At 46.9% G+C, this 144179-nt stretch overlaps 2 protein-coding genes across 3 annotated transcripts; one reads left to right on the forward strand and one right to left on the reverse strand.

Annotated features, from left to right (window-relative positions):
• The first annotated feature begins 10676 nt into the window (after positions 1–10676).
• LOC103546375 (serotransferrin-like) lies at positions 10677–71966 on the forward strand. The gene is given in 25 exon segments (XM_070576090.1): positions 10677–10831; positions 12749–12912; positions 18538–18646; positions 19445–19621; positions 20357–20504; positions 21277–21332; positions 22107–22285; positions 23057–23234; positions 24441–24595; positions 26181–26271; positions 26844–26885; positions 28242–28400; positions 30733–30877; positions 32057–32121; positions 35783–35967; positions 37140–37329; positions 37876–37891; positions 44420–44493; positions 44496–44666; positions 45269–45363; positions 46477–46554; positions 49210–49292; positions 60178–60314; positions 61474–61528; positions 70744–71966. Coding segments are annotated over 25 exon segments (3009 nt in total). The 5' UTR covers positions 10677–10788; the 3' UTR covers positions 70958–71966.
• Positions 71967–75894: 3928 nt separating this feature from the next.
• On the reverse strand, positions 75895–134480 carry RAB6B (RAB6B, member RAS oncogene family). Of its 2 annotated transcripts, none has more exons than XM_070576089.1 (8): positions 133831–134480; positions 106584–106642; positions 88237–88290; positions 87990–88095; positions 86318–86429; positions 85154–85247; positions 82124–82190; positions 75895–80457 (listed from the first exon to the last, which is right to left on the reverse strand). In XM_070576089.1, the coding sequence occupies exons 1-8, from the start codon at positions 133898–133900 to the stop codon at positions 80393–80395; spliced, it is 627 nt and encodes a 208-aa protein (XP_070432190.1). In that variant the 5' UTR covers positions 133901–134480; the 3' UTR covers positions 75895–80392. The 2 variants fall into 2 exon arrangements, with proteins under 2 accessions (XP_070432190.1, XP_008511136.1); XM_008512914.2 differs by lacking the exon at positions 133831–134480 and adding an exon at positions 107001–107229.
• Positions 134481–144179: the final 9699 nt, after the last annotated feature.

The following is a 144179-nucleotide window of genomic DNA, read 5'->3' on the forward strand; positions in this document are numbered from 1 at the left end:
GTTATGTGTATTTCACCACAATAAAAAAATGGAAAAAAAAGGATGCCAGTAAAGGATCATAACCTGCTGAATAAAGAAGGAACCCCCTCTGTCCATGCTGATAAAAACAAATAAAAGGAAATAACCAAATGGAGAAAGGGAAGCATTTGTTTACTTTAGAATGCCAACTGATAAATGTACAAGGGATGATACATCAGAAAAAATCACTATTTGGCAACCAATATAGTAATAATTGATTCAGGCAAGAATCATCAATGGATGCTAAAGGAGGTGAAAGTGTGATAAGGAACAAAATATTAAATAGCCTCAGACTATTAACTAGTTATTAATTACAAAGGGAAATTTACAGTGTAGAAACCTGTCAGGCATCACCTTAACCAAGAAAACCAAGTTAACAGAAATGATAATGAGACAAATCACTATCGAGTTCCTTCTAATGCAATACCCTGAAAAGAACCCAGCATCACTTTTGTGATGTTGCTGCCAAAAATGCACACCTGAATCAAATCACAAGGTAATATAAGACAAACACAAACTGAGGGGCTTTCTACAAAATACTGTTACATACAAAATAACATGTTACATCACACCACAGGGATATACATCAGCTAAATTCAGAATGTTGGAAATTCTAAAAGACAAACGACGCAGTTTCAACAAGTAAATGGCATAAAAGGGAGAAGGAGTGTTCTAGAATGAAAAGAGATTTGAGAGATATAACCAACACAACTCCTGGATCTTGTTTTAGGTTCTAATTTGAACAAGGTAACTTAAAAAAATTTTTTTCAGCCAAGAATACTCTATCCAGCAAAACATCCTTCAGATATGATGGAGAAATAAAAACTTTCCCAGATAAACAAAAGCTGAGGGAGTTCATCAACACAAGAATCCCCTACAAGAAATCCTCAAGAAGGCCAAGATACCTGAAAAAAAAGAAGAAAGGGGTTACAAAACCTTGAGTAAGGAGATAAATAGACAAAATCAGAAAATTGGAGCTATCAGAACAATTTAGCAAACACTTAATTATAAATTAAAGATAAAGGGAGGAAAACACCAAAAATAAATATAATCTTGTCATTTTAACCACAAACTCACAAGATGGAATAAGATGTCACAATAACAACTTAGAAGGGGAAGAGGAAGGAGATGGAATCAGCTTAGTCTAAGGAAATAAGAGGCTATCAGAAAATGTACTATCTCATCTATGAGATTTTTTATACTAACTTCATGGTAACCACCAAACAAATAATTAGAACAGAGACACAAATGATAAATAAGGAGAAAACTAAGAAAACAAGCATAGAATTGGTATGTCTAACCTAACCAAATTGGTAGTCTGAAATACATGGGATGAGAAACAAAGGAAATGCAGAAGAACCAGGAAACCAGCAATAAAATGGCAGCATTAGGTCCTCATATATCAATAATCACTCTAAATGTAAATGGACTGAATTCTCCAATCAAAAGACACAGAGTGGCAGGATGGACTAAAAAACAAGACCCAACAGTATTCTGCCTCCAGGAAACACGTCTCAGCTGCAATGACAAACACAGGCTCCGAGTGAATGGATAGAAGATGATACTCCAAGTTAATGGCAAACAAAAGAAAGCAAGTGTTGCCATACTTATATCAGATAAAGTAGATTTCAAGACAAAACAGGTAAAGAGAGACAAAAAGGGGCAGTATATAATGACAAAAGGGACACTCCACCAAGAAGATATAACACCTATAAATATTTATGCACCAAACACAGGAGCACCAAAGTACATAAAGCAACTATTAACAAACCCGAAAGGAGATATTAATGACAACACAATAATAGCAGGGGACCTCAACACCTGACTCACACCAATGGATAGATCATCCAGACAGAATGTCAACAAGGAAATTGTGGAATTAAATGAAAAACTAGACCAGATGGACATAATAGATATAAGTAGAATATTCCATCCAAAAACAGCAGATTATGCATTCTTCTAAGATTTGCATGGAACAATCAGAAGGATAGATCACGTGTTGGGAAACAAGGCAAGCCTCAATAAATTTAAGAATATTGAAATAATATCAAGCATTTTTTCTGACCATAATGCTATGAAACAAGAAATAAACTATAAGAAAAAGGCTGGGAAAGGGACAAGGATGTGGAGACTAAACAACATTCTACTGAACAGCCAATGGACCCTTGAAGAAATTAAAGGAGAAATTTAAAAAATCTGGAGACAAATGAAAATGAAAATACACCATACCAACTCATATGGGATGCAGCAAAGCAGACCTAAGAGGTAAATTCATTGCATATAGGCTTATCTTAACAACTAAAAAAAATCTCAAATAAGCAATCTCAAACTACACCTAATGGAATTAGAAAAAGAAGAACAAACAAAGCCCAAAGTCAATAGAAGGAGGGAAATAATAAAAATTAGAACAGAAATTAATGAATTGAAACAAAAAAGACAGTAGAAAAGGAATAATGAAACAAAGAGCTGGTTCTTTGAGAAGATAAACAAAATTGACAAACTCTTAGCCAGGCTCACTAAGAAAAAAAGAGAGAAGTTTCAAATAAAGTTAGAAATGAAAGAGGAGAAGTTACAATGGATACCACAGAAATACAAAAGATTATAAGAGAATACTATGAAAAACTATATGCCAACAAATTGGACAAGCTAGAAGAAATGGATAAATTCTTGGACTCTTACAACCCTGCAAAACTGAATCAAGAAGAAATAGAAAATCTGAATAGACTAATCACAAGTGAAGAGATTGAAACAGTAATCAAAAACCTCCTCCCCCAAAAAAGTCCAGACCCAGATGGCTTCTCTGGAGAATTCTACCAAACATTCAAAGAAGATTTATTACCTATCCTTCTCAAACTATTCCAAAAAATTGAGGAAGACAGAACACTTCCTAACACATTCTACGAAGCCAATATCACCCTGATACCAAAGCCAGACAAGGACAACACAAAGAAGGAAAATTACAGGCCAATATTGCTGATGAGCATAGATGCAAAAATCCTCAACAAAATATTGGCAAACCAAATACAACAATACATTAAAAAGATCATACACCATGATCAAGTGGGATTTATACCACAAGGGTGGTTCAACATCCGCAAATCAATCAATGTGATACATCACATTAACAAAATGAGGAACAAAAACCACATGATCCTCTCAATAGATGCAGAGAAAGGATTTGACAAGATCCAACAGCCATTTATGATAAAAACTCTCAATGAAATGGGTATAGAAGGAAAGTACCTCAACATAATAAGGGCCATATATGACAAACCCACAGCCAACATCGTATTCAATGGGGAAAAACTGAAAGCCATCTCTCTGAGAACAGGAACCAGACAAGGGTGCCCATTCTCACCACTCTTACTCAGCATAGTACTGGAGGTTTTGGCCAGAGCAATTAGGCAAGAAAAAGAAATAAAAGGAATCAAATTGGCAATGAAGAAGTGAAACTCTCACTGTTTGCAGACAATATAATTTTACATACAGAGAACCCTAAAGAATCCATTGGAAAACTCTTAGAAATAATCAACAATTACAGCAAAGTTGCAGGGTACAAAATCAACTCACAAAAATCAGTTGCATTTCTATACTCTAACAACGAACTAACAGAAAGAGAACTTGAGAACTCTATCCCATTTACAATTGCAACAGAGGGAATAAAATATCTCAGAATAAATTTAACCAAGGAGGTGAAAGACCTATACAGTGAAAACTATAAAACATTACTGAAAGAAATTGATAACAGCATAAAGAGTTGGAAAGATATTCCATGCACGTGGATTGGAAGAATAAGCACAGTTAAAATGTCCATACTACCTAAAGCAACCTACAGATTTAATGCAGTCCCAATCAGAATCCCAATGACGTTCTTTACAGAAATAGAACAAGGAATCCTAAAATTCATATGGGGAAACAAAAGACCCCGAACAGCTAAAGCAATCCTGAAAAGAAAGAACAAAGCTGGGGGCATCACAATCCCTGACTTCAAAATATACTACAGAGCTATAGTAATCAAAACAGCATGGTACTGGCACAAAAACAGGCATATAGATCAATGGAACAGAATTGAAAGCCCAGAAATGAAACCACGCATCTGTGGACAGGTAATTTTTGACAAAGGAGCTAAGAACATATAAGGGAGAAAGGAAAGTCTCTTCAATAAATGGTGTTGGAAAAACTGGACAGCCATGTGTAAAAGAATGGAAGTAGACTATTATCTTATGTCACACACAAAAATAAACTCAAAATGGATAAAAGACTTGAAGGTAAGATCTGAAACCATAAAACTTCTAGAAGAAACTATAGGCAGTACACTCTTTGACATTAGTCTTAAAAGGATCTTTTTGAATACCATGTCTACTCAGACAAGAGAAACAAAAGAAAGAATAAATAAGCGGGACTTCTTCATCAGACTAAAGATCTTCTACAAGGCAAGGGAGACCAGGATCAAAACAAAAAGACAACCCGCCAATTGGGAGAAAATATTTGCAAATCATATATGTGACAAGGGGTTAATCTCCATAATATATAAAGAACTCACACAACTCAACAACAAAAAAACAAACAACTTGGTCAAAAAATGGGCAGAGGATATGAACAGACCTTTCTCCAAAGAAGATATATAGATGGCCAATAGGCACATGTTCAACATCACTAATCATCAGGGAAATGCAAATCAAAACTACACTTAGATGTCACCTTACACCCATTAGAAAGGCAATAATCACCAAGACAAAAAATAACAAATGTTGGAGAGGTTGTGGAGAAAAGGGAACCCTCATACACTGCTGGTGGGAATGCAAACTGGTGCAGTCACTATGGAAAATGGTGTGGATATTTCTCAAAAAATTACAAATAGAAATATCATATGACCCAGCTATACCACTACTGGGTATTTACCCAAAGAATATGAAATCAACAATACAAAGAGACTTATGCACCCCTATGTTCACTGCAGCATTATTCACAATAGCCAAGATGTGGAAGAAACCCAAGTGCCCATCCACTGATGATTGGATAAAGAAGATGAGGTATATTTATACCATGGATTACTACTCAGCCATAAAAAAGACAAAATCCTACCATTCGCAACAACATGGGTGGACCTTGAGGGGATTATGTTAAGCGAAATAAGCCAGATAGAGAAAGACAAACACTGTATGACTTTACTCATATGTGGAAGATAAACAAACACACGGACAAGGAGAACTGTTTGGTGGTTACCGGGGGAAGGGAGATGGTGGGTAGGCACAAAGGGTGAAACGGTGCACCTATATGGTGACTGACAAATAATAATGTACAACTGAAATTTCACAATGTTGTAAACTATCATAACCTCAATAAAAAAATTTCTTGTAGATAACTAGAGATATTAGCATATTAACTGGGTTTTAGATGGTAACATGGAATAATTGTTAATTTGGACAGGTGTGATAAATGTATAATGGTTATGTAAAAAAGAGTTCCTTAGCTGTCAGAGGCACACACTTTTGTGGGTGAAATAACATGATATTCCAGAAAAAAATAACAGAGTGGGAGGATGGATGAAATAAGAGTGGCAAAATACTGACATTTCCTGAAGCTGGGTAAGGTGCGTATGGGAGTTTATTACATTATTTATCTCAACTTTTGCGTATGTTTGTAAATTTTCATATATGTATCAGAAGGAAGAGGAAGATGGGGAGAATCTTAAAAAGACCTTGAACCATAGGTGGTCAAGAGCTTAGTTTACTTCTTAACGTGGAAGAATTAGAATGAACATAAAAATTAGACAATATACCAATTGTGGTGGATGTATGTCTACAAATCCTTAAGTATTTAGTGTACAGTATATAATTTTTATTCCTTACTACTAGTCCAGTCAAGTAACAGAAAGCTCTTAGGTAATTTTATTGATAATGAACACCTGAACTGGATGAACCTGACAACTGTATTACAGATCTCAGTGCCCAGAGTTGCACAGAAAAGATTAGAAAAATCAAAGACATCCTGTTCTTATCTTGGTGTGCTACAACTTATACCAAATGTTCATTTTAGGTCTTTTGCATTTCCAAATAAACTTTACAATTATGTTGTCAATTCCCTCCAAAAAACATAAAACACTTATTGGGGATTATATTGGGAGTATATTGAATCTATATATTAATTTTGGGAGAATTGACATCTTTATAATATCAGGTCTCCACTCCATGTTCTGGGTACAGCCCTTCATTAACAGAGTTTCTTTAATTATTCTCAATACTATGTTATAGTTTGATGTGTAAAAATTTTAAACATTTTTGGTACTTACTCCTAGGCATTTGTTCTTCTTACACTACTTTGAACAGCATTTTTTCATGTATTTTTCACTTCGTATCCAGAAATACAATTGATTTGTGTATATTTACCTCACATCCAGCAATAACGCCTAACATTTATTTTTCTAATATTTAATCTGGTTTCTTTAGAATTTTATACATGTACAATCACATCTGTGGAAATGGCAGTTTTCTTTTTCCTTTTCAATCCTTTTACATGTTATATCTTTTTCTTATCTGACTGGACTGGCAAGGACTGCAAGTAAAAATGTTGAATAAAAATGATAATAGTACATCTTTTGATCCTCTTCTTGATCTCAAAGGGAAAGCTTCCATTCACCATTCCACCACTGAATTTATATAGATTTCTTTTATATATATTTATACATATGTATTTCATATGTATATCTACATAAAACACACACGAATACATACTCTTCATCAGATTAAGCAAGATTCCTAGGATAAGTTTGCTAAGAGGTTTTAAAATGAATGGATGTTGAATTTTACCAAATGATGTTCCTGCACTGATGGATATGGCCATATAATTTTTCTCTTTTATTCTGTGAATGTGATCAGTTGCACTGATTGATTTTTCAAAAGATAACTTGCATACCTGGAAAAAACCTAACTTGGAATGATTTAGTGTCCCTTTTAGGTTCAATTTGCTAATTGGATTCAGTTTGCTAATATTTTGCTTCGGATTTTTGCATCCATGTCCATAAAAGGTATTTCTTATCTTTGTCATGATGTCCTTGACGGGTTTTGCTTTCAAACTATACTTAGTGGCCTCAAAAAATTAGTCAGGGAGCGCCCCTTCTTTTTCTGTTTCCTGGATAAGCATGTATGAGATGTTTCTAATTCTTCTTAAATGTTTGGTTGAATTTGTTGGTGAAGCTATCTGGCTCAGGACTATTCTTCATGAAAATGATACTTTTATGGACTCCCCCTGGAAAAGAATAGAAACCCTAGGAATCTTCCACTGTCTAGGGACTTCTGAGGGGTAGATCTGAGAGAGAGAGAGGTGGTGGTATATGGCATTTCAAATTGCCTGACATTTTCCTAAAAGGACCTTGCCCTTGGTTCCCCCCGTCTCTCCATACTCGCCCTGAGTCAGCGGGTCTGTGGGATAACAGGTCTGCGATCATCAGTTTTCAGTCTGCCTGATCCCACCGTCCTGAAGACTCAGGGGCAGGTCTTTGAGAGGAGTTGGCCCTGGTGCTGGGCAGAGAGCAGTGTGGGGGAGAGGGGGCAGGGGCGGTTCAAGCAGACAGAGGCTCTTTGTTTGCTCTGCTGCTTTGTAAATGAGACAACATTTGCAAAGAACAAATATTGGTTCAGAGGACCAGTGCCTTCCTGCCCACCCCATTTAGGTCAGCTCCCCAACCCCCCTGCACGTACACACAAGCTCAGCTCTTTCTACAAGAGGGTCAATCCTGTTGAAATGTAAGAGTTTTATCCAGTTTATGGTGGAAGATTTGGGTCATGACTTGGATTGGTCCGTAACTGGAAGCTCTCTTAACTCCTCTCTCTCTCTCATCTTCCTCCCTCCCTTCTTCCCTTTCCTCCTCTTCTGGATAAATAAAGAGAAGATGACTATCAAGAAGGCTGCTGTGGTCTAAGGAAGGCTGGGATGTAGGAGATTTGAGTTCAGGTCCTGGAGTTCTGTGAATGAGGACTGTCATTCTACGCTAGTGTCCACATCTGAAAAATGGGGGACTGATCTTATCTCCTAAGGTAGTTGGTCAAGATCACAAGATCTTGCCCCCGAACTGTGCCTGGTACATGGAAGAGCTGACAACGGGACACTTTCCTTCTGTCTGAGCACAACAAGCCAGTGTGTGCCTGTGGTTCGGCTGTTGGAGGACAAGCCCCTCTGCAGACTGAAACTGGAGCTTTGTGGCTGTGGAGAAACGGCAGAGCTGGGAGTGCCCTGTCTGTTCCTCTCTCAGTGGACCACAGATGAGCCCCTTGGCCTCTGTGTGTCCCTGTTTCCTGGGAGAGGCAGTGTCCCTGGTGGATGAGTATGTTCACTCTGGAACCAGGCGGCCTGATTTTGCATCTGACTTGCCAGCTGACCTGGAACAAGTTATTAATCTCTCAGGGCTTCCATTTCCTCATGTCATCTGTAGAGTGGGAATTCTAATGCACTGATCTCAGAGGGCTGTGGTAAGCACCCAGTAAAGCTCCTAGTAAGTGCTAGCCACCATGAAGTTGTAAAAAGAGGGATGATGAGCTTCCTGACTCCAGAGCGTCTCTGGTGTAGAATTAAACACCATAAGGGAAAGCACAGGCGCAAGTGTCACAGGCGACCAAGGACACAAAACACTGTCATGGGAACCTCTCACTTCTACATACCCCTTTACACCTGACAGATGTAGGCACACCCATACAACCAGGGTGGTGCACACTTAACACCCCATAGCCAGCCTCACCCCTGCCTCCGAGGAATGGAGCAGCGACAGGAAGAAGGGCAGCAGTGGCCACTCTTTCCCACTGGTGAGGCAGCTGCTTGGATGGCAGGGCTCGTCTTAGGTCCCCACTGTCAGCAGGAAGTCCCTGCTACAGCAGTGCTCTCTACAGTGTGGTGAGACAATCCACTGGGGCGTGGGAGAATATAACCTTACTTCCAGTTATACTTATTCTTAATGCAAAGGACTAACAAATGATCACTCACCCCTCTTTCATATGAGGATTGGTACTGGTCTATAGGCCAGAGAGAGGGATGTCAGGTGGAGCCTTTGCAGTGTCCTGAAGGAAGGCGGGGAACCCGTCCCAGGGCGGGGTAGGGAGGGGGGTGCTGGAATGCTGTGATTCCCTGATCTGTCCTTTGCTTTTGGCTTGTGTGGTTCCACACGGTGTTTTGCACATGCCCAGTCAACTGGATGTACAGATTAGGTGATGCGGTTTAACTCACCAGACCTCATGAGATGCACAAGTGCCTTAAAAAGATGTCTGCAAAGAAACTGGAATTAGAGGATGATTCTGATAACACAAACACAAGTGAACAAAACTAAAATGGAAACACTGACTCATCTTCTAGGCCTGGTGTCAATTAGTGTAAACAGAGCCAAAGATAATGATCATCTGATCAGATTGGATAAGAAGTAACTTTTAGAAATGATGACTCTCTGGAATACGGATTTACACCTACCATCAGGAACCTTGACCTTTCCTTAGGTGTATATTTTGCCTAGAGATATTATTCATTGTACATAAGGCAGCATAAACAGAAGGACATTTAAAAATGAGTATGTCATCTTTGATCCTTTTATAAATTTCTATTCATCCCACGAGTGAAATTTACACAATAGATTAGTGTACCACCTCCCTCTTTTTCCTGATAAGGATGTGCAATTGAAAGAGTTTGGAGGGGCCGGCCTGGTGGCACAGCAGTGTGCCCGTTCTGCTTCTTGGAGGCCCGGGGTTCACCGGTTCGGATCCCGGGTGCGGACATGGCACCGCTTGGCAAAAGCCATGCTGTGGTAGGCGTCCCACGTATAATGTAGAGGAAGATGGGCATGGATGTTAGCTCAGGGCCAGTCTCCCTCAGCAAAAAGAGGAGGATTGGCAGTAGTTAGCTCAGGGCTAATCTTCCTCAAAAAGAAAAAAAAAAGACAGTTTGGAGCCAGGGATGGTCCAGGGCACTGAGATCAGGCCACACCCTCCCTTGCGCCCCCTCTTCATGCTCACCATTGCACTTTGTTCTGAGTCTCAGATAGTCTTCACCACACTCCTGGGCAGCTTCTTGTGGGAGAGAATTTGCCTCTCCTGTGACTCTGTCCCTAGGCCAAGGTGTCTGGCAGGTTCCACGAAGGGAAGGAAAGTTTTCCATCCAGGAATCTTAGCTCAGCGGGGCACACGGCAGGAGAACAGTTCCTCAGTGGGGCCGGCCTTTAAGAGCCCAGGAGCAGGGGTTCTGGGGACACCTGGGAACAAGAGGAGGGTGTGAGCCTGCTCTCTGTGACTTGAGGCCAGCTCTAGTCTTTTCTGACACCCTTTCCCAGGATGGTCTTTCCTTGTCACACTCTCGTCCTACTCTGGATCTGGGGCAATTCCCTTCTGCCTTCCATCTGTGCAATGAGCACATAGGACTGGTACAGGACCAGCTCTGGCATCCGGATTCAGGAGCAGACCCACTCCCGCCCCTGCCCACTGTAGCCTCCCTCCTGGCACAGAGTGAGCAGCTTAACAAGGGGTTGATTTTTCTTTAATTCCCTTTCAATCAGCATTTTTGCGCTGGATTCCATCCACGGATCTGTCCCAGAGCCCAGAAAATGAGGTGATCAGCCTGGGCGAGGAATGAAGTGGGAGGGATGAAAGGCGATTGGGCAAGCGGGTAGCGCAAACACAGGAGGTCAAGGGTTGTGCTCTGCCCTCCGGGCCGAGGATAAAGGGGCGCGGGGCGTGGGGAGGCGGCACAGACGCCGATCAGTCTGTGCTCGCCGCTCCGCGCCGCAGACCAGGGAGGATGAGGCTCGCCATCCGCGCCCTGCTGGCCTGCGCGGTCCTGGGTGAGTGCCGGCGCGGGGAAGGCCCGCAGAGTCGCCGGCCCTGGCGCCCCTTGCACCCTGGACCCCGCCACACCACTCTCTGGGCTCCGCGCTCGGGCTGGCAGCCCGGGGCCCTCTCCTTCGCTCCTCCTCCCGGCACCCCTGCACCTCCTTCAGTACCGCCGCAGGGCCGGCACTGCGCCTGCGCGCACCTGCTGGTTCCGCTGGTGCCTCTGCCGCCTTTTCATGCTCTCCTTGCCTCCTCCTCGTTGTCCAGTAAATCTTGTAGTGGTGGAATACAGTAAAACAGAGCACTTTCTTCACGGTTTATCAGATCCCTTCGCTGTGGCCTCCTAGGCAAGTCCAAACTGCTTAGCGTAGCATTCAAGGCATCCCTGGATCTGACTCCGTGGGTCTGATGTCCCCCCTTGGCAATCTGGTGTCCGGTGGGTGCCCCCAGTGCTGATGTTGTCCTGATAATGAGCCAGGGCCCCCAGGAGTTCGGAACATGGGATTGGAAGCCAGACTTCTTGGTTCCTCACCAGTGAGAGAGGCGGCCCAGCGCCGGCCTGGGAGGGTCAGGTCAAGGTAGATGAGGCATGGATCCAGGCACCAGCAGTTGCCGGCACACATGCCTGCTGTGGGACCTGTCACTGCATGGCCTCTCCCACTTTCATCAACTTATGCCTGCCACTCATGGTGCATTTGTCACACCTTTGGAGACGTCCATGTTTAGTCATGTCTCTCCTGAAAAAGTTTACCCTTGAGAGTCGGCCCCTCATTATTTGCCTTAGTCCCCTCCCCCTCAGAGTGGCTCATAGGGCTGTGCAAGGTAAATGTGTGACGGAGGACAAATTCCTGCTCGTAGGACCTCAGGAGGGGCGGTTTGGGAAGGGTCTGCCACTGACTCCTCATGCCTCCTGTGATGCTCCATGGGACAGGTGGGACAAAGGGTGGTTGGGGCAGTAAGTTCCCTGTGGCCCCTCCTTATGCATCCTGGAGAACTGTTGCCCTCCCATCTCCTGCTTTGTGCTTCGGATATGCATCACCTTTCCTCAGTCAGCCCTGTGCTGTGGATCCTCAGAGGGTGGAGATGACAGAGGGCTTTGGGGACAGTGCCAGTGCTCACATGATGGGGACAACATGTCTGCAACCATAGGGGTTTTAATAGCTACAGACATGGCTGGCTTTAGCTTTCTTCTAATGGCAGCCAAGAAGACTGGTGAAAATTGAGGAAGGGGTCACTGGAAACAGAGAGAACCACTGAATATGTGGAGTTTCTAGTTATTCCTGCATCAGAGGATGGCAGATGAGTGTCACAGGCAAATTCATTATCTCATCAATCATTTACCCCTGTTTACTGGCCAAGCAGAGGGAAGATAACTCAGAATGATACCTTCTTTTCTTCCCTGGGCAGAGACCAACATCTGGAGGCCTGATTTCAAGGCCAGTCTTGACCACTGACAGGCTGGGTGACTTTGGGTAAAGCAACACTCTCTGAGCACAGTTGCCCTATTTCTTAAAAATGGTTGTTCCTACCCTGCTGACTTCCCAGAGTTTTGGTATTGAGCCAATGTCTTGAAGTGGCAAAAAATGCCCTGTCCACACTGATAAGGCTTATGTCACATGGCAGTCCCATGATGATGAGCAAAGAAAGCACAGAGAACACAGAGGAGCAGACTGTGGTCTCCATTTGCAAGCTGATGGTTAAGGTGGCATCCCTCTGGCCAACACAGGGTGGTCAGCAGAAAACTGGGAGGCCATTAGGGTTCCCTTCTTTTGTCCCCAGCCTCAGAATGTAGTGGAACCTGTGCCCTGTGGTGTTCATGGACAGGAGTGGGAGGAAAACAGGACAGAAGGAATGTAGCCTTCAAGACTCTTCAGAGGGGGCTGCTGTCTCTCCCACTGGCACAGGGACCTCTGGCCTCTCTCCCATAGGGCTGTGTCTGGCGGAGCAAACTGTGAGATGGTGCACCGTCTCAAATCATGAGGTCAGTAAGTGCGCCAGTTTCCGCGACAGTATGAAAAGCATTGTTCCTGCTCCTCCTCTTGTCGCCTGTGTGAAGAGAACCTCCTACCTGGAGTGCATCAAGGCCATTGCGGTAAGTCGCTGCTGCCTAAAGGAGAGTGGAAGAAAACCGGTACTTTCTCTTTCTTCTGTTGTTTTGGAACAATTCTTTACTCACAGGTAGGAGGCTGATGTGTGGGGCAGTCAGCCCTCAATGCTAATAAACCTACTTCAGAAATGGAAATTGCTGTGGTCATTTTAACGAGTCTTAAAGCAAAATCCAGCAGGCTCTGAAAGGGAACTATTTTGAGGCCCTAAGTTCTCTGAACTCAAGGGAAAAAACAGGAATGTTTGCTATCAAAATTATCATGTAACATGGTTTTGGAAGTTCTTGATACATCATGGGAAGTAGATGGATGATGCTCCCAGGGAAGAGGAATATGGTATCATTGCAGGTGATGGCTGATCCCTTTGTTTTGTAGATCTTCCAAAATACTCCTCACTCCTTCCACACTGTTCCTGCACATCTGAACATGGGTCAGACCCTGTGCTTGGCAATGGGGCTGCAGTGGTGAATTTAAATACACATGGTCCTTACTCTTGAGGAGCTTACAGTTTAGTAAGGAGAGAAGAAAAACATGCAAACAAGTAAACATGTAATTTCAAATTGTGTGATGTACAATGAAGGGAAAGAGTAGAATGCTCTGACAGAGACTTTCAGAGGAAACTTGCTTTGGCCTGGGTGTAACCGTCTCCCTGAGAGGGAAGCAATGAAACTGAGACCGCAGGGATGAGTGTGGCTAAGCCTGCCAAGAGCCATGGGTAGAATACGCCAGGCAGTGAACAAGGGCATGTGCAAAGGGCCTGAGACGGGGGAGAGCTGGGCTTTTTTGAGTTGCTGTAGGGAAGCCAGGGTGACAGGAGCAGAGCAAGCAGGAGGCTGGCAGGAGCGATGAGGTGGGAGAGGTAGACTCAGCCAGATGGAGCAGGATTAACTTGAAAAATCAGTGATTTGGTATAAACAACTGGTTTGGGGATGGGGGTGTGTGTGCGTTTTAATTGGACCTCAGTTACTATCATGGCTTAATAATAACTCTGGAATGATGACATACATTCAGCTTTGGTCCATGCATGCCCCTCTTTATTTTTGAAAATGTTAATAATATAAAATAATACCATCCATGAACCCACCACAGGTTCTCAAAGCTTCATCATTGCCAGGAGCTTACTTCCAGGCCTACTGTTCAGCAGCACTGGATTCTGTGGGAATGGTGCCACTTGGAGGGCCATAACCCACTGGCCCCACGTACGACTACCTATGTGTTTCCCCACCCTGAGCAAACAGAATCCTAAAACTTTCTTGCTTTTTATTCTAGTTTTAAGACTTATATAGTTTTGCTTCTTAAAAAATTTTATAAATATCACATTACTGTGTGCTGTCTTCTCACACTTGCTTTTTCCTCCTCAATATGATGCTAAGATTCACCCATGCTGTTGAATATCGCTATTGTTCCTTCACTTTCACAGCTCGACAATAGTCCGTTATGTTAGTGTACCACAATTTATTTTTTCTTTTCTGGTCATTAGGCATTTGAATTGTTTCCAATTTTTTGTTATTCTAATCAGGGTTTGAGGAATATTTTTATACAAATCTCCTGAGACACAGTATGAATAGTTTCTTCTGAATATATACGTAGTAGTAGACTTGCTGTGTCATGGGATATGTGAGTATTTGATTTTTAAGACAATGCCAAGTGCCTTTGATTTTTAAGCAAATTCAATGTGGTTCTGTCAATTTCCACTCCCAGCAGCAGTGTATGAGAGAATAACCATATCATTCTTGGTGAAGTTGATATTTTGCGATTATGAAATAATCGCTATCTCTGGCAGTGCTTTTTGACTAAACTCTGTTTTTCTGATATTAGAATACTACATCAACTTTCTTTTGGTTAGTATTCCCCTCCTCTATCTTTTTCCATTCCTTTATTTTCAACTTTCTGTGTGCTTATGCTTTAAGTGTGTCTTTTGAAAACTGTATATTGCTAGATTTTGTTTATTAACGCAATCTGACAATCTTATTTATTTTATGTGGTAAATTTAGAGCTTTAATAATTATTGTTTTTATTGATAAATTCGGACTTATTTCTGCCATATGACTTTTTGATTTCTCTTAGTCCTGCTTTCCCTCTGATTTCTGATTTTTAAAAATTGAGTTTGTACATGTGTGTGTTCACTTGCATTGTTTTCTCTTTGTTCCACTCCCCCCGCACTAGTAGTGAATTTAAACTCTTTATTTAAATTCTTTAATGATTTCCCATTAATTTTTTTTTTTTAAAGATTTTATTTTTTCCTTTTTTCTCCCCAAAGCCCCCCGGTACATAGTTGTGTATTCTTCGTTGTGGGTTCTTCTAGTTGTGGCATGTGGGACGCTGCCTCAGCGTGGTCTGATGAGCAGTGCCATGTCCGCGCCCAGGATTCGAACCAACGAAACACTGGGCCGCCTGCAGCGGAGCGCGCGAACTTAACCACTCGGCCACAGGGCTAGCCCCAATTTCCCATTAATTTTTACTGTATACTTTTAGCTTACCAAAGTGTTACAGTAAAAGAATCCTGACTTTTCTTCCCAAACAATAAAAGGACTCCAGAATACAGTGGCTCAGATTTCCCTCTTCCCTCTTTAGATATTACTATTTAATATTTTATATCTATCATTTTTAACCCCACATGTAAATACTTCACGTATTTGTAGGCACTATATGTAAATATATTTGTGTCTGTGTTTGTATGTGTGTGTCTGTGCATGTGTTTATGTCTGTGTGTGTGTGTATACACACCCAGAAATTCAGAAAGAGGGAGAGAGAGAGAATATTTGGATTTACCTACATTTTGCCCTTTGATTTGTTCACCGTTCCTTCTCATGTTTCAGACCATCCTTCTGGGAGATGTTTCCTTCTTGAAATATGGTCTTTTGGCGACCCTTTAGAGTCAATCTCTTTGTGTTAAACTCTCTCAGTTGCTTGCTTGTTTGTTTTCTCTGAAACTGCTTTAATCTCCCCCTTATTTTTAAATGGTAATTTTGCTTAATGTATAATTCCAGTATGACATTTTCACAGTTTTAAGATATTATTCCACTGTCTCCTGACTTCCATGGTAGTTTTGAGAAGTCTGGTGTTATCCTGTCATTCTTTCAATCATCTTTTCCCTGGATAATTTTGAGATTTCATTTCCTTGATCTGTGGTGTTCCACAGATTCACTATAATATTTGCAGTTGTGGAAATCTTGGTACCTATCCTGCTTAGGGAATACTGGATCTGTGGAATCATGTTTTTCATCAGTTCTGGAAAATTTGCAGCCATTGTCTCTTTAAATACTGCCTTGTCTTCAATCTTGCCTTTTTTTTTTTTTTTTTTTAATTCTAGCATTCCAAGAAGACACCTGTTAGGCCTTCTTTAATCTAGCCTTCATTATCTTTTAATCCTTCTTTCATAATTTCCATCATCCGCACTTCTTTTTAGCAGCATCCAGGAAAAATTCTTCAGCTATAGCTTCCAGTTCATTAATTCTCACTTTAACCATGTCTAATAACTTGTTGCTCATTCATTCATTTTTTTATTTCATTATATTTTTTGTTTCTAGAAGCACTAGTTTAAATAATTTTTCTTTTTATTCCTGATAACTTCCTTTTCTATGCTTATCTATGTGGTTGTAACCTTCACTTTGTACGTAAAACTAAATACCTCATTGGTAGCTCTTCTCCTCGCATCCGACAGTTCCAAGCTCCACCACCCTCGAGGGCCCAAGCCTGTTGCTCCTGTTGATGCCCACACATTGCAGCTCACCTTCTTCTGAGTTTGGTTATCTGCACCTGTGAGGTCACGCTTGATTTTCTTCTTCCCCCTCCCTGCTGGTTCAGGTTCCTCTCAGAACCCCTGCTGCTCTAATGGATCCCATGAGTCAGGCCTTGGCTCCTGGGTTCCTGAACCCCTGAGGTTCCAGTGATTCCTGTTCAGGATCCTGGTGTCTTGGCCAAGAAAGTCCCAACCTCACTGCTCTGGGAAAAGCTCTTGTTGGTTTGCTCATTTATTTGTATTCTGTGCTGTGTGGGGTGGGTGGCATGAGTCTCTGGAGGTTACACCCACCTTTTGTGATACCAAGAAAGCCACAAAGATTGTTTCATATCTTGTATGTAATTGTGGGAGAGAAGGGTCCTTTACCAATGCGAATGTATTTAATGGCACTAAAATGTACCCTTAAAAATGGTTAAACAGTAAATTTTATCTTATGTATTTTATTACAATAAAACAACAACAAAAACGAGCCCAACCTTTAAAAGAAAAGTTTCAGCTAGACAAACATATACTTTGGCTTTTATTAATATTATATTTCATTTGGAAATACTATTGTCTCTTTTTTCTTCTTTTTTTAAATTTATTTTTTTATTGAGGCAACATTGGTTTACAACATTATATAAATTTCAGGTATACATCAAGAAATACTATTGTCTTATTACTTACCTATAACATGACACATGATGGAGCTTTGTTTCCTGCCTTGTAATTTAACCAGTAAGAACTATTCATAGGGTACTGGCAAAGGCTTCTAGAAAAATCATTTGATTAACGATATTTGAAGCAAGAAAAGAAGGCAATAAAAATATGTTATTAAGTATATATACAAAAGACAATGCTTCTCACTTTAAGAGAAAATAAATTCTAGACCTGGTGGGAAGGCACCTATAATATTTCAAGGAACTGTTGGTTTAAAGATGAGAGTTAGTAGAAGCAGAAATTAAAAAAATTAAAAAGCAGCAAGTAACAGTGTAATGGAATAAACTCGGACTACCTAGATTCAAATTCCAGCTCTGTGACTTACTAGCTATGTGGCCTGGGGAAGTGACAAACTTTCTGTGCCTCTGTTTTTTAATCTTTAAAATGGAGCTGAGTTGAACAGTGGTGACCTGTGATGTGTCTGAATAGTCTATTAAATGAACAATGAGCCATAAGAGAAGTAATAATCAGCATTCAACCATTAGTTCATAGTATAAGCAAGAAGATAAACCCAGAGAAAGTGCTGAATCCTTGAAGAAAAGACTCCTGCAGTTGTTGGGACCCAGGAAAGGAAGGAAAAGAACTGAGTACTGAATCAGAGTGGAGACAAGTGTCTTCAAGGCTCCCCTCACCGATGAGGAGGGCTTCACAGAGTGCCTGAGGAGGACCTCAGCAGAAGGCCCAAGATAAAGAGGGAAGCAACTGAGCTCACATTGTAAACATGTGTATGAGCACGGCCTGGCAGGCGGCCCCGAGTCCTTGACTGCAACCCCCTTCAGAGCCTGTAGTGCGTGAGCTGTGCACCCCGTCTGGTGCTGGGAGAGCAGCTTTCCCCCATGAGGCCTGCCAGGTAAAGCCTCTGTAATTCAGGTGGATCTTGAAAGATCACGCATAGGTGTCTGGGCCAAGAGCCAGATTCCTCACCAGGGAGAAGAGACAAATGATACATTCCTTCCTCTATGTGGGAGGAATAGGAATATGGCGGCCAAATCCCCTCACCACAGAGGCAGAGTCAACCGAAGCCCATGGTGCGGTGCACGGTCTGGCGAAGCTGCGGGTTCCTCTGGCCCCAGATCCAAGAAGCTCCGCCAGTCACCCCTACTTGCCCCGGTTTAGGTGGGCCTTCCTTGGAAGTGAGGGCTTCATCCAGGTCTGGTCTGTTCGCTTTCAGGATAACGAAGCGGATGCTGTGACGTTGGATGCAGGTTTGGTGTTCGAAGCTGGCCTCTCCCCCTACAACCTGAAGCCTGTAGTGGCAGAGTTCTATGGGTCCAAAACTGGTAAGTTCTCCCTGGGGATCCAGGAAGGAGTTTGTGGCCCTTGTTCTCTCCTGGTAGACGCTGAGTCTTGTCTTGTTCAGGCAGGTAATGGAGATTAGATAGTGAGGAACATTCCCCATTGGGGAGAGAGTAGGGAATGAGGGCCCCTGTCAGCCCCCGCAGTACAACTCAAGGCCTCTGGGACTTTGGGCTGGTTGAGGACTGGTGCTCTGGACACTGACCTCCTGAGACAGGAAATATGCTCCATGGAGAAACAGTGCAGGCTGTTTGCACCCTGACCCAATTACTGTGGTTTAGAGCTATATAGAGGAGTCCTTCAGATGATAGGTGCCACACACAGGGGAGAGACCACACAGAAAAACACACTCAGAGCCTCGACAGCCCTGCCTCTCTCCCGAGAGCAACTTGACTGTCCCTGGGCCTATTTCAGGGGACAGGAAATACTTAGAGGGAGTTAGCAATGTGGCCTCTGTGCCACAACCCCAGTTTCTTGGTGGGCTTGGGTTGGTAAGTGTGGGCCGACACCCTGCAGGGCCAGAATAGGTGAGCGCATTTGGGGCACATGTGCATGTGGCTTTCTTGCCCCTGTATTTGCCTGGAGGGTTATTACAAATGTCCCCCTCTTGTCCTTTCTTTTCCCTGTAAGCCTAGGAAGGTTTTTCTGATCCCTCCCTCTTTACAACCCAATGTAAGTGTGGCCTGGGAGTTACCCTTCCCTACTCAGGAGCCCAGTAGTGATCAGCAGTGTTCCCCTGTGGCCCAGGTTGAGGGTCTTTCATTCCTGCTATCCCTTTGCAGAGCCACAAACCCACTATTATGCTGTGGCCGTGGTGAAGAAGAACAGCAATTTCCAGCTGAACCAGCTCCAAGGCAAGAAGTCCTGCCACACGGGCCTTGGCAGGTCTGCTGGGTGGAACATCCCCATTGGCTTACTTTATTGGCAATTGCCTGAGCCACGTGAATCTCTTCAGAAAGGTAAGCAGGGAGGAGGGTGAGTGCCCTTGGGCAGGCATCTCTTCTTCAGATGCCCCCACAGGCCATACTGGGGTCACTCAGACACCATCAGGAGATCATGTATGATGACTCTGGGGGTGGAAGTGGGAAGTAAACCAGCTTTAAATGGGCAGGTCTATTGCACCAGCAGCCCTTGGGGGGTGTCAGCTGAATCTTTTCTTCTCTGAGCTCCCAACACCCCACCAGGGGCTGTCCTGAGCAGTGGGAGGAAGGGGATGAAGCTTGACAGAGGGCTTCAGTCAGGGCCAAGGTTGCTGGGCCCTGTTGTCTGCTTCTCCAGGGTGCTTTCCTGTCTGTGGCCCAGTGTGTCTCATTCTCCTAGAGGGTTTTCTGGTGGACATCTGCTGGCCATGAGCTTGGCCTGCACCTCTCCAGGACACAGCTCCCAGAGACCTCTCTTTGAGCTGTTTCAGTCTGACAAGGCAGCAAAAGGGGCTGACAGCGACCTAGGACAGGTCTTGGTTGGTGGCAGGCACAGGCCTGGTTCTTAGGGAGGAAGGTAGGATGACAAGGGTTAACTTTCCCGTTTTGGAAATGCTTGGTCTTGAAGAAGGAGCACACAAAAGGGCAAGCTGGGACTGGGTGTACTGATTTTGGTTTGCTCACTGTCTGTTGCTGAATGAGCCTGGGCTGGAGCTGTAATTGCACCTGGCCAGGCTGCTCACACCATGTGCTCCATGTCTCTGTGTTGAGCAGCAGTGTCCAATTTCTTCGCGGGCAGCTGCGTACCCTGTGCAGATCGGACAGCTGTCCCCAACCTGTGTCAACTGTGTGTGGGGAAAGGGACAGACAAGTGTGCCTGCTCCAACCACGAACCATACTTTGGCTACTCAGGTGCCTTCAAGTGAGTGAGACCGACTGCTGCTCCACGGTCACCAAAATACCCAATGTCCTTAGGTTGGGAGACCCTCCCTGGCCCATGGCAGAGCCCAGCCTGCAACAGGGGCATCCAGGAAGACTAATCCTCTCCCAGTGACTCAGCGATCAGCTGGGACTCCCCAGGCCAGGCTAGCATATGCTCCCTTCATGTGACACTGACAAGGAAGGCCCTCTCGGAGGACCCCTTCTGTTTCCCCACAGCCCTCAAACCTGGCCAGTATGTCCTCTCATTGGCCTAGGCAGAACCTGAGGGAACAGCCATGTTCTTAGTGTCTGGGCCATTCTTCAGTGAGTGACCCTCTGCTTTTTGTTGTAGCAGTGTCCTCTGCTCAATGCACTGGCCTCTCTATTGCCTCCCCTCACTACTCCTGTGCAGACAGCTCATGTGGCTGATTTCTTGCTCCCTCTTTTCCCTTGGTTATATCCTTGAGTTTTATAGCCAGCCAAGGGTCCTCCTTCCTCAGGTGACACTATTCCTTTATTCTCCATTTCAGAAGTTTGAAAACTCTTTTCTGAATTAAAATATCTTCAGTGCTTTTTTGCTGCTTTGGGGCACATGGTGAGGAACCTCCAGCTCCTGTGGGCTCATCCCCCATCTCAGTGGTACCCTGGATATCAGCGCCCCATGGTGCTGTCTCAGCTGTGGGTCCCAAGGCTGGACAGGGTGATCAGACCTTCAAGCCTGAGGAGACGGGCCTGCCCTGCAGGAACCCTCCTCAAGTGTCTTTACCCCACAGGTGCCTGGCGGATGGCGCTGGGGACGTGGCCTTTGTCAAGCATTCAACAGTATTGGGTGAGTGACAGAAGAATTTGCAGATCCCCTACCAATCAGTGGGCCTTCTTTTTTCTTTTTTTTTTTAAAGATTTAATTTTTTTCCTTTTTCTCCCCAAAGCCCTCCAGTACATAGTTGTATATTCTTCGTTGTGGGTCCTTCTAGTTGTGGCATGTGGGATGCTGCCTCAGCGTGGTTTGATGAGCAGTGCCTGTCTGCGCCCAGGATTCGAACCAATGAAACACTGGGCCGCTTGCAGCAGAGCACACAAACTTAACCACTCGGCCACGGGGCCAGCCCCTCTTCTTTTTTCTCTTGTCCCCTTTTTCATGCTCAAGAGTCAGACATGAGCATAGTGTGTTCCTCCTTTATCATTACTTGGGTTTCCACCTGTGCAGAGCTGTGAGGCTGTGCGGTCCCCATCTGGATTCCTGGGCCTCTTTCCATCATTCAACCTCCTGAACACAGGGACCCTTCCTCCTGGTCAGTGTTGCCACAGCAAAGGACTGGGGGCAAGTCTGGCCAACCCTGGCCTGAAGTCGGCCTACTGAGATGAGACCTACTGTGGGGTGTGGGGCGGTCACACCTGCATTGGGCATCAGATACTTCTTTGCTTGTAACTGGCTGTGGGATCTTGAACAAGTCAGTTTCCTTATGTTCTCTGGCCTCAGTGATTGCCCCAAGCCTCTCAGCTCATACATTTCGTGATGCAGTGGGATTACAAGGGCAGGGGAAGGGGCACCACACCTCATGGCTCTGCCTGCCGTCGGCCTATCTGGGCTTTCCTCCCCCAGAGAACCTGCCACAAGAGGCTGACAGAGACGAGTATCAGCTGCTCTGCAGGGACAACACCCGGAAGTCAGTGGATGAATACAAGGACTGCTACCTGGCCAGCATCCCTTCCCATGCCGTTGTGGCCCGAAGTGTGGACGGCAAGGAGGACTTGATCTGGGGGCTTCTCAACCAGGCCCAGGTACTGAATCCACCATCCTCCCTCCTGTTTGGATTTGGGACATTTTCCTTCATTCCCTTCTTGCCACTGTAGAAGTCCTTCTGTTTTCAGGACACAGTGGGAACCATGCCACACATCATCCACTTGTCTAAAAGCGCCCAGCAGGGATTACTCTCAGAGTCACACAGAGCCTGGTCCTGCATTATCATGTGCCAGACCCTTTCATTCTGGACCGGTGACATGAAGATGCTCCTTATTGTTCTATTCCATTTCTTTCCATATAAACCAGGCCTTCTAGGCCAAGGGCAAACACTTCCTCCCCCATGAGGCCTTCCATCACCTCCCCAGAAGGAAATGATCTCTCTCCTGATGTCCCTCAGCCTGACAGCAAAGGCAAGCACAGTCAGTTTTACTTACTAGAGTAGGGGGATTCCAGAACTGACCCAACTTTCTCTTGTACAGCCCTCCCATCTGTCCATCAAGAGTTTAAGTGGCAATCACACAGTGTCAGCTTCTGAAGGAGATGCATTTCTTGCACTCAGTGAGCTGTCGACCCAGCCAGGGAGACAGGCACAGAACCACGTTCAGGGAAATGGTGTGGTGTGGCCCCAAGAGGGTTGTGAGTGGAGAAGGTACTGGGTGGAAAGAGCAGGCCTGACTACCCTCTCTCCTGGCATCTTGAAAATTCCGTGGCCTTAATTCAGTTTTCTGGGAATATTGTTTTTCTTCAGTCCCATTTTGCAGCCTGCCTTGTCGCTACAGCCATTCACTGTTGTGTTTTACTATAAACAGGAACATTTTGGCACAGAAAAATCTAAAGACTTCCATCTCTTCAGCTCCCCTCATGGGAAGGACCTGCTGTTTAAGGACTCTGCCCTTGGCTTTTTAAGGATTCCCCCTGCGATGGACACCTGGCTGTACCTGGGATATGAGTATGTCACTGCTATTCGGAATCTAAGGGAAGATATACGTAAGTACTTGAGAAGGATCATGTCACCCTAGGAGCTTGGAAACCTGGTGAGGGTGGGGACCAGTGATAGACTCTTTCCAGGTACCGAACGCCTGCCCTGATATTCCTTTATCTGCCCTGCCTGTGCCGCCCAGTGTTAGATGGATGCTAAATGACATCAGTCATCATGAGGTGGGCCTGGACATCCCCAAAGGGCATTAAGGGAAATTCCTGCTTAAGATGACTTGGATTGATATCAGCATCATTTCCCTTATATGAGTCAGGGCCGCCCTGCCCACTTTGTGAAGCCAATTAGCCTGGTGCAACGTAAGTCAAATAGAATGAAACTGCTACAAACTTGCACATCTGCAGCCAATACTATGGTCAACATGTGCCAGAGTGAAGCTGGAGCTCTAGACACATCAATCCTGCTCCTGAATTTCACTGGGGATGTGTCTAATCATTCATTCATTCAACAGATATTTATGGACCATCTATACATAAACTGTGCTAGGTGTTGGGCATATACACACATATCAGCTTCTGCTGTCATGGAACTTTCTCACTAGTGGAGAAGACAAATGTTCAATGAATAGTCACTCTGTTGAAAGACCAATTAAAAATGAGAGATCTGCTCAGAAGAAGGAAAAAAAAACAGAACAAAATATCATAGTTCTACGAAACCATAAAAACAAAGGAAAACAGGTCTTGGAGTTGAGAGAAGGCTTCCCTGGGGAAGTTATTCTTGAACAGTGTCCATTTATTCAGCAGACATTATTGCGCTGACCATGAGCCAGGTGCTGCCCTGAACAATGAGGGTGCTGTGGAGAACAAGACAGGCGTGGCCCTTGCCTTGGCCAGGCTTCTGTTCTCCTGAAGAGAACAGACAAGGAACAATGAACAATAAACAAATAAATAACAACAGCTCAGGTACTTAAGTACTATTTCAAAAAGAAGAGGAAAAATCTAATCTGAAGTGATAAAGTGCCCAGGGGTCAGGAGGAGGGTTGGCTTCTCAGAAGAAATAACTTTAAGCTAAATCTAAATGATAAGAAGTCAAGCAAGAGATTGTTATTATCTTTGCTTTCTAAGAGCTTAATTCCTTGAATGGACCTGTTGGTGTATTGCTGACAAATTCCAGCATTTGCCTGAAGACAGTAACCTTCATAACTGGCGGGCAACTTCTGGGCCCTCTTCTTATTTCTGCTTCCTTTTCTTATGCCCTAGGCCCAGAAGTCCCAAAGGACGAATGCAAGAAGGTGAAGTGGTGTGCAATAGGCCACCATGAGAAGGTCAAGTGTGACGAGTGGAGTGTAAACAGTGGAGGGAACATAGAGTGTGAGTCAGCACAGTCCACTGAAGACTGCATTGCCAAGATTGTGGTACGTCACTCCTGCCTCCGTAGGGCAGCATCCCTTCCACTGCTGCCTGCCTGGGCCAAGGGCTGAGTGAGCGTTCCTGGGAATGATGTGAGCCCTGGGTTCCCAGGAACCCTGCCCTCACTGTGAGAGTCCAGCCGCACAGGAGCTTCAGATCTTTTGAGCTCATGGATCTGAAGGGCTCCTTGGGGCTCCATTTCCTTCTCGTGTTACCATCCAGTAGAGGGCCGTCTAAGCAGTGTCTGCTTAGCGGAGGCGGGCCCGCGGTGTGGGCGTGCCTGAGACCCACAGTGTGCTGTGACCAGTGCGATAAGGCCGTGTGGCTTGTGCAAGCAGGTGGAAGTTTAGCTTTCTTGATCACAAGAGCATTCCGTGTTTGCTTTTAGAAAAGAAAATAAGATGTAGTTGTAATCTTCTGACACAGAGAAAATCTTGTTAATTGGGATCATATCATATACACAATTTACTAACCTTTTTTCACTTGATATCTAGTGAGCTTTTCCCATGTCACAAGTCATTTTTAGAAACCATGATTAAAAATGTTGTAATCTATTTTTCTTTTTTGAGGAAGATTAGCCCTGAGCTAACTACTGCCAATCCTCCTCTTTTTGCTGAGGAAGACTGGCTCTGAGCTAACATCCATGCCCATCTTCCTCTACTTTACACATGGGACGGCTACCACAGCATGGCTTTTGCCAAGCGGTGCCATGTCTGCACCCGGGATCCAAACTGGCGAACCCTGGGCTGCTGAGAAGCGGAACGTGTGCACTTAACCGCTGTGCCACTAGGCTGGCCCCTGTAATCTATTTCATAGTTGTGGATGTGATGCAATTTATTTAGCCTTGTATCAATATTATCCATAACACCATTTAGTCTGTTTCTATCCTTTTGTTATTATGAATCATACTTGCATGTTTTTACTCACTTACACATTTTACCTGAATAGTGTCCCATATATCTGATTATTCCTTTAGGGTGTAATCCTGGAAAGTATATTGCCAGGCCCAATGGAAAACTTGGCAATCTTTTTGAATTTAAGCATTTTTGTAATTCAGGGCTCATTAAATCTGAGAATGAGGTCATTTGAGTATATTTTACTCATTCATTAAACATCTCATCTGCATCAAGCACTGAATAGCACTTAGCCAATGTGGCCAAGATTTGGGGCTGGAGCTTCCATCAGGAGGCGCTCTAGCCCTCAGACACAGCCTTGAATCCTTGACTCCACTTGTCTGTCTTACAAATGAGAATTCTTGGTGTCAGAAAAGTGTCGTGGGAGTGTCTCTGGGACAGTGTGTCCTATAAGAGGACATGAGGACTGAATGTGGGTCTTTCTTCCTGATGAAACGAAGCAAGGCACCCAGAGTTGATCATCAGCTGATGATGGTTTGGGTGAAAATGAGAGCACCTTTTGTTGTCTATGCTGGGTGCACCTGACTGATCCTTTAGGGGTCCAGAATTAGCACCTGCTGTCTCCTGGGGCCTTCATGACCTGTGCTGGGAAGGCTGCTTCAAGGAAACGGCTGGAAGGGCAGGTGGGACAGGAGGTGGCCTCTCTTCATCTGCTTGATGTGCTGTGTCTTTGCAGAAAGGAGAAGCTGATGCCATGAGTTTGGATGGAGGTTTCATCTACATAGCGGGCAAGTGTGGTCTGGTGCCTGTCCTGGCAGAGAACTATGGTAAGTGGAGGGGGTACCTCTCAGTATTTTATTTCCTCTGGGCCATGGAGAGAGGAGATGGGAAAATCACAGCCTAATTCATACCACATGGGCCAAAAAAGTCTTGCTTACTGAGTACCTCCTACTTCTCAGGCTCAGACCCCCCTCATCCCTAATTCCCACAGTTATCTTGAAGGACGGGACCTTCTATCATACCTTCCACCAGGGGAATTAGAGGGTTTGCACTGGGAAGTTCCGGCTAAAAGTGACTCGGCTGCAAAGGACAGCTGGGATTCCTGGCAGGTCTTCTTGCGTCCAAAACTCACACTTCTCCTATTGGCCTGGTACAGGGATTCAGGTAGAGTGGTCACAGGACAGACAGAGTAGGAAACTTGAAATTCCTGATTTTTGGCTAAATTCCAGAGGCCAGTGAGCTAAAGTGAATTTGCATAATCCAGGGAACCTGGACTTTTTGGGAATTGGTGATATGTAGATAGTTTTCCTGGCTCTTTTTATTCTGAGCTACAATATAGGAAAGGCATGATTTCCAATGTATAAATGTTTACTGACTTCTTGATATTTTTCTTCTCCAGAAACTAGGCATGGCCCTGCATGTGTGGACACACCAGAGGAAGGTGAGTTGGGATTGGTAACCTCATGAGTTAAAAGGTAAGTTCCCATTTTGGGGGAGAAAGGGTAACGTAAGTATAAAATTCAAATCACTAGTAGAAAGGGCAATAGAAGACACCAATTTTTGAATGCAAAAGAATCATGGAAGGATAGTGTTGGATAATGATGGTTATTCCAATTTACTTGGCATGACTTAGAGACAGGATATCTCATTTAATCCTATTAGGTAGATATTGTTATCCTCTATGGCTATAATGGCTCAGAGAGTTTACAAGCTGCCTAGGCTCCTATATCCAGTAAGCAAATCCACACCCTTCCCACTATTCCTGACTGCCTCGCACTACATGAGGCCGGCACACTTTTAGATGAGGGTTAGCCCAGTCGAGGAGCCTTGCATATATGTGCCTGGCAGGGCTGAGGAGAGAGGCTCACACAGGCAGATGTCTAGGAGCATGAAATTACCCAGCTACGGCTGGGCTCAGGAACCCAGGCCAACCTGGCTCTCACCCAGGGCTCTTGCTGGGGGTGGATCTGGAAAGATGGGGCAGGAGCAAAACAGGAAATCTTACCAAGGTGAGCACTAGGCCCCAGAGCCTCTATGCTCAGACCCTGCAGCCATTAGTGTGCAAGTCTGTCCTTGTCACTTCTCCCAGTTACAACCTCCCAGCCTCTCCCCATCACCCTAAGAGCCATGCTCGTTAGCTGAAAATAGACTCATTCTTATTCCATGGACAATAAGACATATCTATGTTCTGTTGGAAACCATTTCCTGAATTAATAACGTTGGAAAACTGAAATCATGGGTTGATGTTCTATTCCCAGTTTTAAAGACCAGCATGTATTCTCTGCTAAAGACGGCAGCTGTCTTGGTTTTGACTGTTTCCACTTTGCATACTTATTTTGATGCAAACCTGTATTCTCCTTATCAGAAAATATCTGACCAGAATATTCCTTGCAGTATATTGGTCATTTCCTACTCTTTCCTAATAATTGTTAATGTATAAAATGTTGGAGTTACATGTACTCTTCAGTATCCATTACTCTGATATTCCACAGTGGAGGGTGAGTTACTGGTTTATAACTTCAGGAGCTTTATGCGTTTGGAGAAGAGTTACACACCAGCCATTGCTCTGATGATAATGTATTCTTACTATTTTGTTTTTTGAGTTCAGATTAATCTCCACTGGACAGAGTGACTTATACTTCACTTCAGTCAGTTATTGGGAAGACACTTTCAAAGAGAGAAGGAGTGATTCAGGATAATTTTGCTTCCATAGAGAGATGGCAGGCTTTGATTGTAAATAGACATTCTGGAAGGCCTGCAGGTGTTAATGCTTCCTTTTTTGGTGTCTTTCTTTTAGGGTATCATGCTGTGGCCGTGGTTAAGTCCTCATCAGATCCTGACCTCACCTGGAACTCTCTGAAAGGCAAGAAGTCCTGTCACACTGGAGTAGATAGAACCGCCGGCTGGAACATCCCCATGGGCCTGCTCTATAGCGAGATCAAGCACTGTGAATTCGGTGAGTGAATCCTGGGAGCATGCTGTGGTCAGTGCCAGGCTGGAAAGAGGTGTACTGGGGAGAGAGTGGTGTGGTGAAAACGGCTGTGGCCTTGGGTCTACAGTAGTACAATTTGGTTAAAGTGAACCTCAAGGAAATATCTAAAAGGGCTGGTAGGACTGGGGAGCTGAATCAGAATGGTTCTTTTCGATTGCAGTGAATATACATTTAAGTGATTAAGTGAATACACATTTACTTTTCTCTCTCATGAAGAAGACCAGAGGTGAGCAGTCCATGGCTGGTGTTGTCACTAGAAACCCAGGCTCCTTCTCTCTTTCTGCTCCTCCATTCTGAGCATGAGACCCCTATCTTCAAGGTCACCCATGGTTGCCATGGCTTCCATGATCCAGAGGGCCTCAAGGAGCAAGGAGTAAGGGTAACTTGAAGTATATGCCACCTGCTGTCACCTTATTAAAGGAACCATGCAGGAAATCTAACCAAATTACTTCAAGTAACTTCTCATTGCTCAGATCTTAGGTGCATAGTCACACTTCGCTGTAAAAGAGTCTGGGAAGTGTCGTCTTTTATTTGGGCATGTTTCTGCTCAAATAAAACATGATCTTTGTTCAAAAAATGAAAAGTAGAACTACCATATGATCCAGCAATTCCACTTCTGGGTATTTATCTAAAGAAAACAAAAACACTAACTTGAAAAGATATATGCACCCCTATGTTCATTGCAGCATTATTTACAATAGTCAAGATATGGAAACAACCTAAGTGTCCATTGATGGATGAGTGGTAAAGAAAATGCAGTGTGTATATGTACAATGGGATATTATTCAGCTATAAAAAATAAGGAAATCTTGTCATTTATGACAAGGTGGATGGACCTTAAAGACATCACACTAAGTGAAATAAGTCAGACAGAGAAAGGCAAATACCACATGATTTCACTTATATGTGGAATCTAAAAAAAAAAAACCAAGCTTATAGATACAGAGAACAGATTGGCGATCACCAGAAGTAGAGGGTGGAAGGTGAGTGAACTGGGTGAAAGAGGTCAAAGGTGCAAACTTCCAGTTATAAAATAAATAAGTCCTGGGGATTTAATGTACAGCATGGTGACTACAGTTAATAATAGTGTATTGCATACTTGAAAGTTGCTAAGAGAGTAGATCTTAAAAGTTCTCATTATAAGAAAAAAATCTGTAACTATGTGTGATGACGGACGTTAACTAGACTTATTGTGGTGATCATTTTGCAATATATTCTCAATATTAACTCATTATGTTATACATTTGAGACTAATGTTATATGTCAATTATATCTCTATGTCTATATATCTAAAAAATTAATGAGGAAGAAATTAAACAAAAACCAAAACCAGATCTTTGTTACTAAAGAACAAGGGAAAATGGCTAGTGGGTGGACATCTGCGATCCCTGCCACAGGGCGTTCTAGGCAACCTAAGTGTGTAGCACCCTCAGGTCTCTTGAAGGTCTCGGGAGTCTCACTGGAAATCAGTTTATTCTCTGTGTCCTCTGAATATTTTCAGGTATAAGCTTAGTTCCACCCCCTAAAAATCTACGTATAAGTTCGCCACGGACCAATGTTTTCTAAGGGTTCTCATTTACCCTTCCTGAGTACTTCCTCCTGGCCGCCTCAAATATGTGCAACTGCTTTAAAAAGAGAGGCCTCTGAAGATGCTTAGGAATCAGACAAGTCCTGTGTGTGTGAGGACTTGGAGATGAGGTCACGCTTCTGCACTGGGGTGTTCTCTGACACCAGTCTGACAGGAAGCATAGTGTGGGTGGGGCGACATCAGAAGTCCTGGCTCCCCACCAGCAAGGGCGCCACTGCTGCTCTCCCAAGCCTCCTGGCACTCTCGCAGCCATGGCAGAGCACTGAGCTGTGGGTAAAAGGCCCCAGCCCTTTCTTGAGCTTGGAGTTTTAAGTGCTGTTACAGGCTCTTCTAATAGGTGGCAGGGGAAGGAAACATCTGAAAACAGGTGGCACAAGTTCAGGGCGTGAGACCTTCCATTTTATCCCTTTTATATCGACTTTCACGTCGTTTCCATCTCATCTCTCTTTACATAAGTGATGGCACTGTCAGGGAGCCCATGGAATCCCCTTCACCTGAATTTGAACGGTCACTGACTTCTATTCTCAGCCTCAATTAAGTTTCCTTTTAAAGCCTATGGTCTGGCAGGTCCCGAGTTGGTGGCTGGGCACGGAATGAATGAGGATGTTCTACTGATCCTGGGCCATCCACACCTGTAATGTGTTAGATGAAGGCCACTCATATTGACTCAGTTAGGAAGAGCTGACTTCCTCTTGTCCTTCTGCACAGATAAATTTTTCCGTGAAGGCTGTGCCCCTGGGTATAGGCGAAATTCCACCCTCTGCAATCTGTGTATTGGCTCGGCAAATGGTCCAGGAAGGGAGTGTGAACCCAACAACCATGAGAGATACTATGGTTACACAGGGGCTTTCAGGTGAGTCTTATAATCCTGATACAAATACAATAATAACCCCAGCCCTGCAAGATTCCTTTTTAGGAATTAAGGTGAAATTCTTATGTTCCTAGGCTGTTAGTCCTGCGTGTGTTACAGTATCACATTTAGCAAACATATGTAAAGCCCTGTGTAAAGGGCCATCCAGGCCCCCCCAGGATACTGTCTCCACACCTAGCTGTCATAGACAGCAAAGACTGGCAGTTGGGTGCAGATTAGAAGTTCTCAACAGAGGGTGCTTTGCCCTCCAGGGCACATTTGGCAGTATCTGGAGATGTTTTTGCTTATCCAACGGGGTTGGGAAGGGGAGGGTGCTACTGGCATCTAATTGGTGGAGGCTGCTAAACATCTTGCACACATAGGATAGCACCCTATAACAAAGAATTATCTGGCTCAAAATGTCACCAGTACCAACACAGGAAACCCTCCTGTAGTTGAATACAGGAGTCAGGAGTCTGGCTCATGCCCTTCCATGCACTTCTGGGGAACCTACAACCATACTCATCTGGAAATATACAAAAATAAAGTACATGATTTCTACATTCCCAACTACAATCCTATTTCATGGGGTGTTTATCATTTTTATAGAGTCACCTATGCCCCTCATGACCTTACTACTTTTTAACTATCCTTCTGATTCAAGCCTGTGTTACTTAGTAGTTCATGAATCCATCAATTACACAGTGATGGTGGTATTGTAACTGAACTTCTCAGTAGGGAAGGAAAAAACAATTATCCCAATTCTCCAGTTAGAACCAACTTGTGAGTTAGAGTAAGTACAATTCGCAGTCCACAAGTTTACAGTTTTACAAAGTAGAGTGTGAGTAAGGAATCGCCTTGTTGGAAAAAGGTGACCTCTAATGTCAGCATTGATGCTAGGAGAATGATGCAGCTCTGCTGGAGAAACTGCTGAATTTAGAATTTACTGTGTGGAACTGAGATTGTATAACTACAAAGCAAATCAGAGGTTTTGTTTTCTTTTTCTTTATTACTTACATTAGTAATACGTAAGATTAGTGATAATAGTAGATTAGTGATAGAATGGGAGTCACAATTGCTGATCTCAGATGGCCAGCCCTGGATCTATAAGATGGCCCTCCTGAATGGCAAATGTGTCTCTCTGACCTCCTTTCTTCTCTCTGTCTCTCTGGCATTCTGCAGGTGTCTGGTTGAGAAGGGAGATGTGGCCTTTGTGAAACACCAGACTGTCAAACAGAACACTGATGGTACGTGCATATGCTCCTCTGTCCCCATAAATGGGGGTTGCTGGGTTCACTTGTGTTCAGGATGCCTTTGTGGAAGTGTTATGGACTCGGTCAGGCTCCAGAGCTCTGATTCTCAACCTTTTTGTTTAGTGAAGACAGAAGTCTTCACCTGGGTAGGCAGAACGCTAAGGACCATGAGGTTCCAGTGGCCCTGAATTCTCTCCCAGGAACCCACCCACCCCCACAGGTACAGGCATTGTTCCTTAAATACTTCAGTGCACATTTCCTAAGAACAAGGACACTCTCTCACATACCTACATTATAGTTAGTGAGACCAGGAAATTTATATTAGCGTGGAATTAGGACTCATCATGTCCACAGTCCATATTCAAATGTTGTCAATCATTCCAAAATGTCCTTCATAACTATTTCCTATATTTCTTGGCACTGTCCACTGAGAAGACCTAGAGACAGTGGCACACCAGTAGGAATGAGCACCAATATCTTGGCTTCTAGAACCATTCTCCAATAGAAGGAACCAGGGCCCCTTGGAAAAATAGCTGATTCTTGGGCTGGAGCAGGAAACATATAAGATGAACCTGGAACATCATGCTGAAGTGCTCAGAGTGATGGGACATGTCAAAGCACACGGGAACCATTTTGAAGGACCTCCCACTGGCCAAATCTGGGACATTTTGAATGTTAAAAGAAATAAAATAGTAATAAGAGATAATAACCTATTGCATAAACTAAGAACACAGGAGTCCATCCTGATTATACTAATGAAGATAAAGGGAAAGATCTGTCTTATCATAGAACGCTAACTAATAAACATAGAAATAAAGTTAAAAAACTATCATTTGGCAACCAACATAATAATAATTGATTCAGGCAAGAATCATCAATGGGTACTAAAACTAGTGGGTGAATAGTGGATGACTATGACGTTAAAAAACAAAACAAAAATTTTAAAAATGTTAGAATTTACTGTGTGGAACTGAGATTGTATAACTACAAAGCAAATCAGAGGTTTTGTTTTCTTTTTCTTTATTACTTACATTAGTAATATGTAAGATTAGTGAAAGAATGGGAGTCACAATTGCTGATCTCAGATGGCCAGCCCCCTCTGTGTCACTAAGTGCTTATAGGACCTGCTACGTCCAAGCAGTTATTACTTCCCTTCCTTCCCTCAATGTCCCTTCACCCAGCCTCAGATCTTTCCAGCAACTCATCTAGAATGAACTAGCTCAGCACCAGCTCCTCCAAGAAGCCTTCTCAGATGGCACACCGGCTTCCCACAACAGAATCCTGTCCATATTGCTATTATTATTGAATTCATCAATTCTTTAATAAACGTGGCCACAGAAACTTTTTGAGTTCTTTTTTACTCCTCTTATAGCCCAACACCAACTAGAGTATGTGGCACACAAAAGTTCCTAAGTACTTGCTTGAAGGAACATTGTTTTGGCTAATTTTTCTTTCTTTCCTCCTACCGTTTTTGCTTTTTCCTTTAAGGGCGGTCCTTTTTCCTGCTACCTGGGTGTTACTCTAAGACTGGTTCCTTGTCACCTCTTGATTTCTTTCTGTACTCTTCTGAGTAGGGCTCCTCTCTCTAGGCCTCAACTCTCCACTCTTTGCAATGACTCCAAAAGTCTTACCTCCTGAGGGAATTTAGAGAGGAGGCCTACTCTCCCATCTAAATAATATCCCAGGGTCTCTATTTGCCACATGGTTATTTTTTATGTACAAAGTACACTGGCATTGCAAATTCAACCTATATAAATTCAAACTCCTCAGATTTCTCTCAAAATCCAGTCCTCTTCCCACAGCCTCTGTCCCTAGTGAGGACTTTATTATATGCCCTGCTAATCAAGCCTAGATTAGTTTCTCAATGTGTTTTTGTTTCTTCAAAATATGTCTTCATTAAATTCTATGGTGTTGTGATATAGAAGAATCAGGATACCAAAGCATGTGGACTGTATGATCTAATTATGTGGATATGTGTCTGCATATCCTATGTATATAGAAAAAAGACTAGAAGAAATGCCACAGTGTTGAAAGTAGATGCTGTGGGATTATAAGTGTTATAAGTGTTGCAAAATTCCTTATACTATGTAGCATTTTACAAATTAGCCACGATAAATAAGCATTACTTTTATTGCAAAGAAAAATTTTTATCATGTGCTTCTAGATGCCCACTGCTACCCTCCTAACGCAGACTGAATCACCTTCCATCTCATTTGTCTTCATTGTCCTATTTCAGGCCCTGGCTCACAAATTAACATTGATTTCCATTTATAAGTCCTCACAGACCCACTTTTTCTCCTGCTTAACCTCTGCACTCCATCCCACACTAAAAAGTGCCTGGCCAGCCCTCACATGTTCAGCCAAATTGCCTGAGACTGTTCCAGTGGGGCTGTTCTCCTCTCCCCCATTAGAAACACCAGGCAGGCACCTGTTCCTCAGTCTTGCCAATGCCCTCCGTCCTCCCGCAGAGAGGCATTCCTTTCTCCCCCTCTCAGTCCTGCACATGTTACAAGACACACCTAAAACCCTGCCTCCTCCTGACAGCTTTCCCTAACTAATGTGCTCTCATTGTGCTGCTTCTGAGCTCACACAGCATTTAGAGTGTGTTCCACAAAATATAAAATATTATTCTGTGCCCTGAATTTTTGCTTTTGGTACATGTGCTATTTCCCCCCTTCAATAAGATTGTGTCTTGCAGAGGGCTGAGAAAATAGTATTGAATAAATGCTTAAATTACTAAGTAGAACAGGATGGGTTTGGAGAGAATGATGATGGGTTTTATTTGGAAAGTGTTGAGTTGGAGGGGTTGGTGAAAAAGGAAAGGAGAAATGTTAGAAGGTGAACGAAAGTGTGTGCAGTGACTGGTGGGAAAGAAACAGGCAATTTGGAGTTTTCTATTAAAACTAAAAGTGTACATTTGGGGAATGTAGTTACTTTATATGCAGATAACATAAAAATCTTATGATAGTGAATTCCTGTATTTATTGTTCAATTAAGTGAAGAAAATTGAATCAAAATTAAGAAAAAGATTGCCATCCTGCATTTTAGGGGAGAAGTAAAACTTGGAAAACACGAGAATTACCTCAGGATGAAGGAGATGAAATCCTGAGAATGGGTGAGATTTTCTTTTTCAGAGAGAATACAGAGAAGATGAAGCTAGGGGCTGAGACAGGATACAGACCTGTGCACACAGAGACATATGCACGTTTCCATGTAGAACTAGGACAAGTGAGTCAGATTTAAAACACTGGCACCATTTCCAAAAGGGCCTCTGGGGAAAAGTTCTTTTGCTTGGTGGTACCAGATGGTATAGCACAGAGATTGTCAACTAGCTTAGAGGGTCGTGTTCACCCTACACTAGAGCAAGACGTCCAGATGCTTTGGAATCTAGTAGAAATGAAGATCTTTTTGAACATCGTCCCCAGAGTATAGTTCACTCTCCCGTGGCTGAGTGGGGCAGGTTGGAAGGGGCAGTCATTAGGAACTCCAGGTGAGTTTCGGCTTCTCCACATAACTGTAAACCCAGTGTGCGCACTTCTGCTGGCCACTGGGTCCAGGCCCTCCACACACTAGTGGGTCGGTCAGTCACATCCCCCAGTGAGAGTGCCTTGACCAAAGCCATCAGCTGTGGGTGACCCATCTTCTCTGCCCCCAGGATGTAACCCTGACGATTGGGCTAAGGATCTGAAGAGTGAAAACTTTAAGCTGCTATGTCCTGATGGCACTAGGAAGTCTGTGACTGAATTCAAAAGCTGCTACCTAGCCCGAGCCCCGAATCATGCTGTAGTCTCACGGAAAGAAAAGGCAGCTTGTGTTTGCCAGGAGTTACACAACCAGCAGGTATGGACCAGCAAGGGCCGCCTACCTTCTCTTCTCGGGTGGTGTGGATGATTCGGGGGAGTTCAGGGCTAAGTGCAGCCCATACTCCAGCATTCTCTTTCTGGGAACTGGAATCTGGAGGCCGTGGATTGTGGAACCGGATCTCCTAGGCCTGGCTCTGCTGTATCTCCTGGTCACTGGAGATTAGTCCCCATCCGATCTGCATTTCCTCAGGTCCAAGAATCTCCCTTCCTGCTTGCCCCTGACCTTGCTCTTTGGTACCCTCATTTTCCCCCACTGCTGCCTTTTTTTAAATGAAGGAGACTGATCCTGTTCCCGGCCATCCTTGATACAAGTCATGAAATGCAGATTTGTGTTTCTTTTGCTTAGGAAGACTGGGTATCATTCCAACATCCAGAAAAATCCAGGACCCCTACACTCAGGGAGTTTGTCCTGTGGGGAGAACAGTCAACCCAGGGCTTGCCTTGTTGGGGAAAGGGGCTGCCTGAGTATTCTAATCCTAAAGGCTCCTCTCCCCACAAATACCACCTTCCCCTCAGCAAGAGCTTCCTGCCTGTTGATTCACCATTAGTTTGCTTTTTTAAAAATTAAGATTGTATATCTTTGCAAGTCCTCTTAAGGTAAATGATAAGGATAATTAGCATTTAATGCACATTTCCTAGGTGCTAAATGGAATGCCAAAATTTTTGTAATCCTCATTTCACTTATAATCTTCAGAAGCCTGGAGTAGTCAAGCCTCTTGCCCGAGATAGGATCAAAGACTCAGTCAAACATGAACTTCTAACAACTACCTGTATCACCCCTCACTGGACAGCTCCCAGTTAATATCTTCTTCAAAATAACACTTGGAAGGGATTTGTGTCTGTCCTCTCATTTCCTGTAGGCAGCCCCCAAGGGATATGCCAATCAGTGGGGAAGACAGATCAGAAAAGTCAGGAGTTGGGGGGACCAGGATGAACCTACAGAGTACTTTGAGGCCTTAGGAAAGCATGGAGCTGGGGCCAAAAATGGGCGAATGCCAGGCAAGGGATGTGGAAAGATCCTGAGGCATCTTCTGCAGCTTCGCTTTCTTCCCAGGGCTGATTCCCAGCTTCCAGCCTCCTCCATCCCATCCTTGTGTTCCCAGCTGTTCACTGCCACAGGTCCTCATGCACTTTCTGTCCATTTGACAGGCTTCGTATGGAAAAAATGGAAGTCACTGCCCAGACAAGTTTTGTTTGTTCCAGTCAGCCACCAAGGACCTTCTGTTCAGGGATGACACACAATGTTTGGCCAACCTTCAGCCCACAACAACATATAAAACCTACTTAGGAGAAAAGTATCTCACGGCGGTGGCTAACCTGAGACAGTGCTCAACCTCGAGTGAGTAGGAGGAACAGCAATGGGGGAAGCTGCAAAGCAAACACAGTTGGGGTTCTGGGTGGTGGGTACAAAAGGAAGAGTGGGCTGTAGCCCCCAGGAGATGATCAATGGACAAGATGAGGGAACAATGTAATCTCAGCATGTATGAAAGGCTACTTGTATGGGCAGATGATAAGGTGGACACAGGCTCAGGCTCAGGGCACTGAGGTAGTGATCTACCTGGACTGGCAGAATTCCATGTTATTACTAAGAAAAGGAAGAGGTTTACGTGCACATGCCCATTGTTCTGCAATAAACTCCTTTTTATACCGAGCTGTGTTATCCAACATGGTAGCCTGTAGCTACATGCGGCTATTTAAATTTAAATTAATTAAAATTAAACAAAATAAAAAATTTAGATCCTCAGTCATACCAGCCACAATTCAAGTGCTCAGTAGCTACTTGTGGCTCCATATAGGCGAGCAAAGAGAACATTTCCCTCATCGCAGAAAGTTCTTTTATACAGCACCGCTCTTGAGAGCTTGAACAATGGTAATTAATGGTAAGTTTTGGTAACTATAAAGTTGCCATACATACTACTCATCTAGAACACCAGCTTTATAAGCATTAAAATAGAACAAAACACACTTTTGCACTATAACTATGTTGGATATCATTTAACACTTGAAATCATTTGGAAGATGTGGGAGAATAATATATGGATGGAAGGTGGTTGGTTATTCTTCAACTTTTGTGTGCATGTAAGTGAGCCATGGTCCTTAAAATACTGATTCCCAGGCCCCAGGGATACTGATGCAGCAAGTCTGTGTCAGGGTCAGAGTTTCTGCATTTTAACAGCTGCCCCACATAATTCCCATGTAATGAACATGCTTGTCCATGGCCACTCTTGTGAGCACCCAGGTTATATTTACCTCACCTATATCCTCCGTGAGGGTTTGAGAAAGTCTGGGTCTGCTCTTCTCTGCTCCCTGCTCCATTCCCAGCCCCTAGCACAGAAACTGGCATGTGCCAGGTGCTTAGTGCATCTTGTTATGTTAGTTCCTCACCTGCCTAAAGAGCTCAGAGAGGACATGCCTCCCAGGCTCCTTCCAGCCACAAGGACTCAGGTGTGAGAGTCCTGCCTATAAGACACAAGGTGGGAGATCATACAGGGCAGGGAAATCATGTTACCATCCTTGGTGCACGGCAGTGCCTGGAAAGGGACAGGAGCTCAGCCGGCAAGAGAAGGCCGCTGGGGGGATGGCTGGTACACCCATCAGGAGAGCAGGGTCTGAGCGCTTTTGTATCAAGCTTAACTGTTCGTTCACTCAACAGAAAATAAACATAAGTAGATTCTGACTGTCCTACCTCTCTGCTGTGCTCCACAGGACTGCTGGAAGCCTGCACTTTCCACAGAGTTTAAAGCCCAAGAGGTGGGGTCACCACCAGATGGAGATGGGAGCTCACGTGACCCATAAGCTTCCCTCTGCTCTCACTGGCCTGAGTGGTTTGTCTGCCTTCACAGTTTGGTGGTGGCACCTCTGCAGAACATAAAATAAAAATTATTGTTGGTTTTATCTTTTACAAACTTCATTCTTTCCTAAATGTTGGAGCTGGAAGGATTTCTTTTATACTGACTAAATACACAGGCAACTGAGCCCTTCCTTCTGAGCTCAAGATTCATCTCGTCTTTCCCACAGCTTTGGTTGTGGCGACACAGCCACATCTCCTGGGTACAAGCCACATAGGAGTTCTTTCTAAAAGGGGTCTGCGTGGTCATTATAATAGAATCAAGTCTTTATGGCTGTGTGTGTGCATGTGCGTGTGCGTGTGTGTGCGCGTTGCTAGAGAAGGGGCAGGAAGGAGGATGTGGAGTGAGTTATTGAGATGGAGTGTTCAAGGAAGTACAGCAAAAGAATGTGGAAGATTTATATATTTTTAAAATATTTTAAATGAATTTTATCAGATATACTTGAGGTCCGGATTCTAACTGGTTGGAAAAGTGAATCACTGGAACACCTTCTCACTAAAACTCAATCCTGACCCCGATTCCCACGGCATCCCTGCCCTGTCTCCTTGCCTTCTCCGTCGAGCCCCTGAAAAGTGGAGGCTCACTCTTTCCACGCCTCACCTCTTAGTGATGACTGAGCACATGGAAATCCGTCTCCTGCTCCACTCACTTCCCTGCAGCTATCCTGGCCAAGGTCGCTGCCCACTTGCCAACTGTGAAAAACAATTTTAGTTCGTTCATTCCTGAGTCTGTTTACTGCACTTGATACAGCGGACTACTCACTCTTCCTTGCAACTCTCCTCAACGTCTCTGACATGGTAGCTCTCTGCTTTGGCTCCTACCTCTCTCTGTCCATTTGTGGTCTTACTGTGGGCTCATCCTGCCAGCCCTGAAATTGTAGGGAAATCTTCCTGGGGTTCTTCTCTTGATCCAGTGCTCTTCTCACTCTCCAGGCCTTCCCTAAGCAATGCAAATGGCTGCTGGGCATCAACATCTATATCTATAGTTCTAACCCCTGCCTCCAGCGTCCCCACACTCATACCTCCTCCTGCCTGTGCATCTATACTGTAGAGTGCTCAGAGCAATCAGAAGTCCAACAAATCGAACACTGAAGTGGTCATCCTGCCCCTTCCCTCTTCTGCTTCCCTAATCCAACTGTCGTTTCCACATATTTCACATCAGCTAAAGATATGATCTTCTGTCCACTCACAGGAGCCATAAATCAAGGAGCCAAATTTCAATTTACTGTTTTCCCTCACTCCACATCCAATGTCAGCAAGTTCTGTTGATTATGCCTTCTTAACAACTCTCCAGTTGGCCCCTTTATTTCCTAACTCCTACCACAGCTACAGTTTACACTCAGAGGCAGAGCTGCAGAGAGGGGGTTTCTGGACACAACAGTCCACATCTCTCTTAACTTTCTAGTATCCAAGGAAAGAGGACTCTGGGTCCACTTTGCAGTCAAGACCTAATGTTGACCTTTGTACACACAGCCATCCTTTGCTTTGAGCCTATCAACACTCTGCCTTATTTAATGTTCACCTAAACTCCCCCTTACCCCCAATCCTATAATAACTCGTTCTTTTCCTTTGTTTGGTGAGATGCCTCATGGTTCCTCTGGGGTTTGGTCTGTCTTGTTGCAATAAGTCAACAAACCTAATTTTGTCAGCAACGTACTGAGTACCTACCATGAGCCATGCACTCTTCTAGGGACTGCCAATACTCCAGTGCATCCTATAGTCCCTTAAAATAATTTCTGCTTATTTTTATTTATTCCTCTCTCTAGACTGCCTTCTTATCAGTATATATGTACACAGAAATGTCTGAAATAATGTTCACCAGATACTACTGGTATAAACCTTGAGGTGACTTGTGGCTTTCTTCTTTAATCTTTCACTATTGCTTGAGTTTTTAATATAATAAGCATGCCTCATTTTAATTCTTTTTTGTGTGTGTTAGCAAGATTGGCCCTGAGCTAACATATGCTGCCAATCTTCCTCTTTTCACTTGAGGAAGATGGGCCCTGAGCTAACGTCTGTGCCAAGCTTCCTCTGCTTTGTATATGGGATGCCGCCACAGCATGACTTGATGAGCAGTGTGTAGGTCCACACCCGGGATCCAAACCTGCGAACCCCAGGCCACTGAAGTGGAGCACATGAACTTAACCACAACATCACTGGGCTGGCCCCTTAATTCTTTAAAAAAAATCCTCTAAAAATATTTTCAAAGAAACAGAGTTAAAGAGAGAAGCCAGAGTAGGTAAATCACACGATTGGTGTCCTTAAGTCTGAGATAGGTTCTATCTATAGGATGGAACTATTGGGAACAGTAGAGGAGGGAAATACGTGTCTCGTGAATGAGACATTTTAATTAATGGAAGAGAAATGAAAATTGTCTGGCTATGTTTGTTTCGTCGTAACTCTCCATCCGCTATTTGAATCAGGGAGCGGAACCCTGTCAGCAAGCAGCAGTCAGTATCTGCATGTCCGTCCTCTGTCCTCTACATTCAGTCCCACAGAGCTCCTGGAAGCCTGTGGGGTCCGCGAGGTGGAGCTGTGAGAGGACAGGAAGCAGCTGATCCCATCCCATCCTGCCCTCATTCCTGGGAATGGCGGCCCCACCTTCTCACTTGAGTGTGGAAGGGCTGCACATTTCTTCTGCCTTCATAATACCCAGGAGAAAAATTGAAAAAAATATATATATATAACTGTGTCTTATTGAACCCTTCTTTCATCATTCCCAAATTTCACCACCAAGGCAGCGCTTTTCATTGACACAGGTCTGACTAAAAATCCTTATATTAGGACAATTATGGTAAATGTTATCCATATCTGGTCCCACCTCCTTCCCTGCACTTTTAGTCCCTAACAAAGGAACTAATGGTTACTATAAAGAAGCTGTGTGTGTGTGTATGTATGTGTTTGGGTTGGTGGATACAGAGCAGGGGTCAAGACCACATAAGAAAGAAAAGAAATAGAATGTGGTAAGACTACTGCCAGTTTTGACAGTTTTAAGTGATAATGCTAATCTAAAATAAAGAAGTCAGTTTACTTACTTTAACCTCACATCCTAAACATCCTTCCTTAATCTGGAGTCCCTATTGCCTACCTTCTCAATGAAACCCCTGGTAAATGAATTGTACTAGGTGAGAACATACAGTTAAGCATAAAGGAGCCCAACTGCCTAGGATCAGTGGATAAAGTACTTAACCCCTGCCACAGTTTGCCCTCCATAAAATTGGGATAATAAGTCATTATGAGGATTAAACTAATTAATAAATCAAAAGTATTTAGAACAAAGGCTGGCACTAGCAAGCACTCATTCATGTTAGCAATTACCCTCATTCCCCACCCTCTACTCCACCTACCTCAGTCTTGCTTCCGCACCCATGCCTCACCCCCACCCTCACCCCGCTGTTCCCCTGAGCTCACTTTTCATTCTAGCCCTCATCATAGGAGCTCCTCTCATTACAAGAGATGCTGCTGACCACTTCCAGGACGTGTTTTACTCCTGTTTTGCTGACTCTTCCTTCTTAGGCTTCTTTGCGGGTTCCTATCTCCTTCTCACTCTTCATGCTCTCCATGATTTTAATGACCACTTGTTTATGTATGACTCCCAAATGAAAATCTAGCACCTATTGCTGAAACTTTACTTTTTTTTTTTTTGGAAGAGTGAGCCTGAGCTAACATCTGTTGCCAATCTTCCTCTTTTTTTCCTTTCTTTTTTTCTCCCCAAAGCCCCAGTACATAGTTGTATATCCTAGTTGTAAGTCATTCTAGTTCTATGTGGAATGCCACCACAGCATGGTGTGACTAGCAGTGCATAGGTCCGCGCCCAGGATCTGAACTGGTGAACCCAGGCCACCGAAGCAGAGCATGCAAACTTAACCACTTGGCCATGGGGCAGGCCTCCTGAAACTTTACTTTCGTTTACTATAGCACCCTCTTGACATAAGATTTCAGATTTCCCAGAGGCACTTGAAACCAATATATACAAAAGAGAGGCAAGTCTCATTCTGGGCATGTTCCCAGCTCCAAAGTCCCTCCGACCGAGTTCTCTAACTCACTTTATGCACTCTTATCTTGCCAGTAACCCCCACCAACTGCTTCAGATGCAGTCTTGATAACTCTCCTTCTCCTTAACTCAGCATGTCCAATTAATCACCACATCCTATATATTTTCCTTCTAAACATCTCTCAAATCTGTGCCCTCCTTTCCACATCTCCCTCTGTGCAGGGTTCAGACCGTGTGCATCTTTTGCCAAGACACTGCAACAGCCCCCAGCTGGTCTCCCTGCCTCCAGTCTTTTCTCTCTCATATCATAGTTCTCCACAGATCTGCCAATCATCTATGTCATCCCCAACTGAAACTTCTTATTGCCTTCTGGATTAAGTCAAGGTTCCTCAGCATAGCAGACAGTCCCATCAGGTCTGCTTCCTGCCAACCTTTCCTGCCGCTTCTGCCGAAATGACACTTGCCTAATGACAGAGACTGCAAACCGGTAGCCCCTAGGCTGGCCACGGCTGGCCGATGAGGTGTCTTATTATTTTTTCTTTTTCAAAGATTGGCACCTGGGCTAACAACTGTTGCTAATCTTTTTTTTTTTTTTTTTTCCTGCTTTATCTCCCCAAACCCCCCTTGTACACAGTTGTATATCTTAGCTGCACGGCCTTCTAGTTGTGGGATGCGGGACGCCGCTTCAACGTGGCCTGACGAGGGGTGCCATGTCCGCGCCCAGGATCCGAACCCTGGGTCGCCGCAGCGGAGCGCGCGAACTTAACCACTCGGCCACGGAGCCGGCCCGAGGTGTCTTATTTGGGTCACAAGTTTTTGAATGTTTTCCATAACTTGCTGAAACTTGAAAAGTGAAAAATTTCCCATAAAACCTGTCTTTCAGCCTTCTCTGGAAAAACCTAAGAACTGGCCACCGTGGTCCCACGTATCTACCTAGCAGAGTGGTAGCTGCCCCCTTTCGGCAGGAATGACAACCATAGTTTTCAACAGACTACCCACGGCGCCGCCCGCCCCCGCCCCCCACCCTCCCCCCCCATTCAATTTCCTGGGTGCTTCCCTTCCCGTAGATACTCAGTGGCATCTCTGGATTTCCAGTGTAGGGACACTGCATTGCTCATTTTCTTCTGCACAGAGCATCCTTCCTTTCTCCTTTTATGCCTGCGGAAGCTAAAAACCTTTGTGTCTCAGTACCTGTCACTTTCCTCCAGGAGCCCTTCTCTGAACCTGTGCTGGATTAAGCGTCCCTTTCTGTATTTCCATATCGCACCGTACATCCTGGGTCACATCCCATGCCGCATTACATTCAGATTAAACGTTTGTGTTTGAGTTCCTCACAAAGCTCACCTCAAGAACTGAGCGACTGGAAATCCTCAGTGGAGATTTCTTGAGCCATTTACTCATTCTTCATTCCATCAACAACCATGAAGAGGGCGGCCACATGTGGCTGATATCTTAAAGGATGAGCGTATCACTCGTGAAATACCTGCGACTCCCCACTCGTTCCTCAGGAGCACAGTGTCCCAGAGAACTACAACTCCCATCAGGACCTTCGGGATCCCCGCCCCCGAAGGAGGAAACGCAGCTTAGGAACTACCATTCCCGTGATGCTCCGCTCCGGTCGCCTGCGCACAGCCTAGGGCCACGTTGCTTTTGCGGCGCCGGAGACCACGCACCTCAGCCATGGCGTCCGTGGACTCGCGGCGGATGGGGAATGGCGGCGGGGTCGGGGGCACCTTCCAGCCCTACCTAGACTCCTTGCGGCAGGAGCTGCAGGAAAGCGACCGGACGCTGCTGTCAGTCGTGGTGGCGCTTCTCGCCGTGCTGCTGACGCTGGGTAAAGAGGCGGCCGGTGGATATGGCGGGGGCAGGCGGGCGAGGGTCCGGGCTTGGACTGGGCTGGTACAGACCACGGCCGCGGCTGGAGAAGGCACCTGGGTGGCGTCTAGAGAGCGAGACTCACCCCGTATACCTCCCTGCCCTCCTGCCTGAAGGAGCGCTGCGTTAAAGGGGACACCCGCGACTCCTGGAGTGACGTGCTGGCCCTTGGGCCACGAGTTACTCTTCCTTCATCGGCCCCTGTTATCCCCCACTTCCACTGCTCTTACTAAGACGCACAGGGTCTTTACTCCAAGTTTGAGGGGCCTGTGTTCGCGAGCTGGGCGCTGGGGATCCGAAGCTAATAAGACAAGATTGGGCTTGAAGAGTCCACAGTTGGGGTAGGGAGTGCGGACATAGAAAAGTTGACAGTTGATAGTGGCTGGCACTTGGTGGGGTCCCCAGCAACAATAACGGTTTAAAGATGGTAATAACAATAAAAGTTAAGTTCCAGGTGAATGAGGTATTCTGTGGTAGACTTCTGTTAATTTCCCCACCCCAAGCGTACGTGCATACTATTGATAATCGGCATAATTTTGGTCGTTTTTCTCTATTCCACAGTGTTCTGGAAGTTCATCCGGAGCAGAAGGAGCAGTCAGAGAGCTGTTCTTCTGGTTGGCCTTTGTGACTCCGGGAAAACATTGCTCTTTGTCAGAGTAAATGCTTTGATTTACACCTCTCTTAAACTTGATAGGGAATTTTAGGGCATCCCATTATTCCTGTGAGGTCATGGTTTATTTTGGAAAAGAGGCTGATGCTGACAAATTGGGGAGTTAATTCTTGACTTATGTGGGAGGACAAAGAGACTCTTAAAAAACTCATAAACTGGAATATCTTGACCATTTCTGTTTTCTTGCACTTACCAGATGCTGACATTTAGCCCTTATCCCATTTATGGGTTTTATTAATTCCTTTCATGCTATGGCTAAGGCTGCCAGAACAGCCAAAAAAATAGCAGAAGTGATGTGTGTAATTTGTTGTGTAACAAACTCTTCTGAGAACTTGTCAAAGGGATTTTTTAAAAGGGTGATTCTTCTTTGACATAGTGGGCCACTTAGGCTTCTTTTCACTAATAGTTATTTTTAATCTATTTAGTATTTTTAACTTTGTTTTTTGCTACAGAGAGTAGCAGAGGTTTTCTCTTTATCCTTCTTTGTGAGAGTATAAATTATTTCCCTTCCACTAAAGAAATATAATCTCATTTTTGATAATTAAAAATGTTGATGGAAAATTGGTAAATTTGGCCAGTAACCATTTCAACTATTATTTGAAAATAATAGGTGTCCTACCGCCCCATTGGGGAGAGGGGAATGAAGTTTGCAATTAATTAGATTTTTCTACAAGTAAAGGAAAACAAATGTTTTTTTTTTTAAAGATTTTATTTTTTTCTTTTTCCTCCCCAAAGCCCCCCGGTACATAGTTGTATATTCTTCGTTGTGGGTTCTTCTAGTTGTGGCATGTGGGATGCTGCCTCAGCGTGGCTTGATGAGCAGTGCCATGTCTGTGCCCAGGATTCGAACCAATGAAACACTGGGCCACCTGCAGTGGAGTTTGCGAACTTAACCACTCCGCCACGGGGCCAGCCCCGGAAGGCAAAAAAAAAAAAAAAAAAAAAAATTTAATCATCATGGTCCTTTTCAGCTATTGCAAGCAACATTCATTTATTTGACCTGACACCGAGGAGAGTTAGAACAGAATTACTCTTTAGGTTTGCTATTTATATGTTTACTCTGATCTCCCCCATGTCTTTTTTTTTTTTTTTTTCACAGTTGTTAACAGGCCTTTACAGAGATACTCAGACTTCCATCACTGACAGCTCTGCTGTGTACAGAGTCAACAACACCAGGGTAAGGTGTTCCTAGAATGTTGGGAGTCTGACAGTTTTGCTTTACTGTGGTGTGTCAGGAAAGGACATTTCTAGGATGAATTAGTGTGAGGGTGTAGGTACCATTTGTAGCTTATTTTTATGGATAAATATAGTCCACGTGACAAATTCTGCTCTCGACCATCTGAGCCGTGGATTTAATTGTGCCCTCGCCTGCTTTGTTGTACCTCATGCACACTGATGCTGCATCACATTTCATTAGCTTTTGTTTCTTTTTCTTCTTTTCAACTTTACTGCAAGTTCTCAAGGGTGAGCATTAAGCCTTTTTCTTTTCATTTATGTTTTAAATAGGTAATACATGTATATGGGACAAAAATTGAAAAGGTTAAAAAGGAGATTTAGTGAAAAGTAATTTTGCCTTTCCTGTCCCTACTACCGTCTTCTCTTTAAAGGTGGTAACTGTGACCGTTTTCCTGTATCTCCTTCCGGGTGATCTGTGCATATACAAACATATCTGAATATATCCTTTACTGTTTTTTCTTTTTTAACACTTTGTTCTTTCCCTCCTGCCCTTTTTTTTTTTAGTTTAACAATATGACTGATATAGCCTGGGTTTGTTTTTTGTTTTTCTCCCTCGTTTGTACCCTTAGCACTACCTGGTTGATTTATGAGCTGCATCACATTCCATTATGTGGCTGTACCATGCAATTAAGTTCTTATTTAATCAGAACCCTCATAACAGACATTTAGTTTTGTTTGTTCTTACAGTCTTTTGCTTTTACAAACAATGTTGTAATGGATATCTTAAAGAGTATACATGGGTCTATTTCACAAATACCAATAAAGAGTCACGAGAAGGACTTTTTTGTACCTATGTAGCTCCAGAATGTAGACAATGAGTGTCGAGCTGATTATAGTGCTTAATAAGTATTTGGTGAGTGAGTGGAGGGAAGGCTGGGTGGCTGGTTGGAGGGTCATGAATAGATGGATGAATTAGAATGGTGATCTTAGAAACCGTTCCCCTTCTCCTTTGATTCTGCCTCCCACCCTCTCCGTTTTCTGATGCCTCCAGAATTAAATATTGTAAGCAAAGATAAAGGGACATCTTTTTAAATATCTTAGAGATTTTTTGCTTTTTTTCAATAATGGCCTTCTTTCTGCTCCAGTCCTTTTTAAACTTCCAAGATTCTGAAATTTCAGGTTTGGCGGATCTTTAAGTCTTGGGGCACTTGTACCAGATTTTTCAAGTGGGGTGTTCCAGGGTATGCTTTAGACCTGTACTTTCCAATAGAGTAGCCACTGGCCATGTGTGACTGTTGAGCATCTGAAATGTGACTAGTCAAACTGAGGGATGCTATAGGTGTAAATACACACCAGATCTTGAAGACTTGGAATGAAAAAAAGAATGTATAATATCATTAATAATTTCTTGATTTTTTAAATTATATGTTAAAAGGATATTTTAGATATATTGGATTAAATAACATTATCAAAATTAATTTTGTCTATTTCTTTTTACTTTTTTAATATGGCTATCAGAGCATTACATATGAAACCATGTTTCTATTGACTATGTAGAACTTTCCACCCTTGTTTTTTCACTCCCTCTCCCACTCCCCTTAGGTTTTGGATCTAGGGTCTCTCAAGCTAGTACTGTATCTTCTGAGTTGTTTGTAGTGTGTGGTGCAGTGCTGATTATGAAAGGTGGCAGTGGGTTCCAACCTGAGGTCCCTAGACTCTTACCAGTATTAAAAAAAAAAAAAGGCTAATACTCATCGTATATTTACCCATAAAAGACTACACAGACTAAGTGACAGGTTAGAATGAATCCAGCTGTAATTATGTCAGATTTGTGCATGATGCTGACTCCCTCCTGCTGAACAGTGGTTAAGGCTGGCTGTGGATAAGGGAGAACATCTGAGGAATGATCCCTGGGTCTGATACATGTACCAGGGCTACATCCGAGAGTCTTTATTGAGCATAGCTACGTCTATGTGGAGTCTGATCTCAAGAATGAGTAGCTCCTAAGTGGGTACTTAATGAGTTTGCTCACTAGGGGCACAACCCATCCTTGTTCAAGGATTGTCATCTGGATCAAGAATTGACACAAAATATTGACAGGGTTGGAATAAATCAATAGTGTGTCTAGTAGACAAATAAAAATTAAATTAACAGTGGAAATGTAAAAGAATGTTTGGTTGTTATAAAGATTGGAGATCCCTATAATGGTAATATGCTATATGATAAAGTGTAGGTTCTTAAGTTATTTCGTTTGTGAATATTTATTACTGTTTTTCACATGTTTCTGCTTTTATTCGTTCTGGCATATTTCCTCAGCCTCAGATGGACCACACTTCTCTGACTCCTTCAGACAGGTTCCTTTAGAGCACTGATCAAAGTTGTAATTTTACATATATATGTAATTTTTACATTGTGTTGATCTTTCTGATTATATTATAAGCCATGTTAGAGCAGGGAACATGTCTGTTTTGCTCATTGTTATATCCCCAGAGCCTCAACTGATGATTTATAAATAGAAGATACTCCATGAACATTTATTTGACTCATTAATTAATTGGACACTATTCTGGTACCTGAAATCTGATATGAAAAGTTGATGTTGTGAACGTGAGTGAGGACTGAAACATTAATACAATGTTGTTGCTGCCATCCCTAGGGCGCTAGTCTGACCTTGATTGACCTCCCTGGCCATGAGAGCTTGAGACTTCAGTTCTTAGAGCGGTTTAAGGCTTCAGCCAGGTAAGTAGGGAGTGAAATGGGCTTGTCTGAAATCTGTACATCTAGACCACCTATATTGTTTGCTGTGGTGATATGCAGGAGGCAGCCTGGTGTCCTGGAGTGGAAAGAGCATGGACCCTGTGCTCAGCCATTTCTGTGTTGCAAGCCCGCCTTCACTAGGATTTTATGAGGGTTATATGAGATACTGTTTAAAAGTCTTTCTCAGAGTGTTCAGAAAGTGTTAACCCTTATTGTCATTGTTAGTAAATTTTTCATTTATTCCAAGGACAAATGTAATAATGTGTAGAACTATTAAAATCTGAAAAAAAGAGTTTTAAAGCTAGGTGGAATTCCAGAAGTTATTAGAATGCAACATTATATATTTCTGTTCTTAAATTACCTAAAATCAATGCTTCAAAGGTACAGAACAATATTTTCATATTTCTTTTAATATTATCCTAGTGTTAGCTGATTCTTATTTCCTAAAATCCTTGTGCTGTAGTTTAAGATGCTTTATTCTTTAGTCTCTTACACTGATAAGAACTTGAGAGGAAAACCAATATACCACATTTCATTGATTTTAAGACACATGTTAATATCTGTGACATTGGAATGCTAGTTATGGTTGTGGTGCCATAGTTCAATTGGCAATATCTTCTCTTTCTTAGTTGTACCTGAAATCATAACGTGTCTTTTAATTGATGGAATCTTAGGTTTGATGGAATCAGGTGGTTGTTTCTTTCCTTAATTTTAAAGATGTCTTGACTTATATTTTGCTGTTGCTTCCTTGCCCACAAAATGATGGTGACGAGCAGTCTGTCACAGATAAGGCTGTTGTGTGATTTAAAAAAAAAAAAAGACTTTATTTTTTAGAGTAGTTTCAGGTTCATAGCAAAATTGCATAGAAGGTACAGAGATTTCCCATATACTCTCTGCTCCCACACATGCATAGTCTCCCCATCATTGACATCCTCCACCAGCAGAGTGGTTCATTTGTTACACTTGATGAACTTCCATTGACACGTCATAATCACTCAGAGTCCATATTTTATATTAGGATTCACTCTTGGTGTAGTACATTCTACATATTTGAATAAATATATAAAGACACGTAGTCTCCATTGTAGTATAGAGTAGTTTCACTGCCCTAAAAATCCTGTGCTCTGCCAGTTCACCTCTCTCTTCCCGAACCTCTGCCCACCAGTCATCTTTGTACTATCTCCATAGTTTTGCCTTTTCCAGAATGTCGTATAGTTGGAATCATACAGTATGTAGCCTTTTCAGATTGGCTTCTTTCACTTACTAATATGCATTCAAATTTCTTCCATATCTTTTCATTGCTTGATAGCTCATTTCTTTTTAGTGCTGAATAATATTCCATTGTCTGGTTGTGCCACAGTTTATCCACTCACCTGCTGAAGGACATCTTGGTAACTTCCAAGTTTTGGCAAGTTTTCCAAGTTTTTCTGAATAAAGCTGCTATAAACATCTATGTGCAGGTTTTTATGTAGACGTAAGATTTTTGGGTAAATATCAAGGAGCGCAATGGCGGAATCATGGTAAGAGTATGTTTAGTTTTGTGAGAAATCACCAAACTCTTACAAAGTGGCCATAGCATTTTGTATTCCCACTGGCAGTGAATGAAAGTTCCTATTGTTCTGCATCCTTCACCAGCATTTAGTGTTGTCAGTGTTCTGTATTTTGGGCATTCTACTAGTTATATAGCAGTATCTAATTTTTTAATTTGCATTGCAAATTAATGACATGATGTGGAGTATCTTTTCATATGCTTATTTACTATCAGTGTATCTTGTTTGGTGAGGTGTCTGTAAAGATCTTTGTCCCATTTTTAAATTGCATTGTTTGTTTTCTTATTGTTGAGTTTTAAGAGTTCTTTATATATTTTGGATAACAGTTCTTTATCAGATATATCTTTTGCAAATATTTTATCCCAGTCTGTGGCTTGTCTCCTCATTCTCTTGATGATGACTGTTGTAGAACAGAAATTTTTAACTTTAATGAAGTCCAGTAAATCGATTCTTTTCATGGATTGTGCCTTTGCTCTTGTATCTAAAAAGTCATTGCCACACCCAAGATCATCTAGATTTTCTCCTTTGTTATCTCCAAGGAGTTTTATAGTTTTGTGGTTTACATTAGGTATGTGATCCATTTTGAGTTAATTTTTTGCAAGGTGTAAGGTCTGTATCTAGATTCATTTTTCTGCATGTGAATGTCTAGCTCTTTGAGCACCATTTGTTGACGAGACTATCTTTGCTCCCTTGTGTTGCCTTTGCCCCTTTGTCAAAGATCACTTGACTGTATTTATTGGGGTCTCCCTTTTGGACTCTATTCTGTTCTACTGATCTGTTCTTTCACCAATACCATGCTGTCTTGGTTACTATAGGTTCATAGTAATTTGGGTAGTGTCAGTCTTCCGACTTTATTCTTCTTGGTATTGTGTTGGCTATTCTGGGTCTTTTGCCTTTTCATATAAACTGTTGAATCACTTTGTCAATATCCACAAAATAAGTTGCTGAGATTTTGACTGGGATGGCATTGACTCTAAAGATCAAGTTGGAAAAAACTGACATCTTGACACTATTCAGTCTTCCTATCCATGAGTGTGAAATACCTCTCCATTTATTTAAGTCTACCTCAATTTTGTTGGTCAGAGTTTTGTAGTTTTCCTCAGGTAGATCTTGTACATATTTTGTTAGATTTATTCCAAAGTTTCATTTTTTAGGATGCTAATAGAAATGGTATTGTGTTTTTAATATCAAATTCCATTTGTTCATTCTTGATCTTTGGGAAAGCACTTGACTTTATACATTAACCTAGTATCCTGCAGCCATACTATAATGGCTTATTAGTTCCTGAATTTTTTGGCCAGTTCTTTCAGATTTTCTATGTAGATGCTAATTTCATGTGTGAACAAAGACATTTTTATTTCTTCCTTCCTAATCTATATACCTTTTATTTCCTCCTCTTGTCTTAATGCATTAGCTAGGAGTTCCAGTATGTTGCGAAAGCAATGGTGAGAGGGAACATCCTTGCTTTGTTCCTGGTCTTAGTGGGAAAGCTTTGAGTTTCTCACTGTTAAGCAGGATGTTAGCTATATGTTTTTTGTAGATAATCTTTATCAAGTTAAGGAAGTTCCTCTCTATTCCTAGTTTACTGAGAGTTTTTTATCATGATTGGGTGGTGGATTTTGTCAAATGCTTTTTTGCATCTAATGATATGATCATGTGATTTTTCTTTTTTAGTTTATTGATGTGATTGATTATATTAATTGATATTCTGATGTTGAGCCAGCCTTGCATACCTGGGATAAATCCCACTTGGTCGTTGTGATATTGTGATTTGTAATAAGAAATAGGTGTTTGGTCTTCATTTCGATTTCTGGCATAGAGCTCCTAAAACTCTTAGAATTTCCTGTGTGATGAGAGTGAATAAGGTGTGTTTTGTTGTGTTAATAAGATGACTTTTGGAAAACACTTAAGGATGGGGGCCACCTGCCAGGAGAACCAACCACGTGATTAGAGGGTTGGAACTTTTCAAGTCTTATCCCCCTGACCTCCAGGAAGGGGAGAGGGGCTGGAGGTTTAATCACTTATTAGTGGCCAATGATAAAATCAATCATGCCTGATGCGGGGTCGGTGAGCCGAGGAGTTGAAAGAAAGATTTCTTAGACTCTCAAGATCTGGCAGTAGTGCTCTTTTATTTAGAGAATAGTGTGGAAGAGCATGGGGACAGGGCCCATGGGCAGGCAGAGCTTCTGCTGCTGCCGCTTCTGCTGTCCCTGCTGGCATGGGGACAGGACCCATGGGCAGGCAGAGCTGGTGCCTGGGGACAGGGCCCATGGGCAGTCAGAGCTCCTGCTGCTGCCCCAAGTTGAGGGTTAGAGCTAAATTTAAGGCATAGGTATGTGATTCATCTCTTTACAAGACAAAGGAAAGAACATGGAAAAAAAGTTAAAATGGTACCAGTGCAGGTGGGGTCTGGTCATTGGGTGATCCCATGACTTTTAGACAAGAATCAAATCAGATTGAGTAAAGGTTAGAAAGGTTAGAAGCCACCACCCTAAATCAGTTACATGAGATTGCCAGACAGCAACCAACTTAAGTTCTTGCCTTCCCCATTAAGAGTTTCTAGGGATAAGGTCATCTCTCTTCTTCTTCCTGGTACAGAGAGGGAGGCACCTTTTACAGATAGAGATTTACCTTACAAATGTAAATGTGTCCCAACAAGGGCAAGTTCCATTCCCCAGAGCCTCCTTCCCTGTCCCTGTTATCAAAAGCAATCAGCCCCAAACAGTCCTGATGCCAAAGAGACACATCCTGGGGTGGCCAATTTCAGGTCCCTACAAGGTCATCCCCCCTTCCTTCACAAACGCAAATGTCTCTCAAAAGGGCAAGCAAAATTCCAGTCCTTGGAGCCTGCTTCTCATCTGCAGTTTTAAAAGTAACCAGCCTAAAAATCCTCATCATAAACCGTTTTAAAATTAAGCAGCCTAAAGATCCTCATCAATGCCTATGAAATTAGCCTCCATAAAAACCCAAAGACAGTGTTCAAAGAGCTTACAGGTTGGGGAACCAGAACACTTGCACGTGCCACTGTGCAGGGCCCAAACTCCGTGGGGACTGAAACTCCTTTGTTCAGAACCTCGCCATGTGTATCTCTTTATCTGGCTTTTGATTCTTATCCTTTAATATCCTTTGTAATAAACTGGTAATTTAGTGAGTAAATGGGTTTATTGAGTTCTTTGAGCTCTAGCAAATTAATTGAATCCAAGGAGGGGTTCATGGGAACATCTGATTTATTGCCAGTCAGTCAGAAGTACAGGTAATAACCTGAACTTGCAACTGGTGTCTCTGAAGTCCGCTCTAGCAAATTAATGGAACCCAAGGAGGGAGTCCTGGGAACCTCCAATCTGTAGCTTGTCAGAAGCACAGGGAACAACATGGGCTTGTGATTGGCATTGAAGTGGAGGGCAGTCTTGTGGGACTGAGCCCTTAACCTGTGGAGTCTGATGCTGTCTCCAGGTAGATAGTGTTAAGATTGAGTTGAATTGTAGGACACCCAGCTGGTGTCAGGAGCATTGCTGGGTGGTGGGAGAAACCCCTGCTCCCCACACTGGAATTGGGTCCAGAACTCATTAGTTGTGGTATATTATTCTTTTCATACATCGTTAGATTTGATTTGCCAATATTTTATGGAGGATTTTTGCATATCTCTTCATGAGATATTCACCTGTAGGTTTCTTGTCATGTTTTTGTCTGGTTTTGGTATTAGAGTAATGCTGTCCTCATAGAATGAGTTAGGAAATAGTCTCTCTGCTTCTATTTTCTGAAAGTGATTGTAGACAATTGGTATATTTTCTTCCTTAAGGGCTTTTTTTTACATTGAATATATTTGACATAGAACATTGTGTAAACTTCCTTAAATGTTTGATAGAATTCACCAGTGAACTCATCTGTGCCTGGTGCTTTCTGTTTTGGAAGGATTTTAATTATTGATTCAGTTTCTTTAATGGATATAGGCCTCTTCAGGTTGTCTGTTTCTTGTGTGAGTTTAGGCAGATTGTGTCTTTCAAGGAATTGGACCATTTCACCTAGGTTATCAAATTTGTGGACATAGAGTTGTTCATAGTATTCCTTGATTATCCTTTTAATGTCCATGGGATCTGTAGTGATATCCCCTTCATTTCTGATGTTAGCAATTTGTGTCTTCTCTCTTTTTCTTAGTTAGCCTAGCTAGAAGTTTATCAGTTTTATTGATCTTTTCAAATAACCAGCTTTTGGTTTTGTTGATGTTCTCCATTGATTTCCTGTGTTCAATTTCATTTATTTCTATTCTTTTTTTTTCCACTTACTTTAGATTTAATTTGCTCTAATTTTTCTAGCTGCCTAAGGTGTAAGCTTAGATTGTTATTATTATTATTTTTTTTTTTTTGAGGAAGATTAACCCTGAGATAACTGCTGCCAATCCTCCTCTCTTTTTTTGCCGAGGAAGACTGGCCCTGAGCCAACATCCATGCCCATCTTCCTCCACTCTACATGTGGGATGCCCACCACAGCATGGCCTGCCAGGTGGTGCCATGTCTGCACCCGGGATCTGAACCGGCAAACCCCAGGCTGCTTAAGCGGAACGTGCACACCCAACTGCTGTGCCACCGGGCTGGCCCCTGGAAGCTTAAATTATTGATTTTAGGTCTTTCTTCTGTTCTAATGTATACATTTAGTGCTATAAATTTCATAGGGTATAAAATCTACACTGTTGGGATTTTTCTCTCAACACTTTAAATATTTCACTTCACTCACTTGCATGGTTTCTGAGGAGAAGTTGGATGTAATTCTTAGATTGTTCCTCTATAAGTAAGGTATTTTTTTCCCCTCTGGCTCCTTTTGAGATTTTTTCTTTGTCTTTGATTTTCTGCAGTTTGAAAATGAGATGCTTAGCTGTGGTTCTTTTGGCATTAATCCTACTTGGCATCCTCTGAGCTTCCTGTGGTTTCTGGATTTGTGGTTTGGTGTCTGACATTAATTTGGGGAAATTCTCAGTCATTGTTTCAAATATTTCTTCTCTTCCTTTCTCTCTTCTCCTTCTGGAATTCCCATTACATGTATGTTACACCTTTTGTGGTTCTCCCACAGTTCTTAGATATTCTGTTCTTTTTTTTCAGTCTTTATTCTCTTTGCTTTTTATGGAGGTTTCCACTGAGAATCGTCAAGCACAGAGATTCTTTCCTCAGTCGTGTCCAGTCTACTAATAATCCCATCCAAGGCATTCTTCATTTCTGTTATGGTGTTTTTGATCTGTAGCATTTCTTTTTGGTGCCTTCTTAGAATTTCCATTTGCAGTCTGTTCTTGCGTGTTGTCTCCCTTATCCATGAGAGCCCTTAGCCTTGTAATCATAATTGTTTTAAATTCCTAGTCTGATAATTCCAACATTGCTGCCATATCTCAGTCTAGTTCTGTTGCTTGTCCCTTCTCAAACTGTTTTTGCTTTTTAATATGTCTTCTGATTTTTTTTTGACAGCCAGACGTAATGTACTGGGTAAAAGGAGCTGCTGTAAATAGGCTTTTAGTAATTTGGTGGTGAAATGTGAGGGGAGGGGAAGCGGCCTATGCTTAGGTCTCAGTCTTTAGTGAGCCTGTATGTCTGGACTGTGAACCACACATGCTTCTCAGTTGATTCCCACCTACACTTTAGGTGGGATAAGATGGAGTTGGGGGTTATTTTTTTCCCACTTGGAATTCTAGAGCTGGCTGGAGTTGGATATTACCCTCCCCTGGGTCAATTAGGCTCTGATAAAACCCCAGCAAATTAGGCTCTGGTGTACCTTCTGAGGTAGCCCTTGTTAAGAACTGAAAGCTCTGGCATATTTCAAAATGATTCCTTTTCCCTTCCCCCTGCCAGAGCATGAGGGGATTTTTCTCCGCTATTTACAATAAAAACCTGGTCAAGCTCCTGGAGGCAAAGTGTACAAAAGTGTGGGGCTCCCAAGACTGGGTCCTCTGGAGTTTTTATAGCTCAGACTTGTTTACTCTGAGCCTCCAGCAGTTCATTACTTCCAATTCAGGTCTCCCCGTGTGTGTTCTCTCCAGTTTGGGGGGCAGCGATTTGCCCTGTAATAGCACTTCTCTGATGAAGCCAGTGCTGTTGATTTTTCAGTTTGGTCAGCTTTTTACTTGTTGTTAGAATGGAGTGGTGACTTCCAGTTTCTTTCATGTTGGACTGGAAACTGGAAGTTTTGTGATTTTTATTCCTCAATTGATACAAAGCCATAACTGTAAATTTTGTTATAATTGGGTTTTAATTTCTAAAATTTTTTTCTCTTTTTCTGTTTTCAGTTATAAATTTTTTACAATTTGTAGTATAATTACTCTTTGATCTACGTATTTTGGGTCACTAAAACATTCAGAATATGAAGATACAAATGAATTCAGATAAATCATAATCACGATACAGGCAATTCACAAGACATTCACTATATTGATCTGCACCTTCATTTTATTTATTTATTTATTTTTGGAGCTTGCTTCTTTTTTTTTTTGAGAAAGATTGGCCCTGAGCTAACATCTGTTGCCAATCTTCCTTGTTTTTTCCTTTCTTTTTTTTCTCCCCAAAGCCGCAGTACATAGTTGTATATCCTAGCTGTAGGTCATTCTGGTTCTTCTATGTGGGATGCCTCCACACCATGGCTTGATGAGAGCAGTGTGTAGGTCCGAGGCCAGGATCTGAACCAGCAAACCCTGGGCTTCAGAGCACACAAACTTAACCACTTGGCCCTGGGGCTGGCCCCCATTGTTTGTGTTTTTGTTTTGTTTTTTGAGGAAGATTAGCCCTGAGCTAACTACTGCCAATCCTCTTTTTTCTGAGGAAGGCTGGCCCTGAGCTAACATCCGTGCCCATCTTCTTCTGCTTTATATGTGGGATGCCTACCACAGCATGGCTTGCCAAGCGGTGCCATCTCCACACCTGGGATCTGAACCGGCGAACCCCGGGCCGCCGAAGTGGAATGTGCAAACTTAACCTCTGCGCCACCAGGCTGGCCCTGGCTCCCATTGTTTTTAATCCTACCTTCTGAGTTAATCAAGTTTCCTTAATCTCATTTTTGCCCCTACTGGTTTGAAAGTATGCTATTTCTACTCTTTTCATTGTTACCCCCTACGACTTTTTTTTTTTTAACATTGATTATTTAACACAAGTTTAAAATCAATATCAGTTTTCTTTTCCTGGATCTTAAAACACTTTAACTTTGATCTTCCTCACATCTTCCTTTGGTTTTCTTTTTCTTTTCTCCTTTTTAAGCCCCAACAATTAGTATTATTTTCTCCATTCAGTGAGCACCTAGAATTACCAGGATGTTTACACATTTCTTTGCTCTCCATTGCTTCTTGCCTCTTACCCTTTCCTATTAGATTCAGTTTCCCTTGCTGAGTAAATCTTTTAGATGTGTTTCTAAAAATGGTGAACAAGAGATAAAGTTTCTCATCTTTTGTTCATTTAAAACTGTTTCTCATTGGCCGTCATTTTTGAATAACTATCGTAGCTGAGTGTAAAATCCTGGCTGGTGGTGATTTCCATCATCACTTTGAAGGCTTTACTCCTACTTCAGACATCTGTTGTTGTAGATGAGAATGCAGTGGGCAGTCTAATTGTTCTTTGATTGTGTATAATCTGTCTTCTTTCCTCTCTGTTCAGGGGTAGATTTTCTTCTGTTCAGGGGTGGTTTAGTTTTATCATGCTTGGAATTCAATTGTACTATTTCACTTGAAAGATTCACATCTTCAGTTCTGGAAAATTCTCAGTGTTATCTTTTTAGGTAGTTCGATTTCCAAATTCTCAGTTCTTACCTTCTGGAACTCTTATTGACATCATTGAACTTTATCATTTCTGTTGTTCTTGTTCCTTCTCTATCATATCTTCCAAGTCTTTTTACTTGGCATATGGTGTGAAATTCTCATATTTGTTTTGTAGTTTACTATATCCTTTTCAGCTGTATTCTCTGCTTAACTTTTCCATTGAGTTATTATTAATTTAATTTATTCTTTACTTCTGAAAACCTATCTTTTCAAATCATGTTTCTTTTATACTATCTTATTCTTTTATTATGGTTTCTAGTATTAAATAATTTTAAGTATTTTACTGATTGCTTTATTATTTTTAGTTTTGGGATGCCAATTAATCTTTGTGGTTATTCTCTCTCATAATTGTTTGTTTTCTGTGTTTTGTAATTTTTGATCTAGAACCCCTGTTCAAGAGGGTTGGATTTTGTTGTTGATGTTTTTGTGGTTGCTAATTTTTATTGCTTTAGGATAAGAAAGACTCTCTCCAAAAGGGGTTCATCTTTCCTTCTGTTGGGGGCCATAGGGGTTCATTGAGTCTGACCCAATTTTTATATAAATCTTCCTGCTTGGAGATCTTGCACCATGAGAGTGTAAATTCCTACCCCATATCTATGTGCAGCACAGGAGGCTTGGTGTTTCGATTCCTCTTGGATTATTTTCCCACACCGCCCTCCATCAGACTGCTTTTAAGTTCTAGGCTTTGTGCAGGGTGTTCAGCTCCAGCTCTCCAGTTGCATGTTGGCCATTGCATGTCTCCATCTCCACCTGGGCGTTCAGACCCTCGTGAGGCCCTGAGGCCTGTTATCTGCTGTTTTCCTGGACTGCTTTGCTTTAGCTTTGATACCTCTTTATTTCTGGCACACGAGGATTCTCACTGTTGGCTGCCTTAGGCTGGGCCCTACCTGGTCACGTTGCTTCTAGTTTGATTACCCTCTTAGATTTATTTGTCTTCTATTTAGGCGCCAGTATTCTTTGTAAGACAGAAAAGCACGAGCTACAAAGGTCAGTGTATCACGCCCATTTGCTACCTGACCTGATTTCCCCCCGTTTCTCCACCTCCCTGTGTACCGGCTTACCTCGAGTTCTCCAGGGTGTGGTGTTCCACTCCTTTGTGCCCCGCACATCCTCTTTCCAGACAGTCTGCCCCCTAGTTTTTTGTCTGGCTAAAATTCAGCTCAACTATGACATCTTCTTTTAAGTCTTCTCTCCTGTTCTCATGTAAATGATCTTCCTCTTTGTTCCTGTTGCAGCCGTAGAATAATTGACGTAGCATTTTATCACACAGTTGTGTGTATGCTGACTTCCTGGTCTTTGAGGGCAGGCCTTATTCTCTATTATCTGTTTAGATACATTCATTGATACTGAGTAGCACTCAGTAGTCCTTTGCTTAGTGAGTAGTTGTGTTGTGTGACTATATGTGCACACACCTGAGTGTGAGTCTGTTGTGTGTTATTCAGTAGGATTGAATTGGACAAAATGGAGGATAGAGTTTTTCAGGATAATGCTGCACTGTTTTGTGTTCACGTGTCGGTTTTTCTTTCTCCGCCTCCAGGGCTGTCGTGTTTGTTGTGGATAGTGCAGCCTTCCAGCGAGAGGTCAAAGATGTGGCCGAGTTCCTGTATCAAGTCCTCATTGACAGTATGGGTCTGAAGAACACACCGTCATTCTTAATCGCCTGCAATAAGCAAGGTGCCATCATGTATTTTGGCAATAATAATGGAGATTTTTTTTCTGGGATTGCTACTAAGAATTAATACAATTATCTGCAATTGTTATTATTGAGGATGAGAGATGATTGCTAATAACCTGTAAGTTAAAGGATTTTAAATTTTAAAATTTATTTATACTCCTGCATTTTCATTCGTCTTTTTACCAGGCTGTTCTGAGGGATAACGAAGGAGTGACTATTATCAGATTGTTTGATTTTGTTTAAATTATAAGTCATTTTACTTTACCAGGTTAAGTTCATCAGGTTGACCATAGTCGTCTCAGTTACACAGTTGTGGAGGGGCAGGGTGGAGCGTCTCCTTTCAAACACATTTACCATTCAGCACATTTCCTCAAGGGGAGTTTGCAGAAGTTGGTTTTCTTTCACCTGATGGCCATTAAAAACTTTTTAGTCACACCCAATAAAAGTAGGTCTCAGTTTCATTACCTAAAATAAGTTGGACTAGTTGATCTCTACTGGCCTCTTGCAGATCTAAAATTCTGACTCTGTGAAGAACCCAGCACATTTCTCAGAAGTGATCAGGTATTAACCCTAACACCGCCTAGTCAGGAATGTGGTCTTAGGGGCATTATCTGACCTTCTCTTTGTTTCCTCGCTTCGGTATAAGGAGAGGGGTAATACTAATTTGGTTTCTACTGTGTGCCAAACCAGCACTTGTTTCTTACCCATATGTACTTGATGCTTTAACATAGCATCTTAATATCAGCTGGAAAAGGGCTTAGTTAACTTTTATATGACAGGTAAGGTATTAGCTGTTGGAGGGAAGGCTCTTGTTACAATCACAAAGCTTGTGGTTTTCTTTTTGTTACGCTGGCTTGACTTAAATATATATATTTATTAAAAAGGTCTGTAAGGTGTGAAAAACTTTCATGAAAGAGCTGGTCAATTTTAGGGTCACCAGCTTAATATATTTGTAAGTATTATGTTAGGAAAACCCATACATGCAAATATAAAGCTTACTTTGATAATGAAGCTACTAGTAATAAAAAGCTCTTTTTAAAAAAATAAAAAGGGAAAAGAAACTTACTGGTTTAAATAGGAATTTTCCATATGTGCAAGAAGTCTTGGGAAAAGACCCTTTCTGGTTTAAACCACTGCAGTGTCTTTATTTCTTTACAGACATTACAATGGCAAAATCGGCAAAGTTAATTCAGCAGCAGCTTGAGAAAGAGCTGTAAGTATGATTAAGTCCTATTGGTTAATTGTATATCTTAATACTTAGGAAATATGAGTATACTGCTGAAGGTCTTTGGTTGTTTATGGTTATCACAATCAGTCTGAAGATTAGTGTGAAATATACTTATTTAGTAATTGGCAAAAGAATTAATGGAACTATAAAAAGCATGAATGGGATGTTTATAGATATTTTAAATTTTCATAGAAAAAAGATCTCAGGTTTATTGAGACCATAAACTCAATTTATTTTACTACTGTTTTTAGCTCATCTATATAGTAGATATCAAAGATTTTAAAACTAAAAAATTTGAAAGCCATGGAAACTTTTGTTGACAGAATAAGAAAGGAACACTTTAGGAGAATATAAAAATCTATGATACTATTGTATAGCTTATTTTATTGTTTTAAGGCTACATGGCAATGTTATTTAGCTTGTTTTAGTGTTTAAAAACTTGTAAATTGAGCTATAAACTTTTGAATTTTAAGGAATCTAGCATGTCTTTGTGTTCTGCCAGTTTATAAGAGTTAGCTAACAGCTTGCTTACACAGGAGTTACCATCAACATTATAATAAAGCACATTATGTTTTCTTATTGCTGTTGTGTATAGACTTTTTTTAAATTAAAGGATTTGATGAGGAAAAATTGTATAAATTCAGCTTTTAGCACATTTTTTCCCCAGTATGCTTTACTTACTGCTTTATTCATTTAACAGGCACCTCTTACTCATCTAGAATCTACCAAGCCCTGTAGTCAGGATGTGGCAGAAATGTGCTGTCGCTCTGTACTCAGGAGCTTGGAGTCTAGCAGAGGATGGTTTGCTTCAGGGGTTGGGAAATTCCTGCTTAGAGACTGTGAGCAAAGAGCAGGTTTACATTTTTAAAGGGCAGGTTAATGGGCCGGCCGGTGGCAGTGGTGGTGGTGTAGCAGTTAAGTTCACGGGCTCTGCTTTGGTGGCCTGGGGTTCGCCGGCCCAGATCCTGGGTGTGGACCTACGCACTGATTATCAAGCCATGCTGTGGCAGGCATCCCACATATAAAGTAGAGGAAGATGGGCACGGATGTTAGCTCAGGGCCAGGCTTCCTCAGCAAAAAGAGGAGGATTGGTGGTGGATGTTAGCTCAGGGCTAATCTTCCTCAAAAAAAATAAAAAACAAAGGACAGGTAAAACAAAAAGAGAAGAAGAAGTAGAAAAATATGTGACGAAGACTAAATGTCACCCGTAAGTCCAAAATATTTAATTTATGGCTCTTTACAGAAAAATTTTACCAGCCCTGGTCTGTCATTTTCTGTGGTTTCTTTTTTCTTTTAATTGGGAATGATATTTAATTCCATATGCTTTAAACTTTTTAATGTATGAATAGAAGAGTCAAGTTAGCCCTTCAGTCATATTTATCAGACTTCATGTCTTAAAATTGAATATCGAAAGAAATTTTTATACCTTTTATTGAGGTATAATCGATATGTAAAAGCAGCATATATTTAATATATGCAACTTGATGCATTTGGTATACATCTGTGAAACCATCACCACCACCAAGGCCATAAAAATATACATTACTTCCCAAAGATTCCTTCTGCCCCTTTTATTATTTTGTGTGTTTTTCATGAGAACACTCAACATAAGATCTACTCTATTAGCAAATTTTAAGTATACAATGCAGTATTGTTAACTATAGATACTATGCCATATAGTAGATCTCTAGTACTTACTTATTTGCATAACTGAAATTTTAAATCCTTTGACCATCATCTCCCCCATTTCCCCCTCTCCCCCACCCCTAGGAACCACCATTCTACTCTTTGCTTCTGTCTGTTTTAGATTCCACATATGAGTATGATCATATAGTATTGTCTCACTGTGTCTGTTATTTCACTTTGTGTAATGTCCTCTAGGTCCATCCATGTTGTTGAAATGGTGGGATTTCCTTCTTTTTCAGGGCTGAATCTTATTCCATTATGTATATGTTCTACATTTTTTTATCCATTCATTCTTTGGTGGGCATTTAGGTTGCTTCCATATATTGGCTATTGTGAATAATGCTGCAGTGAACATGGGGGTGCAGGTACCTCCTTGAGATCCTGATCTCAGTTCCTTTGGATAAATACCCAGAAGTAGAATTCCTAGATCATATGGTGGTAGTTTTATTTATAATTTTTTGAGGAATCTCCATGCCGTTTTCATAATGGCTGTACCAGTTTATATTCCCCGCAACAGTGTACCAGGGTTCCCTTTTCTCCACATTGCCAATACTTATCTTTTTTAAAAATTTTACTATTAGTCATTCTATCAGGAACGAGGTGCTAGCTCACTGTGATTTCGATTTGCATCTCCCTGGTTAGTAGTGATGTCAAGCGCCTTTTCATGTACTTCTTGGCTATTTATATGTCCTCTTTGGAGAAATGTTTATTCAGGTCCTTTGCCTGTTTTTCATTTGGGTTATTTGTTTTTTTGTTATTGAGTTGTCTGAGTTCCTTACATATTTTGGATATTAACCTTTATCAGAGATGTGGTTTGCACATATTTTCTCCGATTCCATAAGTTATCTTTTAATTTTGTTGGTTGTTTTCTTTGCTGGGCAGAAACTTTTTCATTTGATGCAATCATACTTCTTTATGCTTGCTTCTGTTGCATGTGCTTTTGGTGTCATATCCAAAAACTCATTGCCACAACCAATGTCAGTGAGCTTTTCTCCTATGTTTTCTTGTCAGATTTTTTATGGTTTTCAGGTCTTACATTTAAGTCTTTAATCCATTTTGAGTTGATTTTTGTGTATAGTGTAAGATAAGGATCCAGTTTCATTCTTTTGCATGTGAATATCCAGTTTTCCCAGCACCATTTATTGAAGAGATTTTCCTTTCCCCATTTTATATTCTTGTTATCCTTGTTGAAGATTGTTGACTGTATATGTGAGGCTTTATTTCTGGGCCTCTATTCTGTTCCATTGGTCTCTGTGTCTGTTTTTATGTCAGTACCATACTGTTTTGATTACTATAGCTTTGTAGTATAATTTAAAATCTGGACGTGTGATGCCTCCAGCTTTGTTGTTTTTACTCAAGATTATTTTGGCTATTATGGGTCTTTTGTGGTCCCATATGAATTTTAGGATTATTTTTTTCTATTTCTGTGAAAAATGCCATTAGAATATTGATAGAGATTGCATTGAATCTAGAGATGGCTTTGGATAGTATGGACATTTTAACAATATTAATTATTCCAATCCATGAACAAGCAATATCTTTCCATTTGTTTTTGTCTTCAATTTCTTTCTTCAATGTCTTATAGTTTTCAATGTACAGATCTTTCACCTACTTCCTTAAATTTATGCCTTAGTATTTTATTGTTTTTGATGCTGTTGTACATGGGATTGTTTTCTTAACTTCTCTTTCCAATAGTTTGTTATTAGTGTATAGAAACATAACTGATTTTTGTATGTTGATTTTGTATTCTGCTACTTATTGTTTATTCTGTTTTTTGGTGGAATCTTTAGGGTTTTCTATATATAAGATCAAGTCATCTGAAAACAGATAATGTTACTTCTTTCTTTACAATTTTGATGCCTTTTCTTTCTTTTCTTGCCTAATTGCTCTGTTTAGGACTTCTAGTATTGTGTGGAATAGAAGTGGTGAGAGTGGGCATTCTTGTCTTGTTCCAGATCTTAGAGGGAAAGCTTCCAGCTTTTCACTGTTGAGTATGATATTATCTATGGACTTGTCATATATGGCCCTTATTAATTTTAGGTACATTTCTTCTATAACTATTTTGCTGAGTTTTTATCATGAAAAGATGTTAAATTTTGTCAAATGTTTTTTCTGATCATATGATTTTTATCCTTCATTCTGTTAATCTGGTGTATCCCATTTGTTAATTGTGTATGTTGAACCATCTTTGCTTCTTGGGCAAATCCCACTTGATCATGGGATATGATCCTTTTAATGTTCTGTTGAATTTGATTTTCTAGTATTTTGTTGAGGATTTTTTCATCTGTGTTCATCAGGGATATTGGCCTGTAATATATTCTTTTCTTGTAGTGTCTTTGTCTGGCTTTGATATCATGGTAGTGCTCACCTTGTAAAATGAGTTTCTAAGTGTTACCTCACCTTTAAGTGTTAGAAAGAGTTTGAGAAGAATTGGTGTTAGTTCTTCTTTAAATCTTTGGTAGAATTCACAAGTGAAACCATCTGGTCCTGAGCTTTTCTTTGTTAGGAGGTTTTTGATTACTGGTTCAATATGCTTACTCGTTATTGGTCTGTTCAGATTTTCTGTTTCTTCATGATTTGATTTTGGTATCTTGTGTGTTTCTAGGAATTTCTCCATTTCTTCTGGGTTATCCAATTTGTTATAGTAGTCTCTTATGATCCTTTGTATTTCTGTGGTATCAGTAATGTCTCCTCTTTAATTTCTGATTTTATTTATTTTAGTCTTCTTTTTCTTTGTTATTCTAGCTAAAGTTTTGTCAATTTTATCTTTCAAAAACCAACTCTTAGTTTCATTGATATTTTCTGTTGTTTTTCTAGTTTGTATTTTATTTCTGTTTTTGTGTTTATTTTTTCCTTTCTTCTGCTAACTTTGGGCTTTGTTTTTCTTGTAGTTCCTTGAGGTGTCAAGTTAGGTGGTTTTTTTTTTTTTTTTTTTTGAGGAAGATTAGCCCTGAGCTAACTACTGCCAGTCCTCCTCTTTTTGTGCTGAGGAAGCCTGGCCTTGAGCTAACATCCATGCCCATCTTCCTCTACTTATATGCGGGACACCTACCACAGTATGGCGTGCCAAGCGGTGCCATGTCCACACCCGGGATCTGAACTAGCAAACCCCGGGCCACTGAGAAGCGGAATGTGAGAACTTAACCGCTGTGCCACTTGGCCGGCCCTCAAGTTAGGTTGTTTATCTGAGATCTTTCTTTTTTCTTGGTGTAGATGTTTATCGCTATAAAGTTCCCTCTTAGAAGTGCCTTTGCTGCATCCTATAAGTTTTGGTATGTTGGGTTTCCATTTTCATTTGTGTCAAGATACTTTTTTATTTGGCTTTTGATTCTTCCTTCTTTTATTGATTTTTAGTTTCATACCATCTAATGGTTGGAAGATACTTGATAGGATTTCAGTCTTCTTAAATTTGTTAAGACTTGTTCTGTGGCTTAACATATGCTGTATCCTGGAGAATGTTCTGTGTACACTTGAATGTATTATACAATTGTTGGGTGGAATGTTCTGTATATGTCTTTTAGGTATATTTGGTCTTTAGTATTGTTCAAATACGCTGTTTCCTTTTTGATTTTCTATCTGGATGATCTATCTTTTGTTGAAAGAGGAGTATTGAAGTCCCCTACTATTATTGTATTGCTGTCTATTTCTCCCTTTAGTTCTGTTAATATTTGCTTTACACATTTAGGTGCTCTGGGGTTGGATGCATATATGTTTTTAATTATTATATCCTCTTGGTGAATTGACATCTTTATTATTATATAATGACTTTCTTTGTCTCTTGTGACAATTTTTGAAGTAAAGTCTGTTTCGTTGATATAAATATGGCCAGTCCTGTTCTCTTTTGATTATTGTTTGCATGGAATATCTTTCTCTATCCCTTCACGTTGAACCCTTGTGTGTCCTTAAATCTAAAGTGCATCTCTTGGAGACAACATATAGTTTGATCTTGTTTTTTTATCTATTCATCCACTTCACGTCTTGTTTGGAGATTTTAAACCACTTACATTTAAAGTAACTATTGATAGGTAAGGACTTCTGTGCTATTTTGTTGATTGTTTTCTGACTGTTCTATAGTTCCTTTATTCCTCTCTTCCTTTGTAATTTGATGGTTTTTGTGATGTTATGTTTTGCTTTCTTCCTCTTTATTTTGTGTACCAACTACAGGTTTTTTCTTTGTGATTACCATAAGGCTTATATAAAACATCTTATAGTACTGACAGTCTCTTTTAAGCTGATAACTTCAACTGCATACAAAAATTCTACACTTTAGTCTCCTTCCTCCACAGTTTATGTTGTTGATGTCTCAATTTACATCTTATTATATTGTGCACCCATTAGTTTATATTAGTTTACCTTATATATTAGTTTATATTGTATATCCATGGTAGCCATAGTTATTTTTAATATTTTTGGTTTTTATAGTAGAGTTAAAAGTGATTATGTGTGAGCATTACAGTATTAGAGTATTCTGAATTTGAGTATATTCTTAAGTGTTACAGTGAGTTGTATACTTTCCTGTTGTTAATTACTGTCCTTTCATTTCACCTTGAAAAACTCCCTTTAGCATTTCATGTAAGGAGGGTCTAGTGGTGCTGAACTCCCTCAGCTTTTATGTGTCTGGGAAAAGTTTTTCTCTCTCCTTCATGTCTGAAGGACAGCTTTGCTGGGTATAGTATATTCTTGGTTGGCAGTTTTTCCCCCCCATCATCCCACTCTCTACTGGTCTGCAAAGTTTCTGCTAAGAAATCTTTTAGTCTTACGGGGTTTCCCTTGTTTGTGACAATTGGCTTTTCTTTGTTGCTTTTAAAATTCTCTGTCTTTGACTTCTGTCAGTTTGATTATAATGTGTGTTGGTGAAGCTCTCTTTTTGTTTAATCTGTTTGGGGTTCTTAGGGCTTAAAGGATCTTGATGTTCATTTTCCTCTCCAGATTTGGGGTTTTTCTGTTATTGTTTTTTTAAATAGGCTTTCAGCTTCCTTGTCTTTCTGTGCTCCTTCTGGGAGTTCCATAATGCATATATTGGTCCTTTAATGATGTCCCATAAGTTACACAGACTTTCTGTATTCTTTTTCTTTTTTCTTTTTGTTCTTCTCACTGGGTAATTTCAAATTACCTGTCTTCAAGCTCTCTGATTCTTTCTTCTGCTTGATCCAGCTCTGTTATTGAAGCTGTCTGAATTTTTCACATCAGTCATTTTGTTCATTAGCTCTAAAATTTCTCTTTGGTTCTTTTTTATGGTTTCTATTTGTTGAACTTCTCATTTTGTTCATATATTGCTTCCTGATTTTGTTGTCTATCTGTGTTCTTTTGCATCTCACTGAACTTTCAGGCGATTATTTTGAATTCTTTGTCAGGCAGTTTGTAGATCTCCATTTCTCTAAGGTTGGTTACTGGTGCTTTATTTTGTTCTCTTGGTGGTGTCATGTTTCCCTGATTATTCATGATCCTTGTGTCCTTGCATTGGTGTCTGCACATTTGAAAAAATAAGCACCTCTTCTAGGCCTTACAGACTAGCTTTGTTGAAGAAAGCACTTCTGTAGTCAGTCCGGCCAGAGATTCTGGGCAGGCTTGCTGCTGGAGTCCTTGGGCAGGCTGGCCTGGCTCCTGGGTCTGTGGGAGGGTGGGCCTACTGCCTGGGTCCATGCAAGCTGGCCTGGCACCAGGGTCCACTGGGGTGGGCCTGGAGCCTGAATCCGTCATGTGTGGCCAGGTGCCTGGGTCTTTTGGGGCAGGCCTGGTGTTGAGGTCCACTGGGGAGTGCAGGGGTGCTGGGTTCCGTGGCACAGTGTCTACTCACTTCACTCTCTTTCCCCCACTAGGAGCATATCTCTCTCCATGCTGCACTGTGCAAGCTTGTGGGAGAAGTAATGTGGGTAATGTGAAACTGTCCTTCCTACCCTCTACAGCTTGTCTTTTCTTATTTCTGTGCTACACCCAGGTGCTGTAGTCTCTGACCTGGATTCCTTAGCTCTCATGAAGGTATTTTCCTGCATGGCTGGTAATTCAGATTGATTTTTCTGTGAGAGGACTTGTGCTGGAAACTCCTGTTCGGCCATCTTGCTGGTGTCCCTCTGTCAGTGGTTTCTATCCATTCTGGAGATGCCTGTTTGTCATCTTGTCCCATACTTTTGATGCTCACTCTCCAGAGACTGTGAATTGCTTGTCATTAGGCTAAGGGAATTGGAAAAATTATATGATTTGGTTTTTCTAAAAATTCTGTTGTAATTGTTGGGAATTATCTTTGGGAAAAACGATCATAATGTTAGTTATATATCCCCCCCCTTTTTTTTAACAGTATAGTCCAACAGTATAGCTCTTTAGAGACTCTAAAGAGTTCTAGAAAAATAGTACAGAAGGAAATGCTGTATTATAAGGCAGGGAAGTGAAATGTTAAAAAGTTTTAAAAGTTAATGTCAGTTCAATTAGGAGTCTAATTTTAGTTTAATGCCGTGTTTGTGAGAATTAGGCCCTATCAGCTTTGAAGCATTTCAGAGTCTTCTAAATAACAAAGTTTACTATATTTACATGGCCTTATGGCAAGAGCTGAGTACATGTAATGTTTGGCTTTTTTAAAGTTTTTTTTTTCCTAAAATATCTTACCTATAAAGGAATATGTATGACACATATATTGAGCTTAAGCAATACTAAAATGAATACCCATGGACCCACCACCTTGCTTAGAAGGCCCTATATGCTCCTCCCCAAAAGATTTCCCCTCTTTCCCTCAAGAGGTAATTAATATCTTGAATTTTGTATTATTTGTTTTTTAAAATACTTTTTCCATATATGTGTGTCTTTCTAAACAAGGTATTGTTTAGTTTTTCCTGTGGATTCTTCACTAGTTTTGATGCAATCTTACAGCACCAAGAAATGCTTTATTTTGTAAGAAAGAGATTGGCAGCATATATTCCTCTGCTGCTTGTTAGCAGAAAGGATGGGAGAAGTAGACAAATGAGCATTGCTTATGCACTCTTTATTAGGGCCAGCAGGTGGCAGTAAGACAACTTAAATTGGGAAGGTTTTGGTGGTTAAGGAGGTTAGAGAATAATAATTGTGCCCAAACTGGATATGAGAATCTGGAGTTTGTGGATTTCTAAGCTCTATATCCACATAGACCTAAGATAAATATAAATACCCTATCTACTGACCCTCAACTTTCAGAAACTTAATTTTTATAACCTTTAGCATGTATTTAAAAATGGCATCATGCAGGAGATCCTAGTGGAAGGGGAGCCCCGGCCCAGGGCTGAAAGAAGGTTGGCGTGACCTGGGTCCATTACTGACTTGCTGTCATCTGGCCATGTCAGGTTGGATGCCTGTCTCCCGTCTGTCCAAGAGGATGATCTATAAATGCAAAGGATTATTCAACAATCTTAATAGCATAATTGACAGTTTTATGGTTAAGTATTTAAATGAGTGCTGAAATATTTAAGAACTAATATGATTTCTTAAAGACCTTTAATTGCTATGAAAATTAAGCTCTTTTTGCTTCTTATTTTCCTTTTGCCTCACAGCAACACTTTACGAGTCACCCGTTCTGCTGCCCCCAGCACACTGGACAGTTCCAGCACTGCCCCTGCTCAGCTGGGAAAGAAAGGCAAAGAATTTGAATTCTCACAGTTGCCCCTCAAAGTGGAGTTCCTGGAGTGCAGTGCCAAGGGTGGAAGAGGAGACGCTGGCTCTGCTGACATCCAGGACTTGGAGAAGTGGCTGGCTAAAATCGCCTGAGCAGCTGGTCCAAGCACAAGACAGGGATGTGTGTGTGTCTGACTGCCAGTTTTGGAAAAGGGTATGGTCGCCTGCAGTTGATAAAGAAGGGGTATAAAACATTGTTAGAAATATTTCCTTGTTCTGGAACAAACTGTTGTTGAAACCAGCTTGGAATTTTTTTAAGTTCTGTTCTCCCTTATTGCTTTCACACTGGTCACTTTTATTTGACTTGTGTCTTCCCTTTGTTAAAGTGTATGTAACATCCCTTTAGTGTATGCTTGACATAGGGTCAAGGTCTTTGTGCCATAACAAGTGGACTCCACTTAGGATATTATCATGAGAATATGGTTATCATCTGAAAAGTTTTCTTATCCTCTGTTTCTGTGCTTTGGTCCCTTTTTCCTGGAAACAAACCTGCCTGTGTATGGAATCGGTTGGTTTCCAGTTGCCCCTGGCATTCTTGCGCAGTATGTCATCTGGTCCTTTGTGCCTTCTCAGATTTGTAGGTACAGTTACAGTACGGTCTCCCGACATGTGAAGAAAGGTAGGAGACAGCGAGGCTGTGTTGACAGTGGGTCTGTTCTTCATCAGCTCAATGACTTGTCCACACTCCAGCCTCATAGCACTTAGGTTTCAAAAACATGTCATGAGCTCTTGGAGTCATTCCCAGATGATAGAACTGTAAGTGCTAAATCCCCAGATGCCAAGTCTAGTGTGTTCTAGCAGTCTCCCCTAACTGGGGGCAGATGGGGATTTAGAAGCTCTTCCGTGTTTCTGGAGGGCTGGGGGCTCCTGAGCTATCTTCATGTGCTGTTTGATCTGCCCCTACATTGTACTCTTAGCTAGAATGCTGTGGAACAAATACAAATTGAAAAAAGTTCTCTGTAGATCTTTGAAGTGCTTATTCACTGATGGCTAAAAAAAAGTCTGCCTTTTCAAAGTGGTATGCTTTGCTGTCTTCGTAAACATGGCTTTTATAAATTATTACTACATTTCTTGGTAAATAAAACAACCTGTCTGGCTCCAAGCAATTAAATAGAATGGTACAGGGAGTACAAATGGCAGCATGTCTTAGGATTCAGGCCTGACTCCAAGTTTCTAGGGCCTCAAGATTGCATCTTACCCAGGAGCAAACTCTTCTATCCCTACTTCACACACCCAGGGACAAGCCCAACTAAAGCTTAAAAGGAGACGAGGGTGGCTGTGGATAAGTGAGAAGCTAACCCCAACCCCAGAACAGGGTGGTAAGAGCCCGAAGAGGAGAGGCGCAGGGTGCTCTGGGAGCACCAGCAGGGGCACCGAACCTGGCCTTGAGGGATCAGGGAGGGTACAAGAGTGAAACACAGAGCTGATAACGCCCCAGTGAGTATGGTCTCCACGTCTACAGCCCAAGCCTCTGCCTGCTGTCACCCCTTCCTGTAGGTCACTCTGGCTCTGAGTGAGTACTCTAGCTCCCCTCCTCCTTTTGCCCCAAACCCTCAGTCATACACCTTGCTGCGGGTGTATGAAATAAATGCCTGCTGACACGGAGAAGACGTTAGACCTTGACCCTGGCAGGATTCTCATTCAAAAGCCTCATGCTGCTAGTGTTCTTACTGTGCTCTTGCCCTTTCTTTATTAACCAAATAGTAATTTAAGGAAGTAGGTAAGAACAGTGAGCCAGAAATCAAAAAGGAATGTGATGAATGTGACCTGTTCACATCATAGTGGGGGCTCATGTCAGTAAAAATCGGTGGCTTGACACTTCTCTGAGAGCCTTGTGTTCGCTCAGCTTTTTTGTTTGTTTTTTCTGGTTCATAAAGTGTTTTCACTTTATTGGAAGAAGCAATACACCAAAAAAGTGACTGAAGAAGGGGAGCAAGGTTGAATTTTATTCAGGGCCTAAAGATGATCTTCTGAAGAAGGAAAGTTCTGTTTCAAACACTGATTCTCAGATGTTGCTGTGCATCAGAATTGCCTGTGATGCTCGTTAAACAGGTGATCTGAGGACCCTGCTCTGAAGCATTCAGTTCAGTAGCAGATCTGCTGTGGTCTCAGGGATCTGCATGCTTAACATGTCCTTCACCAGGCCCACGGGGCTCCTAGGATCACGCTCAGAAGCGAGTGGCCTGGAGTAGCACGTGTGCCTTTAGTATGTTGTGTTTTTCTGTCCTTTGGGCCCCAAGCCCTGTTTAGTTTTTCCTGCAGGGTGAAGCAAGCGAGCAGGTTAGAGTCCCTCCTGGGCGTGTTCAGCCTTCTTCCCACTCCTGTGCTACGCCCCATTCCTGTAGGTTTGGGCCAGGCTGAGGTCAAGGTGACCAGTCCTTGGGGACTGGGAAGGGGTTTTGATGGGAGGTCAAATGTGTTCTCTACTCTGGTGGTATCCTCTTGTGGCCCTGAAGCCACTCAGCCGAAATCGGCCCATTTCTTTATCAGCTGAGGGGCAAGTGTGTCCAGAGTGCAAAGATGGGTGTCAGCTCATGAGGACCAGCAGACTAAGCCTGACTGTATGTCATAGATGAGGCAGCTGTGGCTTGAAACACCTCCTCCTTGGGAACATGGCAGTGTCTGAACCGCTGTGTGTGTATGGGCACTGAGACCTGCTCCCAGGGCATCTGCCTCCCGATGTGAATGACCCTGCTCCTTGCTAAGGGAGAGGTGCAGGCCACAGTGAGATGCTGTTGTGGAGGGGCAGCTGTGACGCATAAGCCCTGGGCATTCCATTGGTAGATGCTGCCCGCTTCTGGAATGGAATCTTCAAGGCGTGTGGAGCACACATGCAGACCAAGGGTCTAGGCAGACTGCACTGTTCTTTATTCCAGCTTTTTGAAGCCTCTTTTCCATGGGTTCTGGGGCCTTGGTAGCCCCTCCACTGCCAGCACTTGTCAGTTTACTGGGGTCCTAGTTCCTGATCAAAAACAGCTGCTAGTGGTCGGAGTTCCTGGGGTTTGCCACTTCCCTTTTCCCTGGCCTCTGTCAGTGCCTCTGGATTTCCGTGGTCCTGCCATGTGGGAGACACTTGGCCATGTCCCGTTCACTTAAGATCATTTCAGCCAGAATATTATGCTGCTTTTTTTTTTAAGGTTTGAGTTTAGCAGAGAATTATCAATATTCAGTGGGTTCATGCCCATTCTCACCTGAAGGATATTAGCAGCAATGAAAATGCTTACCTCCTCCTCCCTCCTCTGTTTCAGCCCTTCACATGAAGAAAGGTGACTACTACACCTGGCTTTTGCATAGGAAGTAATCCCATTTCCTTTTCACTGCTAAAGCCCTAAATTGTTGCTGACTCACGAGAGCCTTGTATGGCGTTCATTCATTCAGAAAACACCAAGCACTGTGCCCGGCTGTGGGAATGCCGAATAAAGCACCATTCCTCCCCGAGATGGATCGTCCCATTCTGAGGTGGAGAAAGGTGGTCTTTCAGCGTGGCGCCCCTGCTCTCCCTTCATCCTGTTAGCCTGAACGCCATCATGGCTGCACTGTGTGGGCCCCAAGGTCAGCTGCCTCAGTGCTGCCCTCACCTTTGCCTTTGCTGTCCTTGCTTTCTTGTGCGGCTGTGCCAGCCATGCAGCCCTGACATGACTGCCACTTCTTCCCATGGCCTGTGACTCAGCGCTTCCTGGGATTCCAGTGTCCCCCTGTGGTCCTTATCATTATGTATGAGGCACTTGGTGTTCTGTTGCCTTAAGATCCTTTTGTTTCAACTGAACTATGCTTTTTTAAAAAAAATTGAGGTTAGCATGGATATCAACGCTCTTTTCTGCACTCTTGGTCACAGCAAAACACAGCTACGGTGATCAGGAAAGCCACTGTGAACAGCATCCCTTGATACCATGCGGGGTCAGGTGGGACATTTACCCATAACTCTGGAATCTTCACATTCACATCTGGGCAGTCCCAACAGTGCTCCCATCGTCTGGCAAGGGAAGGGGCTGCTGGACAGCCGTGCGTGCAAATACCATACACAGATGATTCACTCCCTTTGCTGTGTGAAGTCACCTTGCCCTGAATACCATAATGTTGGGGAATGACCTCTTGTCCTGGAATAGCTTCACTCGGGAGCAGACAAGCATCTGCGCTTTGGCTCTCCGGCCTCTGCCCCTTGACATTCCCTGTACCTCCTCTACCTCACGTTTTAAATCTGGCAGCCAGAAAAGTTAGGCTTAGTGGGCAGGGACACCTATTTCCTGTCCCTCCTAATCAGAGATGGTTTCCTTGGGGTGGCAGATTGGAGGGTGTTCTAGAAACTTTAGAACCTTTAAAGGGGAAAGATAGTTAATGAAGTTGAACTTGAAGAACGAGACCTGGCAAACTTGGCTTACTCCACAGCCCCAGGATCCCAGCATTCTCAGGCCAGGGCAGTTCTGTGCCTGATTGTGGCCTTTGTGTCCTCTTTGGATCAGTCCCACAACTCTCCTGACCTTCAGGGCATCTTTTAGTCTGGAGGTGACTTAGACCGGTAGGGACCTCTCAGGGATGTTCTCTAACTGGTGTGGGGTGAAGTTGGAGATAGTATGTGGCAACTTGGTGTTACCTGAAAGGTGATTATGGTTCACCTGAAATTCTTGCCTTGAAATGGCTTTGTGGAAATCACCAGAAGGAATAGAGATCCAGTCCCTGCACCCACCTTTCCTAACCCCCAGCCATGGCAGTGGAGAGCAGGGATGAGAGCAGACAGCACATCCCCAGGCTCAGTTCTGCCTGGAGTCTCCCTTCCCATCCGCCTGTAGGCAGAGTGGAGATTATGAAACGAGTGTGGATTTAATCTGCTGAGTGTGTCGTATCATCCCCCCTTCCAAGTTGGTGGAGAGCCCAGGTGAGCAGGAGGAAGAAGCAAAGGGCTCTGGGTGGTGGACATACCACCCAGACAAGAGAGGAGAGTCTTCGTGGAGCACGCACTTGAAGAAATCTATTTTTGCACACCCTCTCCCCCCATATATGATCGCACCACTTAGAAACATTAGACAAGAAGCTTTGTGTTGAGAATTAGGACAGTTTATTTGATCAACATGCTGAGTCTTCCACATTTTACACAGTTTTATGTAAAGTCAATGTGCCCATTTATGCCTGCTGAGCCAGTAAGAGATGGAAATGCCACCCTCTGTGCTCGTCATGGCCAATCACTTTTATGGGGATGGGTGAGGGAAAGTGAGGGGAGAAGTTGACACACACCACGTGATACAGGCTGGCCTTCAACGTATGGAGGCTTCCCACCGGAAGGAACCATCAAAACCCCACTGGAAGGAAAAACCATGCCCTGCCAGGAAGGTCAGCCACACAGGGGCCTGGCATCCAGGGAGTTTACACATTGAGAGCCCAAGGCTTTGGAACACCTACATAGTTCATTTCAAACAAAAATATAAGGGTGCCCTGGTCTGTGGGTGCCCACAACAATCAGAACGGACTTGGGGACGGGCCCTCCTCTGCAATGGAGGAGCCTGAAATGTACGTGGATTCTTTCCCGGCTCACTCAGACACGCTGGACAGAATCTTAGGTCCTAACCAGAGCAGAGATGGTCTGAGGAGCACCCATGCACAGCAGCCCTTTATGTGCAAGTGCACAGTCACATTTGACACACAGGTCAGCGACGGATGAAGAAGGGAAACCCTGGTTCTCACTGCTTCCGACTTGCTGGGTGATCATAAGCAAGTCACCCCTCTCTGTCTTGGTTTTCCTGCCTGTGGAACAGGAAGGGTTATGAGACCTCTGCCTCACACCGCTGTAGCCAGGTGACGATGCCTCACATTCTTGGGGGAGAGGTAGTTTGGAAACTAGTGAGCACACAACCCTGCCTGGTCGATGCACACAGACATACTTCTGTTCAGCCGCCCCTCATGTGGCTCAGACACGCCTCAGTCCTTGGCTACCTGTCTCACATCCTGACATCCTCACCTGCCTTCCACTGAGTGCAGGAAAGAGGCTGCTCTGCCTGCCGGACACCGAAGCCAGCGGTGCCATTACTGTCACACCTGGTATTAGAGGGCAGAGGCTCCCAGCACTAGCTGGCCACCGGGAGGACAGAGACGCACTCAAGTTGTGTCTGCACCCTTAGCTACCACCTTTCAATCCTTGTTTCTGTTGCCTGAGACGCCTGAACTGATCTGGCCATTGCTCCTTGGACCTGGGAATATTACAGAATGTTTGAGGATGCTGACACGAAAAGAGTGGTGACAGTCATCACAGGGAGGCCTCTGACCAAAAGAAACTAGCTTATAATCAAGCCTGCTAACCTTGGACTACACAACAGCAGGTCGAGCCCTCCCGCTGCTGACGGCACACGTTCTTCTGGCACTTGTATGCATTTATAAGTATGCGGTCTGCTTTTTCCATCTTATGCTCAATTTTTCAGATGCTTGCAAAACAGGAGCTTTATTGACAGGTTTTCTTTGAGATCCCCAAAGACAAAAAGAGGACCTAAAGATGACCCTGCTCCTCTCCCAGGTTAGGGTAGTCTTTGGGGAGAGACTCTGAACTACTGGCTAAATTGAGGTCATTTCCTAAAAAGAATTCCCTCACTTGGCCTTGTGCAAGGCCATGTGGATTCAGCAAAAATGTTCTACCCTCACTGGGGATGCTGAGGCAATTTCATGACATCTTCTTCAAAGGAACCTGGTCATTTTATCATTGAGCCTTAAATCTGAGTCAAGATCCCACCTACAAGCAAGAGGACAGTGGTGGTACCTGTTCAAAACGAGAGCCAAGGAACCAGTGTGCTTAGGTCTGACGGCCCTAACAGACCCCAAAAATGAGGGGTGGAAATCAGGCCTGCAGAAAAGAGGGTCATGGAATAGCAGGGCACCACTGAGATGGGGGGACGAGAGGAGGCAACTGCCCACACCTGCAGAGGCCCTGGGGTTGGGGAGAACCTGGACTCGAGAGAAGAAGATGTGTGCATGCTAAGAAAGGCAGGGCTCACCGAGGCCATGTCAAGCCAAACGATATCTACTGTGTCTCTTACTGCTCTAGGCTGGAAAAAAAGTTCACGGTGCCTTCACATATGAGAAGGGAGCTGAGTTTCTACTTATTTTTTTACAGGAATGTTTTAAGAAAAGCTACTCTTTAGTACCAAGAAAATAAAAATCCACCATACATTCATTCACTGGGATCTAATGCAGATCCCTGTAAATGGGGCGTCCCAGAGGCCACAAGCAATGGCCCTCATGCCAACCAGACCAGATGCTGGAACATGGACTCCTGTAAGTTCTCCCGAGGTAAGTAAGCACTCTTCCAACAAGCACCACTTGGGGGTGTGCCATGGTGGGGGATACTGGCCCACATGGGCGTGCACACCCGTGCATATAAGTACATAGAGAGAGAAATGGTGCACATATTCCTGTGGGCTATTTTTGCCTGTAGTTTAACACATCTATGTATTATTTTATTGATGGCAAGACAATCACAAGTTTTTTGGACAATATTAAGTATTTCTTATTTCAACACGTTGCAGTACTTTTGAATTTCCAAAACTGTTACCACAATGCAAGCTCCAAATTGAGAGCAGGAAAAACAAGAATATACATTGAGCACATGTATCTCTGTGAGAATGTGTGTGTGGAAGGTGTATACACAAGTCTATCTCTATATATAATTCTGTACACACATATAAAAACTAAACACGTGACATTGGAATTATGTTCGTACATTGGTCTTTGCCTTTTGGAAGAGGAGCTCCGTGGGACTCTGGCTTCCTCTTTTCTTCACCTGAAGGTGAATTCCTCTCTAAGGATCAGCTCTGAGGTATAGTCTCCTTAGCTGACAGTGTGTGACAGGCCCACTGGACAAGGATCAGAGAGTCCTGCCAGGTTCTGATGCAGTTACTGGTTGCCATTTTGGATTCATCTCTGAGAAGTTCCAAGATTCATTGCGATGACTTGTTGGAGCCCTGTTTTGTGGAGGAATTCACCTCCTACCACACCCAGATGGTCATTTAGCTCACTTAAGACATGCCCAACAGTGGCCTGGAGGAAGAGTCAAAGCCAGCTTGGAGGGTGGGGTTTATCATTTTCCACCAGAGTTGGTGCCCACCGCCTGGCTTTGTGCAGGCTCAGGGTTGGTGAGTCTGGGTCTATTTGGAATGGGGGCCACGTGGGTTATATCACTTAGTGAGAAGAGAGAGCTCTCTTCAGAGAATTTACAGGTCTTCGGGACTAAGCCCTTCTCAGAAATGAGTCAAAAATGGCAAGAATGGCTCTCTGGGCAGCCTTCTGGAGACCTCACCTCAGCCCGACCCTCAGGCAACCAGTGCTGATACAGTGTCCACAAAGGTATGTGCACAAACATTTCAACTGCACTCTACCAGTGGGGTGAAAACACATCAAGAAGTCAGCTTTTCCAGAACAGCACTCAACAGTATCAGCAACCGAGGATCTGAGAACATGCATCTTCAAGGTGGCGGTTCTGCAGACAACCCTCCCTTCCCCACTCACAGACAGACTAATACCATGGGATACAGGCTCCGGCTTCCCTGATGGCCAAAGAGGAGGGTTTCAGGGGGGCCCACACTGAGTTTCTTTTTGCCCTTCCCTTAGATTCAACCAAGACATGTGTTCTGATCACTGGGCAGGTTGGTTAAAACATATTCAGAACTATGCGTGGTGCCCCAAGTCTATAAACCACACAGTGACACAGCCCACAGCACCCCGTCCTTCCTTCTGATGACCTCTTACACAGCCAATCACTGGGCGGACCACAGAGCACACAAGGTTGCCTGTGGCAAGTGCCTCCCACTTCGAGGCTTTTCAGGGATGGGAAAGGAGAGGCAAAAATAATTCCAATGTGGCCTGCGGCTGGGCTCCCTACAGGCCACGAGGCCTTAATTTGAGCTCAGGGCCCTGGCTGATGTCCCCCTCTGGCCGAGGAAGGACAGACAGAGCTGCCTCTGCAGAGGCCGTGTTGTTCCATCAGCGTCTGATTTAAGCAGGTTGGTAGGGCCTCTTTGGTGGGGCCTGCTTGGTCGGGGCCAGATGGCCCAGGATTGGAGCCAAATTAAGCTGCCCAGTTAATTGTTTTAATTTGCGGGGCTGGAGATGGGAGGCGGGCAGAGGTGACGAAGAGTTTAAAGAGGACAGGAAGGAGGAGGTGCGTGGGAAAGGTTCTCTATAAGTTTACAAATATACAAAAACAAAAAAGCACATCTTTCAAATAAAAATGACTACATTTTTATCTGGCAAAAAGTTGTATACACATGATTTAAATTTTTTTTTTTAATTTTAACAGTTTTTGGCAATCTTAATAAAGTACAATATATTACAACCAAACCAAAAAATAGTTGTTTAAGTAACAGCTGTTAAGAGTGACGTGATCCCTGATGCCCAGCCTCCCTCCCCACCCACCCTACTCCTAGAGACAGAGAGAAAAGAAAAGTCCTCCCCTCTTGATAAGCTCATTTCCCACCCCCCTTAGGAAGCTAACCAATAGGAAGCAACACAACAAGCGAGTAGTGTCGAAGGAAGCCGGCAGGTCAGGCTGCATTAGCAGGAGCAGCCGCCCTCACTGGCCGGGGGCTCCTGGGGTTTGTCCAGCTTGATGTCGATCACTGCGAGGGGCTGGGCTAAGGAAGACGACTCTCACGGAGAGGCTGCCACCCCAGCGCACGCCCCTATGCACCCCTCAGCTGCCCTGCGCGGCCCGTCTGTCCCTCCGCAAACACCCAGGGACTCGGCTCTCTGCTTGCCTTGGGGAGCAAGGATGCAGGGTCACCAGTTCCCACTCCTCCTCTTTCTTGACCCTCCCACATGCCCTCACCCCTAGCCACTCAAAGCCAAGCTTGTCCTGGGCTATGGGACAACCACCTAAACACAGGCGGGACAGACCCTTTCTCAGAAGCTTCCTGGTGACAGGTGTGGAATGCCGGCTCCCAGCCGAGGCCTCGGCCTGCTGCCTGTCAGCCCCACCCCAAAGTGCACTGGAGGTGGAGAGCTGGCTGGCCATCTCAAAGCACAGGGCTCCATGGGCCTTGCCCTAGTCAGCCGCAGCAACATCGACGCCTCAAGCTGTAGTCAAGAGTGCGTCACTTAGACCTGAGGTTGCCGCCGTTGAGAAGCCACATCCCTGGGCAGGGCCTCAGCACAGTCCCTCCGCAGCCCTTTCCATTGGTGCCCTGGGACTGTGGGCCGGAGAAGCACCAATCAGAACCACCAGGGGAGGGGAGCAGGTTCAAAACCCACAGCCGGGCTGCCCTCCTCACACTGAAAACCCTCTCACGCCAGGCCTGATCACAGCTGAGGATGCACAGAAGGGCTCCTCCTGGGTGGGTTTGTGGCGTGCTATGGGGCTGGGTGGGGCGGTGGGGAGGGGGGAGATTCTTTCGACTTTAAGTCCCATAAAAAGCCGCTCTTCTCTTAAAGGTCACGTTTCCCGCCTGGTCACTTTCTGGCCTCTCAGCCATGGCGTATATGTTGAGATGACTTATCTCTGACTTTTCCTTGTTTTCGTACATTTAATGTTCCCTACACCTCAATCTTCTTATGTGTGCGTGTACACACACGTGCATTTTTACCTTGTTTTGTGTGCATGTGTGTGAGTATAGACATAAACGCATTTTTAATAACATGGCAGCATATAAATAAACTAGTAAATACATAATAAACGCCTGCCTTCCTTTCCACTGGGTGAACCGGAACACCTCTCTGAACCTCAACCTCAGCTTCTGGTGTTGCCTGAGGTTTGGGGTGGACTGTGTGGGTGGCGTGCAGACCCTGCCCCACAGAGCTGTGGGGAGCCCGGGGCTGTGCAGGGCTGGGCCAGGGGAGCAGGCAGGACCGGGGAGGAACACCCGCTGGGGGAGCCGTCTCGTGTAGAGTAGGCTGAACCAGGCTGAAATCATATCTCAGTGTCTAGAAGCCCTCCCTTCAGTGGAGAGTCTGCCTGTCCCCATGACATGCAAGGCGGCGCTCACCGTAAAGAAGGGCGGAGTTACTATTTCTCACTCCCTGCCTCACACCGTCACTCTGTACACATCCCTCTGGTGTCCCACACTGTTTTGGAAGAAGCAGCTTAGATGGTTTGAGCTGGATGGGACTCAAAGCCCCTGGAGTTCAGCCTCACCCCTGCACAGAAGAGGCCCCACAACCACCCCCATCAGCAGGGAAGGCCGGGCTAGGGGCAGGTGAGGCCGCTGTTCTGAAATACTAAGTGAACCAGCTGACAGATAAGTGACTTCTCCAGCACATCTTTCACCCACTCGTCAAAGAAAAGGATACTCCCTTCTTTGCTTTTCTCCTGGACATTCTCCATTCCAGGCAGAGCCGATGCCACGCGTCGGAAGAGCTGGAGAGGGTGAGATGCAGCATGAGCCCCTGCGCCTGTCCCTCCTCCCTGTCTCCACCCTCTCACTCTTCCCATCCTGACCTTGGACTTCACCCTCCTGTCTGTTCTGCTGACCGTGCCCTGGGGGGCACAGGCCGCACCCAACTTCTCTCTCCCACCCCTAGCGCCACCTACAGCGTTGGGTCCTAGTAGGCCTCTCACCCCGGGAGGCTCGCCACGGGGTCACGAAGGGCTGAGTGTGGGTTATGGTGACTGCAAGGGACCTAGCCCAGTGCAGAAACTGATCTAAGCCCTGGGAGACAAGCGCTTAAGTGAGCTTCTGTCCCACTGCCTATGTGGGGACCAGGTGTGGGGAACTGACTTTCAACCGGCCCTTGAGACAAATGACCTCTGCACAGGGAGTCCTGCAAGTCCACGGGCATTGAGGCAACGGGGTGCCACACAGCCAGGGCCACACAGTCAGAGTGGAGAGACTTTAATTAGAGAATAAGGACATGAGAGTGCGAACGTGATGTTGTGGGTTTGTTGGGGTGTGGGTGTGAGTGTGATGTGTATACTGAGTATAGAGGTGTGTGTGTAGACTATGTACGGTGTGTGTGTGGATGTGGATGTGTGGTGTCAGTGTGTGTGTGAATTTGTGCAAACATGTTGAGGAAGGTATGTGTACTGTGTGGGTTTTCTGTGCGTGTAAGTCTGTGTAAGCACATGGGGAGAACTCTGTGGTGTGTGTGTGCTCTGGGGCAGCCATGGGTGGGGTGTCAGGTGGGGTGCTGGCAGACATGGAACCTAGGAGGTGACAACAAGTACAAGGAACCCAAAGATTGTGCATGTTGCCCCCTCCCCACAAACACCAAATGCAGGATCTCAGTGGGCTCTGGGCTTGTAAGTTCTCTACTGTGCGGGCCCTCCGAGGACAGGATGAGTCTTATTCATGGCCTCACCCAGAGCCCAGCCCTATCAGAGCACCCAGGCTCAGCGACAGGACCAGAGGCAGTGAGGGTCCGAACAGGGAATTTGCTGGTGGGTGGGCTGTAGAGGGGACTCCGGAGTGGGGCAGGCAAAAGCGGCTGAGGGTGCAGAGGGCCTGGTCACTCCTCCTGGGCTTTCCTTCACGGCCTTGCCCCAGGCAGCCCCATTCTCACTGTCAGAATGGTCACAGCCTCTGCCGAGGGCCAAAGTGCCGGTTGGAAGGAAGCTCTTGGGGTCACACATGGATCTCTGAGAGCAGATATGATCATGTTTAGATGCCAGGAGTCTGCACTGCACGAGACTCCTTCTCTGAACCGCCCAGGTGTGACGTGACCACATTTAACTCCTGCTCAGACCATCGCCTGGCTTCCAGAGCACTCTAGGAAGGGAAACATCAGCATCTCCCTGACCCTGACCCTGGGGCAGAGGCTCCCTGCCCTGTGAATGTCCTGGCGGTGCCTCTGCTCTCCTGTCCCCCGTGACTTTCCATGAGGGCTGCAGAGAGCAGCAGCCCAGTGTCTCCTGCATGCCTCCGGGGAGGGGCAGCTCCCTCCTCCAGGAGACACCATGGCAGCCCCAGCCTTATACTGCAGGAGCCTGGGAAAGGGGTGGGAGTGAATGGAGCCATGTTGAGGGCACTCCAATTGGGGCGGGGACACTGAGTCCTGGGAGCTTCCGGGCCTTCCACTGTCTCCTCCTGCTCCTCTGCCACCTTCCCCACTGCCACCAGCACTGCCACGTGGGGTGAGCCATCCCTACACTCAGGCCATCTGCTGCACAGGCAGCTCATCAAGTGTTCTAGGGCACCTCTGGGGCGGCAGGGCAGAAGCGACGCACAGCCAAGCCATGCTCCTCACTCAGCGTCCCCTTCCCACGCCACAGGCACTTTCGCTCATGCTGTTGCCCTTGCCTGAATGCCCTTCCTCCTCGTCCCTTCGCCAAGTCGTCTCTTCCTTGAAGGCAGGGGTTCCTAACCTTTCTGACCCAAAGACCCCTTCGGCAGTCTGGTGAAGCCTATGGTCTCTTTTTAAGTGTGTAAGATCAATGACACAGAAGCATAAAGGAAACCATTCAGCCTTGAAACACACTTCTAAAATCTTTAAAGACACAAAGTGTGATGGAGCAGCATTCGTGCTTCCTTATGAACATGTTAAACAGCAAGAGCTAGCAGTCGGCCTAACGACCACTGTGATGCCGAGGGAGGGACACCGTCAAGTTCAAGAAGCCCGGAAGCACTGTGAGACGATGAGCAAACCGCTGAGATTTCTATTGTGATAAACCCCAGGCGCTGCGCCTAGCACGGAGGCTCGCGGCCCATACTCATGGCTAAAAGCAACGCTAGAGGTTAGTGAACACAAAGGCGTAGACTTTTCCAACCCAAGCTGCTGACTTGCTGAATTCCGTTCAGGGACTCCCTGGGGGTCTGTGGACCCAGAGGTCCCCCTGCTCTGGGCTCAGCACGAGCCCCACCTCTCCACCACTCCTCTGATGATTTTGGTTCACCAGGCCTCTCCCTCCTGCGAGCTCCAACCGCACCATGAGTGGGCTCTTTTCTCGAAGCCAGCCTGGCCCTCCACAACCCCGCGCACTTGCCAAGCACAAGGCACGAACCCCAAAATGCTGATCAGATTGAGCTGCCTGCACCCCAATCCCAGTGAGGGAAGATGCTGGGGAAACGCTGCCCTCTCAGCCACCTGGAAGTGGGTGGCTGGATGCTGACAGCATACGGCAGGGGCCATGTGAGGGGTTGCTGTGTGGTGGCTAATGATGACGTTCTCTGACCACCCCCTGAGGGTGGGTGCTCCCTCCCTCTTGCATGCTTTACCAGCTCTGGAGGTTTGTTCCCCAGTACATAGGTTTGTGGGTGCTCTGGTTGGCTGCCCCAACTCAGTCACCAGCCCCTCAGGGCACGGCAAGGCTGAGCCCGTGGGTGACCATGCTGGAAGCCACGTGTGGCTGAGCTAGGCCAGGGGTCAGCACCAGGTGTGTCCTACCTGCTTCACGTTGTAGCCAGTCTTTGCGCTGGTCTCGATGAACATGACGCTCAGTTCTTTGGCGCGCTGCTCCCCCTCCTCGATGGTTATCTGCCTGCAGATGAGGGAAGAGGGGAGAATCAGCCCCTGGTGGAGGTGGAGGCACAGCCCGAGATGAGGAGGGCCCGCCCAGCAGGGCAAGGGAGCTGACCAGGCCAGGACAGGGCTCTGACCCCGGGGCTCCCTCCAGGATGAAGGGGGCACAGGGCACAGCAGGACACCAGCTCCTTTCCCTATTCCTTCTGTAGCAGCTTCCAGTTTAGCAGGAGGCCCGCACCTGCCTTTCCCAATAGTCACCACGGCCAAGCCTACATTTATACAGCGCTTCGAGCCACGTACTGCCTCTGGATGGTATCATCAGTCTCATTTTCCAAAGGAGAAAATGGTTATGGTTAAGTGATTGCCCCAAGTCACCTACTTAGCAAAGGAGCTGGGCTTTGAGCCCCATTTTCTTCACTTCAAGGACAGGATTCTAACAGAGCAGACTGTAAATCAGGTTACTCCTGAAATGGTCAGAGTACCTTTCAGGAAGCCACAGTCCATGACCTGCTGCTTTCTCTGGCCAAGCTGGGTCCCATGAGATGAGTGGATAAATGTATGTAAGCAGCACCTCAGTCAGCCCCGTGCCCTGGAAGCATCACACCCAGACACAGCGATGGACCAGAAAATTGTGCATGTTCACACCTGGGCTCCAGGACCTTCACATCCATACTGACACGGTGCAGGCACTTCACAGGGGCAGAGACACAAAACACAAGCAGAGGCCGGTGGGAGCCCGAGGGACTGCTGTGTCTGCAGCTGTGCTGTGCCGTGGCCGAGCTCCAGATCATGCACTGCTGGAGCGGGCCAGGCGCACAGGGCTCCATGCAGACTGTGCACAGAGGAGTGCCCCTGCCAGCCACAGAAGGTGCGGCTTCAGAGATGAGACTCCTGTAGGCAGGCAGGGGCCTACCAGGTGCTTTGGCTGCCTCCAGTGCACCCAGGGGGCCTTTCCCAGATGCATGGGGACAGGTCAGAGTGCTCACCACCCACGCATCCCAGAACTCCTTGTCCAGGAGGAGCTGTAGAGACACGGAGGGCGGGCCCGGCCGGCCAGCCCCTGCACCTCCGGGCCGGCGCACCTACCTCTTGTCGGCCAGGTCCGTCTTGTTGCCCACCAGCATGATGATGACGTCGCTGCCCCTCTCTGTCCTGACGTCATCAATCCACTTAGAGGTCTGCTGAAAGGAGTTGAGATCTGGAGGTGGAAAGGAGGGATAAAACTGGGAGTGAGCACCAGCCGGGTGGGAGAGGGGAAAGGTGGGAAGGGCTGTGAGCCCAGGAGCAGGAGGGAGGGAGGGAGGTAGTGCGCGCTCAGACAGCTGGGGGGCGGGGGGGGGAGCACAGGCCACACAGACCAGTGGGTCTGGGTCTTCCAGAGGAGGCCCACGTGTGTTTGTGGAGCTGCTGCCTGGGGGCCTGGAGAGACCCTCGCCTTTGCTGAGCCACCCTCTGGGGACAGAAGTCACCCCCACCTGGAAGCTCACTGTGTCATGATTTGCTGCATGGACCAGTGGTTTTAGGGGCCCACCTGAGGGGCCGACCTCCCTTTGGAGGCTCAGAGCAGAGAGGGGAGCGGAGAGGGAAGTGGGTGCACTGGACTCAGCTGAGCCTGGAAACAGTGGGGGGGCTGCCTACAGCAGCCCCTGGGAGGGGAGGGCCCTCCAGAGTGGCCTCCCACTGAGCGGAGTTCAGCGGGGCTCAAGAAAGGTCAGAGGGGTTTCTGAAGAGAACCCTCAGGCCCTGCAAGTAAGACAGGGGCAAAGGCGGCGAGAGGAGCAGAAAAAAGCAGGAGAGGCCTGGCCATTTCAGGGCAGCCCTCTCCTCAGTCAGAAGACGGGACAGACCTGCACAGCAGTCGCTGCAGGATGAGGCCCACCACGCAGCAGCCTGCACGCCCGAGGGAGGGGAGGCGGTCTGTCCTGGGAAGCCTGCTTCCTGTAGCCTGATCTCCCTTTTGCTCAGCATCAGGCACAGGAGGCCAGTCCCAGAGGGGCCCAGCTCCTACCTGCACTCAGGTGTGCAGGGAGCGTGCAGTCATGAAGAGGGGGCGGGCAGAGCCAGGGGCAGCAGGCAGGGGCAGTGCCGGGGTATCCACCTACCACAGGCATGACTGCGGCCCACGGGCTTACGGGTGTGTTCCATTATACCTGCCTGGGCAGCTGGGGCTCTGCACCAGGCCCCGCCTCCTTACCCCCCAGCCCCACAGGCCTCCCTCAGGGCTGTGTAGTTGCTCTCAAGAACAGCCGCTTTCCAAAGAGCCACAGTGTGTGAGAAGAGCAGTTCACCCACAGCTCTGCCAGACCCGCCTGACCTCCCCTCCCAGGGAGCCCTGTACAGAGCTGGGATGCCAGCTGACAAAACCATGGCTGCCAGGTCAAGGTTGGCCCAGGGACCAGCATCTTCACCCATCCTGACACAGAGACACAAAGAAGTCACTCTGTAGAGATCTTTCTAGTAGCCAGGGCCAGGGAGTACACAGAAGGGCTGGGAGAAGGGCCAGCCTTGTGAGTCTGTGCTCTCCTCTACCCAGACCCCTGCCCTGAGCAGGACCAACTCAGTCCTGTACACCAGTGCCTGCCACAGAAGGATGGGGAAGGGGGAAAACACGACAGTGTTCAAAGGCAGCTCACCTCCCACCCCCGAGCACCTGCCTTCCTGCATTCAGAGGACAAGTACATGAGCGCGTACACGCGCACACACACACACTGAGGCTGCAGCCTGGAGACCCTGGGAGCCGCCCAGGACCCTCACTCACTTGTGATGTCGTACACCACCACGGCCACTGTGGAGTCCCGGATGTAGCTGGGGATCAGGCTGCGGAATCGCTCCTGGCCTGCTGTGTCCCAGAGCTGCAGCCGCACCTGTTGCAGGGAGGGCAGGGCGTCAGCAGGGGCAGTGAGATCCTTGTGGTGGGAGTGGGCCTTGCGGGGGGGGGGTCCCGGCACTGCCAGCTCTGGGGTAGGCACGGGCGAGGGAGCCCTCCCCATCCTCCCAGTTCTCACCGTACGATCCTCCAAGTACATGGTTTTTGACAAGAAGTCAATCCCAATGGTTGCCTGTTCGAGAAAAGCACAGAAAGGTCAAGACAGAAAGTAGTGACACAACCAGCCAAAGAGGCAACCTTCACACGAAGCCAAGGTGGGTCCTGCTCTGCTGTCCCCGCCCCTCCTCCTCCACTCAACAGGGAACCCAATCCTCCCTCTCAGGGAAAGTAAGTTTGAGTTAAACAAGGATGAGGGCAGGTTTGTTCAAGAGTGACACTTCCTGGAGAGGGAGAGAAAAGTGCTGTGGGAAGGGGAGGAGAGAGCGGGGTGAGGAGGCTTCCCCAGGAAGGAGGCCACTGGAATGCGTATCTCCTGTGCCCCTTTCCCCGGGGGGGCCCTGAGGAGCAGGAGCGGGTGGTCTCCCTGCCCCAGCCTGGTGCTGCCTGCCTCCCTCTCTCGCAGCCTCTCCTGGAGGCTCCCAAGCTTCTCCCCTCAGCCCTGGAGCCAGGCGCCCGGGCTGGGGTCACCACTGCCCCAAGCAGGTGGGGGCGGAGGGGACCAGGGCAGCTTGCGGCTGTGTCGGGCCAGAGCACAGCCGCCTCCCTCAGGGGCATCGCAGGCCACCCAGAGCAGCATCTTGCTAGGGAAGCCCACCGGCTCTTTCACACCCAAACCAACACACTGGGAGCCAACTGTCCCAAGCACCACTATGCCATACCTGTGCCCACTCTGTCCTGACACCAGGGAGATGCAGCTGGGGAGGGTGCAGTCAACCTTGTGGCCAGATGGCCAGGACCTGTCATTTATTCACTGTGTGGCCTTGGGCGGGCCACCCAATCTCGCTGGGCCTCACCTGCACCCAGTGTCTGTACAGGAGCTAAGATGCCGTCAGTGTGAACTGTAGTCATTGCTCCATAACTGGTAGTAATGAGGACTCAGACGCAGCCTGCATGTGCAGGGCACTGGTCAAGTACAGTGCTGGACCCCCATGTGGTGAGAATCCTTGGCAGCCATTAAAAATCATGTTCTCGAAAAATATTTAAGGTTTTGGGGAAAATCGTCATCAAGCGAAAAAAAGCAGATTATAAAACATCATGCATATTGTGATCCCAATTTGATTAATTGAAGTAGAGATATAAGTATTTTTCATATTTTCTTAGACGTTAAAGTGAAAGGAATACGCTAAAGTCTTAATAATGCCAGTCTGAATAGTGACATTATGGGCAAATTTTTCCTTCATTATGTTTTCTCTATTTTCTACAAGGAACATATAATAGTTCCAGAAGCAGAAAAAAAAAACATTTTTAAAGAAAAATAAAATTTAAAAAATAAGTTTATTTGTATGGAAAATTATTCAGTGACTTCTGACTCTAAAACATACAGCCAAGGAAAGCCCAAGGAAATTTTCAAAAACCCACGTTGGCAGGTGCCCCAGGCCGACTACAAGCATGTGCACATCCATTCACACCCCCAACTCATTCCACAAATGAGTGAGAGGGGCTGCAGCCCCCTGGGAGCTTGCCTTATAATACAGGAATCATAAAATTCTAGAACGTGGGCGGTGGACAAACACCTTGGATATGACCCAATCCCTTACTCTGGAGATAAAAGAAAAGACCAGGGAAGTTAAAGGACATGCCTAGGGTGACTCTGACAATCCGTGGCAGAGCTGGGAGGCTCAGCACTAAAACCCTGGCATCACCTGGGCTCTCTCCACCCCAGCTTCGCACACCTTTCCTGCATGGAGTAGCCACTGGGGAACAGGTCTGGAATTGACGAGTGGCTTGTGGACTCAGCCTTATTCCTTAACAGTCACACAACATCCATTCATTGGTAGATGTTAGAATGACAATCCTTATCTTCTGATACCCTTGAGGAAAAATGGCGGAAATCTTTCAATCATCAGTGTGAATGGGCTCCCCTGGGAGTGCCAAGCTCCTGTAAAGTGACTCTTGAGCTAAAAACTGGGTGCAGAGCTCAGGACTGGTGGCAGGGACTGCTGGCTGTCCCCTAATATACAGTCTCCCTTTCTACAGTAACAGGACTCTGAATGTGTAGATGGACTCATGGCTGCCCCAAATAAAGACTATATTTCCCAGCTTCCTTTGCAGCTGGGTGGCTAAGTTCTGGTCAATGGGATGTGACGGTGATGTATGCATATTCTGGTATGGGTCCTTCATTACGGGGGGAGGATGCCCACAGCTGCCCCCTTTCCCTTTCCCACTGCTTCAAGTGAAGATAGGTGGTGGTGAGTCATAGTGGCCCACAGAGATGAGGGTGACAGAGTACTAATGACAGATCAATAAGAGAAAGGAAGCCTGAGGCCCTGACTCTGGGAAGACACCACAGCAGCCTTGGACTGGAATACGCAGACTGTTGTATGAGAGAGAACTGAACTGCTATTTTGCTTAAGCCACTGCTATTTTGGGTTTCTGTAAACACAGCCGAACTATATCCTGCAGGACAGAAGACAATGGAAGATAATGGAACAACATCTTTAAAGTTTCAAAAGAAATAGCCACCATCACGTCAACTTAGAATTCTATAGCCAGTGAAAATTTCCTTCAACAATGATGGCAAAACAAAAACATTTTCAGATAAGGGAAAGCTGTGATAATTTGTCACCAGTGAGTCCTCATTATGAGAAATGCTTTAGGCTAAAGAGAAACTTTACAGATGGACATTTGAATCTTTAAAGAAGGAATATAAGAGCACCAGAAATGGTAAATCTACGAGTAAATACAAAAAACATATGACTTGTCCTTGATCACCTCCTACCTCCATCTGTATCAGCAATAGTTCAGAACATTCTCAGGCCCTTTGTTCTGCTCATGCTCCATCCTTAGTGTGGCTCACTTTCAGAAGATGGCCTCAAATCTTACTTTAACAACATTAGGCATAAACCACTTCAATTCCTTGGACCCTCTAATATAAAAACAATGATAACCACAGTAACAATGACTAAACATCTGAGTACTTATCATTTGCCAGCTACTGTGCTAAGTGTTTCACAAGCATCACTTAATTTCATCCTGATAACCTGTTATGAGTTACGTTCTTTAGATTTGTATGTCACTGCTAAGAAAACTGAGTATGAGAGATGTTGAGTTAGCTGCCCAGCATCAATGGCTGGAAGTGGCAGAGCCATGATTCAAAAGATATTTGCAAAGTTGTCTCCATGTGTCCAGCCTTATCCCCACATCCCTCAGGGCTCTGAGTATTTGCTCCTTCTCCTGTTCAAAGCAAGCTTCTTTGTGGGAGTCCTCTGGGCTCTGGTCCTCCCAGATGATGCTCTCTCAGTCACTGCCTTTCTCTTCTTTTATCTTCAACCTCTCATTCTCTACTCTTACCTTTCATCCAAGAAACGTTCTCAACGTTCTCACATCGTTAAAAAAATTCCTCCTTGTCACTAAGTAGCTCTCTAGCTATCTGCCATTCTCTTACCTCTCTTCACTTGGTATGCTTCTTGGAAAAGGATCCCAAACCCACGGTCTCCACTTCCTCTCCTCCCACCTGTTGCTTAACTAGGGTGAGCTGGTTTCTGCCCCTCTGCCCACTGAGGCTGCTCTCACTATGGTCGCCAGTAGCCATTTCATCTGCAAACTGCAAGGACAGTCCACAGGCCAGACTCGACTTGATGCACCTGACCCTGCTGACCAACCCTCTTCCTTGACATGCTTTCTTCCTTTGCTTTTCTTGACACTACTTGTTTCTCGCTTTCTCTCCCTCCCTAACTGTTGCTCCTTATCGGCCTCTTGCAGGATCATCTTCCTTTCTCTGTCCATAAAACGTCGGTGTTCCCTACTGTTTTGTATCAGGGGACATCCTTTATCTCACAGCTTCAAACGGGATGTGCTGATGGCTTCTGAATCTACATCCCAAGCCTCACCTCTGTCCTGAGCCACAGATCCAGGTATCCAACTGCTGACTAGACATCTCCATCTACTTGTCCTCTAGACATCTCACTAAACATTGTGTGTCCCACACGGAGCCCATCATCTCCCTCCAAACTTGCTTCATCTACTCCCCCTACCTTGGTGAGTGGTACCTCTACCATCCTAGGTGTCAAGCCCCTGGAGGCCCTCCTGAGTCCCCCCTCTTCACTTGCTCTTTCGTCCGCTCCCTCACATCAAATGAATCACTGAGCTGACTACTTTGCTTCCTGAGTGTCTCACCTGTCCCTTCTCTCCATCCCCACCACCACTGCCCCAGATCAGACCTCCAACTTTTATCTGAATAACGTCAACAGCTTCCTGCCAGGTCCCTCTGCCCCCAGGCTCTGCCCTTATAACTAGTCTTTCATATAGCACCAGTGTTAACTTTCTAAAACAGAAATCTCACCCTAGCACTCCTCACTCCCTAGGAAATGGTCCAGAACCTTCAGCTTGGCCTACAAACTGTTAAGGGCCTGCCCCCTGCCTCCTATGGCCTCATTTTCCCTTGCCCAGCTGGCACTTTATACTTTAGTAATAATACTCTGGTCAGGACTCCACACACATAAGTCACTTTGTTTCTAATGCTGTTCCCTCCCTTGGAATGCTCTTCCACATGGTTAAAACCTATTCAGAGTTCAAGATTCAGCTGCTCTGCAAGTCAGTTTCTGAGCCCCCAGCTTAGCCTCAGGTCCCTCATTTAACAGTTTCTCTACTAAACTGGAAAAACCTCATACTGGTCAGTCTTTCCCATTGGCCAGTGATTCGGTGATTCTCAACACAGACCACTGGCTTCAGAATCCTCTCAGGAGCTTGCTAAGCATGCAGATTCCTGAGCCCCACCCAGGCAGAGAGGATCACAATCTCTAGGGTGTCAGTCTGGGAATCAGAACTCCAGACAAGCACAGATAACTCAGATGGGCAGTCAAGTTTGCAAACAACTGCCTAGACTCGGAGCTCACGCTGTAGTCAGTCTGAGGCTGTGGCGCCCAGGCGGAGAGGCAGGTCCCCTGCCCAGGGTGAGAGCCGGGCATGTAGAAGGTGCTATTCATGGATGAAGAAACCAAGGTCACATGGGCGGTGGTGACACAGGCAGGATTTGAATCCAGGTCTCCATGACTGCAAAGCCCCTGCTTTTGACTGCTCAGCTGTACTCCCTCTGCTTCCTGAAATCCATTCATTTCTGAAGCTGTCACCGTGCCCCGAAGCTGTCACTGAGTTTGCATGGGGTCACATCGTGGCTGGCTCCCTACTGTCAGAATCTTATGGTCATTAGCCATAATAGCTCAGCAGAACACATTTAAGAGGAAGTTCATTTGCATTTTAAAAACAACAACCACCAAAGTTGGCTCTCTAAGGACAGAACAGAAACAAAAACTTCTAAGATGGCCTTGGCTGGGACTTCATTACCATAGAATTTCTAGCTCCTTGGCATCATCTATTTTTCCAGACACAGGCACAAGCAGTTGGCCCCACACTACTGCCAGCTGGAGCCCATCTCTCCAGCCAGGCAGATCTGCAGGGAGAAGATGGTCACGGTCTCCCCTGGGCAGCTCCTTTCTGGAAAACAATGTAAGTAATACTCACCCACTTACTCATTCTTGAGTGCCTACTGTGTGTTAGACACAAAGCAGAACAAGCCCTGGTCCCTGCCCATAAGGAGCTGTTCCCTTCTCTGGAATGTTCTTCCACATGGTTAATACCTAATCACAATTCAAGACTCAGCCTTGAACTTCCAACCTTGTGGAGAAGCTAAGATATGCACGCAGAACTGTGGGCCTTGATGGATGGAAAGTAGCTCGTGGGGCTCTAAGGGTCCAGAGGAGGGGGACCTTGCTTCTGACTGATTTCTTGAGGAAAGAAAGGGCAACTATGCAAGTCCTTGAGTGAATACGTAATTTGCAGAGGGGAGATAGGGGGGTATTGGAGGATGGGAGGCATGGGGAACAAACCCCAGATGGGGGGAAGCGGAGAGGCTGACTTCTGTAATAGCCAAGCTCCTATCAGACCAACCCTCTTGTGGATTACTACGACAAACTCTGAACAAAATCTAACACACATCTCTCTCAAGGCACTGGAAAGGGACCAAAAGCAGGTAGAAACTGGAGGAGGAGAAGGGAACAGCACTGGGTGAGGCTCATGTTTTTAGGACCGCTCGCTTACCTGAGGGCAGTCCCGGTGGGAGTTGAGGGGTGGCTACAACTTGGCAAGAAAGCCGTGGTGCAACTGTTTGAGAAATGAGAGGACAGATCGCAAAGCTACCACGGCAGCCAGAAAGCGAGGAAAATCCTAGAGTGAGAAAATCACAGAGAGGGAAGCCCAACTTCTACAGATAAATGCTGTGCAAATCTCTGAGCCAGGCAGCCTACCTGAGACTGAAAACCAGACAGACAGACAAATCTGAACAGAACTTTCAGCTGCTACCCACCACAGGGAAGAGAAGTGAGACGTGGATGCAACCAACACTCTTCCAAAGGAACAAACGGAATCCAGTCTTCATCACAATGTGTAGGATACAACTTAAAATTACTAGACATATGCAGTAAAAGCCACATTCAAGAAAAAAGAGAATAAACAGAGACCAACCTTGAGGTGATCTAGATATTCAAAGTAGCAAGTATCTTAAAGCAGCTAATATAATTATGCTCAATACATAAGGAAAAATATGCTCATAATGAAGGCACAGATTTTAAAATCTCAGCAGAGAAAGTATAAAGAAGAATCAAATACAAATTTAGAACTGAGAAATACACTATCTGAAATTTTGATATTACTGATGGACTTAACAGTAGGTAGGAGAAGACAGATGAAACGGTCAGTGAACTTGCAAAGAGATCAACAGAAGTTATCCAAAAGGATAATATGGGGACACCAAATGAAAAGAACGATGAGCTACCTGGGTAGGCCATGCTCGCCTACAAAAGGCCCAGAAACCTTGGTGTTTCCGTTACCTGCCACAACCCACAACCCTCTCAAAGGCCAGCATGAGTCACACAGGCGTGTGAGCGTGTATTGATGGGAACGTGCATATGAGGGCATGTGAGTAGACTCACGGGTGAGTGGAGAGGCACACATGTGCATGCAGCTGTGTATTTATTTGCACGTAGCAGTATGTTTATGTGGTAGGAATGGGTATATCATGCTTATGTGAGGATGAGTGTGGGGTGGGGAGGGAGTCACTTCTGTTTTGAGGGTAAAGCCCAGATCCATGATATGCACATAGCCCTGGCCACATCAGGAGGCTGAGAGGCTGAGGTGACCAGGAGCCTTCATAGGCCCTAGGGAAGATGGTGGAGAGGAGACAGATTTCTGCCAGCAAACCTAGGCTCCCTGTCAATGCCTCCCAAGGCAGACCACGGCCAGCCCCAGAGGATCTGGCATGCAGGTAGCAGGGTGCCCCACCCCCACAAAAATGGACCTGGGTCGGGTCATGTGTCCAGAGGGCCCCAGCTGTTTTCAGTGCTCTCTGCCAGTGCTTTGGCAGGGTCTGAGTACTCTGTGGTGAGTTGGGAAGAACACTGGATTGGGAGTGTCCTCGAAAACCGACAGCCTCTCTGGCCCTCAGCTTTCATCTCTGAAAAGAGTATAATTACAGCTTCCTTCAAGGACTGTTGGGTCAAGTGAGTTAGACTACATGAAGGAACTCTATATAAACAAAAATGAGCACTGACCAACTGACCGAGAGAGCTCCAAAAGAAGCTGCAGAAACCCACCCCACAGGAGACCGTCCCACATGTTTCTGTCTGGTTATGGGCAACACAGCCCCACGAGGTGATCTACAGCATAAAAGTAAACTGTGCTCAAGCGTTTCTGGGAAAGGCTGCATATTCTAGCCCCCAGTGGAGAGCCACAGAGCACACTGGCATAGGAAAGGCTCGGAGAAGTCCTGCATGGAAGAAACATGAACAACTTCATGTAACCCAATGTTTCCCAAGCTGCTTAGCCCTAGGAACATTTGTGCTTGTAATTCCTGTTGACATCCCAGGAAACTAGTGTTCCCTGAGCTTTAGGAAAGGCTGACCCTCAAAGAGTTGGGTTCTAAAGGAGACCACATCCCTCTACTAGCTTGCCATGGTATGCTGGTGAAAGCATTCATTCTGTGTACTTCATTTCCTCTTGTGAGGTATTCTTGCTGGTAACTATTCCACAGGGATGTAAGAGGATAACAAGATGAGAGGAGCAGCAGGCTTGACAGTGGGGACTCTCCTGCCAGTCCAGGATCTGCACAAGCCCTGCCCCCCACCTCTGCAGTGCTGTCTGAGCCTCCTGTCTGCACGGTGCCCCTCCAAGGAGGCTGGGCTATACTCTACATGATTAGATGGCCCCAAACCCAGCAATGCTTATTTATTCCTTTAATATCGTCATGCTTGTAAACTACTGTTCATGATCAATGGTAGGCACTTCATTTTATATAAAATACGAGGAAACTTCACAAGCACAGATTTCACAGCTGCGTCCACATTCATCTTCTTCTGAAGGTGGTATTAAACAGGGGCAACAGGGACTCCGGCACGTAGTGCAGAACAACGTACATTACACGCCTCCTTCTGCACAAAAGCACCATTGGCCCAGTGGATCCCCGAGGAAAGAGATGTTTCCTGAGGCACTTGTTGAAATCATCTTTGCTATGTGCATTTATTATGAAATATAATTTTGCATCCACATTCTGACAAGACTCAGTAATAAAGTCTGCAATGGAAATCTGCATGGTAATTCACATAAATTGACTCAAGACTCTCTTCCCAGAAAGAGAAATCATGAAAAGGAGTGTATGTGTGTCTTCTTTTAGCCCCCGCCAGGCCTTGGCCCATGGCTGGGGAAGCATCCAGAAGTGGCAGAAAGCAGCTGGGCATGACAAGCCCTCAACAATGAAGGGGCTGTCTGTGCTCTGCGCCAACAACCATCAGATGAGAGTATCCGGGTAAAGTCATGCAAATTAGCATGCAAATGAGGCTGGCAAAACTTAAGGATTCAGACTGACAAGTGGGTGCTGTGGGGGAAGGCGACAGTAGCCTCTGGAAAACACGCTGGGCAGGGTCTGTCCTTGCCAGCAGCTCCACAATGTGCTCTGGGGGAAGGGACGATGGCTCGGGAGGCCACAGCGAAGGTACCTGAATTCTTTCAGACACTTCACAGCCTCAAAGTCTGCACAGTCCTGGTGACCACTTTCCTCCCAGTGGAGAGGGGTCTGTGCTAGTCACCACCCAATTTAACTATTTCTTGATTGCTCTTTTATTTCCTGTGGTCTGAAACATCAACCAAACAAGATGGAGCATCCAACTTTAAATAAGGGATTAAATTTCATCAAAATTAGTCAATTCCTTCAAAAGCCACACAGATGCCCCTGGATGTGTGGCCTGAAGCTCTCTGAGAGGTCTCCTGAAGGGTCACAAATGGACCCAAGTGTGCAAGCCCTCTCCTTAACAATTAGGGCCAAGGATGCTCCAGGTGGTGGTCTTTTGAGAGTGTCTAGGAGCTATCTAAGCGTAACCTACAATGTGAACTAGGAAACATTATTAAAATCTAGGGCAGAGAATTGCATTCCTGGGTCCATTTAACTCATGAAAGGTAGCAGGTGCTACTGGTGGATTCACTCAATGCCCACTGGCAACCTCTTACTCCCTTGTTTGCCTAGAGACTGTAAAAGTGAAATTCTGCTTTCCCAGCCTCCCTAGAGGCTAAAGGTGATCATGTGACCCACTTCTGGCCAATAAGACATAAGCTGCAGTCTGCTAGACGGGTAGAGGACTGTAGGAAAGCTCTTGCTTTTTTTCTGCCTTGAAGGCAGAGGTGATGTCTGGAGCAGCAACAGCCAGCCTGCACGACGATGAGAACCCACACAGCAAGAAGGCAGGACAGAATGACTGCAAGAGCCTGGGGCCTGCCCGATGGCATCACTGCACAGCTGTGCCACCTCAAGTCCCACCACAACTTCTTGAACCTGGGAAACGAAAGCCCCTCTTTGTTTAAGCCACTGTTAGTCAGCTTTCTGTACTAGAAGGTGACCACATTCCTAATTTGTATACGCTTGACAAAAGAAAGGGAGAGAAGGGCAGAGGAGAGGAGGGAGGGAAAAAGAAGATGTCAGAGCATGGGCAAGCCTACCCTCAGACCAGAACCAGGGAAATGTCCAAAGGGAGCACGTGGATGGCTGGCGGTGCCCGGAGGGGTCCCTGAGGGCATGGTCATCTTGCCAAGCTGACAAGCATTCAGGGGGATTTCACTATATAAGACTGTTGCCTCTCATTTTGACCATAGAACCAACGTTTGCAAAAGATGGAACTCCATTATATTAGTATAATAAAATCATCATGTTGCCCAAATTGACCAAGGACTGGAGTCTAAGGTTCTGCCAGAAGCCTGGGGTCCAGTGTCACCTGGCAGAATGCAAAGCACTGCACAAGTGCACACGCAGGGATGGCTGGGAGGCCCTTGACTTCCCACAAGGACGCGCTGTTAGCCTGACTTCCTCATTATCACCTTGGTTTGTCGTAGAGTTGTTGCTGTTGTCTTGTTTTGCTTTTTCTCTACAGTGTACAGTAATGCACATTCGTATCGACAGTGTTTTTGGTCTGTAATTTTCCATCATCTAGACTTTAAGACTTATATGAGCTATGGTTTAAATACAAATGAACCACATTTCTACTGCTGAAGTTTGAGGCCACTGGTCTAGGTGACATAGGGGTTAAATCCCATCCAAATAATTTCCAAGTTAAAAAGAATGCAATCCTAAGAAACCAGGACGGTGGCCCAGAGTCTCACCTAAGTGACAGACCTGGGATTTGAACACAGGCCTCTGCAGGCAGCATTGTTCTGCAGGAGAGAAAAAGAGCGGAGCTGTAAAAGGACATGCTGAATCCTCCGTGGTGTGTGACCTCACTCTGACCACCTCTACTAGGGGCCAAAGATCCAGTCCCTGTCTCCCCCAGGTGCTGGGTGGTTAGCTGAACACCACATGGGGACACAAGGCACCTTGGATTCTACGGAGAAAGGCCCCTCCTTCTGGTCCTCCACCTCCTCTCTACACTCTGACCCAGAAAATTCCTCCGCCCTAGGGCTTCAGGAATCCAGATTCTGCCCCACCTCTCCCGGGCCCGTCCACACAGCCGTTTTCAAATGTCTTCCCTTGGCTGTCCCATCATTACTTCCCACCCCACTTTTCATTTTTCTTTGTGTTGATGGCACTGATATTCTTCCAGGGTGTCTGGACAGAAACCCAGGGCCCACTCAGGCCTCTCCCTCTTCTGCACCCCACAGACCACTCTGTTCGCTCACTCCTTCCACTGTCCACATGCCTCTCTCCTTGGCCGAGGCCCCTCGCTCATCTCCCACACAGCCCTGCACGACTGCTCAGTGACACCCCTCCTCCCCCTGCCCTGCCCTTGCACACAGAGCTGCATCCAAGGCTGTGTACGCGCCACCTGCCACCCCTGCCCGGGCCCACCCCTCCACACCTGTCTCCCACAAACTCTGGTGACTGTGATCTCATCAGGCCCACCTGAGGAACCCTCAATAGCTCTCCATTTCCTGCCCATGAGCCCAAGCCCCTTAGCTTCCAGGGCCTTCCACAGTCCCAACCATCTAGGCCCATCGTCTCCACTAGGCACAGACTGGGGCTCATGGTACTTTCAGGGGCCCACAAAAATGTTTCTTAACTTTTTAAATTTTAACTTCTTTTAAATCAAAAGAAAAATGAATATAACAATAATGAATAAATAACAAGGAATCCAGCCTGAATTATATTCATTGTTATAACAACACAGTTGTAAAATAAAATTTTTAATGTACGTATTATATATATATTTTTTTTAATGAAGGAAGGAGCAAGGTGCCATGAAGCAAAAGTGCCTAAGACATGAAAGTCAAAATGCAGCCAATAATCCACCCACAGGCCTCACTCCTACCCTCCACTCGAACAGAGAGAGCCCCCTCCACCACGCGTGCACAGCACTGGATCGTGACACCTTGGGCTGCCACAAATGCTTCTCCGTCAGCACACTGTCATTCCTCTCTCCAACACAGCTGCATCACTTCCGCCCTATCCTTTCCCACTCAGCTCCCCGCCCTCTCCTCCAGAAAGCCTTCTTCACCCACTAGAACAGCCACCCATCCCTGCCTTCTCTGAAGCTCCACATGCCCAGGGACCACTCCATTAGCATAAGGTTCTCCTCCCACTCTTCAAGAGCATCAAGAGTTGCTGCAGAATGGGAGGATATGCAGGAAGGCAGGCGGATGACAGCAGTGTTCGTGATGATGTGCACTGCTGGACCACACTCCAGGCCGCCGAGTGAGGCCCCATCCCCTCCTCTTTACCAGCACACCCACCCAGGATCTGGCTCCTTGCAGATCTGCAGCCTGGCTGCCTCTCAAAGTTGAGTGCCCAGCACAGCAAGATGCGCACATACATGCCCCGGCTGATGGACTGGCAACAGTGAGATGGATGCCCCACCCCTATGCCCTGGGGCTAAGGGCCCAGCCGCCTCCCCTGGTGCCCGCACAGCATGCGATTTGGCTGATCTGAGTCTCCTGCCTCTGCCTCTTCCTGATCAAGTGCTCCATGCTGTGGCCACAAAAGCCATCTCCCCCAGACCCTATTCACTGAACTGTCACCTCTGATCAGACTGTGCCTCTTCATCAAGGTGAAGCCTGGGGCTCCTCCCCTTGTCCATCAGAGGGAATGACAACCACCTGGTTGTCTCTGCGCTGCTGTGAGCTCTGTGGGGGCTTTACTCGTCTCCCTCCAGTGACCCACAGACAAAAAGGGGTTCAGTACCATCAGCACCTTACCCCTAAAGTCCCCACCCCTTTCCTGTCCCCTGGCCCTGGTGGGGGAGGGGACCAGAGACCAGCGTCCATGAGAGTGTGGGTGTGTTCAAAAAGAAAATTCTGGCTTGATCCATCCCCAGGTCCGTTTTCCTCATTCAGCCCCACTTCAGACCCACCAGCAAAGGCGGCATGGGGACATTCAAGGTGTGGGGCTTGGCTGCTCAAGCCGGGCAACCCCCAGACCACCTGGCTGAGTGTGGCTGGACAAGTGTTAGCAGAACTTGCTGCCCCAGAAAGAGAGACCTCAGAGCACCAAACTCTAGCCCGGACAAAGCAGAGCTCACCAGGATCCCTCACAAATGCCCCCCACTGAGCGCCTGGGATGGGCTGCTGTGTGGCCCAGCCAGAGCTCGGCTCCTCTGACAGGCTAATTCTGTACTGCAGGGGTGGATCGTCCGGGTGGGGGCAAGTGCTGGTTTGGGGGCTGCGGAGCGGCCCGATGGGCAGCTGCAAAGGGTCACTGACCAGGCCGAAGTAAACCTATTTGCTTTATCAAAACAACTTACAAATGTTACACAAAGAAACATCTGATCATTTGGAAAAGCCTTGTGAGAACAGAGACCTGCTGCCAAGCTATGCTCCCGGGAAACGGCTTCCCTGGGTCAGATGCTGGGCCGGCAGCTTGCGAAGGGCCGGGGGCCTGGAGTCTGTGCTGGGAGGTGAGGGGGGGCCAGACCATGCTGAGGCCCAGGCCAGAGAGTCTGGTCCCCAGTGGGACCAACTGGGAGGTGCAAGGACCCCATAGAGGGTTGAAGAGTGTCCCCCCAAAATTATATCCACCTGGAACCCCAGAACGTGACCTCATTTGGAAAAAAGGTCTCTGTGGATGTAATCAGTTAAGGGTCTTAAGATGAAAAATCATCCTAGATTTAGGGTGGGCCCCTAAATCCAATGACTGGCGTCCTTACAAGAAGAGGAAGAGGGACACAGAGAGCAGGAAGTCATGTAAAGATGGAGGCAGAGATTAGAGCTATGTAGCCCCAGGCCAAGGAACGCCTGGAGCCACCAGAAGCTCAAGTGGCAAGGAAGGATTCTTTCCTACAGCCTTCGGAGGGGGCATGGCTCTCTTGCATCTTGATTCTAGACTTCTGGACTCCAGAATTGTGAGGGAATGAATTTCTGCTGTCTTAAGCCACTGGGTTTGCGGTAACTTGTTATGGTGGCCCCAGGAAACTAAGAGATTCAGGAGGTGAGAGGGGAAAGCCTCAGGGCGGAGCAGGCAGCTGGCTGAGGGGTGAGAGCTCCTCAAGCAACCCCTGGGTCTGTGAGGGTGCAGTGGACACGGCCATCCTGTTCCCTTCCCCAAGGCTCCGTGGGACCTAGGGCAGGCCCCAGCACAGGCAAAGCCTCACGGTCCTCCAGAAACGGGCCTCCACTCTGGGAGCGGGCGGGTGAACTCGGGCAGGGAGGGCCTCTCCTAGTTAGGCTGGTTTCCTAACTTGTGCTGTGGTGGGAGGTCCAGGGACGGCTGGCGGCTCCAGCCTTGGCTATAAGTTCACCTCAGTCACCTCTGAGATTTTAAAAATGCTCATGCCTCAGCCAGCCTGTGAATCTCCCAGCCGCCCCCCAGCAGGTAGTGCTAAGGTGCAGCCAGGACAGAGAACCCGGGAGGGACCCATGGGAAACCCCAGAAGAGTGTTGCTTCGAATCCTCCCCTCTCCTCCCCCTACAGCCACCTGCCGAGGCCTGAAACCTCCCATTCTGGCTCCAGTGCAGGTTTCAAACCGGTGGCCCGAGGCCCAGGCCTGCAGGTGTGTTTCATCTGGTCTTTGGGAGGAGAGACGGGGGCGGGGGCGGGGGCAGGCCCACCCAGAGGGTCACGTCTTATCACAGCGCAGGCACCAGAAGGTGTCTTCCACAATAAATGTTGAAAGGAAGTACTTAGTCGGGATTTTATCCAAGAGAGTCACTGCAGACGTGAATCTCACTCACCAGGCTGTTTGTGAGTCTTGATTTTTCACTTCCTCAAGTGAGTGGATTTAGATGCAGTGATGGGCGGGGCAGTGAGAGGCTGGGGAACAGATGTGTCAAGAGGAGGACAAGGTGCGCATGTGCAGGAGTGCTAGGCAGGAGGTGACAGAAGACCTGCTTTCCTGAGGCCCGCAGGCCGACAAGGTGGCATCTCCTCGGGACCTGCCAGGCAGACAGGACCCCCTGAGAGGTCTAGCAGGGGAACCCAGCTCTGCATGCCCCGGTCCTCACAGGGCATCAGGCCAGCCCCTGGAGCCTCAGGCATGTTCAGCCCCAGGCCGAGGGGGGACTCACTGACTGCCACCCAGGATGGGGCTGAACCCCCTCCGCCCTCCGTGCCCTGGCTGAGGGCGGGGCCAGGTTCTGTGGCCAGGTCGTTTTTTCCTGTCTCTCCAGACACAGAGTGCAGCCCTTGACAGACATCTGCTGTCAGAACAAGTGAACGAGGAGGGGGGCCGGGACAGAGCAGGAGGCACCCAGAAAGGACGGGAGGGAGGGAGGGTGACTCCATCTTGGGAAATGACTGGGCATCTCTGCTAATCGAGGTGGGGGCTCCGCTGGGCCGTACTGGCTGATGGACAGGACAGGACGTTTGTGGGAGGTGGTGGGGAGTGGTTACTGTGGTGGGGGACGACTAGGAACATCCCCCAGAGCCCATGGGGATGTTGTCTACTTCCCAAATGTCCCTGCCACCATGTTAAGAAAGACAAAAACAAATCACATTTCCCCCTCTCCATCTCCAGAGAATTCATTAAAATGAGCCTGTGTGTGCACAGAATTGGACCCCGGCCTCCCAGCCTAATTACCACTAAAGGGTATTGAGAAAGAAATTCGACCCGCTGCAATAAAAAAAAATGTGAGGAAAGCCTGCAGTGGGGAGGGCACGTGCTTCCCTCTGGGCAAGGACATCTCCAGGACATGCGGCCTCTGTGGCCCCTCCATCTGGAGCGGTCTAAAACCAGGGCAGATGGCGCCTCTCCAAGCCACTGTGGTATCAACAGGACTGGACACCAGCTACGGACGGTCCCTGTGCTGGGCCCCCGAAGGCCATAGTGGATCCAAGAGTCCTGGCCTCAGCCACGCCCAGAGCCCATGCGGGAGCCAGGGCACACGGAAGTTCCTATAGAGCAGGGAGGCCAAATGAGCCCTGAGGACCCGAGGACGCTGTGCTGGGGAGAGGGGGCCCCCGGGGGGCATGGAGCACAGGGAGGGCCCCACCCGCACAGCAAACATGTACTCTGAGCCTTGATGAGTCAGAAGAATTTTTCACAGCAGAGAAGAGGAGAGGGAAGGCAGAGGTGACACCATGAGCTAAGGCACCGAGGTGTGATGGTGTCACTGTATGGGCAAGCAGGAGGCCCAGTGCACCATGGGATGCAGGACAAGCAGTGGGCAACGGAGATGACACCAGAGATGGAGGTGGGCTGAGATTTTGAGGGCCTCAAACAACGCAGGGAGGAGCTGAGGCTTTGATCCACATCAACGAGGGCCCCTGCAAAGGCCCTGAGGCCACTCTGCTGCCCATTACTATCAAGAACACCAACCAGCCAAGAGTCTCACTGTTTTCAATGGGACATCAACAAGAGGCATTATAAATAACTTTATACTAAAAAAACACTAATAAAATATCTGAGATTATACACACATAGACACACACATACACACACATAAATGAATACCAAGTCAGACTTCAGAACCAGCCAGTCAGAGCTGTAATCTAGAATGCAGTAGAACTCCCCTATCAGAGGAGAGGCCTCAGGCAAGCCCGCAGTGGTACCAAGCCCAGGCCCAGAGCGGACATGACGAAGACAGAGCGTGGCCGAGACATTCCAAAGCCCACGCCCAGGGCTGTGCACATCACCCGGGGCCCCTCTCCCAGGGCCTCATGTTCTCACCCTGAGTCAGTTCACACCGAGTCCACTAGTTACCTGGTATTTCAGACGACAGCAGAGGAAAAGCAGGGAGGCAGAGAGGAGGGCCGTATTTGAGGCAGAGAAGATGATGGGTCCAGAGGCAGACAGACAGACTAAAGAGCAGACACAGCACCGTACTCTGCAGTCAGCTGTGCTCTGCATCCTCTGTGAGTCCAGGAAGGCGAGGGACCTCTCAGCACAGCAGTCCCCAGTGTGTTCTATAAATTATACGTCCTTGGAGGACTCGATGACAAAAGGATTCCATGATCAAATACATCTGGGAGATTGTGCACACCACATCCCTCTTTCAGCAAATCAAAACCGCACGCTGCTGTAGTAAAGGCTCTGAGAAGTCCTGCAGCAGAGAGGTTGACTCACTTTTGTCACCACTGTTCCCTGAATCCACACAAGCACTAACCTTCCTGCCAGGCTTTCTTCTCAAGTAACACCTACTAACATCTCTCTGGAACCAGTATCGCATAGAACCCACTGGCTTAGAAAAACGCATGATTGTTTGTCTCTATCTTAAGGAAGAAAACAGTATCTTTTTTCTTAAAAATAGTTGAAAGATAAAATTTGGTGCCTTTTGTGAAAAGCTACAGTTGCAGGGAAAATTCACTTCGTTGGCAAAATCCCCCCACTCACCAGTGGGGCCAGGACAGTGAATGTTACTGACCCCCAGGAGCTCAGCCTTGGGGCCACCTGGAGCCACCGAGGTCATTCTGTCCGGCCTCCTGCCCACGCAGAGCACTGCAAGCCCATCACACCAGTCTCCCCAGGGAGGAAGTGCCTCGGCAACTGTGAGTGTGTGTTTGTGTGTGTGGGTCCAGTGTTCACATGTGCATGTGTGTATGAAGGTCCAGTGTATGTGCGTGTGTGCGCACGCACATGAAGGTCTGGGGTACGTATGTGTCCACATGTGAAAGTCATGTGTATGTGAAAGTCTCATGTTCATGTGCCTACGTGTGAAGGTCCAGGTTGTGTGTGTGCATGTAAAGATCTGGGGGGGTTGCGTATACACGTGTGTGAAGGTCTGGCAAACGGAACCAGGCTTGAGGAGCAAGTCCTCCCCTGCTCTAACTTCCCCTCCCTCATTCCGCATCTCGCCTGCCTCCTCCACATGACAACCCCCCAAGTAACCAAACACGGGAATGTCTGCACCTGCCCGTGGGGAGCAAGAGAACACATGGAACCTGTCCTCTCTCTATTTTAGAATTTCTCCCTGGGAAACGTTTCCTTTACTGAGGCGTGTATTTCAGAAGGGCTCAGGGATGAGGCCGGCCCCGTGGCCAAATGGCTAAGTTCGCGCACTCCGCTTTGGTAGCCCAGGGTTTCGCGGGTTCGGACCCTGGGCGCGGACACGGCACCACTTGTCAGGCCATGCTGAGGCGCATCCACATGCCACAACTAGAAGGACCCACAACTAAAATATACAAGTACGTGCTGGGGGGACTTGGGGAGAAAAAGCAGGAAAAAAAAAGAAGATTGGCAACAGTTGTTAGCCCAGGTGCCAATCTTTAAAAAAAAAAACAAAAGAAGGGCTCAGGGTCTTTGCTGGGCTGGGGCCCGTGCACAGGCAGGAAGCTCCTCTAAGGCAAGACGGACGCCCTTGGATGCAGGGCCCCCTCTTTCCTCCCAGCATGAGCAAGCCTGCAGAGAGGCTGGTGTGGTCCCCAGGTGGTGTCCCGTCTGCAGGCAGGTGCGGGGTGGGCGAGGACCTCACCTGGTATGTGTTGTCGAAGCTGTCATACATGAACCGCGTGATCAGAGACGTCTTCCCAACTGCAAAACAAGAAGAGAGGGTCAGCTACGGGCCTGAGCAGGCTCCTCTGAGCACACCTCATGCGAAGGAGACAGACAGCGAAACAGAAGGCCAGAGCTGCAGCAACAGAAGTGGGAGGCCGACCCGGACAGGGACCCGAGGCGAGGCGGCCGAGTCTACAGAGTGGGCTGCAGTGGGGTTCCTGCCAGGCACCAAGGAGGAGGCCTGCCCTGTGAACTCTCACCACCCAGAGCCAGGTCCTCCATGGCCCACAAGAGCCTGACTGAAGCAAGGGCCACAAGGAAAGACTCAGAGCAAGTGGGTGTAAGAGAAATGATCCTCTCACATGGCCCCTGTTCACTGGAAACACAGCCTTACCCTTGATCACAGGCTGCGACGAGGCAGGCCCTTCACTGCCTGTCCATTCAGCCTGGGCCCTGGGGGGAGGCTGGCTTCCCAAGGCCCCCGGGGGCAGGGGAAGTAAATGGGTCACTCCCCAGTGTCTCTCACGGCAGGACTATTTCTTGTAGTGTCTGCCTGACCTGTCCAGCTCCTCGCAGGATGTTTAGCATCCCTGGTAAATGCCAGCAGGATCTCCAATCACTGTGACAAGCCCGGACTTGCCCCACATTTGCAAATGCCTTCGAAGGGCGGTAACACACCCAATCGAGAACCACCCATATGGCTGAGAAGCCAAGGTCTCCTGGGAGTCCCACAAATGCTGCTAATTTCCCAAACTGCAGGGTTTGGCTTCTGACCTACCCTGTGCAGGTCCCCTGGGGCCTGGCAGTGGCAGAAACGCCTACTGCAGCATTTCTGACCATCTGGGAGGGGAGGAAAGGTGATGGCTGATGAGGAAACATCTGTTAGGTCAGGCCCAGCATGGGGTGCTTCTCTACACTGTCTCACGAGTCTCTGCCATGGCCCCGGGAGCGAGGGCAGGACCGGCCCAGCTGAGCTTGGCTCAGAGCGCCTTGTGCTCCAGGCTGCCCAAGACAGACAACCTTGGCTGGGAAAGCAAAAGAGCCAGTGCTGAGAGTTCTCCATCCTGTTGCTGCCCGGTTCTCAGACAGGGCGTCCACAGGCTGGGCCCGGCTGGTGGCTGGTCAGTCCTGGATGGAGCAGGCAATCCAACTGGGCTCCTCTGGGACAGGTGCATTTCCAGGTGCGAAGGTTTAATAGTGCACCACATCAGAGACAAGAATGAGCATCGCCAACAGTCGACATTTGAAAGGGATAGGCAATCATCTTCTAGCCAGAGGAATATCCGACAGACTGTGTTTGGGGCATATTTAGACGGTCCCATCTTTGACCCAGAATTGGTCAGGTGGATTCAAATCCTAGCCGGGGCACTGTTTAGCTGTGTCATTTCGAGGTGGTCACAGCCGCTCTGGACCTCAGTTCCTCATTTTAAAATGGGTATAACAGCACCGAATACTTCAAAGGGCAGTAGCACAAATTAAATAAGATAGTAAAAGTGCCAGGCACAGAGGAAATGCTTAAAACGGGAAGGAGGTAGCAGGTCAGTAAGAGCTGAGGCTGTTTCCAGAATATCAGATAAAAAAAATACCACCACCACTGTTGCATTGACCTGGTCCGTCATTCTCTTCATCTGGCTGTTCCTGACCTGTGTCCTTTATAATAAACTGCAATCCTAAGTAGCGTGCTTCCCTGAGTTCTGTGGTTCTTCTGGTGAATTATGGGACCCGAGGGCCATGAGAGCCCCTCAGATTTGTAGCCAGTTGGTCAGAAGGGCAGCGTCCTTGGGGACCCCCACCTGTGGCTGGCATCTGAAGTGGGGGGCAGTCATGCTGGAGATTGTGCCCTTAAGCCTGGGGAGTCTGACACCAACTCTGGGTGGTAGGGCCAGGCCTGAATTACAGCACAGCAGCTCATGTCAGCACAGCCACATTTCCATTCTGAACACCTCGGGGGTGAGCAGCAACGAACCGAAGATCTCCTCTAATTTTACCTGGAAACCGCCCTGTGAGCTCCCGAGAGGCATTTAGTCTATGATGCCTTTCCAAACGCTTTAAACCTCCCCTTAAATTTCACATGAGGGTGAGCAGTGGGGGCTTCCCACACAGAAAGGCCGGGCTGCAAACTGCTAAGGGGACCACAGAGTGAAAAGGGGAACAACCCAGAGCCAGCAAGAGGCAGACAGAATGGAAGGGAACACAGCATCCTCCTTTTCCAAGAGACAGTGGAAAGTTACCACGTCCTGAGGAAGAGAAGGACTGGAGGGCCCACTGGTAATTCCCGAGGCAGTGACAGACCGCATCTTACACCAGGCAGGGGAAGAGCATTAGGGAGCAGTGTGGGGAGAAGGCAGGAAGACGCCAGTTTCCTTCCCTCAACTGGTTCTTCCCTGGGGCAGCTGAGCCAGCGGGGAGGAGAGACAGCAGAATTGCAAAAAGCCACTAAAGGAACAGGAGGTTGGTGGAGTAGCTGAGAACACAGAAATCCCTGCAAGTGCCAAGTCGCCCCTTCTAGAGACACCAGCCACGGGCAGTGGATTAGTACTGGCCCGTGGGGTAATGGCTAGGCAGAAGGAGAAAACCTCAAGAAAACAAGTTGCTTCTTGGGACTGTGCAGAAGAAACTTTGAGGGACGGGATCCTGGCCAGTGACAATATTTCTGAATATTCCCACAATAACCCTAATAGGCAACAGGTGAACCTTGTATTTATGGAGCATGCTCCAGGCACAGACTTACAGGACAGCAGTGAACATAAGAGATGGGACACCTGCCCGCGGGAAGCCATAGGAATTCTGTGCTTGCAGCAACACTGTACCAAGCCCTCAGCACCAGCCTGTTTAGTCCTCAACTCTGCAGCGGGTACTCATGTCACCCCATTTTCTACAAGGGGAAATGAGTCGACAGCTACTTGCCCAGGCCCAGAGCCGAGCAGGGCCAGGATGAGGTGGGTGGCCCAACCAGGAACTGAGATCCTATCCTCGACCCTCCTGGGCATTTCTGGGTCACATTGGCTGTCAGGAGTCTGCCAGGTCATTACTGCCACCACCGTGGAAGTCACGGAAGTCCAGCAGAGCCCCGCCAAGCCAAGACACCTTTTCCTTGGGACCGGCTAGAGGCAGGGGCTTCTTCCCACTTGAGCAGGGCTTGACCTAACCCGGAAGGTCAAGAACCAGGAACTGAGGTGCCCTCTGGGGCACAAGGAGGGCTCAGAAATCAAGGGTGGGTGGTCTTGAACTCCTGGGGCCCAGCACTCCACCTGAGGCCTGGACTGAACGACGGGCTCATCAGCGACCTGCTGCAAAAGCAAACGACTGCTTGTTCTTCCTCCAGGCCCGCTCCTCTTCTTTCTCAGAGCAGAAGCCCTCCTCTTCCTTGCCTCAGAGCTTCCCAAGGCCACCCAACCCCTTCTAGGGCTGCCAGGACAATGGCCCAGCCTCTGTCTGAACTAGTCAGCGTGGCCTCCCTGCTGAGACCCGTCCAGATGCTCGTCCTTCCCCGTGGGGCACACCTGCACTCCTCACTGCAGGTAACGGGGCTGCGGGGGTCCCATCTCAGCCCCAGCTTGAGCAAGTCTGACCGCGGGGCCTCTGCTCTGACCCTTGGCCCGAGGGGGCTGACCAGCTGCAGAGTGCCAACAGGAACTTCAGGAAAGGCGTCCTCCACACTTTGTCTCCAGGGGGCTTCCTAGGCCCCCGAGCAGAGCTCACTAACAGGAGCCCCTCACCTGCAGCTGTCCCCACTCTGCCTCGGCATCACATAAAGGAGATGAGCAGGTGAAGGGGCTGCCCTGGGCCAAGCCCCTCTCCCCCACAAACGGCGGCAGCCTCTCCCTCACCCCAGCCTCCACAACAGCGCTGGGTGGAAGGTACTGGAATCCGGAAACAGAGAGTGTGCACAGCCCATCTACCTGGCCACCCGCTAGTGTCACTCTGAAGGGTGGCAGGACAGCCGGAGCCATCATGGGACTGGGCACTACCACTGGGCTATAGCCAAGGGGATGTCCGAGAGGGGCAGCAGGGGTGGGTGGGTGGGAGGGGCCCTCCACCTCCCCTTGAGTTCCCCCCCACCCGGTCCGCCCCCCCCCCCTCCCCCCGCAGCCTCTGAGAGAGCTGCCTCCCACACAGCTCTGTTCTCAAGGTCACACGTTCCATATCCCTCTTACAACAGCTCTCGAACACACTGCAGCAAAGCGGAGCTTTCTCTGAGGGCAAAGAGTCAGCTCCACCGGCAGGATTTTATTAAAAATAAGCAGGCAAATCATTATTGAACCCGTTTTTCTCTCTGCTCATGGCTCAGCAATATTCTTGTAATTTTCCAGCAGTTTAGTCCCACACGATTAAGCAGGGATTTGCATTTTCCCTCTTTCAACCAAATGAGGGTGAGAAAACTCATTCCTGAGCGTCTACCAGGAGCCTCTAGAAAGAAGGAGGCTCTTACTGGGCTTCTCCCAGGGCCAGACAAGAAATGTGGGGCTTTACTGAAGTAGGTTCCCTCACAGATCCTCCCCACGACCCGATGAGTGAGTTATTCTCCCTAAGGTCACACAGAGCTGGTATGCGGTGGGGCTGGTGTATAACCTGGATGGGACGCCCAAGTCCACGCGCAGTCCTGGTTTATGGAAAGGTCAGACCAGCAGCAAAGCAGATCACAAAGGCAGGGGCCAGGGGGCGGGGCAGTCAGGGGGGCAGTGGGGGGGGGGGGCGGGGCATTGGAAGGTCCGGGTGGAAGGGGTAGGGCAGTTGCCAAGCAGTGAGAGGGGAGGGTGGGTGACAAGGGGTATTCTAGGTGGAGGCAACAGTGTAAGAGAATGAGCACAGACACTGAGGCAGAGATAAAAGCTCCTGAGAAGGGTCAGGAGATTATAGGCTGGGTGGGGGGTGGGATCAGAAGCCTGTCCAGGAGCCATGGGGGACATACACTTAGGAGCCCCTACATCTGATCTTTGTCTCCAGAAAAATGGGGCCAGATCAGGTGTATGAGGAGAAGAGTGAGTGACAAACATCGGTCAAGAAGCTCCCTGTGGCCGGTGGATTGATTTAAACTAGAACTTATCTCAAGAGCCAGCTGTGGAGGGAGGAAGGGGTCAGGCACAGCTGGGGGTGCAGGGGCCACATGAAGAGCTGGGATTCTCTCCCGAGGGTGCAGGAGCCTCAGAAGGGCCTTCAACAGAGAGGTGGTGGGAACAGGAGGGGCAGTTCATAATTTCCATGATGGCTCGCCACGTTCCCCATCTCACCTGCTCTTGTCACAATGTCCCCCTGATCCTCCATCTAGGGGGGAGTCTGGGTGGGCCCGTGACTGTGGAGAAATGGCAGTGTGACTCCAAGGCTAGGTCAGAAAAGGCAGCACAGCCTCCGTCTGTCCCTCACACTCTGCAGGCTGGAGCATCATTCAACCCAGCCCAACGCAGCCTCCATGAGGCGGGACCACATGGAGACACGGACATGGCAAGAAAAGGAGGCCATCAGCCCCCAGCCTGGGAGCCATCAGCTGACACCGAGTGGAACAGAGACAAGCCTTCCCTGCCAGGACCTGCCCAAACTGTAGATTCCTCAGCAAAGTAAATATTCTCATTGTCTTGAGCCACTCCGTCTTGGGGTGGTTTGTTACACAGCATTCAGTAATCAAGGCAACAGACCTACGCTTCAGGAAGAAAACTTCTACTTCTACGGGGGAGGATGTCCTACAGGGGCAGATGGGGGCAGGAGTCCAGGGAGAGATGGCAGATCTCAGTTAAAGCCAAGGCCATGGGGCTGGGGAGAAATAGGGAGCAGAAGAGGGTGACAGGACCCAGTCCCTGGTCAGACTCAGAGGAGAGCCCAGGACGCATCCCGGTCACCTGCCTTTGTGACTAGATGATGGGCCCTTCCTGGATCCCAAGCAAACGGGACGAGGAGCAAACACCAAGTAACCACCCCGGATTCAGGTCACCTGTAAACACTTCAAAACTGTCAGACTAAAGGACAAATACCAGCACAATATTCAGAAAAAAAATCACTATATAATTATTAATAACAATCATTCAATCTCGTGAGCTGAGGATCTAAGCTTATTTTCCATTATTGACATCACCGTGGAACAGTCATTTCTTACTCGAGTGTGAGCTGCTGGCCCAGGGGTCTTGCAAATCCGTGGGCTGTCCAGAGGAGCTCAGTCCCATGCATCCTAGAAATTCCACAGTGCAGAGTGCACTGAATGCTGGCCCTTCACAACCAGCTATCAGCACCCAGCTGGACCTCACCCACGGGGGTCACTCACTCCACCAACCTCCCACGGGCCCCAGGCCCCATCTCAGTGCAGGTCTCAGGGAGATTTTTGTGCATTCGGGTGGTTTGTAGGTAGCTGAGCGGACGTGAGGCCTCTCTACCCACTCAGCAGACACCCCCTGGGGACTGACTCTGTGCAGGCCGGTGCTGGGCAGCGTTCACAAGGAGAAAGCAGGAGCACCTCTGCCCTCCAGCAGCTCAGCAGGCGGTGGAGCTGGACTGACGTGCAAATACAGAAGATGTGAGGCCACCTGGGAGGGGGCTACGGAGAGGCCAACAAGAAGGCAAGGCCACTCTCTGCTGCGGAACTGCAGTGGCCTCCTGAAGGAGGCGACATCTGGGCTGGGTCTTGATTGGTGGAGACGGGGCCTCAGGAAGAACAGTGTTCCCAGGGGAGGGACCGCACGGAGCCAGTGATGCGAGGCTGAGGTGTCTCTGCATACAACCGTCAGCTATGCACATTTCTTCATGGCTGCCACATGAAGCCAAATCCTCCTAGGGGTGTCTACAAGGGCTCCTGGGCTTGGCTTGTCTCCAGGCCACAGGCTGAGAGCTGAGTGGGCTGTGAGCCCCCAGACTCCTGCTCTGACACTGTCTCCCTCCAGGAAGGACCCCTCTCCGCCCTGTCATCTCCATGCGGAGTGTAGGTGTGGAAGGAGATTGCCATGAGGGGCAGAAACGGGGCAGAACACAAGAAATTAGCTGGAGACTTCGTGGAGGGTCTGCTAAGACCTGGCAGAGTACGTACCACCCATGGGGTAGTCCCCTCACCCAGCCAAACCAGAACCTTGGCCCCAAATCTGCTCTCGGCCACATGTCCACCCACACCAGCTCTGGGGTACTGCTGGACAGACAGTGGGGTCCCGCTTGGTCTTCCTCAGGGACACAGAGCTGGGCCCAGAATGGGAGGCAGGAAAGACCTAGCGGAACTCACTGCCATTTCTAGGCTGCCCTGGCCAGCTGCTCACCTCTTAGATACCTGAGCATTCAAGAGAGCAGTTCCCATGCCAGGGAAAGGGTCTGTATCCTTGGCCCATAGCCCCCCATCAGCCAGGCCCAAGTCAGACTGTCCGCAGCTATCAGAAGGTAGCCCTTGGGGCTGAAAAGGCAAGCCTGCTTCCCCAAGGCTCAGGTCAGCAATCCATTCCCAGGAGGGCCCGGCTGACTCAGATATCCCATCAGCTCAGTTTCCAGAACACAGATGGGAAATGCTGTGTGTGTGCTGGAAGGGCCTGCCTGCCGAGGGCTCAGTCCTTGCCCTGCAGCTGGGAGGGGGGCCAGGCCACCCTGGTCCAGTATGCTTGCTCAGGAGAGGCCTGGGGAGAGGCCTCCACCACTCCCTTGCACCCCCCTGTCCACAAAGTACCCTCTTACTGGCCTGACCATGGGGGGCACAGCGCCCCAGCCCCGTGGGGCTAGGGGAACAGGTGCAGACACCAGCTACTTCTGTCTGATCCTTATTTCCTTTTGTTCTGTTTCCACAAAACAGAAAATCTAGCCCCATCCTTCCTGCAAAGTGGACACGCCTGGGGGGCTGGGGCCAGGCTCCTTGCTCCACATCCCACCCTGTGCTCAGAAAGGCAGCTCCAGCCCAGGGCTTTGCCAGCTTCTACCTGAGCCCTGTGGGGCCAGCTGGCTCACCGTAGGCTAAATGAGGAAACACGTGAAAAATCCCATTTCAAACCATCCCCCCAAAGACTCAGGCGGTAATTAAGAAATATGCAAAACTCTTCATTGGACACTTTAATTAAGTGTGTTAATTCCCTCTGCCAAAGGATGCTCAGCCACCTGAGCCTCACTGAGGGACCCAGGGAAGACAGAACAGAGGAAAGAGCAGGGGAGAAAGGAGCCAGAGGAGGGGTCAGCAGGACAGTGTGGGGGGGGGGGGCGGTGCTGGGCTGGCCCAGGCCCTTTCTCCTGCTCCTGCTGGGAGCCTGACCCATCCCTGACCCTCCTACTTCCTCATTGTCCTCCATCCGCCCCATCGCCTCTGTCCAAGCCCAGTGACGTCAGGAAAGCCTGCCCTGGGTCAGGGGCTGTGGGGTGTCATCCACTCCCTTGCCCCTGCACCAACATACATCTCAGTTCTGCCACTCACTGGCTAAGAGGTCATTATTCCAGTGAGGTCGGCCTAGATGGTCTTTAAGGCCTGCTTCCACTTTGAGGCTAGTGACAAATGCTTACCAAGCCTGAAACATGGCTGGATGAAAGTACCAAGAGAGCGGCACCTTTCCTGCTGTGGGTGGAGTCCCTCTGACCCTTGGGTCTCAATAACCCTCAAACACTTCATCCCAGCCCCACTCGCACCCCCACCTGGCCTGGAGCCTGAGAGCCCAAAAAGGGGCTGTGCTCTGGCTGTCTGCTCTGGCAGGAGGGCCAAGAGGCACTGAGGCCAGGGAGGGTGCACTGGCATGGAGGGAGAGGCTGTGCTGTCTGGCATGTGACTGCAGGGTACAAGGAGTGCTTGCATGTATTTGATAGCCTGGGTTAGCCCCCTCTTTTTTTCCCAAAAAGGATTACTGGTGATTTTTGAAAATATAAGTGTTTAAAACAATATGAGGATATAGTAGCCACCTATCAATAATAATACTGAATAGCCTCCCAAACCCTTTGACTATTCCTACTATGTTTGGGGAGGGCCAAAGCCATCCTCCCCACAACAGGAGCCTCTCTTGCAGCTATGTTCTAGGAACATGAGCTAGGCTTCTCCTGTCGGATGCTCACATGAGACTCCATGTTCACATGAGAAATGACCAACATGGATCTAGTGAGGTGTGTGATCCCCCGGGCTCTGCATACAGAAGCAGCCATCATATAGGTTTCAGCATCAGCTCTTGTGAGTACTCAGCACAGGAACTATGTCTCCCCTGGACCAGTTCTGCTGTGACTCAGGCTGCTGCTCCAGGCCTCACTCTCTGACCCTCCCAGAGACTCTGAACTCCCCAATTATTGCTCTGATACATTCACTGTCTGCTCAAATCAGCTGGATAGCAAGAGTACATTTCTCTTGTTTGCAACTAAGAATTCTGAGAGATGTATAAGGCAAAGGATAAGTAAGCTAAAAAGAGAAAGCTGGAGCAAAAAGTTCATTTACAGAAATACGTCATATAACATCTTACCCAGTCATTGAAGCCACACTAAGAAATAGCCTGAGCTCCCTGGCAGTCAAAGCAAAAAAACAAAAAAAGGAAACATGACCAACTAAAAGAATCACAGTATTCATGAGATAAAACCAAACTAGTTGCTAATACTGAGCTTTTATAAGAGTTGGATAGTAGAAAGTTCTTGAAAAGAGTCTAGAGTGCAGAAATTGTGTGGCCAGTTAAAGGGAAAATGTACATGTTTATATCATCAACTGGATGAACATCGGTGATGAAAATCAGACATGCTGACCAGACCAGATAACACCCCCTGCCCAAGTCAATTGTCCATAGCAAGGGTCCAGACCAGTGTCCCTATAAATAAATGACTAAATAAAAAACCAAGGGCCCCAAAGTTCAGCTTCTGGTCAAGATGGAGTAACAGGGACCAGATGTATCCTCTCACATGAAACAACCAAAAGACAGGCAAAATACATGAAACAATGATTTTCAAGACACTGTACATCATGCAGTGAAGGACTGTAAACTCTGAGAGACATGAAACAAATGAGGTGAGCCATGCACCTGCTCCCAAATTGTTGCCCTGAGAAAATTTCAGGCCACAGCACAGGGAGCAGGGAGCCAGGTAGAACCCGGTGGACTCCCTGAGTTGAGGAGATAGAGTCAAGAGTCCAGAGAAAACAAGGCAGCTAGAGTTCACAAGACAGAGTACCCGAGAGGAGGGAGATGCAGAGAGAGAACACCAGAGGTCTACACAGGAGCTCCCTCAAGTCTTCAGTGAGGATTGATCAGCAAAAGTGTAAGGAAACTCCTTGAGACTTGGGAAAGAACTACCCAAGTGGATTAACGGAAACAGTGCCTGGCATCCACACAGGCCTGGGGAATGGTGCCTGTTCCTACAAGGCAGAGTGGGAAGCCTCATCATTCACCAGACAGTGGGAAGAGAACTCAGACGGGCTGAGCCCCAGTGGTGGGTAATAATTAACCCCAGACTGAGCACCACTCCAGTCCCAGCTAGCAAATCTCAAAAATATTTATAAGAATACAAAAATATCCCAAACACAACATGGCAAAATTCACAATGTCTAGCATCCAATAAAAAATTACCAGGCATTCAAAGAAGCAATAAAATAGATCCCTAATAGGGAGAAAAAAAAATCAAAACTAACCCAAAACTCACATAGATGTTACAATTAGCAGACAATGACACTGAAAAACAGCTATTATAATTGCATTTCATAAGTCCCAAAAGTTAAATAGAGATGTGAAAGACATTTAAAAAGACACAAATCAAACTTCTAGAGGTGAACACAATGCATGAGATGAAAAATACACTGGATGGAATTAACAATAGATTAATCTCAGATTAACTGCAGAATAAAAGATCAATGAACCTGAAGACATAGTGATATCTAAAATGAAAGACAGAGAAGAAAAGAATAAAAATAAATGATTGGAACCCCAGTGAGCTGTGGGATAACGTCAAGTGGACTAACATACGTGTAACTGGAGTCCTCAAAGGGTTGCGGGGTCAGTGGTGACAGAAAAAAAATCTGAAGAAATAATTACTGAAAATATTCCAAATTTGAGGAAAACTATAAACCCCACAGATCTGAAAGTTCAATGAACCCTAAGCAAAGAAAACAAGAGAAACCACACCAAGGCACTGCATAACCAAATTGCAGAGAATCTGTGATAAAGAGAAAATCATCAAAGAAGCCAGGGGGAAAAGGCACTTTATATACAGAGAAGTAAAGATGAAGACAGCAATTTCTCTTCAGAAACAACGCAAGCAAGTAGACAATGAGTACTATTTGTAAAGTACTGAAAGAAAAAGCCTATTAACCTGGAATTCTATAACTTTCAGATATATACTATTGAATATCTTTCTAAAACAAAGGGGAAATAAAGACTTTTTCAAACCCTCAAAAGCTAACAGAATTCCTCACCAGCAGAGCCTCACAATGAGAAATGTTAAAGGAAATCCTCCAGGAAAAAGTGCAATGACACAGATGGAAATGTGGGTCTACACAAAGGAACAACGACCATGGGACTGGTCACTGCACTGGTAAATATGTAGGATTTTTTTCGTATTATTTAAATCTCTTTAAAAGATAACTGTTTAAACAAAAAAGAACAACAATATATTGGATCACAGATCTAAGAAAACATAGAAGAAAAATCTTTACCTTGTCAGAAACCAAGCAAACCAGAAGACAATGACGTGACATCTTTGAAGTACTAAAAGAAAAATATTATCAACACAGAATTTTATAGCCAGCAAAAATCTCTCAAAAATGCAGATGAAATAAAGCAATCGAATGCTGAGATGATTTATTGCCAGCAGATCTACCACTCAAGAAAGGAAGTTCTTTGGGCAGAAGGAGAAGAAGATTTGCATCTCACACTTATATCACCCACCGTCAGCACATGCATTGTGAAGTCTGACAGACCTGGGGCTTAATCCTGGCTCTGCTACTTATTTGCTGTGTGATCTTGGGTTAGTTACTATCCTCTCTGAAGCTCAGCTCCCTCACATGTACAATGCGGGCAGAAATGCCTACCTCACAGAAGTCTTATGAATTCTATAAGAGCAGTAAAAAGTTAACATTCTGGGAGAAAAGCATATGGGAAGTCTTTGTACTATTCTTGCAACTTTTCTAAAGGCCTAAAATTATGTCAAAATAAAAAGTTCAACGAAAAAAAGAAATAGCAATTTTTTAAATTATGCACACAAGTGCACATATCTATGTCTCTCAGATTCCTGGCACATTCAGGAAATGGCTTGTCCTGATCAATTAAACATTCTGGTCAACATGAAATTTTCCTAAGGAACTAGACTATAACCGTACTTGGCATCCACTTAGTCTTCCCAGAAAACCAGGACCTAGCTGGGCACTGGGGAACTGCTGTGAGCCCTTCTGACCACGGGCCAGAAGACAGAGCAGGCCTAGAGACATCAGCTCAGTGGGCAGAGCCCATGTGTAACCACCACAGGTGCACATGCACTGAGATGCATGCAAACACACACAGACATACACACCCACACACACATACACACACGCGCTCAATCCAGCAGGGCTCCAAAGCCCTGATGTGTGAGAACTCTCTAGTCCTCCTGGTGCCTTAGCTGTGAAACTGAGAACCTTGTCCAGGACAACTGCCTGCGATCTAACCACACAGCCCGTGTGGGCTGCAGAGTTCCTCCCAAACATAGTCGGTCCACCTACTGTCTGGACCCTCCCTGTCTCACTTAGTCATCTCAAACACTCTTGTCAGCTTCAAAAAGGGGTAGAGTCTCCCCTCCAGGTCCCAATAGCAGCATCAGCACCAGATAGTTTTAAGTGTTAACCATCTTCCACCCTCAGCTCAGGAGACCCCACCCACAGCACACACAATTGCCCTCTGGCATGGCTTCCCTCGATAGCCAGACCCGAGTGGGCAGAATGTACTCTATTTCACTTGGTTTGGGGCTCAGCCCCACTCCAGCCAGACTCTACACAGGCCAATCACATCTACGTGTCTGGGTAGCTGCATGGGTGCTGTGAAGCATTCATTCATAGTGAGGATAAGTATGTTTGGAAGAAGGAAGCACATGCTGAATTCCTACCAGCAGCTGATCTTCTGACAAGGCTGGTGTTAATGCAATTTGGTAGTTTATTTAACTGATAGGAACTCTTGGCCCATCTACAGCATGGAGTCTGGCAAAGTAATATACGTGCTCATGTTTATCCTTTCTTCTCAAGGCAAACTGCTGGTGGTGCTGATGTTAAAAGCCTTACTAACAGAGAGAGAAGAGAGGAGCAGTGAGCGGGCAGAGAGAGTGTTGGGAGGCACGGCTTGTGTTCCCGGGTTATCAGCCGAGGGCCTTGTGAAAACAGACTCACAGCCCCCATCCATGGGGGCACAGCTATGGCCGGGCCATGAGACCAAGCTCGCTCAGGCAGATTGCAAGCTAATGTAGGCAGGGCATCTTCCCAGATGCCCACCCCACCGAGGAGAACCCCTGGGCTAGACAGCCCTGGGTACTGACTCGGAGGTCTCTGTGAGCATCGGGAGCTGTTCTCGGCACTTCACTGGCCTCGCTTCTCTTCCTGTCCTTGTGTACACCCTCACACAGCCTGCTCGCTGCTGTTGACCTTGCTGCTTTGACAAGGAGGAAATGGGCACAATCCCAGCCACACCCCCCAGAGCCAGCTGGTGAGGGAAGAGTGGACGTGCAGACCTCCCCACTCAGTCAACAGAAAGAAGCTTCCTCTGGCCCTCGGGAGGAACTCAAGGTCACCTGCTCAGGATTCACTTGGGGAGTAGGGAGGGCCTTCCAGGTACGGTTTAGAGATGAAGATTGTTGTTTCTGGGGTAGAAAAGGCACTCTAGATCTCCAGGACCCTGCACCTGGGAGTGGGCATAGGACCACCTGGCAAGCAGGGAGGAGCGCTGGGTGTCCAGTCCTTGTGGACCAGGGACAACCGCTGGTCGGGCATCAGTGTGGCCAGGGGGCCAGGCCAGGGAGAGGAAGCAAAGAGAACGGGGTCAATACCCAGGTCTTCCCCCTGGACTTGGAAGCCTGAGAACCAGGACAGGGAGATGGCAGCTGGGCTTACCCTGTCCCCCTCCCACAAGCTCTGCGTCCCTAAGAAGCCCTCTTGAAAGCTGGACCAGAGATGGTGTGAGCCATCAAGGACTCCAGGATTAATCTTGTCCAAGCCCCTGACTGAGCTGAGGAGATGTGAGGTCAGAGAAGAGGGGCCACTTGCCCAGGGTCACACAACACCCAGGTCATGACCAGACAACATTTCTCCGAGTGCACAGTGGAGAGCTCCAGCTCAAAGGTTTCTCTGAGCCTGTAAGGCTTACCGAAGTACGGTCGGGACAGGAAGACGCTGCTTCCTGAAGCCCCAGGGGAAACACGCAACATGGGAGGTACCAAGGAGCAGCAGAAAGTAAACTGCACTAAGGCGCAGAAGCCTGGCTTCTAGCAGGATCAGAGACGAGAGTGGCCACAAAATACCAAGTCACAGCTAAAGAGTGCCTGATCCAGCTCTGCACATGACCGGAAAAATTGGAGGCCCAAGAAGCAGAGGGTTTGCTCAAGGCCACCTGAAGAGAGAGCAGTAGCACAGCAAGAACCAAGGGCCGGCCCTCAGGAGCTGCCCTCATGCCTGCTTTGGGTGGCCCCAGCCAGCGGCTTAACGGGGTCAGGTCACAGCCCCTCCTGGCCGCTCCAACTCTTGTCTGCAAAATGAGGGCATCTCTAAGGCGTCTCCTCCCTTGAAAATCTTCACCACATCTGTATTAGTTATCTGTTGCTATGTAACAAGCCCCACAAACTTAGTGGCTTAAAACAACATATACTGATTATCTTCTCAGAATTTCCCTGGGGCAGGAGTCTAGGCACTGTGTATCAGCGTCTCTCAAGGCTGCAATCATGGTATCAGCTGGGCTACAGTACTTTCTGGAGTTCAAGGTCTTCTTTCAAGCTCCTGTGGTTGTGGACAGAATTTGGTTCCTTGTGGCTGGAGGACTGAGGTGCCCATTCTCTTGGGGGCTGCTGGCCATGGGCTGTTCTTATTTCCTAGAGGCCACCCACAGTTCCTTGCCACATGACCCCCTCCCAAGCCCTCTCACAACATGGCAGCTTGCTTTCTCCAGGCCAGCAAGAGGAGTCTTCTAAAGAAAAACTCATGGGAGTGACATCTCATCACCACTCCCATATTCTATTGGCTAGAAGCAAGTCTCAGGTTCCATCTGTACTCCAAGGGAGGGGACAATGCAAGGGTATGATTCATTCAGGGTCACCTTAGGTCACATCTCCCACACCATCTCACACCCACAGGTTCCTAAGAGATGCCCCTGCTACTCTTCACTCCACCTCCGCCTCCTTCCTATGGTGCGGAAGTGGCTGGTCACCTGCAACAGAACCTCATAGGTCTCTCTGCTTTAAGACTGAAGCTACCACCAGGCAGTTGCACACCACCCTGTCCAGCTCCCCAACATCACAGCCAGCCCTCCCCCAAGCTGAGATGTATGACGAGCCGACACTGCTGTCCAGACCAGAACTTGGGCTTAGAGTGGCCCTCTTGCTACATGATGGAGGCAGGAGAGGAGCTGGCTGCTTCTGGCCCAACATCTGGGGATCTGCCCTCTTCTGATGTAGGTGGGAGAGAATTAGGGTGGGTGGACTAGCTGGGAACCTTTCAGGTCTGCATTTCACATTCTAATCTGGGCAGCAGACTGCAGTGTTTTGCCTGGGTGTGGGGAGGGAAGGGGGAACGTAACTAATTAGAATCAGGGGTAAATTTCCACATCCTGGTGCTACAAGTAGGATCTGTTAATATCCTAAAAATAAGTGGCTAATTTGGGAGTGGATTTTTCTCCCTAAAAAGAAGTCCTTCTTAGAGATGCTCTTTACCCAGAGAAGAGCAGAACTAAACAAAGATCTCCTGACCCCAAGGGTCGACCCTACTCACAGCCCCCGGCTGGGAACTGTAGGTCTGGGTGGGGCAGAGCCAGTCGGCCTTGAGAAGGGAGAGACAAAGCCCAGCCTGCTCATCGAAGCCTGGTGTTGGCAACACTGAGGCAGGGGGCTGATGACTGTCCTCCCTCAACCCTCAGGACAGAGGAAGAGCCCTTCTCCCCGCTCCTCCTGCTCTGCTGGCTACAGGTCATCAGCCCTCACTTACGGCAGCAGCCCCGCTCCTCACCTTGTCCTCTACACAAATACGGAATTGGTTCCATCACTCCTGTGCCCCAGGATGCATCAATGCCTCCATGGGAACCTTCAGCCTTTAACGCTATTTGGTCAGAACCTCTGGATGGACAGCGCCACTGCCTAGAGCTGTAACCCATCCTGGCTTTTCTGAGGCCCCAGGGCGTGGCCAACAGGCCGTGCATCTGCAGCACACCTAGGTCTGTCTGTGTCCAGTGGGAGGGCCTCCCCACTCCATCTCAATACTTCCGGCTCTCTCTTCCGCTCTGCTCTTTTCTCCTAGCTATCTCCTTTCACTGGACGGGGAAATAGACAAGAAACATTTGTTCTAAATGCTTCAATTTACTCTCTGTGTGCTGCTTACTCTCTGCTCATCAACAGGGTCAGAACAGAATATTTTCTCTACCTTCCAGAATTAGCACACCACCCCCAGAGGGACTGGTCTCTGGTGTGGGGGCCTCAGTCGCAGATCTCCAGTCCTGAACCAGGGATGGGTCTCTTGGTCCTGCCTCTGCCCCAGGAGTGGTGGGGCGGCAGGAGGGACCAGAATGGGTTTTAACATGTCAAAGCTCAACTGAGCTGCTTGTGGCCAGCTTCCAGGCCAGTTTTCCTCTGGGCCAGCAAAGGGGACAGGTCTCCTTACACACCCTGACCTCACAGACAATTAATGTGGGACTGTGACTGAAATGGGCTATGATCACTGATGACAGATAATTAGGAGATTTTCCACCCACTACCCATACCAGCAAAGGAATATCAGGTGGTGCTCAGTAACCTCCATAGGCACTGTCTGGGCAGAAGACAGGAGGGGCCGGGAGCAGAGGGCACCAGGGCCTTGCAGGGTAGGGTTTCAGGTCTTGAGAACAGACCACGGGGTAGCCCATGGGCAGGGGACTTCACCAGCTGATCTAACGGGCTGCCCTCTCTGGGCCAGGGCTGGGTTCAGAATGGCAGCCCCCTGCCTCCACTCCAGCTCTTGCCCTTTGCTTCTTGTCAGCCAGCTTAAGAGTGGGTTTCTGTCTCGAAGGCAGGGAAGAGGGCTCTCCGCTACACAACACTGCCTTCCCTCCAGTCTTCAGGGACCCCTGAGCTTGCTGCGGAGCTGGAAGACAGCAGAGAAGAGGAAGGGAATTCACGCGAGAAATCAGAGGAAGCATGTCAAGTGTCTGCTGGACGAAGAGCCCAGCAAGAGAGGGAATGACAGGAGGCTGCACAGGAGGGCAGAAGGAGCTCATAGACCCAACGGCCAGAGGGGGCTGGGGAAGCTTGCACACCCAATGACCACAGGGCAGAGGGAGCTCACAGACCTAGTGACCAGAGGGCTGGGGAGCTCACACACCCAACGGTCAGAGGGAGCTGGGGAAGCTTGCACACCCAATGACCACAGGGCTGAGGGAGCTCACAGACCTAGTGACCAGAGGGCTGGGGAGCTCACACACCCAACGGTCAGAGGGAGCTGGGGAAGCTTGCACACCCAATGACCACAGGGCTGAGGGAGCTCACACACTCAACGGCCACAGGGGGCTGGGGAAGACTGCACATCCAACGACTATAGGGCAGAGAGAGCTCACAGACCTAGTGACCACAGGGCTGGGGAGCTCAGACACCTAGTAACTAGCTTCTCACCAGTGGTACACCCTGCCCTGAGCAGGAGGCAGAGAGGAAGAGTCTAGAAGGCTGCCAGCAGTCCTGGAGCATCCTCTTGGCAGGACAGAAGCGGTCAGGGGACCCAGGGCATTGTGGAGGCAGGAAGGACAGAGGATCTCCAGGTGGCCAGTTTTGGTACCTCTGAGTCTGGTGTGGCCTTGTAGAGGAGACAACCCTTCACTGTTCCCAAGTCCTCACTCTACAGAAAACGAATCAGGAAAATACACATCCCCAGTGGGGCTGAACTTCACAGCTAGGGGTGGGGGGCTCAGGCTTACACCTGGCACAAGCCCTCTTCTAAACGGCGTCCTCTGAACATTCCCAGCCTGGCCTGGATGGAGCCTCCTGGATATCCTCCTCCAATTGGACCATATCCCATGTTTTGGCTTCTAATCCATGAGCACGTCCCTCCTTGGTCAAAACTCCTCAGTGGGTCCCCATCGCCTGGAGGGAAGACCTAGACTCCTGCACGTGGAAGCAAGCCCCCCTCCACCGCCCCCCCACCCCGCCGGCACAGTCCAGCCACCTTGAACCATGCCTAGTTCCTGGAAGCCCATGATGCTCCCTGTGGTCCGCTGGTGAAATCCTGCTCACTGTGCAAACCTCCTCTGGGAAGCCTTCCTGACTCCCCCGGGAAGACCACGCCCACAGCCTTGGTTGTGTGCTTAATATTCATATTAATCCTGGCTGAGATTTATTACCTGCTTAGCTCCAGCCAGGTTCTGTTCTAATCACAGCACTGCAAAGCCTCTGCCCCTGCGGCCCACCTGGGCTGCAGTCCTCGGTGATGGAACAGCCGTAAAGATGAGGTGCTCTTCCCGTGAGCAGCTGTTGGGGCCCTGGCAGAGTGGGACACAGTGAGTCTGTCCCATTTCCTGCCAGGATGGGCAGCGGGGCAAAGGCCAGCCTGGGAGTCAGAGACCTGGGGGCTCCTCCCAGCTCAGTGGTAACCCTCCGGGCCCTGCAATCTGTGGAGTAGCCCCACCTCTCAGAAGCTCACTTCATCTATCTACAAAATGGGATATGCAGCTCCACCTGTCAGATCACAAGGATGCATACTTTGCATCTCACTACATAAAATGATCCACCAGTGATTCCCCAAACTTCACAGGGTTCTACTTCTCCTTCCCTCCATCTGCAAAGAGCGGGCTGCTGTCACAATTTCAGTAACACTATCACTTTAGCGTCTACCACGTGTCATATATTGGATGTATTTGATCTTTGCGACACCCAACAAGGTAACGATTACACTGCTCTCTGGTAAAGAAAATGAGTGGTCCTGTTACAGCCCAACAATGAGGAGCAGGGCTAGGGTGGAAGCCCAGGACTCCAGAGCACTAAGTGATGGGGTTGAAGGAGGAGCTGGGGCGGGGTCAAGAAGCCGGCTTGGTCTGGTGGGGACACTGCATACCCCCTTAGGTGCTGGCCCCTTCCCAGCCCTTCCTGCTTACAACCCACCCACCTGGCTAAAGACGAAAGTGTCCTGGAGTAGGAGTACCTGGGAGCTGTCACCTGTTCTGTTGTCTTCATCATAGGTCCTCTCTGTGTGGAATAAACACCTGCTAGCGGGAAGGGCAGGACAGCCCCATCCCTGTTGCCTGGCAACAAGAGCCAAACACATCATCAAAGATGAGCCAGAGCACCCTGGGAGCACACCCAGAAGGGATAGGCCCAGGTAGGGGGGCCAAGAATGCCTCCCAGGAGAAGGGGTAGCAGGCTGGGGAGGACCCTGCACTGGGGCCCACCCAGGGAAGTTCTGGGGGACACAGGTGACAGAGACCCTGATCCCTGCAGCCCCTCTAACCCCTCTAGCCAGCAGTGCCGTCTCCAGGCTGGGACTGCTACTAGCTTGGCATCATACTCTGAGCTGGTGCCGAATTATAGAACCAGATTCAGAGCTCCACTGGCCCAAGCAGTCACCCCATCCAGTAGCCTCCAGGGACACTTTGAGAAGGCCAGAGATGGGCTGGGGCTTATCCAACCACACAGCCAGCTGGTGGCAGACTCGGGACAGAGTCAGGGTCTCCAGGGCCCTGACATCGCCAGGCCTGGAGGGAAGATGAGGCCAGGGGAAGGACTACCCCAGAGCAGGTGGGAACCAGCGACTCGGTCTGAATGGTGCTCCCCTTCCTAGTAATTAGTTCTCAACAAGAACCTGGGTAGTATCTTTCCTCCATGGGAGGGGGCCAAGGGGTGACTTGGGAGGACTTCAGCTGCCCCCATGTTCTCTAACAACCAACTCCCTTCAAACCACCCCAGATTAGCAGTTCATTCCGTGTAAGAATGGAGCGCCTGCCATGCAATCCCAGCTCCATCAGACTCCCACACAGAGACCCTGCTTCCTGCCTAGAACCCGCTGCCCTCCTCCCTGCTCGGGGCCTCAGCACCCTCGCCAGCCTAGGGGCATCAAAGGGCTCCTCCCACCCACCGTTGTACTGCAATCTGCTGACTCCTCCTCAGCAAACAGCTTGGCACCTAAGTCCTAAGCAGCATTTACGGCAGACCTCGTGTCCAGGAGGCCTCAGCGCTGTGTCTCCTCCTCCCCACTCCCCGGCCTGAGCCTGCCTTTGAGGCACAAGGCCTAACAGATTACTACGTTTCTCATAGTCATCTGGGTTCGAATTCCAGCCTGCCACACTAGCAGTGAGTCCTTGGGCATGACCGACTCTCACTGAGCCTTTGGCTCCTGACCTGCAAAATGGGGAGAATCTTGCATCTGTCTCAGGGTGCTGGGAAGATACAAAGTGCCCCGTGCGGAGCCTCGGGCACAGTGGGTGTTCCTAACTGCTATCTGAGGTTACCTGGAGGAAGGACACATGTCAACCCAAGAGGGTCCGCTCCATTTCCCAGGAAGGGCAGGCTTGTTCTGGACCCCTCCCCAACCATCCTCCTTTCCAAGCCCCTAGAATGATGGATTCTTCCTAGGTGTGGATGTGACCGAGCCACTCCCCAGCTAAGGATCCTCCACCAGTTCCCCATTTCCCTCAGAATGACGTCCCAGCTCATGGCCGAGCCAGCCTCTGTGACTTGCCTTCACCGCATCTTCAGCCACAGGGGAAAGTGGGTGAGCCGGTTACCCCAATACTGGAAGCCTCTTTCTCTGGGGAAACACGGCTAAGGCAACACATCCCTTCCTCGACTGTCCAGGCCCCAGGAGAAAATTGTGGTCTGCAGCATAGAATGCAAATGGCTGAAGTCTTCCTCTGTCCCCCGCCCATGGCACCTGCTGGGGATCCAGGCTGCCAGTCTTCTCATGCATTTCCTGGAAGCAAACTTTGCTTTAAAGGCTCGCTTCTGCCCTCAGGGGTGAGGTATCATCTGCTCTCTCCTGGACCCCAGCCTGTCCCTTGGGTATGTCACCACCTGGGAACAGGTGGTACCTGGCCCAGAACACATGGTTGAGTCACTTGGGCTCCCACTGGTCCTGTTACCAAGAGACCAGGATAAATATGCTTTTCTACTAAAAATAAGTCACTTTATTAAAATGATACAATAGTCACAGCAGCTAACATTTACTTTTAAAAAACATTCCACTTAGTTTAGGGCAAAAGTTACAGAAAGAATAGGGAACTGGAAATTTCAAGGCTCAAGATACGGAAAAGAACCTTAGGAGTCCTTGGGCCTTACGAACCTTCACCCTTCCTGTTCCAGGAAGCAGAGACTGGTCTGCCATCTCAGTCCCCTCAGGGCTTACGTCCCCAGGCCCCGCCTGCAGCCACTTCCCAGCAGCCTGTCTTTTTGGCTCTAACAACAGCTGCCCATCTCAGGGTGTGCCTGGTACTTCTCCCTGGCAACCTCCCCATCTTCCCTTCCCTGTGGTGAGAAATGGAAGAGGATGACAGACAGACGGACAGTTGAGGACACGCCCAGCACAGTTTTTCCAGTAGTCCGGCCCTGATCTTATGAATTCTGCTGTTCCACCTGACCTTCCCTCACCTTCCTCAATGGTTCTGTCCAACAACTTCTCTAAATTATTTATACTGAGACCAGACAGCCCTCACATTCAATGGTTCATTCATTCAGCAACAGTGGAAGACACGCGGTGGGGAGGACAGGGACACTGAGCCTGGATGGGACACAGATGGTACCAGCCTCAGGCCTGCCCTGGGCGAGTCCGCAGTGTCAGAGCAACACCTATAAGGATAAATATTCATGGGCTGACTTCAGGGATGTCACAAGTAACAAAAGGACAATGAGGTTATTTTGTTATATTTTAATGGGACTCAATTTGGGGGCTGCAAATGATAATGATAATGAGATCATGCAAAAGATGGTCATTACAATTATATCCGCACAACCAGGACACAGTCTAACACTCTCTTTTGTCTGTTCTGGTTATTTCTCCTGCATCTATCCTCAGCACTGAGGGTGCCACTCTTCTCTTATACCAAGGGCAGGTTAATTCTCATCTTGGGGTCTGTCTGGCTGGCGCTCTCTCTCACCTCACGCACTCCTCTTTAAATAAAGCAAAGGTTCTGGGTCTGTACCCAACATCCAAGGTTCTCCCACTCGTTCCAGCCACTGAGGAAGGGAGAAAAATTGGAAGGAGAGAAGCAAGACCGAGCAGCTGAGGCCCAGAGCAGCCCAGTGATCTCAAAGTGAGCTCTGGCAACCTCGGGTTCCAATGAGTCCTCTCTTTCCCACCTCTGCTGGCCTTGCTGCTTTCCTATATTTCTTCAGAGATGGGGACGGGGCTGGGGGTGCCATAGGGTTCTTCAAGACGAACTGTGAGCTGGGCATGGCCAAGGCTAAGTGAGCCAGTCCTCTGTGGAAGATTCTCAAGTACTGCTGGTAAAAGTCTTCTCTCCTGAGAAGGCAGCAGGTGTCAGGATGAAGAAGCCTATCTCAAAGCCGCCTTGACTCCCTTCCCTTTTAATCTACTGATGGGCCATCAGCAAATATCACATAGCAAAGATAATCTCATCATTTTCCAATCCAGATATTTAATGAGCACAAACCTCCTGCAGATGACGAGGGAAAAAGATGACTCAGATCTGGGCTTAAGTGCTGAAATTCACCCTGAAGGGGCTTAAAATTCAGTTAGGGTTTCTGTACCTAAAAAAGTTAATAAACGCTTAAAAATCTTGAGTACCTAAGATAACAGAGAGGTCATGGGGCAGTGTGTGATTGTTCTTAAAGAAAAGCTCAGAAAAAACAAAGCTATGCCACGGTGAGTGCCCACATGGGCACGGCAGAGCGAGCGGGTCTGGGGGTGGGGTGGGGAGGAGAACCTTCTGGGATGGGCTTCAGGCACAATCACCAGCCAGCCAAGGGCTCCCTGTGTGCTTATGGGAGGTGTGGGTGGTGGGAGGGCAGGGGTCAGGCTGGGCCAGGCCGTGGGGGGTGAAGGGTGAGCCCTCCAGGCAGTGGGGGGCCACTGAATGCTCCTTAACCTGGAGGAATGGGCCAAAAGTGGGGGGAAAGCCCCTTCTCAGTGAAAGCAAGCCAGACACCAGTCACCCTGTCTTCTTGCTACCCACCCCTGGAGCCTGGAGAACAGATAAAGCTCCCGGAGAGAGTGGGCCCCTTGCAAGACCTCATCCCTGCATTCAGCCCAAAGAAGCAGCACCAGCTGGTTGCCTACAGAAGCATCTCCTCCTCTGAAGCCTTTAGAGCCATCTCTGGCACCTGCCCCCAAAGGTGGGTAGGATGCCCTGCTAAGTGCTTCTACAGCAACTGTTCCTCCCTCGTCACAGCTCGCCCAGACCTTTACTGTAATTCTGCCCACAAATGCCTGTACTCCCCAGTGGACCATAAGTTCCATGAGGCAGGGATACACTCAAAGATCTGATTAAATAAATGAACGGATGATGGAAGGAGGAAGGGAGAGAGGGATGCGGGGGAGAGAGGGAGGGATGACTGAACAAATGACTAAGCGACCAAAGGGCAGCTGCATGCAGGGTCACTGTGCTGCACAACTCCAGGGACGTCATTCACATCGTGCTTGATGTGGATGGCACCTCCAGCAGCACAACTGCCAGGGACAGGATGGGAGGTGGCTGGTCAGAGGGAGATGCTGGCCGGCTGGCCTCATCCTGGGAAAGCAGACCAAACTTGTGTCCATCAGTCTTCCTGCTTCGACTGGAGGAGTCCCAGGGAAAGGAGATCAGGAGAGGCCAGAGTTCAGCAGACAATCCCACATCCCCCTCCCCACCACCCCCGGGCTGTGCCTCGTAAAGGCTGAGCCCCCAGAGAATGCCATCGGAACTCAGGAGGAAGACGTATGCCCAGAGGCCTGCTCTCCTTCCTTCGACACCTGCTCGTGGCTGCCTTCTCTGGATGCCACCAACTGCCGCAGTTGGGACTGGTGTCCATTACTCCCCTGTATCCCCCACTGCTGCCATTAGCACAAGGCCATGGCCGACAGGCCCAGAGACAGCCATCTGAGCACTAGCAGGACTGCACAGCCTTCCTACCGCAGGAAATCCTTCATCCTGGGTCCACAGCACCCTCCCCACAATGCCATCCCCTGCCAGGCTGACACCGTCGGCCAGCCTGTATTCCATGGTCCAGGGGACAGCAGTCATTCTGCTGCCAAGAGGGGGCTGGAGGTGTTCTCTCTGGAGTGGCTCCTCAATGGCTTCCCACTCAAACCACGTCCTGTTACCTTTGAAGGCCTGATGCCCAGCCCCGTGGAATTATCTGGCCCAGGGCATCCTCCTCATCACTGGGCTTCAGGCTGGTACTCTTTTTGGGAATCTAGCTGTCCTCACCTAATGGCCTAAGGAGATGTCACCACTATGCCAGGCACAGGAAACAAGAGAAGGCCGCATCCCTCCAGCTTCTTCCCCGGGCCTTTCTAGGGGACTCAGCTCACACAGGCAAGCCCATGATGCTCTAGAAGGCTCTGTCAAGCTCAGTTGGCCCAAGTCCCCCACATACAGAAGGTAAGGGACCTCCAAAGTCACACAAAGAGGGAGAGCCAGGGTGGGGGTGATGGCCAGACCTCAGGGGCTCCCTCCACTGCAGAGGCTGCAGTGGCACAAAGGACCAACACATGCACAACGCTGTACAGGCAAGACGGAAGCAGCAGTGGCAACAGCAATTCCCCAGCCTATCAGGATACACACGTCCCCTACCTAACTCAGGGACCCCAAAAGCGCTGTAAAATCCAAGGTAAAGAGCCGACTAATGACACATCCAAGTGGAAGGAAGCTTGTCAGGGCCCTAGGGTTCCCTGCCAGAAGGGACCAGAGTGGCCAATAGCCAATCTCTCTGATGGCAGAGCCTTTCATCCCTAATGACCGTGTTCCAAGGGCCCACAAACCCTGCCCCCAATCAACTAGCCCAGCATTGCCCCAGGTCACCCAAACCAGTCACAAGCCTGGCCAGAGAGGAGCAACCCTCACCTCCTCTCAGGAAGACACCCCAAGTCTTGGTTTCACCAATTCAAGGTCATCTTATTTCCCAATGACACGTTAGTGACTGGGAACAGGAGATGTGAGTTCCAGCCCCAAAAGTGTTGACAACTCACAATGGGACACTGGGCAAGTCCTGACCATCCCTGGGGCTCAGACTTCTCATCTAAACATGCCAGGGAGGTGCGTGCTCCATCGCTGAGGACTTAAGGTCTCATCTCTGTGATTTTACGGGCAAAGGGGGTTTGCAGAGCTCAGCCCATCAGGAATTCTGAGGGAGCCCAGAATTTTCACTCAAACTCACCAGAGACATTTTCCTCATGAAACCCCGGGTCCTTCACTGAAGCATGTTCAGACGTGGAATAAATGGATGTCTACTGAGAACCTACCAGGGTCCAGGTCCTCTGAGAGGCACTGGGGAAACGCGAAGGAGGAGGAGAATTGCCCTCAGCAACCATTTTATCAAGACAGAAACTGAGGCTCAGAGAGGCCTCGAAATCCACACAAGGCAGCACAGCTAGGAATTCAACTCCAGGCTGCCTGATCCCTGGAGAGTCCTCTCCCAGGGCTCCAGGCCCAGTAAGATTAGCAATGGGATGTGAAGACCCCCGAAATCCCTCAGGCAAGGGAAGAGTGAGCTCTGAAACTGGGATCTATTAAGATCAGAAACTCAGAGTCCAGGACACAGGGCTGGCTGAGTTGACCTTGTTCTGAATTGCCCAGCCTGGCCCCAGGACCCATCCCTATGTCAGGGCCCGACCACCTCCTGACACCCTTCTCTAAACCATCCATCTCAGGTGATGTGCAGGAGCAGAGAGGAGACTGCCAGGTGACTGCACATAGGCACACACCATGAGAGCACTGTCCCCTGAGCCCACCAGGTTCTCCCAAAGTTGCCTGTGTCCTGGGCCCTTGTACAGACAGGTGCCAAACCAGGTGAACTGGACCAGTCTGTAGAGATAGAGCCTGGGGGGGCTCCTGCCCCCAGGGACGGCCTCCTCCCGGAAGGAGGTGGTCAGGGCCCAGTCTGCCACCTGCAGCCCCAGGTAAGAGGCCTCTGGAGGGATGCTCTGAGAACCACGCCTTTCTACAGGTGTCAGAGGGGTCCATGCTCTTCAGTCTTGTCTCTCCACCTAAGGGCCAACCTGGGTTTCAGAGACGCTTTCCCCGGGGAAGCTGCTGGGCTGCAGGGAAGCCATTTGTCTCTCCCTCCCCCCTCCCCTGGCCGGCTGCCACAGTGACCTCCCCTCCCCCAAGAAGGGCGGTGAGCTGGAAGGTGGGGGTGGGAAGAATCCACCGCCAACGCTCTTGGGAGCGGTGGTGGGAAGCCAGGCAGGGCGTGTCGCCTGGTCCTTTCTCTGCCCAGCGCCTGGCTTCATGGCCTCTTGGTACGAAGCACCCCTGTACCGTCCCCCAAATCTACTTCGCATTGGGGAACCCTCGCTGTCATCGCCCATAGCCCCAAACAGGCTAAGACACGCCGGCGAAGGGCAGCGGGTCTAGAACCTTCTGTGCTCAGTCGCACGTAAGCCAGGGGAGGTAGGCGCCCTGCTCCCCCAGGCCTGCAGCCGCTCTTCCCAGAGGAGACAGGTGCGGGTCCTCCCCTCGCGGCCGTCTGCCCCAGGGCCTGGACGAGACCGCAATTGCGCACGGTTCCGGGCAGGGGCCGCAGGGAGCCCCTCCGGTGCACCCGGGTGGGGGCGGCCAGACGCCAGCCCCGCCTCGTTCTCCGAAGAGGGGCGCCCGTCCTTCCCCCGACCCTGCCACCTGCGCGGTCGCCCGCAGCCGGTGCCGCAGTGCGAGCGAGCCAGCGAGCCCGGCGCCTTCACGCTTTGGCCGGCGCCGCCGAGTCAGCCGCCGCCCTCCCACCTCCCGGCCGCGCCGCACCTGCACCCGCACCCCAGGCCCCCACCCCAGATCCCACCCTCACCCCCACCTCTGGCCCCAGCGCCTACCCGGTCCTTACCATGAGCCCCTCCCATGCCCGGCCCCGCCCGAACCGGCCCCGACCTCCACATCCCCATCCCTCCCCTCCACCCGGGCAGGGACGGGCCTTTATCAACCAGGGCTGGGGGTCCCAATGGGGTGGATGATTTGGCGGCGGGGGTCGACTCGGTGCCCAGCCAAGAGAATAAGCGGGGTACTTACCGCTCTGCTCCCCCAGGAACACCAACTTGAATTTTCTCAGTGGGTTCCCAAAATCTCCCCCTGCGGACATGGTGCTGGTAGCCGGGGCCGGGAGAGGAGGAGGAGGAAAAGCGAAGGAGCAGGGAGGGGAGAGGAGGAGGGCGAGGGGAGGCGGCCGGCGGTGCGGGAGCCGAAGGGGGAAGGGCGGGCTGCGCGCGTCCCTGACTCCCCAGCTGCGTCCCGGCCCCGGCCTGCGGCTGCGTGTCCGGCGGCGAAGGAGGAGCAGGAGGAGGCGGAGGAGGAGGAAGGCTGGGCTGGGCTGGGCTGCTGCGGGCGGCGCTCGCTGCGGGGCGAGGGGCGCGCTCTGGACGCCCGAGGCGCGGCGCGGACAGCGAGGCGCGGGCGGAGCGGGGCGCAGGGACGGCGCGGGGCGGAGGAGCGCTCTCCCGAGCCGCGCGACTCGCCCCCTCCCGCCTCCCTCCTGCGCCGGCGCCTGCGCTCTGCGCGCTCCCCAGCCTCTGATGTCATGCGGGGCCCACGGCGCTGCGGGGCTGGGGGGCGTCCGCCCGCCCACCCCGAGCCCGCACTCGGGCGGGAGAGAACGGCCTTGCCTTCCCTCCGAGAGGATCCCCGATCGGGCGGTCTCTCGTTGCCCCTCTGCGTCTGTCTTCTCCACTCTGCCCCTCCTTTGAATCCAGAAAAATGACATGAAATTGTCTGGGGACATTTGTTTCTGGTGTCTTAAAACCTAGATGCCACCCCTTCCTCCACCTCCCGCGACGCCGATGCACAGCATAGCCGAGGAGGTGGGGGAGAGCCAGGGTGTGATGTACCATGTGGGCATAGACGGCTTAACTGTCACCCCGTGTGGCCTCTGGCTCGCCCTCCCCCCTTAGGCCCAGATCCCTCCTCTGGGCATCTCTGTGGGATCATAGGTGTCCCCTCAGGTCAGCAAAACAGGAGGACCAGTGCAGGGCGCGCCTGCCTCAAGCCAACCACTGCTACACATGATTTTATCTTAAATTTGCTGCCCCATGGGAGGGAAGAAGCAATGACCGCGGAATATCAGCGTGGCCGGCTCCCGGACAGTGTCCTGGGTTCTTTGACCCTGGGGCCACCAGGCTGACAAGGGCGCTGCTTGCCCTGGCAATTAGGTGTATCTGGACTACGAGCTGGTGGAGGACAGGACGGCAACCTCCCTTTTGCCTCCCTGTTCACCTGACCCATTGAGGCACACAGACTAAGCTGTGAGTGGGTGAGAGCAAGGAGCAGATGCCAAGCGTTAGCAGCTCTCCAGGGACAGCCTGAGCATAAGGCATTCTGGTTAATGGAGGTTTTACAAAGCTGCTTCTTACTGTCCTACCATCACATGATCTTGTTCTTTAATGTTCAATGAACATTTATTTGGGATTATAACTCAAACGTTTGGGAACAAGCTCTGTGTGTGTGTGTGTGTGTGTGTGTGTGTGTTTATACAGAGAGACAGAGGGGTGACAAGCAACCTTGATCACCAGCGTTTTTCCAGGGGACGTTTGTTCCCCTCTTTCTGACTTACAAGGCGTGCTTAGGATGTCTTCCTGCCTGTCTCCCTGTGTCATTTACCTGGAGTCTCTCTCTCTCCCATTGCTTGTTAAAAACCAGAGTGAGCTCCATGAAAGCAAGAGTTGAGGCTCCGCTACAGGATCCCAAGGACCTAGCTGAGAGCCTGGCAGATAGTTGTTGAATGTTTGAATGAACGTCTAGAACCCCAATCAGAACAACTGTCCTGTTTCTCAGTCACCTTGGGTTTGGAGCCCCAGGGATTGTAGGTCATCACTCTGGAATGTCTACCCCACCATGCCTAGCATCGGACTCAGGGTCACCCTCCAAACTCCCACTCTCCTTTTGCTCTGGAGTCCTTGATCTCTCAGGAAACCTCGTTCAGCACGGGGTTGAAGGAAACTCTAGAAGGAGAGGAGACTCCCAAGCTTCCTGCGTCTATGAGTGGTCCCTTCTCTGAAGAGCCAGGGGGGTTATGATCAAGGCACCCAACCAGTCGACACTCCTCCAACCTGTACGTTCTCAACACCTGGGGCTGTATTCCTGTATCCTGTCATTCTGTCCTGAGGACATCATTGGTGGCAAGACAAAGCAGTTGAGGCATGACAGAGAGAGTATCATCTTTTAGGTAAGCCTGGGCAAGTCCTGAACCTTCTCTGATCATCTGGTGCTCCACACACAAGGTGATATGGCCGTAGGGGAGGTAGGGATGGAACACGGGCTCCTCTGGGCACCTCTAAGCCCCTAAGTCATCCTGCGGTGCTTAGCAGACCCAGCTGGGTTGACTATGGGCCAGGATACCTTGTGGGACTCTGCCAGGATTCTTCCAGATCAAATGACAAAAACCCAACGCCACCTACTTTAAGCGCAGCGACATGGGCTGGCTCATATAGCTGGAGCAGATATTGGCGTTGCTCACAGAATGTGGTCATCATGCTGTGCTGTGGAAATCAGAATCTGCTCAGTTCCATGTCCCTCTCTTTCCCCACCATTTGTCATTTCTTTTCTCCCCTTATTTTGGGCCTTGCCCTGGAACAGACAGGCTTTCTCCAGGTGGCAAAAAAATATGAAATATGGCACTGTGACCCTCAGTTTGGCAACCCCACTGGAATGAGTTTCTTCCACATGGCACCTTTGTGTTCCATTCTTTAAAATCATGTAAAGCTTCCTGCTGAGTACGCATATGTAAGTTGTAAAGAAAACCCATCGTTTTGAACACCCATTTACCCTCCACCCAGCTGGAGAAACCAAACGTTGTAATGCTTTCAAGGCCTCCAGTTGTTTCCCTCCCCTGCACTCCCTTCCTCTCCTCCCTTCCCAATGCAGAAATCCAGAACCCTGGCTTTTCTTTGAGTTTTATCACATTTGGATATGTCCTTCAACAATACTTTGTTTTGTTTGCATCTTTTGAACTTTACATAAGGTATCAAGCCGTATATTCTCTCCTATGACTTGCATTTTTCTTAACATTGTGTTCCTAAGAGGGGTCTGTTGATGCATATAGTAGCAGTTTTTCATTTTCATTGTTGTTTAGTATTCCACTGTATGCTCCAATTTTTAAATCATTTTCAGTTAAATGTGTCCCATTAAAAATTTTTTTAACTTGAAATAATTTTAGATTCACAGTGATAACATCTTACATAGCCAGAGTACGTTAGTAAAACCAGGAAATTAACATTGGAAAATGTACCCAGCTTTCTTTCTGCTATTACCAACCGTTCTGCTATGAACATGCCTTACATGCCTTCTGAGGCACCTCAAGTTTTTCCAAGATATGTATGGAGCGGATAAATTGTGATGTAGAACCAAATAAATGTTTAATTTTATGCCAAACTGTGTTCCAAAGATAGTCCTCAAGTCATATAGTTCTATATCTGCACCTGTATTTTTAATTTTCTTCAAGAAAGTCTTGGCTATTCTCAGCCCTTTGCTGTTATATACACTTTTTAAATGGAACTTTATTTTGAGATCATTGCAGATTCATAGGCAGTTGTAAGAAATAAGACATGTCCTGTGTATCATTTATCCAGATTTTCCCAATGGTAACATCTTTCAAAGCTAAATGCAGTATCACAACCAGGATATTGTCATTGATACAGTCAACATACAGAACGTCTCCATCACCAGGAGGATTTCCTTTTACAGCCACACCCACTTTCCTCCTGCCCCACCCCCTTCCTAACCTCAGGCGACCACTAAACTGATCGTTTCGATAATCTTGACATTTCAAGACTGTTATATAAGTGGAATTATCTAGTATGTACCATTTTGGGATTGGCCTTTTCCACTCAGCATAATTCTATGGAGATTCATCCAGGTTCGATGTATCAGTAGTTGGCTCCCATTTACTGCTGAGTGATAGTCCATTGCATGGGTCAGCAGAGTTTGCTTAACTATTCACCCATTGAAGGGCATCTGGGTTATTGCTGGGTTTTGGCTATTACAAATAGAATGTCTGCGAACAATTGTCTACAGGTTTTTCTGAACATGAGTTTTTGTTTCTCTGGGATACATGCCCAGGAGTGCAGTTGCTGGGTTATATGGCAGCTACATGTTTCGTTTTTTTAAAGGAACTGCCAAACTATTTTCCAGAGTGGCCATACAACTTTACATTCCTGCCAGCAACGTATGAGGGACTCCATCTCTCCAGCATCTCTCTATCTCATCCTCACCAGCATTTGGTTTTGTCACCGTTTATTTATTTTTTGAGCCATTCTGAGAGGTATGTAGTGATGTGTCATGGTGGTTTTAATCTGCATTTCTTTGATGGCTGTGATGCTGAACATCTTTTCATGTGCTCATTTGTCATCTGTATGTCCTCTTTGGTGAAATATCTGTTCATGTCTTTTGCCCATTTTTTAATTGGATTGTTTGTTTTTTATTGTTCAGTTTTGAGATTTCTCTATATATTGTAGATACTAGTCCTTTGTCAAGTATGCAGTTTGCAAATATTTTCTCCCACTCTGCAGCTTTTCTTTTTGTCCTCTTAACAGGGTTTTTTGCAGAGTAAAAGTTTTTCATTTTGATGAAGCCATCTTATTGATTTTTCCTTTTACGAATCTTTTAGTGCTATGTCTAAGAACTCTTCACTAAGCCTTAAGTCCCAAAGATTTTTCTCCTATGTTTTTTCTAAAAGTTTTAAAATAGGTTTACGTTTTACATTTCAGTCCATGATCCAGTTTGAATTAAATTTGCATGAGGTATGAGACTTAAGCTGGAGGTTCTTTTCTTGCCTATAGATGTCCAGTTGCTTCAGCACCATTTTTTGGAAAGGCTATCTTTTCTCTATTGAATTGCTTTTGCACCTTTGTCAGAAATCAGCTGGGCCTTGTTACTGTGGGGAAGGGGTGGATGTCCAGACTCCCCACGTGATCTTCACTGACCCTGCAGGGAGGAGACCTTGGTACTGCCCAGTGGGGATAAAAGGCCCAGCTCCCATCTTGGCCATCTCTGACACCCCATCCCAGCTGGAGGGTTGAGGCACGCTGGTACAGCTTGCTGGTGGTGCGAGTCTATACTGCTGCTTGGACTTTGCTGGGGTAGGTAGGTAGTGGGGGTACCTCACAGTTTTCTCTGTGGTGTTTGGCTGGAGTAGAACAATTATTGTCTAAAAGTTTCCTGTCTTGCTAAGCTGCTCTTTTGACTAGAGAAAGCAAGTCTTATTTGGGGCTTTTTTTGAGTGCTCAGTGGCGTTTCTGAGTCGCCAGGTTCTTCACCTCCGAGTCCAGGACACATGAGTTGAAAAGAAAACCCCACGGAAGGTGTCGCTGTGTCATTCCTTGGGTTCCAAGGTCCAAAGCTGGTTGCCTTCTCTCCACCTCTCAGAGTTTTCTTATGTTTGTTTCATACCTAATATTTAGAATGTTCAGTTGTATTTAGCAGGAGGAACAGAGAAAAATATGTCCACTCTACCTCTCTACCTACATATTTTAATATAAACTTTGATGGAAACTTAATATACATGCATAAAATTAAACAAATCGTAAGTGTACAGCTTAGTGAATTTTTGCAGAGTGAACATATCCATGTAACCACCGTTCAGATCAAGAAAAGGAATATTACCAGTACCCCAGAAGTCTCCATCATGCCCCCTCCCAGTCATGGCACTGCTCCCCCAAGGAAAGAGCTATTCAGGTATCTCACCAGGGATAGATTTTGCCATCTTTGAACTTTGTGTAAGTTGAGTTGCCTCTAGCTTCTTTCATTAAGTGTTGGGTTTTTGAGAGTCACCCATGGTGTTTCTTGTAGTATTAGTTCATTCGTTTTCACAGCTGTGTAGTTCCATTGTGTGACTATATCAGTTTATCTATCCATCTATTGTAGAGGGACATTTGGGTTGTGGCCAGTGTTTGGTTATTACAATATTACTGTTATGAAAGTTCTTGTATATATTTATTTTTGGTGAATATATATACCAAGTATATATGTATGTATTTCTGGGTATATACCTAAGTGTGGAGTTGCTAAGTCATAGAGTGTGTATATTTTCAAATATTTTGAGCTTTCCAAAGTAGTTGGACAAAGCACCCATGGTATATGAGAGTTCCAATGTTTCACATCCTTGTCCACACTTAATATTGTCAGTCTTTTAATTTGAGATATTCCAGTGGATTTGTAGTGATTTCTTGCAGTAGTTTTAATTTGCATTTCCTTGATGCCTAGGGAGGTGTAATCTTTCCTAGGCCTAGGAAGATGTCGTCTTTCTCTAAGAAGGATTTGCATTTGTTTATGCCAAGCACTAGGGAATCGTAGCAAACTGACATTTCTGTAATCCAGTTTCAGAGACTGAGAGGATGTGAAGCTGGCCTGAAATGCCTGTGAAAGCAGGTCTGTTTGCAGGCCAAATTGATAACTATGCTGCAGTTCTTTCAGTTCTCATCCCAACGTGAGGCGGTCTCCTCTGGTGAGTCCTAGACTCCAGCTTTTTACCCCGTTCCTTTGAGACTGACTCTAACGCTGCTCAGGCTGTCAGCTGACTTGTCCAGAATTGGCGAATGCTCCCAGGGCAGAAGCGGTCCAAATGTTGGGCACGTCTTTCTGGATTCCTGTTTTCTCCAAGACTAGACCCATTACTTCTTTACTGTTTTGTTTTCTCTCCAATATCTTCAAGTATATTTTTAAAAACTGTGTCTAGTTTTTCTTGGTGTCCTAAATGAATGAACTAGTCTCTCAGAAGAGACACAGGGTTCTTTTTTATTGCTCCTCATTCCTTCTTCAGTTTACCAATATTCTCCCCTATATCTTTGAATATATTTGTTCTGTTTATTATGCTTCTCTGACACTGTTGATCTGTCTGCAGTGTGCATTGTGTTCAGTTTGTTGTACATCTTTTATGGTGGTTTTACCCCTCAGCTCTCTGCTGATTTTGTCTTGTGAGCTCACATTCCCTTGTGGTTACCAGCTGTCCCGTCTGGTAATGGGTCAGGCATCTGATGAAGTCTGTTACTGTCCCTCCTGGTATGGGAGGAGGAGTGGGGATGAGCCTTAGGAGGAGGAGCCCCTGGAACCCCAGAACTGCTACTCAACATCCCTTTTGCTTTTGTTTCACAGAGCAATTTCTCTAGTCAGAGAGTCTTCTTTAAATTCTTTGAGAAAGGCAGCACTGAAGGAAGACAAAATCTTTAGACTAGTCAGCCACCGTTTGTGAGGAGGTCATCCACCATCCTTGAGATGCTCATCTGCCGTCCGTGAGGGTTTGGGGGAGAGTGGGATGGAAGAGTAAATGCCTGGGCATCTGGTGAGCCTACCTTGGATTTTATCAGAATCTCAGCTCAGCATGGCTCTGAGCTGAGCAGCCAAGCTATTGCCACTGATGTCTTTCTTCCAGTGGCAGAGGCCACCAGTCATCTTCCCTGGGAATACGGGAGAGAGGAATGAACAGAACTTCAAATCTATCCTCCACCCTTTCTTCCCACCTCTGTACCTGCCACCCCCACCTCAGACTGCTACCAACCGTTCACAGCAGCTCACTCCAGTGTTAGTCTCCCAGGGGTTAGTCACCGTTTTATATTAGTTCCTCCAACTCATTTCAGTAATTTCTCTATCACTGATGTTTTTTGGAGGCAACCAGAAGACAGGGCTGGTTCACTATCTTGTCAGGTACTGGTATCTCTCTTTCTCTTCCTCCTTGAACTCCTTATCATCATCATTGTTAATGTCCTCTCCTCTTCCTCTTTCTCCTTTTCTCAACTCTAGGTTTGACTATAGTTCCCTTATCTTTACTTTGCAAATTACTCTGCAAGAGAGTCTTTAAAGTTTATTTTTGTTTCTGTACCCCTTCCTCTTGATTTGTTTTGACTTGTATTTTTCATGACTAGCCTTGATCCCGTCAGTCTAGCTGTGAATCACTCATCTGAGTGAGCAGCTGAGCTTCTCTCATGTCAAGTTCTTACTGAGGTGCCTTAAAGCGGGGCCTCCAGGCTGCTTAAACTACCAGCCAGTGGGGAAGGTAGATGTCAAACTATGTGTAAACTGGCAAGTCACATTCAGTACTGGCTGGGTGGCCAGAGACCTAAGCAGTGAGTGGATTGATGGAAATAAAATATCAGGCCAATGATGGAAGAGGTCTAAAGGAGTCATGGGCAAAATTTCTGCCTCGTGATCTGAGGTTGTAATCTTTGCTGATGACTCTTCAATAAAGAGGAGATGGGTTGCTGTAAGAAGATTAAAAGTTTAAATTATTGGGAAGATTTTTAGCAGAGGGCTCCATGTTTAATAGGATACCGTAAGACCCACAGTCTCTGTTGCAAGAATTTTCATATGAGTGAGAGACAAATTAGGGTGTGAGCTCACAGATCTCCTTACTGTGTTCATGGAATGCTGTGGTCTTCTCTTGATTTCTGGGAAATGGAATGAGATCAGAAGAGAATCTTAGAAGGAGACCACTGCCTATTCTATGGATGGTCTGGGTTTCAGAGTTATCAGTAATTGGAGAAATTGATAAGCTGGTTGGATAAGTAAATGAATTAAAGAAAGGATAAAAGGATCCATGGGAGATGGAATAGACCAGCTTGTGAATGCATGGCTTTGTGGGTGAGGAGATGGATAGATGAATGTCCAGATGAGTGGACGTATCTATGTATGTATCCGTGTGTGGGTAGATGGATGGATATTGGAGTAAATGAATGCAGATAAATGGATAGATAGGTGAATGGAAGGATGATGGGTGGATTGATCGCTGGAATAGGTGGAATGTCTAGATAGATGAATGGCTACATATATATGTATGGAAGTCTGCATTATATGTGTGTGAATGGAGTAATGAAGAAGTAGGTAGGTGGGTGTTTATGGATGGATGGGTGTACCAGATGGATAGATACGAAGCTACATGGGTGAGGAGTAATGGATAATGAGCAAGTGTATAAGAGAATGAGGGCAGTGGATAATGGATAGATAACAGGGTGAGCTTTGAAATTAGACCTGTGTTTGCATCCTGATTTGTACACTAGCTGTGTGACGCTGGGTAAAATCTTTTAATTTTTCTCTAAGCCTTCGGAAAAACTTAAATATTCAAGAAAAAAAATGTCGCAAGTTAGAGTGAAAAATTGAAGGGGAAATATTGTTGAAAATAAGTTCCTTTGAGAATAAAAATATTTAAGAAATAATATCATTAGCTGAGAGAAGTAAAGTTCTTATTTGAAGTTAAATTTTTGTGAATCAAAATGAAGATTTCAGGAGTGGAGACACTGGGGTCAGATTTGGAAACATTTAACATGAAATAATATTAATACTTACAAATATAGTTACAAACTAAAATATAAATACTATTTATGTAAAAATATCAATATCACAATATGTGAAGATGTGAGGGAGGGGCAAGGAATGGTCTGGACCTAATGTCCTTATCTTTCATCTCAGGGAGGCAAATGACAGTGCCTGAACTGAAGTATGGAATGTAAAAGTGATTACTCCAGTATCAATGTATTTTTTTCTCCAAAATCTCTTTTTATAATTATAGAATGACTTTTAAAAAAAACTCTCTTGAGGTGAAGAAACATTTATTTGAAATTTTCTATTTCTTTCAGATTCCTTTTGATTTCTTTTTCAAGTTTTAAATGCAAATTAAATTAAATGCAATAACATTACCAATAGCATATGTAAAACAATCATGTATTTGTCAAAATATTTCAATATATCTGTTCAGCCTTTTTGGAACACATGCATAAGAAGATGTTTAGAATGATACCCTCCTAGTGTAAATGCTAATTATTTATGAGGAGTGGCATTTGAATTTTTTAACCTCTGTGAAATGCTTGAATAATTTATAGTAAGTGTGCATTCTTTTTACAAAACTCATACTGGTTTTCCTTCATATAAAAGAGAAAATTTTTTAAAGTTAATTCTCTGTTTGTTTTCATCGTGTCATCATTGCCTTAAGTAGTTTATCGGCAGGAGAGCTCCCGAACCTTCCTCAGTTTCACTATAGGCTTACTGTTAATTCTCTTTGGAATGTATCCCTTAATCTCAAGGCCATAGAAACCGTAATGCTTGTTTTATTCTGTATGTTTGTTCGAGAAAAGTGTAGTTAAGAAGGTTGTTATACAAAATTATGAATGTTCACCTAGAGTGGCAAACTGTATTTGTGGTAGGAAATTGAATTTGCTCACAACCACTTGATGAGTAATTTTGGACCGTGTCCCCTCTGACCTTTTTATAATTAATCTGACAGTAGATAAACTAAGCAGAGGCTCTGAGGAATAAGAAATTTAATGGGTAAGCTTTCTTCCTGAAAAATATTTGTGCAAGGGTTTGTAGCATAGTCATTTTTAAATAAAACATAGAATCTCTTTTATGATGATTATAGACCTGTGGGGAGTGGAGGCACAGGATGC

The sequence above is a fragment of the Equus przewalskii genome, chromosome 15 (assembly GCF_037783145.1).
Source record: "Equus przewalskii isolate Varuska chromosome 15, EquPr2, whole genome shotgun sequence".
Taxonomy (NCBI): domain Eukaryota; kingdom Metazoa; phylum Chordata; class Mammalia; order Perissodactyla; family Equidae; genus Equus; species Equus przewalskii.

Coding starts and splice junctions, on each gene's coding strand:
- RAB6B (XM_070576089.1), bottom strand. CDS start 133,900: ATGTCCGCAGGGGGAGATTTTGGGAACCCACTGAGAAAATTCAAGTTG. Junction 106,643..133,830: donor GTTCCTGGGGGAGCAGAGCG/GTAAGTACCCCG, acceptor CTTGTTTTGCAG/TTGGGAAGACGTCTCTGATC. Junction 86,430..87,989: donor GGTGGTGTACGACATCACAA/GTGAGTGAGGGT, acceptor TTCCACCTCCAG/ATCTCAACTCCTTTCAGCAG.